The sequence below is a fragment of the Vigna unguiculata genome, chromosome 7 (genome assembly GCF_004118075.2).
Source record: "Vigna unguiculata cultivar IT97K-499-35 chromosome 7, ASM411807v1, whole genome shotgun sequence".
Classification (NCBI taxonomy): domain Eukaryota; kingdom Viridiplantae; phylum Streptophyta; class Magnoliopsida; order Fabales; family Fabaceae; genus Vigna; species Vigna unguiculata.
The window spans coordinates 33,581,474-33,725,652 of NC_040285.1; the positions used below are offsets into that span (position 1 = coordinate 33,581,474).

The window sequence follows — 144,179 nt, forward strand, 5'->3', positions numbered from 1 at the left end:
ATGTGTGTTAATCATTTCTTTTACCATTAAATTTTAATATAAATATCAGTACTTAATTTTGTAAAAATATTTATACTTAATTAGTTTTAATCATATAAAAAACATGGGTTAAAAAAAACATATTTCAATTATTAAAAAAAATGGACAAAATTAAATCAAAGAGACATAAGTATGAAGTAGATTAAATCAAAAATACGTAAGTAGAGACTGATTTGAAATCAAGACAATGACATTCAATTTTATTTTTTTTAATCTTAATTTGTGAAAATTAATGTAATTTGATCATAATTTTTGAAAAATTCATGCAAGTTGGTCATTTTTGTTAATTTTTTTAAAATGGATAATGTACTATATTATGTGGATAAGATTGACATGAACTAGTACCTAGCTTTAGCCGCTAAGCACTTGAATCTAACTTGTCACTTATATTACTAATTTGAACAGTTTAAACAGTTAACTATACGAAAAGACAACACATACATAGGCGGCTAAAGTTATATACCAGTAAAGGCCGCTTACCCCAAACTTAGGATATAACAGTTGAGCTTTAGAGTCAAAATGAAAGCTTGGGCCTTGACTAGGCCCATAGCCCAATAGAGACCCAGTCCATAAGCAAAGCAAAAGATGATTAATGTTCTACAAATACAGGTGGATTCCAACAATTAAAGATACGCAATTCATTAATACTATAAAATCTGATATTTTACTTTCAGAGTTTTTGTTGATTTGATTGTTGGAGTCCTTTCTGCAGGTAGCCTCCAAAATGTTCTACCCGACAAAAGGATGTGAAGACACGTCAAATAAGACTAAAGAGTACCCATCTAAGAAATTCCAAAATTAGAGTAAGATAATATTGAGCATCATAATAATCTATTAACTACATCAATAAAACGAATCATCCTTATTAACATTAATCACGATCAAATTGTCTCAATTTTTACAAACAAAAATCAAATTAAAATTAAAAAATTTGAAAAACTCAACTTAACATTTTTTTAAAAATATAAGAACCACATAAAATAATTAAATCTAGAATTTTATACCACCTCTAATTTAACAAAATTCTGTTTTGTCGTAACACATGTAGGAAAAGACCTTGGCATGTTTAGAGAAGGCCTGAAAGCACGCAGCGGGTGATGTCACATTGTACCAAAGTAAAATGAAAATAGAATAATGAAAGGAATATGAAGAAAGAAAATGATTTTGAGATACTTATATTATTCCCTCTCATTTTCTTACGTTGTTGCGATCAGAGATGTAAAAGTGATGGTGATGTTTGCCGTTTGGGTTTGGTACTTCTGACGAGACGTAAACCATAATCTCACGTAAACTCATTCTCATCACTATTATACCATTATTTTTTCTATAACCCACTATTTTAGCATTTCTTTTTCCCAATGTATTATAATAATTTCGCAATCTTCAAAGAGATAAATATTATGCACCTAGCATCTACCTATAGTACCCTCAATTTTCAATCATTTTTATTCACTAATTTACACCAACACTATTTTTGTCCTTTTTCATGTAACATAGTGGAGGTTGCTTTTCGCAATTGATGCTTCATGCTTTGGGTTCTAGCTGCTTCAACGTTTTTCATGCACTACTTACTACATTTTGCATATTTTCAGCCTTTTCAAAGTTAAACCTGGTATGGATTAATTAAAGTTTAAGTAGTTCAGTATAATTCCACATTTAAACACACCTGTAAATTAGAAACATTGTACATTGAGTTATTAATCTAATGGATGCAAAATTCATGACAATACTTGCACGTTTTGCTTACCACGAATATGAATCACTGTCAACGGAAACACTGAATCCAACAAATATGATTCATTTAATAAACTCATTTATATGGAAAAAGATTCAGTACGAGGAGCAACTATATATAGTAAATAAACGAACACATACACTAACGAGAAACAACAATTCAAATACAACAATCATAAGATAGCAAATTATGAATTAAAAATAATTTTTTCCAATTTACAAGAATATATGAAAAGTGGTTATATTTTTAATACTAATATTTTTAATCTCGAAATAAAAGTTCACATACATAAATTAGTCGATTAAAATAAAATAAAAAATACATACACGAGAAACCTAAAATCAAATAATAGTACAAAACTTATTTTTCTAACCACAAATCTCCATTTGATTATCTCAAGAATCAAATAAAGAATCATTTGTCACAAATTTGTTTGATTTATCCTGAGGAAGTGTTGATTGTTAAGTGCTGATATGATGTTAGATATGTATAAGTTATGAGAAGAAAAAAATACCCACAAATACTCACAAGACCACAAAAAGTGTTTGATAAAGAGTATCTCAATGAGAGTTTTTATACTGATTTATTAGAAACTTGTCCAATATAATACAAAATCCCATGATATAAGAAGAAAAGAACAACCTAATGTGTACCATCATAAAACATAATATTTGATAATAATAAAATAGGATAAAAAATATAATATCTCTATCAAAGCGGACATGAATATTGTAAAGGCTCAACTTGAAAGTAACAATCAGAAAAGCATAAAGATGTAAAAACTTAGTAAACATATCATCAAGTTGACTTGTAGAAAAAACATAGGAAAGGTAGGAACTTGAAAAGGCCGAGACTACGAGAAGAAAAAATACTCACAAATACCCACAAGAAATGTTTGATGAATAACATCTCAATGAAAACTTTCATATTAGTTTATTAAAAAGTCGTCCAATATATAAAATACAAAAAATCACTATATAAAAAAAAGATAATCTAATATATAATACCATAAAACAGAATATTTAATAATAATAAAATAGAATAAAAGATAGAATATCTTTGTTAATTGACCATGACATTAAAACAATATAAATGGAAGATGTTTTCATTGGAGTGAGGAAAGTCCTAGAAAAATATTACTCTCGGATTGTATTTCATTCACTTAAGCTATACACATCCATGCACACATGATATATGTGCACATAAAGTTTGGTCCTACATGGATGACTCGTAATAAGTGGTTGCATGATCCTGTTATAAAAATCCACATGTAATTTATTTGGTTCATAAAACACGTTGAACTTGAGAGTCAAATCCTCGATAAAATAATTCAGAATATCTTCTAAATATTTTTTTTGTTTTTAATTTATATCACCTATAAGCTTATAAATTAGTTTATTTTCTCTTTTTTTATTCTCTTTTAACGAAGCCTAAGTTTCTAAAGAGTATATTTCCCATAGCACCCACCACGTAATGACTTCAACTTGTATGACTAAATATTTCTAATTATTTTATGGCCATAAATTCCAATATAATTATTATAGTTTTCATAAAAAATAAATTTGAAATAAACTCACGCCGTCATTTATTTTTTTTGCAAATACAATTTGTCGCTTGCCAATGCCAGTTGCCTTCATTGAATAAAGACATCAAGTCAAAATTCAATGTCTATGAAGGGATTGAATTAATATCTCAATTATTGTCGTTGATTTTGCCGTAATAGTAGAACATAATTGCAACAAATAATACCTCTACTAATCTGGTCCAAATTTTGATTTATTCAATATTACGCTTGAAACGTATAGCAAACATACGTTATACAGAGTCCAAAGTCCGATCAAAACCAATTATATTATGACAAATTGATTATTAAACGTTGGTAAAGTCCTGCACCAACTATTGCAAATGTTCGTGACTAATATTCCTTCACACCACTATGACATGACAGAGCCCAAGGATATAAGAAAAGTAAGACAACATAACCTAAACGTAACAACAAACATTACAGGAATAAAACATGAAAAACTATCTATGTCATATACTTCTTCATACTATATTATATTCTTGCATACCACCATGATGTATGACTTTAAAACACAACATTAATCAAACTATATAAATCTTGCAAGACATGTTTCTATAGGTTTGGTGAAAATAATTTAAATTAAACAAGAATGAAAATGTTATTTAAAAAATTATAAATTAAAAAGTGAGTATTTACTTTTTTTTCTTTATAAATATTCTTCTCTTTAAATTTCTAAGACATTTTTTCGTAGAAGATTTATGTTAAGTTTTATTTTGAACTTTGACATTCCAATTAGGTTGACATTCAAAGGTTCGACAATTATAAGTCATACTGTGAAAAAAGATATTTAAAAATAGAAAAAATCATTACGGCAATATTTTATTCTAATAATATATAAAAATAAAACTTGGCTGTATCTATCTTAAATATTTTATCTCTTTTTTATTTGTGTATAGCTTCAATGGAATTAAGTATTTCTTTTGTTTGGCCCTTTAAGTTTGTGTTGTTTTTGACTTGTCCACATCGGTTCATGGCACTCTGATGATATAAAATATGAAAAAGGAATAGCGAATTCATGCCGCATACGTTAAATAACAAACAACAACTGGTTTAATTTAATGGCTTTAACTGCATACCTGTTTATTGTATTCATACTGATATCCTCTTTAATTTAATAATTATTATTTAGTAAAGATTAGAATTCAAAGTCAGTTCAACTGTTTACAGAGTGCATGTTGAACATTTTTGGTTAATTAGGGGCAAACTTTTATGTTATTAAAGTATAGTAAATTCATTATATGACTCTTTGTGTACTCTTGTCTAATGTTGGTTTATGGTTAAGTAATATTGTTTTTTTTTTCAGATTTGATTACATATTATTTTTAAATTATTATCTTATTTTAACTAAAATTTGTTTTTAACATATTGAAAACTTTATATTAAATCATCAAAGTCTGACATTTAAAACATTTGAAGACATAAAAAAGCATTTAACATTACATTAAAATCGATGATTGGACTTTATTGAAACAAACAGATTGTTTCATTTAATACAAACTTCATTTCTATCTTGTTCCTTTTTATTTTTTGGGAACAAATCTCAATTTCTATAGCATTATTTTAACTTGGAGTCGTCAACCTATGCTAACTTAGGAATGACAATCGATCAACATGAAACTTATTATCCAGAGAATTCACGTTATTACTAGCTATCTGTAAAAATATTACTAGATTTTTTTTTCCTTAGTTTTAAATTAAATAATTTAAATCAAGTATTTAAAATTTAAATCAAGTAAAAATTTAATTTTAAAATACAATTGCACATTAAATATTAATGTAAATATAGAACTAATCTTTCTAATTTAACTTTAAAAATTAATCCTTTTATAAATAACTACAATATCACATACCGTTTCACACATCCAAATAAAGATATAAATATATAAAATCAAATTTCAAACAAATTTTAAAAAATAATATTTTCTTATTAATAATTTTATTTGTATTATTTAATTTTTTTATAAGATATTCAAATAAAAATTATTAACAGTAATTACTAAATACACGTGTTGACAATAAGTAGATAATTAAAATATCTATACTCATTATTCATAAATATTTATTGAATATATCTTATATCAATTTTACTCAAAAACATGAAGAATTTTTTTTTATCTCTTTTGGTTGCGGACAACAAAAACGTTCAAAAGTAAATACATAATGTTGATTTTGACACTACATTTTACCTTGTGAGTTTCCTTATATTAGTAGAGACCTTAGATGTATCAGGGGTTTTGGACCTCTCATTCTTTCTACACAAATATAAATTACTATAAAAATGCACATATATTTATTTTTATTAACACTTTCGTCATATTTATCATTAGTTATCTTAATGATTATATCAATTTACAAAATAAAAAATTATTGATTATACTAAAATAGTTATTATTATGAATAAAAAATTATAATTGATCTCTAAACTAGTTTCTAAAATTTAGTTACCAAAGGATTGGTCACTCAACATTAACTACCAATATTTTTGCTATTAAAGGAATTAATTTCTAAATTAATATTTAATTAATTAGTGACTAATTTAATGACCAATTATAATTTTTTATCATAATAGTGACTATTTTAGTAATCAATAGTTTTTTATTTTATAAATTACTCACTACAATGACTGGTAACTTTTGATCACTATAATTCGTTGTTAATGAGAAATTTTCTTATAGTATATTATATATCACTGCAAATATTCGAACAAGCCAAACTACTAAAATTACAAAATTGAGTTTTTATAAAAATTTAATGTATTATTCTGGATAAAAAAATGGAGAAAGGTAGAAAATAAAATGTATCAAAAGTCAAATAAAGATATAGTAAGAGTATAAATGTGATTAAAAAAATATGAGTATTAGATATCTTGAGTAAATGTTCTTGCTTGTATATAGCATTGGAGTAATTCCAGGTCATGTGAATTTTATTGAATAATTGGTACTTCCTAGCTATAAAATCATTGATGAAAACATGTAAATGAATAATATGTTGAACCCTTCTTAATAATTATTTTATCAATTTGAGAATTTTGTAGTTGTCTTAAGGTTGAGAATTTTTGTAGCATATAATATATTATGGAGTAGATCTTTAATAAACAAGTGGTGATGTTGTGTTTTCTTATGAGGACCAACTAAATATTTCATTATAAACATCATGCACAAAAATTGCATTACAGACATTTTAAATACTTGTTTGTATATTTATTCTTATGAAAATGATATGTTTGGTTTTCTTTTTCCTTTTTTAAATATATAAACCATATGTTTGGATATTTACATACATAGATAAATGTGACTAATTTAAGAATTTAAACTAAATGAATTAATCTGTTTAAAGTGATAATCTAGTTGCATCAAATATAAATCTAATTAATTAAATTTGACGACAAATAGTTTAATATTAAATTTATTATCATAAATTAGTAAATCGAAACCAAGAAAATAATTACTATTCATGAAGTTCTATAATAATGTTGATATGATTCTTGTTATTATTGATTTAATGTAAGATAATTATATTACAAATATTATACACTTTTCAATAATAGAGAGTTATATGTGATTTTTTTGATAAAATTACACTCTTCAAGAGTTACAATTTTGAAAAGAAAAGACTATACATTTTCAGACATCCAAATCCAACCAATTGAATTTTTTTATCTGGTTAATTTTTATTTGGATGGTAAAAGATATTAACAAATTTATACCAATCCAAATTATTAAAAGTTGGTTAATTCGAGTTTTATGTTCTCATTTATCCAAGTCGAACTAAGTCATAAACACCCCAATGCAATATGAGAAACTGCCCATCTTGTTGATATAATGTTAGAGATCACAATGTGGTTTAACATTTAGTACGATGTAACAAAAACAATTCCATTTGAATAGTCGAGACACTTTATTTTATCACTCTGTTTCTTAGCATTGATTTTTAATATATTTTTCATAAACTGAAATTTTGTATAAAAATTTTAAAAATTGAAAAAAGTGATATTTCTTAATATTCTCACTCATAATTTTGTATCTTTAATAAACTTAAAAAATGATAAAGAAAAAATACCTACAACATATTTTATTAAAAAATATCTAAAAAAAATATCTACAACATATTTTATTTTATGATTTAAATTAACTGCGGTTGGACACGATAACCCAGCTTTCGCTTTCCGTTTTCATATGGAAAAAGGTTAGTTAAACTGGTTCTATATAGTACATGAAATTATAATAGCCAAGGAGCGTGTAACAATTGTTTGAAGTCAAATAGTGAATGAGATAAGAAAAGACAAAAACCCAACCCTGACATTGTAATTAGTTAAAACTATATTATTCTAACGGTAAATAACTTGTCTGAAAGCATAGGTGGCTGAGAACAAAAAGTTAGTTTCCTGGGAAGAGGTTTTGTAAAAGATATTGGTTTCTTCATCTTTGCGTGGATTGTTGACAAAAAATTTACATCAAATCGATCCATTGAGTTGAGAATCTGGAATAATCTCATCTTCAAACCTAAATGCTGCTTTGTCTTTATCATCTCTAAACTAAGCTTCAAAATGTTGCCTTGTACCACTCATACTTTCTATCTACCTTTATCATCACCCACCCGCATTTCAATCCCCACTTTTCAATTTTTTTTTAGCAGCAACAAATATTTTAACCCACAAAAAAATTCACTCAATTCCAATTCTTTCTTTTTGAGAACCAACTTTAGTTTAATTAAAATAAAGTAAAATAAAAACAGAAGAAAAACCTGTTCTTTCTTTCACAAAAGAAAGAGAAAAAATAGTATAAAAACAAAGGCTGTGCTGTGTACTCCACGTCAACCAGGTGGTGGAGGTGGAGGAGGATAACTACTCGTATCTGACCATGACGAAGGTGGAAACTCTGACCCGCTACCGCTGTCCCCTCCGCCGTGATGCTGTTGCCCCGGCGGCCGGAAAACTCCCATCTGCTGGCTGGAAAACAGAGGAAAGGAAGCAGAGGATGGTGCATACGCAGGCGGTAGCGGCAACAACGACGACGATGAAGAAGATTGAAGCGCTGCCATTTGCGAATCATAGAACCACTGATCGAGTCCATGGAACTCCCCTGTGCTCCGCAGAAGCTGAGAATAACCCCAATAGTCTCTAAGCAAATCAGGGGAGCTCTGAAACGGCGCCCCCTGCATCACCGTCGGAGAATAACCGGTCACCGCGGGAACATCACCGGAGCCTGCGAGTGAGGTGGCCGGAAAATCGGGAAGGTGAGGAGGTCGCACCGCGGTAACGTTTTCTGGGAAGTTGAGTTTGGCTCTGTTACCTCTGAACCTCAATGCGGCTTCATCGTAGGCTCTGGCAGCAGCCTCGGCGGTGTCGAAGGTGCCGAGCCACACTCTCGCCGCTTTTTGAGGATCGCGAATCTCCGCCGCCCATTTCCCCCACGGTCTCTGCCTCACCCCTCTGTATCTCCTCCTCCTCTCGCCGCTTTCTTCCCGTGACGCACTCTGTGACGAAGCACCCTCACCCCCACTCGCGGCAGCACCAGTGTCATCTTCACGCGCTCTTTTCTGCCCAACCGAGCCCGAGCCCGAGCCCGAGCCCAAGAGAGGAGGCCCAGGAGAAGAAGACAAACCCGGAGAAGGCGCATGCATAAAACGTGACATCATGGGAAAACCACTTGCCGGGACCCACTCCGTGTTGGTTTGGGCAGAGGAAGAGGGTGACACCACATGGGTCGGAACCGAACCTGCAGTAGTTCCTTGCACTTGCACATCCCTGGGTGTGAAAGTCTCTTCCGCCTCCTCTTCACCGCCTGGCTCCGCCGCGAAGTTTCCCGAAGCGGAACCTGAAGCTGAACCCCTCTGGTGCGCCACCGTTTACACACGTGTGATCCGATCCAGTTGATTATTCGTTCTGAGAAAGAAAGTTAAACACGTTATTATATGTATATATAAGGAAGGGTAAGAGAAATGGAAGATGATGAGAAGGTGGCTAGCCCCCACAGTAACAGTGACCCTGTTGCGCCTCTATTACTCTACCTTCCACCATGCATACACATAATTAAACACACTCCACTACCACTACCTTTTTTTTTCTCACATACAGATACATCCCCTTTCTTTCTTTTTATTCTTCTCAGATGAAAAACAACAATAATTTAATTGTGCAAAAATAAAACTCTGGCGATAAATAAAGTACTATACATGTGGTTGCTGTTGCCGCCTCTGTGATTATTTTGGCATGTGGATTCACACACACCTAAAGAGATTTTGACTGAAAATGAAAGGAGGATGCAAAATGGAACTACTCTCTGCACTTTCTGCAAATCCTTCCCATTGTCGGTTTCCTTTTTCAGATATACAGAAACAAAGAAATAGTGATCATCTTTGAGTTGAATTCTATGCCCAGTCAAATTAAGAGAGAGAATATATTTACATACTTTTATTATTTTGGGCTCCCCTACTTCAGATTAGCCCATAGTTAACTCACGGATCTGGTTCAAGATGTGCTTAAATAAGGTAAATATGTGATCAGGCTTCACTGTGGATTAGGTTGGGAATCACTGCTCAAATATGTTTATATAATATATATGTTTATCTTTTCACTGTCATCAAATTTTATGAAAAGCTATATACAAAGTATAAAAATTAGATAAATTATAATTGAAGATTTTGAGCTATAAAAAATTGACGTTATATTTGAGATAGTTGTGGCAAAGGAAAGTATTGTTAGGAATATGTGATTAATTGTATGGTCAAAACACGTTTCTGGAAGTGAGACAAGAATTCCATGCATGATTGTATAATGTTAAGTTAAAATAGAAGGAAAGAGAATAATACAGAATTTGACCTAATATCTATATAGGTAGGAATATAAAAGAGGAAGGTGAGGGTTAAATCCATACCGAATTGTTGAAGTTGAACAGAAGGGTTTTGAGAGGCAATGTATGTTGCGCATGATCCAAACAAAGACTAAGTGACATTACAAGGTTTCAGGTATTGACATTGCTTTTCATAATTAGCTACTGGTCTTGTTCTTTTGGTGTCCCTCAAGTGATTAGTTCAGACCTTTCATAAGAGAAGAAGAGGTTTTGTGTATATATAAGGAGTGCCAAGTATAAAATAGCACAGAGCACAAAATGAAATTGATTATAATTAGATGATAAAGATTATACTGGAATCAAAGTGGGATGCAGTGAATATTGTAGGGAATCAAAGACTGGCTCTTTGGAGTCATATGGATCGTTGGGGCTTCTCATAATTAACTCGTCATTCAAAAGTCTAATCCAAATACTATATAACTGTTTTAAAATGTATTTAATAATGTTAATAGATTAATTATTAATTTGTAATTTACAGACAATTTTATCTCATGAGCTCTAATATTGTTTAATTAAAATAAATTTTAAGTTTAATTTGAATTTAATTCACTTACATATTGTAATTTGATTAAATATCTAACTAATATAAGATCTCCGATAATAGTTAGAATTTCTATTGAAGAATCGTAGTTTATAGGTTAAAATATTCCGTTGGTCCTCGTTTTTGTCGCAAAATTTCAATTTGGTCTTCGTATTTTTATTAGTCTCAATTAAGTCTTCATTTTTGTAAATTAATATCAATTAGGTCATTTCCGTTAGTAGAGAACTAATACCGTTAAGTATGTGCCACGTGTCAGCTCCTCGTTTTTTCGAATTTTTTAATTTTTTTTAAAAATTTTTAATTTTTTTTTAAATATTTATGCCACGTGTCAGGTTTGTAGTGTGTCACGTGTCAATTTAATATGGTGACACGTGTCAAATTATTGTATGAATCTTAATTTGGTCCTCATTTTTGTTAATTTGATTTGATTTCAGTCCCAATTTTTTTTAAAAAAATTTAATTTTATGTGCTCCAAATTTAGAACAAATTTTATTTTTTTTTATAAATGTAATGATGATACTTTTATTACAAGTGATATTTCTATTACATATTTTTAACAATATTTAATTTATTTAAATTTATATTTTACATTAAACTTTATTTAAATTTTATTTTAAAATTATATATATATATATATATATATATATAGATTAATAAAATTATATTTGAAATATTTGTATAATATTCAATATCAACAATATTTTAGAGTTGGCTTAAAAATAACAATTTTATAAATTCAAATATAAAATTTTAAAATAATTTTATAACAAATTAAAATAAATATATTTAAAATTTTAATATTAAATACAATTAATATTATTAAAATATTTAATAAAAATATCAATTTTAATAAAAATAATCATAACATTATATAAAAGTAAAATTTGGTCTAAATTTGTAGTGTTTGAAATTGAAAATTTTTAAAAAAATTTGGGACTCAAATCAAATCAAATCAAATTAATAAATATGAGGACCAAATTGAGATTCATACAATAATTTGACACGTGTCACCATATTAGATTGACATACTACATACGTGACACGTGGCATAAAAAATTTAAAAAAATTTAAAATTTAAAAAAAGAATTTAGAAATTCAAAAAAACGAGGAACTGACACGTGACACCGGTGTTAGTTCTCTACTCACGGAAAAGACCTAATTGATACTAATTTACAAAAATGAGGACCTAATTGAGACTAATAAAAATACGAGGACCAAATTGAGATTTTGCAACAAAAACAAGGACCGACAAAATATTTTAACCTTGTTTGTACAAGCAAACTACAAATAAAGTTGTAAAATCATTAGAAATTAATAAGTTAAAATGAGATTAATTCCACTTGAATAAATTAAAACTAAGTTAGATTTTTTCACCAAAAAAATAAAATTTGTCCGTATTTTTATATTTTGCGGAGAAATAGTGGGATTTATTCATTATAAAACTGAGTTCAAATTAAAATCGTATATTAAATATGTATTACTCGTCAATAATAATGCATCTATATTAATGCATCTTTAATATTGTTACATTAAAGATGAAATTTTAACTCAATATAATAATGCATCTATATTATCATATTTATATTCACTTTAGTTTCTGGTAATTATGTTTTAAAATATTAAAATAAGTGTTTGATTTTTTTCTTTATTTTTTTCTTTATTTTGTTAATGTGATTATTTAACGAAAGTAACAATTGAGTCCATGTACATTTTACGAATTGCGAGAAAATAATTCAAATAAGATGACATATTTTACTTACATAAAAAAAATCTGCTAATTATATTTATTTGTATAAAAACAGTGAACTCGTACTTGAATAATTGAAAATATTTTTACATTTTTTTTTACCTTAGATTAAATATATATTTATCAAAACTATTTTTCCAAAATGAAACAGTAATTTAAATGATAAAATAATAAAATTATTTACCGTCATAATGGATGTATTCAAAGCAGTATCATGGTAAACAACGATAAATTCTTACGGCAGTGTATTATTTATTTATTATCTTTGATTTGATTATTTATTAAATACCTTAATGGAAAAATTGTTTATCGTGCATTTGGATAAAAAACATAAATATTTTTAAACATGAACTAAAATACCTCAAATTAAAATGTTTTCAATTGAAAATATTTAGGCTATAATTTGGAAGTGGCAAAAGTATAAATTAATGACACAAATTATATATGTTGTTTATTTTAAGAATGTAGAATGCCATCTAATTATATAGAAAATGATAATTAAATTATAGAGAAATATCACTTGAGCAATATTCTTAGGTAGGAGAGACAACTAATACAACATTATTATTGCTCTATTATCCGTATTATCTTTATATCGCTTGAACAACCAAAGCGTTACATGAGTAATATATATAATACAAATATCAACAATTAAAAATTGTGTTTCAACATATTTATGAACCAAAACTCTCAAATCATTTCATTTTCATATTAATTCAAATCCACAATTTAAACGGTCCAAATAATATAAAGTTACGAGAATAAAATCAAGATTTCATATTCAAGATCAATTTTTATATTTTAACAACAAAATTGAACAATAACTCCTTAATCGTGTTCGATTACTAAAAATGTAAACAGAATAATTTTTTTATCAACAAAAAAAATTAAGAACAAAATCGAAAAAGGCAAGACAATCGATAAGAGATTAATTTTCTATAAATTCAAAGATGGAATATCATCTTTCATTAATTTTAAAATTGATTCATTTCTCAGGAGAAATTCCCTACATGAAAAAATCGCTAATTATTGAATTATGTTATAATCTGATAACTTTTTTAACTATAATTCAATTATCAAAATCCAAATTTTATTACAATTGACTCATTAATTGAAGCGATTCAATACATATTAATCAATTAAAAACTTAATAAAAAAATATTAATCACTTGAATTCAAGCTTTCATAATAAAATGTATGAACAACTATCAACATCGGTGAAAGATATAATGGTTGATTAAAGCAAAGACTTTTGGCCTGGAGAGTACATTCATTATTTTAACTTAATATATATAATAATAAGTTAAATATGTTTTTGTTCCTCAAGTTTCAGTTAAATTTAAAATTGGTCTCTCTTCGTAACTTTTAACCAATTTAATCATTCATCTTTAGAAATGTATGGATTTAGTCCTTTTAACCAGATTTTGTTAAGTTTATCATACGTTTCAAGCGCATTTCATAATAGTATTTGAATTGTTTACATGGTTTGACCCATTTTCACTTAAATGTTAACTCAAATATTATTATAAAACGCGTTTGAAATTTCAAATAAACTTAACAAAATTTGATTAAAATGACTAAATTTACACATTTCTAAATATGAAGGATTAAATTCGTCAAAAGTTTCATAAAAGACTAATTCTAAATTTCACTAAAACTTGAAGGACAAAAAATATATTTAACCCTATAATAATTACTCAAATAACCAATAATAATAAATTAAGTTAAAAGTACCATCACCTAATTGATGTATGAAGAATAATGAAAAACAATTGGGCAGGCAGCATGTATGTATATATGATGCTTCTCTAACTTTATTTTCGAAACAGTTTTAATAATTTAAAATTCTTAAAAAATTGAAACAGTGTTTTAAATATATGTCAAGTTATTAGGTTCCATAATAATTTATTTAAAAAATTTGTATCCATAATTTATTATGATAAACTTTTATCTAATTTCAAATGTAGAAAGAAAATTGTAATATATCCAAAAAAAAGTTATTCGTATTATAATTAAGTTATTTATTTTACAGAAGAAAAGTTTTTTTTTTTAATCTGAACCATAGATACAGATAGTTTTATTCAATTGAATTTATCGTCAAATTCAACTTAAAACTTAAAAATATAATTTTTATTATTATAAAGCATAATATGTGTTTAATTTACACATTTTTGTCGTATCTCAATTAATTTTAACTTTGACGCATGAAAAAGTATAATTTTAATTAATCTAATTTTTATATATTTTTAAAAATAATTAAAAAATAATATTTTTAATTATACGATTAAGAAAACTTTTATATTGTTAACATATTCCAAATAATTAAATCTCGGATTAATTATGATAAAAAAAAAGGGTTGAATTTAACCTAAAATAAATAAATTCATAAATAATAGATGATACAAAGTTAAAAAAAAAAAAAACTTTTTGTGAAAGCAATATATGGAAATTGAAACCTAACCCTTGAAACATTTCAAAATATGAGGAGTCATGAACCCGTTTGACAGACAAGTAGCCAAACTATGTTTTCCACTATAAAGGGTGCAAAGTGGCTGGTATAACCACCCAAACACTTACATATTTATAGTGGTGCCTCTCACTAATTCTCCTCGTTAAAATATTATTAAACAATTTTAAAATAAACATATTTTTACTTTTAATTTACTTATTAAGATTTCTGAATATTATATTGCCAAAAGGCACCGACCGGTGGTCGACACGTGCAGAGTGAGGCTTCTTCCATCGTTTTCATGGGCACAGACCATGCTGCAGATGCAATTCAATTGCAATCTGTATCGTTCATTAATCATTCACCATTGTTAGCTTTCGATCCGTTTTAGGCACGTGTTTTTTTTGTTGTCTTCTACTTTCAGAGACACCAAAAGCATAATTCAAACTTTTCGATTTTTACAATTTCAGTTTAGGAAAGTTCTTTGAACTTGACCAAATAAACTGGATTGCCCAACTTTTATTTTATAAAAAAAATTCAGAAAATAGAATGAAATAAATTTTATATATCAATTAACATGTAGAAAAAGTTTCTCAAAAACTTTTAAAATATTGAAAGTTTTATTTTACATAAATTATTTTTTAACTTGTAAAAAAAGTTAATTTCACTTCTTTTATATATATATATATATAGAGAGAGAGATAAATTCGTTTGACATATCCCTACTTTATTATTCGCACTGCATTATAGAAACTTTAGGTAGTTAAATAATCTAATTATAACACTAGTGCATGAATGGTCTAGGTCGAAGAGTACATCTGAATTATAATGCTTTTAGAAATAACAAATTGATTGATCAAGAAAATGTTTGGTATTATTCGTGCATGTTTGGCAATCTAGATTATAGGATTTGGTTTTTTGTTATGATTTTAAGGCATAAATTAGCTTTTTTGACGGTTTTTTTTATCGATAATAAATATTGAATAAATAAAAAAATAGTATTAGGATTACTTCAACCTTTTTGCAAAATAACATATATATATATATGTCACAATAGTATAAATAAATTACTAGAGTTCATAAAATTCCTATAACTCTTACAAAAAAATTATCATGTTTAATACATCTTTTATCATTATCATTGGTGATGCACTTGTAAATGATTTTAGAATTGATCTTCATAGTATTGCTCATATAATCTTTTTGTGATTATCATTATGATTTCTAAGATCAAATTCATGATTTGTCATTCCTATATATCTCACACAACCACCAAAAACAAAATAAAATAGGGTGATAAGTTTCTACCTCACACTAAAACTAAACCTGATATAAAATTAATTTTGGATACTTGCAATGCATGATTTCAGGCATTTGACAATAACTAAGTTTAAAACTTATAATTAAAAGTTAATAAACTTCTTGTTTTATTTGACATTTTAGTAAAAAAAAGAAAATTTAATTGCCATTTTACATATAATCAAACTATTAAATAATTTTTTTTCTTAAGTAAAGAGATGATAGATGGTGTAATATACAAAACAATATATATATATATATATATATATATATATATATATATATATATATATATATATATATCATTAGTTATATTCAGTTTGAGATATTTACATATTGTGAAACATTTACTATGTATTTTGTAACATGTATCAAACGATTTTTTTATCCCAACGTGTTTTTAATATTTTAGTTTGATGCTCTTTTGAGATAATTTATTAGAAAAATAAAACATCAATAAAATATAAGTGATAGATATTACATTCAAATTAAAATTTTAAATCCACAAGTTTATAGTCTTATTTCTTATATATTACTTAACTCTTTTATTCTAGAGTAACATAAGACTTTGATTCAGATTTTCAACAAAAGTCACTATTAAATTAAAATTTTTTAATATCTTTCTTCAAGGGAGAAAAAAAAGAAATGCAGCTTGTATGAGTACTACAAGATCATTTTGAATTATCTTTCAAATAATATTTTTCTAGGTATTTTAATTTGTAATGGAATAATTGAATGTCTTTTTCAAAACAGTTTTAATATATTTATTATAAGCTTGTACCGTACAAAAGATTCTTGCTAATTTATTTATTTTTAAGTAGCCCACTACTTATTAAAAAATGGCATATTTTTTTTTTTTTTGGTGTAAATTGAGATCTCCCAAGCAATTCACTATTAAGTTAATTTTAGTGGATTATAAAGTAATGTAGTTAAACGCCAATTAATTTTTAAAACACATGAATTGATATTTCTATAAACTTCATCTAATGCGAAATTTTAAACATAAAATTGTTTGATATAAAATAAGTCGTCCTTATATAGTTTTAAAAAGATGATGAAAGTATTTTACAAATTTTGACATCTAATATTAATTTAAAATGTAACGATATTCCAATTCACTGTACCACTAGAATCCCTTTGAAATGCCATCATCCTATTAGCACATATATAATATAACAACTTAATTAGTTTACTTTTTTGTTGAGGAAAAGTATTATCTTGTTATACACAACACAACATATTATTGTCAATTGGCCAAAATCACCAATTTCATCAATTGGCTATTTTTTATTTTTTATTTTTGACTTAGACACTTCTGCTATTACAACACTGGAATCTTCATGACAATTGAAAGAGTTAACATTTAACTCACTAATCACTATACATAAACTTTCATTTCTAATAATTTGACCGTATTTCGTTGATTAATTGCGTTTTTGTTTGCGTCACGGAATGAAAGACTTCCTGAATTTTCCTCTTTTGCTCCATCAGCGATTGAATATTCTTTTCTTCGGCCAAACCAACACGATATGTATAGTTAATGTGATAAGAGAAAAATTATATCAATTTGCAGTACACATAATTGTGTGTAAGGTTTATAGTGTTGTTCAATTACAAATTGAATTATTTTAATTATTTTTAAAGCTATACTAATAATAATTCAGATAAGTTAAAAATGTAATATTCTTACAAGTATACTTGTATTATTTAAATCATAAATTGACATAGGGTAAGAAGAAGGTTTCACTAAAAAAAAGACGTATACCTAAAAACACTATTATTTCCTATAGGTATAACTAAAAATACTTTTACCTATAAATATTTCGTAAAATCTATGACAAAAATAAACCGTTCCTGTAAGAAATGTAAAACATAATCACGTGTTAAAACTTTATGTGTATGAAATATCTATATAAAAAATATATTGATCTGATTTAAATTTTAAAAATATTGATATTTTTAAAATTTAGAATTTTTATGGGGAGGACCTAACGTCCTTTTTCCAGCTCTATCCCTAACTGACCTCACCAGACCTAGCCACAACCATAACAAATTGTCTTCAACGCTCCTTGCTTCGTCCGATACGGTGGTGATGATGCTCTTTTTGCCGGAATCGCCGACAAGCTTGGCTCCCATTTGCGAAATCGAGTATAGTTTTCTTTATCTGTTTCGTCGCTTTGTTTGCTATATTTGTCTTCGATTATGTACTCATGCAGGTAAAAGAGATTTCACTTTAAAATGTGATTTTAGTACTGTTATTATGCTATTCGCTTACCTTCTTGAGCTTCCTGGAACTGGTTCTACGTAAAACAATACATAAGTAAAAATGTAAATGTGTGATTCAGCCTAAGAAGCTAATAAATTTTTGCAATTTTGTTAATTTTCTAATTCTGTGAGTTTGATATTTTTGTTAATGGGGCTTGTTGTCTCTCTCGCATGCCTTTTGTGTGTATGGAAATTCCTCTTGTGTGGGTGGTGGTTCGGTTTTAGTCTATCATTCTGTGGCCTTCTACATGATATCTCTCTCGTGCTTTGGGAAGTGGTTTCGAATTTGAACCACTTTGGATAGTAATCAGCTTTTAATTTAAACGAAATGTTGTAAACTTGATTTGTTGAACAAAAATTTCATGTTAAAAGTTGGATTGTTTACTTTCTATTCCATAGACAATAATGAAGTCGTGTAGGGGTAAAAGTTTGCACTCGTCATTTTTTGACTACTATATATGATCATTTCATGTTCTCTGAAAGATTGAATACATATGCTGGGTTTGGCCCTTTTTTCTTGGGGCCATCTAACCTACAAGATGTCGTTAAATGTCAATGAAATAAATTTTGAACTTAGAAGGAGCTCTAGAATTCCAAGTTGGCATATAGAAAGGATGCATTAACCTTGTAGGAGAATGTTTGAGACACTGAAAGTAATATTAGAAAGAAGAAGCAGTAAACCCCGCGTTCCATGTTCCCATTCCAAAATTAGACAAAAGAAAAGGTGCATAGTCAAGTAAGAAAAAAAGAAACTGAAGTTTATTAGCTTAATTATCGTTTATATTTTGGAGAAGTATTTAAACAATTATAAGAAATTGAAATATGCTTTATTTAAATTACTTGATCAAATATTTGTGAAACAATCAAAGTGGAAACATCAGAACCACTAAAGATAGTAACTGTAATTTGTAATTTTCTGATTTTAATTAGATATCGTAGATGATTCATCAACTGATTTCATCATATTGGACATTTTGTCATTCTTCTGCTATTGTAATGTCTTCTTGTGCTAGAATGATAATACACGCTTTCAACAACTAAGAACATATAAGAAGAATTATCTAGAGTTGTCAATTCGAACCATGGCTCATGCACTAATTTTGATCCATCCTTGAATAAGCTCTTTTTTAAAGGATCCTAAATCTGAGGGGCCAAAAAAGTCACGGCATCCAAAATTTCTTTTAAATTTGGTTAAGGCAATAGTCATGGGTTTGGTTCAGTTTGGGTCAAAGGTTGAGTTAAAGGATCAAAGGTTGAGATATAGAACAATCTAAAGAAAGGTCGCAAGAGAGAATTTCAGAACTAAAATTTAAGATGGATTGACACAGCTTAAAAGTCAAGATAGATCAGACTAAGATAAATGTTTGTACGATTATATCCAAAGGTTGAAAAGAGTGACCAGGATCAAAAGTTAAGACAAGCCAACAAAGATAGAAGGTCGAAATGGACCGGTTCAAAACAAAGGTTAAGACAACCTAACCTAAATCGAAGATCGAGACAAATTAGATTAGACTGAAAGTCAAAAAAAAATCAACCCATACCAAATGTCAAAATAAATCTAACAAAACTTAATATTGAAACAAACTAATTGAACTAAATTGACATACAAAATAAAAAATATATATAATTGTTCATACAACATAATTTCAACACAAATTATATTTAATTATTATATATACATACATATATATATATATATATATATATATATATATATATATATATATATATATATATTTTTTCTGTACGGTTCTATTTTTGTTAAATTATTTTTAATTAAAATAATTATTTCATTAATATTTTTAAGTGATAATTTTTTTTTAACTCAACTAATTTATCGATTTGATAATATTTTCAAACTTAACGATTTTTAATAATAAAACTATCAAATAAAATACATTAAAATTATTTGCACTATAATATCAATAATAATAATTTTATTATATTTTTCCTGATATTTCCAATATATATATATATATAAAAGCATAATAAAAATTACGAATATAGAAACACCTGTATGTTGTTTCCCTGTGAAAATTGTTGGTAGAATCTTCAATAAACAATTTTCTCATAAATTTATATTTGTTTACAAGGTTATATTTGAACAAATTTTCAAAATTGACCGAAACAAAAATTGATTGAAATAGGGTGGCATGTACAATTTACTGAAAACAAAACATTAAATATCCCTGAAAGTAAGAGGTGGTCGTGGGTCTCCACAACCGAAAACAATGAGAATAGCATTAAATAATGAAATAAACAAAAACTTTAAAGTTCAAATTGAACACTTCACCATCATGAATTCACATCAAAAAGCCGAACAATAAGGAGGAGTCTTGCAAGTTTCTGGTTTTCAATTTCTTCACGTTTAATCAAACTTGTCACACATTTTTTATTCAGTTATTCTATTTCATCACAATCACTTCTTAGAATAAAAAAACAAACAAACATGAGAACGACATCTTGTGACAGATAATCATAATCAGCAAAGTCTCTGTTTTTTTTTTCATGAATGAATTATCTTGTTGAAATGCAGAAGCTTGATTGCTTAATATGGATTTATATATAAATAACATATTATGAGTCACTTTAAAAACTGCCCCCAAAATAAACTGATAAAAAATATAATTAATTAACAAATCCAATGATTGATTTATAGATAGCTTTATCTCCCTTTTTCTTTTTCTTTTATGTAAAGTAACATACTTATAGAATTGAGTTACTTACAAATTATATCTGACATTTTCAAATAAAAACAAATTTTATCAGATTGTGTATGTTTTTTGTTTTTTTGTCAGCACCACCAACTCTTAAACGTGAAAACATGTAGTGAAAAAACATAAAAACAAATTAAGCTTCCAAATAAAAGTTCCTTAGGCTCTCTCAATAGAAACAAATACACACTAAATAACAAATGGACTTTTCTTTTCATATTATCAAACTACTTTCTCCTTTCTAAATTGATGCTAACTATAATATGTGGTTAATATGAATCCTCCTTTCTAAATTGACGTTGATTAATATATGGTTAATTTTAGTGAAACTAAGTTTCAATATTTCGTATAAAGTTACCATCTAAATTACTGATAAAAATTTATTATAAATAACTGTGACTTGTTAAATTTTCTTTAAAATAATTTAGTAACCTGATTGGATACTTCATAATAATAAGATGGTGATCTCCAAACAGAATTGATTGCCGTAGTAATATAAAATAATCATATAATAATTTGTGAATTTTTGATAAAAATTAAAACTTTTATTTCAATTTTGTCTCGTAATAAATATTCTTGTGTTAAAATACTTAGTATTATTATATATAAATTAAGAAGAAAATACAAATATTTCAATCCTCTCCAATCAAATATCAAGAAGATTCTACACCAATAAAATACTAAAGAAATTCTGCACTAATGTGTTTGACGAATAAAAAAACTCAAAACATCAATGTGTTTGACATTCATCTCTACTTAATTTAAAATCAAACTTACACTTAAAATGTGAAAGAGACTTGAAGAACATTCCATGTCTGGAACTGAAAGGAAGAAAACTTATGAGGTAAATGGTATTGGTATCAAAGTTTGATTTGACTTTGGCAACTAGGAAAATCCAAGTGGCAGCAACATGCATCACACAATATCCTATAGTCGGTGCTCACTCCACAAAAATGAGCAATTCTACATCTTTCTATCTTTATTATTTAAAAATCAAAATTTCCAACTACTTCAGTCAACATTTTCGAAAGGAGAAAAAAAAAAGAAAACAGGAGAAGAACCAATCCAAAGGAAAAACGGAAATTGGAAGATAGATATAGCTGGGAACTACAAGGCACCAATTAAGTTTAACTTGCTTGTTGATACATAATTACAAGAATTCAATATTTTTTTAATTTTTTAATTTTTTGTGAAAATTGAAATTATTTTTTTTTTACAATTTTAACTAAATTTTGTATTCAATATTAAAAGTGTGTAAATTTAATCTTTTTAACCAAAATTTATTAAAATATTTCATAATATCATTTGATTTGTTTATTTTGTATGATACATTTCTATTTTAACATTTGACACCTTTGTTAATTTGACTTCTATAAATTTTAAAAATATTTTTCATTATATGCATATGTTTTTTATGGGAAATTGAATAAATAAAAAAGTAGTTGGGATATGCCAACCATCTTACAAAAAATATATATACATGTCATAATAGCATAAATCACTCCTAACTTTATACTTTATAAAACTCTCTATAGCTCTTACAAAATATTTTCATGTTTGATTAATCGATAATGCATTTATAAATGATTTTAGAGTTTTTTTTCATAGTTTTGCTAATATAATCATTTTTGTGGTTGTTATTGTGATTTTTGAGGAGATGATTGGAATAAAGATGTTAAAAAGGGAATGGTTAAAAAGATATGTTGCCACAGATATATCCATAAAATGAAATCACGAAGAAAAATCAAGAAAAAAACAACAACAGAAAAATCAATCAAAATCAATATTCATTAAGAACTAAGTCTCAAAACCCATAATTAAGAAAACTACTCAAAAATACTCATGAATAAGACTCAAAAAGATATAAAAGCAAATAGATATGTCAAAATGGAAAAAAGAGATTGTTAATTAGTTTTTAATCATCTTAAACTTAAAATAATTAACCATCACAAAAATGTTTATTTAAAGTTTACGAACTCAGTCACATTAGACTCACTAAGATAAAATAAAATAATGAAATCTTATTGACGAAATCCACATCAAATACATAAATAATATTCTCACATTCACAAATTATGATATCATTGTATATAAAAAAGACCTTGCCCACATACAAAAGAATAAAAAGATTATATTCTCAATAAAAAAAAAGTAAAAACAAATAAAAACATGCCATTGGATGGTATAAATTATATAATAAACAATTCATCTTAAATATAATAATAATATATAAAGAATTATGAAAGACAAATTAGCCTTAATCTGCTGTGTGATGTAGCTTATGTCAAAAGCAACCAAACCTACCAAAGTAATGTGACAACAACTAGAGGAATACAAAATTTTCAAGCTTCACTTTAATCAACGAATAGAGTACTTATCAATCTTACAATGTGAGCATTACGTGCAATCAAAACAGAACCAGACACGTACATAAAGGACAATTAAAGAAAGCATAAACAAACTAAAATGACTTGAGATACTATCATCTCAGGGGTGCTACTTTGTCTTTGATAAAGACATTATTAGTTTATCAACATTCTCACAAGAGTCTCACTTTAAACAACATGAACAACTATTTATATAATGCTTAAGTTTGAAGACTCTTACCAAATAAACCAGTTTTTAGGGTCAAGCTTTTTTCTTATGTCTAACTTCTAATAATTGATGTTTTCCTCTACGTAAAGATACAAATTAAATATTGATATATGAGTAAACTTGTCTTTGTTGGAAAATTTAAAGAGTATATAAAACGAGTGTAGATTTCAATTTATAAACCAGTTTTTTAAGGTTAAGTGAGGTTTAAAATGTAGTGCTTTTTTTATAGACACAAGAAAACAGCTGCTGAACTATGCCTAAATATACGATGTTATGCAATGGAGAAAAATCCAAACAAAATTTTTTAAAAATAGCCACTGACTGTTGCATTGAAAATAACAATAGTACAAATGAACTCAGGTTGAAATATCATGTTGAAAGTAGTGATACCATAGTCACACCACCATCTTTAATTCTGGATAACAAAATACAACATTCCCTGTAGAGAATGTGACTTCATATCATACTCAAATCTCCATCATAAATTACCTCAGCTGTATATTTTATTTCTTTAGACTCTAAGGTCCCTTTTGGAGCTTAAGCTTGGCTTAATTGGCCTTTGACGATTTCTCTGAAATAGTCATGTCAATTTATTTTCTTCTCAAATAACATTTCCGGGTTATGGTTGGATAAGCACAATTAAAATGATTGTTAATCAGCAATTCTACAATCCTTTACTAATCAATATGCATCGAATCATTGACAAAGTTGGTGATTCATAGACGTACAAATTTTAAACATTGTGTTGTTGAGACGAGCAATTTTTTTTTTCCTTTTTTCTTTCAATGAAATATATTGTAACATGAATTTGTTTTTTCCCTTTCTTTTGTCATTGCAGTGTTGGTACAGCTACAAGTACTTCGATCTGGGTGTAGTTTTGAAAGTTGTACAATTGAGTTATTTCAATTCTACCAAAGAATTAAACAATGTATTCGTGGCTAGATTTAAATGACTTCCCGCAGCAACTTCACCTGCTTTTCTGTGTTGCGAGCAAGAACTTGTAAGAGAAATGGCCAATGACATTACGTTCTTCTTCTCAACCTTAGGTTTCAATGTTTCATTATCACATTGAGGATAAAACAGCTTGCCGGTCATTGGGAGGAAAGGGGATGAAAAGGGAGGAGAAGGAGGAGAAATAATGAGCATATTCTCAATCCATATGCATGCAAGAAGGAAGATTAAGAGATGAAGAGAGATGGTACAGGAGGAGGGAAATATGTAGCTGCAAACAGGAAGAGTAGAACAATGGGTACATACTTCAAAAACAAACACACAAACTAATTTCTTGCTCAATTGGATTAGAAATTTTTGACATGGATTGAGAATACAACAAAAATGCCTACTTACTAATTAGCCTGAACTACAAACCATATACAACAATGATTTATAAGGAAATAAGGTAGTGAAGCCTCCTCTCGGTTTTCCCCAAGAACCTATTCTCAATCACACAAATGTGCACCTCCCCACTACATTATGTTAGCAACCTAAATAACTAGCACAGATCAAAGGAGATGAGAAGATGAATGAATAGAGGTGAAAAATGGAAGAGTGGATATTATGAGTAAATCAGTTGGAAAACAAGGCGACCATTACAAGATAATGAAGATAACTATGATCTGCATAAAAAACATCCTTCGCAAATTCAGAATCCTTGTCCCTGTTGTGCTCAACAACCGTTGCTCCGGTTGTCCACAACTCCTTAACAAAGACTCATATATTCTGTAACTGCGAAAAGGAGATACGGACAACTGAGCCAGAAAGTGTGCTGGCATTCTTGCACACAAGGGCTTCAGTAGCCTGCTCCTCGTTCTCAAACTGAACCAGAGCCTGTTTTTTCCCACTCATCTCAAAGACTTTGCTGTTCACAACGGTTCCATGCTCCTCTACAAGGCTCACAATCTCCTCCTCAGTGATGTCTTGTGGGAGTGTGGACAAATGGATAATCTTTGTTGGAGAGCAGCAATAACGGTAGTTTTTGGCTGCGTTGCGGTTGAAACGGTTGAGATTTGAACTGATGTATTCACGTGTGTCAGCACCTTGGGTTATGTGTGCATGCTTGGAGAAGTTCACCTCTAACTGTTTCTCAAACAACACGGCTCCCTACATCACAAAGTTGAAAATGTTGACCAGCTTCAAACGAGAAAACAAGGAATATATAATAATTTGCAAGATTATAGACGATCTAACAAGTATTCGGTGTAATATCTTAACGTAAAATTGCTACCAGTTCAATACAGAAAATCATGAATATAGTTCACCATTTTTCAAATTTCTCACCGAATCAACAAAAACCAACACAAGAGCTTGGTAAAACAATTTCATGGACCGTTGCAGGCAACGCCAGTTGACATGGTAGAAAGTTCATAGAGGAAGATATATTTGGAAGTAAATATATATCAACAGAATAACCAAAGAATGATCAATTTTAAGGGGCAACCTAAATATAGACGGATTAAAAACTGACAACTAAAACCGAACCTTAGAAAAAGAAATATGATTTTGCTCTTACCAAACATTCTTCATTTTCTTTTAAAACTCTACAAAATCACTAATCAAACTTGCAACGAGTTGTCAAATATAGACATTGAAATTGTAGATAAAAAAATATTCAAATAATACATACGATGATATATCACCGAGAATAACAATAACCCATTGCTTGAGTAAGAGGCATGACAAAAATCTAGTATCATAATATATGAACAGCAAGGTATGAACTAAACACACCTTCAGAAAGTGTACAGCCAATTCAGCTTGAAAACCATCACCCATCTGGATAAGAGCATGATCTGGTTTATTTCGGAGAAGTTTAATTCTCACAATATTCCCATAAATAGAGAACAAGTTGAATAGCTTATCCTCATCAATTCTCTGAAATAAGCAGATTTTAAGACAAATAAGCAAGAAAGGGAGGGAACTTTATAGAAGAAGCTAGACGAAGTTCTTACATCAGAATTAAGATTTGATACAAGCACTGTACACCTGTCATTTGTCCCAGTTATTCCAGGAGGCAAACCTCCCCCGAAGGCAGTTGCAATGGCTGCAGCATTTGCCATCTATAATTGAAAAAACAATAATAAATAAGTAAATTGTTTCTTTTTCAGAAAGAAAGAGAGCATCTTAATTTCACCGATGTTTGTAGCAGTTTTACTAGAAATTAAAGATAAAAACAATGTTTTCACATCATCATGTAATTTTCTTAATCGAAAGAAATATCAGAGTTCAAGAAGCAAAATCCCAACTCACCGACTTCTCCCTATCCCAATTAAAACCCAATTTGAAAAGCAAAATCAATTTAAAAACAAAGCGCTAACCAAGTTGTGAGTAAAAAAAAAAATCCTATAAACCGGTAGGCTATAATCATACAAACTTTGTAGTCCGTACCTTTATATTTTACAAAGGTTGGTAAGAGTTGGAATTAACTGACATTTCTAATGTTACTTTCACAAGATACAAGATGAATTATGATAATTTCATATAATCTATCAACTGCGCAAGAATAGTATCTAATTGGAACTTCAAATTGATCTGAAAATTACCCACCTGTGGAAATCCAACTGGAAGGAGGGAAAAAAGAACAAACATCAGTACATTGAAGAATAACACATTATGACAAATAAAACAAACCAATCAAAGCAGCTTAAAATATTTAGCACCTGCCCTGCCTCCAGAACCTTGAGCAGCATACATATTTCCTGCATCACCATATCCAGGCTGCTTAACAGAAGATAAAGGAAAAAATATATATATTAGAATGGACTTTACAAAGATCAACAGACTTGATTCATAAACACATAAATGAAGAACCAAACAGAAAATACTTGTGAAGGTCTGCCTTTCTGCTCTGTTGGAAGATTTGGGTTTGTGAAGTCTCTGCGAAAGAAGAAATGAAGTCAGCAACAATGTCATAAATAAGATGTCAAGAAGGAGATTATTCAGTGAATAAAAACAGAAACACGAACTGACTGAATCACCTTGAACGGTCATTATTGTAGTTCACTTGTAATTCTTCAAGGCTGCAATTAAAATTAATTAAAAGTCCATGTAAGAAAATAAAGTAAATAAAAAAGCGTAGAGAAAATAAAGTAAAAAAAAATCTATAAACACAACAAAATTACGTGGATAAATTTAACCTACTTTGAGAACTGAATGTCCAGCTGACAGCAACCATCATAAATATTGCGTCCCTAGAAATTTCCAAAAGTTCAACATTCATTCAGAAACAATATTAGAACTAATAAGTCAAGTACAGGCCGAAAGGAACTGTAAAACAAGCAACCTGAAGTGTACTTCTTGCATTAACAGCACTCTGACGTGATTGAAACTGGATGAGAGCCTGAAAGCCTACAAAGTTTGCAAATTCATGAAAACAGAATCAGTAGAACATACACCAACAATACATGCCTAAATGAAATGTAACAGTTTTTTGCTATAAAAAATCTAATAACAATCCTCATATATGATTAGAAGGCAATGGCATGTTCACTATGTTATGTTGGTTTGTCAGCTCCTGTCAGTTTAGGTTTTTACAACTATTAGGTGGCTACCACTAAATAAATCTCAGTTGTACAGTAACAAGATATAAATATTAAGAGCGAGTTTATCTATTATCTATCTTCATATAGTTTGGAATTTTTTGAAGTTGTTAATTGGTCTTTAGATGAATCTTGCATAAAGTGTCTTTTTCACTTTTTGGACTTCACAGGCATGGATTAGATTCATTTTTATATTAGGTAACAATATGTTCAAATTGTTATTTAACTAACTTTTTTATACATAATTTTGAATATATAATCTTGATTGTCAATTCAAATATTCAATATATATATCTATATATATATATATATATATATATATATATATATATATATATATATATATATATATATATATATAGAACAGCATCCTACATCTTGGAATTTACAAGTGTTGCAGTGTTCTTCTACGTGCTTCATAGATAAAAACATTTCTATATAGAAAACATCTCATTAGCACTTATTATTTCTCTCCACCTGTTTTTCCTATCACATTATAGCTATATTTCTCTCTCTAGATGTCCATGGATGACTTTTTATTATTGTATTTTAGACAAACAAGAAAAATGAGAATAGAAGTGTAGGGCACAGTTTGATCTATTGGTTTCTATCATCTCCCTCTTTCTATCCTGTGTTTTGCTCTTATTCCCTCTTGCCCTCTTTTCTTTTTCTTACTCTTTCAAGCAGTATCCTACATTTGAGATATCTAGAGCCTAGTTTTCCTGTCACTAGACCAGAACCCATGGGCATATAAACACAACTACAAAAAATGAAAGAACGCTTCGTTCAAATTTAACAGAGGCTTGAAAAGGTTGATACACTATTAGGCATGGAGGAGGACATTCCAGAACAGCTTTAGCGGCTATTGCCTGAAAAGGATATAATACCTACAAGAAAATCACGTGTTTGCGACAGCATCACACCTTGGTAGAATTTATCATGAATTAGATGCAATTCCCAGTAAACTTCCTTTATCTAAAGAATATCTTGATGCTTATAAGGTTGACCCGGTCTACAGGAAGAATATACTACACTATCTTAGTGTGTTTATTCAAGCCAAGAACCATGAGAAGCTCATAGCTTGGCATGTATGCAACAAATCTCATTACAACAGCAGTATAAGAGGAGAATGTTGACCAAAAACATGAATTAGTTGGCTCCAGGCAATGGGAACGCAGTAGCAAGTAAACAAGATAAGTGGAAGCAGAGTAAGTCAGCAGTTTGGACAGCCTAGAATGGCATTTTTGCCCCTCTAGAATTCTTAAAAAATGTTGGAATCTTAACTTTAAAGAAAGAAACTTAACAGCCCATAATTTTTATTTTTACCACCATAACAAGGTTGCCATTTGGGACATCACTTATCACAAAAGCAAGCAAACATAATTTTTTTCATTTAACATTCATATACAGCAACAACAATTCCTCAACACTTCATGTATCAGATCTTGGAAGGTAATTAGTGATACAGATCTTGTTTTTTAGTGTAATTTTGGGAAGGTCTTGAAAACTTTAGGGAATGAACAGAAACTACCTTCCCCTTACCATTCTATTTGCATTTCAAGACCATTGAGCAATGCTTAGCTTAAAAGAGATGGAGAGATAAAATAATTAAGATTATAATGTATAAGTTAAATGTAACAATACCATCTCTTATAGGTGATTTTAAAAAATTAATGGTATTCAAAAATTTACTTTTCAACTAATTATCATTTAAGATATTCAAATATTAATTTAGTGGTGTTTTCCTCCCCCATGGAATTGACAATTATTTGTAATGCAACTTTCAAAACTCTAACTTTCGGTACCTGCATTTTATAAATACACAAACTTTCAACCATAATACGCCAAACATTCATCCTAAAAAGTTGTATAAAAGAGTTTGGGTATTTACACAATGCAGAGTAAAAAGTGGAAGCATCAAAAGTAAGACAAAAACCAAATGTTGTCACCTTTACAAGGATGAAAAGCATAATTAATTCTAAAATATTTTTTCTACTTTGTTAATAAAACTTCTCAGATTACTTTTTTACAACTATTAAAACCTCACCTGCTATTGAATAAAAAAAGAGAAAAGTTATTTATAGTTTTTTGGTAAGACTTTGCAAGAAACATCAATTTTTTATAAAAAATATAATTTGTATAAGAATACATAAAAAAAAGAAATATTTCTATGAATTTTTAAATAAATTTAAGAAAATAATCATTTTTTTTTGTCAATATTAAGCAAAATTTTTCAGACAAATTTTGCACAAAAATCAGATAGATTTAGTTAGTCAGCAACTGTTAGCTGGGATTATAGTTATTGGATAGCTGCCTATAAATAAAGCATGGCCATTGTATTTTTGACAGACTGGAATGATAATACAGGTGGAGTGAATGGTTCGTTCATTTAATCCCTCTATTTATCCCATCTCTCTCTATGTCCTTTCCTTCCTAGTCTTCTTCCAATCTTTCTGTTTTTTTCTCTTTCCACCTACGTCCTATGTCACATTATGTATTGAAAATTAAGAAGCATTCCACAACACAATGAAAAACAAAAGCCTTTACAAATTCATTAAATTTAAAGAACCCTGTTCTACTATTGTCTCATTTACTTACAAGCAACAACAATGTTTTATCCTCTGACGGAGGTTAGTTACAAGGATCAATAGAAGACACTATTTGGTACTTTCCAATTGAAAATTTCATAAAAATATTTTTCTATTTACATTCAATATATATATATATATATATATATATATATATATTCTAATTTTTGCACAGTTCGAAATAAACTATTATTATTACCTCAATTTAGCTAGTTAATGTCCAGATATAAACAAAGTTGATAGGGAAGGAAAGAAGAGAAAGGGAGAAATCTGAAAATCTGACCAGCTGACTTCTGAAATGTTACAATCTTTTCCACAGATCCATGGGGTGAAAATACTTGAAACAGCACATCCACTGTTATAGGATACAGCATGTGATGAATTGTAACTAAGAGAATTCGGTTTGGCTGTGCATCCAGAGAGTTCCCGACAGCATGACAGCATGACAGCATAGAGAAAGAGAAGAGATAGAGAGAAAGGAGAATAAATAGAGGAAGTACATGATAAAGAGAAAGAGGAAAATACAGAACAAAACAATTCAACACTGATCCCATGAAATGGAACAGTCATACATACAAAGACATCGGGGAGGGGGGCCGAGACTATATCATACAAAAATAAATAAATAATAATTCCAACATGTTTCTTTTAAGAAATAGACAGGATAGAGCATACACTCTTTTAAATAAAAAATATAAACACCAAAAACACCAACCTCATCTCCTCGTCCTTGACTTTGATCCATTGTTGTCAGTTCTTGATGTGAGGAAAACTGAACATAAACATTCCTCCCCCTAGAACAAAACAAAAGCATAATTCTATCTTTATGGTAGTTTTATTATCAAAGGGAATTTACTAATACAAAACCAAAAATCTAATTATCAAACTACAGAAAATGCAATCCTGTACATCCTCAAAAGACAACAATAAACAAGCCATTTGTACCTTATACTTGGCTGGATATTTGCATAAAATTGTAAAGCATTAACTGCAGAAGGAACATCTTGCATTTGGAGAAGAGCCTACGAATATGGCACAGGTTGTACAAAAACTAATGAAATGAAACAACCTTAAGTTTATGCAGAAACTATCAGTCTCATTTAAAGGAATGAAAAACAAAACCTGATTTTTTGCACGCAACATAACAAGCTTAGTTATGACACCAAAAGGCTGAAACAGTTGGAGTAAATCATTCTGCAATCAAAGGAGAGAGGGATTACTAATTCCAGAAATTAAAAACTCTAACTTGTAAAGGAAGCATAATCATTCTCTGATAAGACAATAAACACTGAAGTTCTACAATTATGAATCACAAGTTGACTCCAACTCGCTATGACAAGAAAAGATGTCTTGCAGCTTCTATGATATATCATGTGTGCGTGCATGTGTTTATTAGAGCTTACAAAAATGGTTGCAATCAAAAACTAAAAATCTAAAATGGAAAATGTAGAACCATATTATAAGAAGTTTCAAAAATTAGATATCCTGAGTGAGCCGATTAGATTTCCTTTTCATATTATTATTGTTTTCTAAAACAATTCTCATTATTACCAATCAATTTCTCATACAAATCCAATTCAATTTTGGAAACTAAAGAATGAAACAGTTAGGAGATATTTTTTCATTCTCTATTTTCTTCTTGTTTAACTCTTGTTCTGAACTCTGCTATGCACCTCGCACCACCTTTGATCATTTGTCTAAGCAACCTTGTTTAGTTGCATTTTGGAAATTAAAAAAAGAACTTTCGAAAATAGAAATCAAACACACCCTTGGTTATTGTATTGTTCACATCACATCAAAGTAAAGCCAAAGGTGTGCTTGCTAGGTGAAGAAAGAAATAAGGTGAATGGAAATTTGACAAATAAAATGGATTTTAGGAGATAAGTTTGACAGAATAGAGCATAAATAGCAAGAGAAAAATAGGACGAGCAGTTTTAAACTGCCATGGAAACCGACAGCCGTGCCCTGTTCCCTTTTCATAAAAGCCTTTCGCTGTTCACTTCTATTCCACTGCATATAGTGAAGAACTAAAATTTGAGGTATCCATGCCTCTGTATTTGTCTTCTACCCCATTTTCACTCTACCAAAACGCAATCCAAAACTTATTATATCTCCTTTGTTTCCTCTCCCTCCTCCCTATTTCTCCTCTATTCATTGCTACCCTATTTTCACTCTACAAACCAGTCATGAAAACATGCAACAAGAGAGAGAAAGAAAAAGTACTTCGGATATTTCGTGCCCAACGTTTCGAACGTGAACGACCTTGGAAGGTTCAGTCATTGTAAACTAACCTGCAAATACCAGAAAATACATACGATGATGACGATGTGTTGATGAACCACTTCAACTGTTTCTTTTTTTTTTTCACTTGTTCAGTTTATAAATAGCATAAAAAAACCAGCAGGTCTCTAGTTTGAATCAAGCTAAAAACAAAAGGCAAGGAACAGGAGCAAAAGCACGCAGTTGGCATGCTCCAAAATCCTCACTCTAAAACTGACGAACAAGTACAATAATCCCTAAAAAAAGCTTAAAGGCTTCCACCATTCCGATTTTTCGCAAAACCCAATTGGACTAAATCACGATCGATGACAATAAATTATAATGCAAAGAATCGTGGGGCTTCACAGACGAAGCACCAATCACGAAAGAAAGAGATAAATAAAAAATGAAATTTTTAATCTCGCACTCAATCAAACTGGAAGAAAGTCGCATATCCAAGTGGAGACCTAAATCTACGAACAGTGCAGAAGAAAAGGCAGTGAAGAAAATCTCAAAGAAGGAAAGGATATGTCCAAATTCCAGCCCAGAACCCTAAAGTTGAAGCAAATTGTGACATATCAGCAAAGCAAACACACCGCGCACGTTTCTTTGTTCCGAACAGAGAAGCAGAAAGAGGGGGGAGAGAATTTGCCTGAAAGAGGTGAGAGACAGATAGAGACAGAGGAAGAGGATGAGAGAGAATTAAAGAGGAGTGGCACGCATGAAATCGTGAATCTGTTACTGTTACCCTATGTTATGTTGTGTAATGTAACTCAGTTGCGGCTTTATAGAGAGAACCTTAGATTGAATTTAAGTTGGCATTATAAGTGTGAAGATTTGCATTTGCTCAAAAGTGCTTTTTGGTCTCATTACTAACACTCAATTAACCACTCCACACTTATCCATCTCTTTTTGAGTTGGCATTTCGTGCTTATCTGGCCTAACTAACCTAAATACAATTTGGTCATTTATTTTTCATTTCATATAATGCGAGAGTGATTCATAAATCTATAATAATAACTACCACACTTATTTAACTTGCCAGATAAAAAATTCCACTTATATGTAATTTGAAAAAAGAAAAACACGCGATATTAAACAGTGCTTTAATATTATTATTATGAAAATCATCATTGAAATCTAAAAGTAGTTTTTGTTGACATATATTAAAACTACTTTATTTTAAACTAGATGCATCGGTTTGTATTTTTTTAATTTTCATAAAAATTTAAATTAACATCAATAAAAAATAAATAAATAATTTTTAAAATAGTTATTAAATATAAAATTAAAAAAAATGAAATATGTATAAAAAAATTTAAAATAACTGTATAGACAAAAAAGGAATTTAGAATAACAATTAAAGGTAAAATAACTATATGTGAACACAAAATACACTAATGATAAAAGATTTGATAATTAATAAGTTTATAAAATAAAGATCACTTAAAACCATTTTAAAACATTTATCCAATTTATCCAATTACACACAAATATTAATCTACACAAAGAAAAAAACTTAAAGAATATATCCGTTTAATAGTAACCATCGAGTGTTGAACTATGTATGTGATACATAGATTTACGGTTTCAAATACCATTGCTAGTTTAGTAAGATAACAAACAGGGACATGTGCTACAAGTTGCAATCAACTTATTTTAGTTAGTTACTTAAAAGTTATACAGCGAATGACCTAGTCATCAACGCAAAAATCAAATTACACTATAACCTATAAATAAATCAAACACTATTTCCAAATTGTTATAAAATTTGTAACTCTAATACCTTCCAACATAAACAATCGATATTTTAAAATCAGTAATATAACAACTGCAATCTTATATTACACTACTCACTTAAATAGTAAGGAATTTCGAACCATACAATTTACATTACATGATTCAACTCCATAATGGTTTCCCCACAGCATCACTAAGGATCAGGATGAAATTACCAACTAAATAATTCTTAAAGAACAAACGCGTCGATCAAAATCTGATTAAAAACATTCAGCAAACCATTTAAGTGAATTAAGTTACAGAAAAAAATAATATGCAAACCATTTAAACTGGGACATTATATAAATAAAATCATAAACAAAATTTGAAACGTTTTTAATCGATAAATCTCCCTTGAAACAAAAAGTTTAGCGAAATTAAGAAGGAAAAAACTCGCTACCAATCCATAATGCAAAAAAGGAAATACTACAATGTTTAAAAGGACGATGGAAACCAAATAGAATTCTAGAGGGTAGTTCCCGCATTTCCATCCGATTATCATAATTATGCCTTGAGGCGTCCAAAGAACTTCTGCTTCTCCTGTGTGGTCTGGAAGCGACCGTGTCCGAACTTTGAGGAGGTATCGATAAACTTGAGCTTGATCTCCTCAAGGGCGACACGAGAAGTCTGCTTAAGCAGGGACTGGCGCAATGTAAGAACCCTTTTCTTGGGCCCAACACAGCATCCTTTCACCATGATGAAATCGTCCTTCACAATACCATAGTGAGGGAAACCACCCATGGGGGTAATGTCTTTCTCAGTCCTACATCCCAAATAATGTAGGGTTAGTTCGACTTTAACAAAATTACAGTATATAATTTAGAGCCGGTAACCCATAAACAAAGACACTACACTCACCTATCGAACTCGGTAAGAGCAGTGTGAGACTCGTCCCCAGCTTTACCAAGCTTATAAACCTTCTTGTTCAACTCAGTCCTGTGGTGGTATCCATTCTGACCAGCCCTGGCAACAGTGAATGAAACTCTGGCAGGATGCCAGGCACCAATACAAGCCACCTTCCTCAAACCCCTGTGAGTCTTACGGGGAAGACGAGTAACACCCCAACGAGTTACAACACCCTCATAACCCTTACCCTTTGTCACTCCTATGATGTCAATCATCTCATCTTTCTGGAACACAGCATCAATAGGGACCTGTTTCTCAAAGAAACTGTACGCAAAGTCCACCTTCTGTGCAATAGAACCACCGTTAACCTGAATTTCCATGATATGGGCTTTCTTCTGCTTCAAACCTTTCATTTTCCTGATCTGTCAAATTAAAGGCACAAAACTAATATTAGAATAATATTTCAGTGATCTTGAATTTGGAATTTCACAACACAACTCAAAGAAACCAGTATTACAATCTGACATCACTACAAATAATGGCCAACAGACTAATAAGAAGACTCAAAATAGTTGCGAAGGTCACACTCAAACAGCCCAAAATGAAATATTTTAAGCATTTGGGAGTCAGAAATCTCGTGTGGAAAATGCCGCTCATAGCACCAAATTCTATGATGCTGCGTTAGCATACGAATTTCATCATTCTCAATAGACACAAAAAATATACATAAAAATTGGGTAAATGGTTAAAATGATGACAATGCCTAACTTCCATGTATAAAACCACAAACATAAAAAACGAAATAAAGATAATAAAGTAAAGTATGGGATCACCTGGGTGTGAGCCAAAACACGAATCACAGTAGCATACTTCTTTAGTTTCTCCAGCTGAGTCTCAATGTTCTTCTTCCCCTCGTCAGTCTCGTACTGCTTTGAGTACTTGGTGAAAGCCTTCTTCTTGGACTTGCACCAGTTCTTATAGAACCTACGCTTCAGTTCCTCGCTCAAGTGCTGAGCCCAGACGGTGTTCAAGGTTCGAAGACCACGTGGAGTTTTCACATAACCCACGACACCAACAACAACCATTGGAGGGGTCTCAATGATTGTAACAGGCTCACAAGTTTCCTTCTTGTGAAGCTCTGATATAAAAGCGTATACACAATTAAATGAATACAGGTTCCATAATATAAACATCAAACAGAAAGTTAAACGAAAAAAAAAATAAATAAAGCAATACTTTGAACAATAAACACGTATTAGTGAAAGAATGAAATACTATTGGCATTAAAATCAACAAAACCAAAAAAAATTAACATGAAATATAACATTTACTAAATCAGTGAAAACTTAAATTTAAAGAATTGATAATGTAAAGCCGAAAATATAAACTGTTGATTTCAATCTCATTCTCGGTAAAATTATTTTCATACTTTAAACTGGAAAAACCTGACAACAAATCACACCAATGACAGAGATGTAGTCGACAATCTACTAAGTATCCGAATAAAAAAAATGGAGAGGATTGAACTCACTTGATCCTGGCTTCTCGACCTCTCTAACAATGTGAGTCATACCAGCCTTGTAACCCAAGAATGCAGTCAACTTGGGTGACTTGGATGGATCATCCTTAGGGAATGCCTTCACTGCAAAGTTCATGATAATTACAGGATATCAAGACTATGGTTTTGCATAACCAAAAAAAACAGGCACTCTTCCTTAAAAACATAAAAATGTTTTACAATGCAGAAGCTTAAAAATATTATAGAGTAAAACAAAACAACATTGGGAGTTTACAGAAATATTAAAAATTGATGTGGAGGTAATTCAGTATTGGATCTCTTAATCAAAAACAGTATTCAGAATGCAAAAATACATGTAACTACGTGAAATCGACAATTAAATAAAAAAACAAAACACATTTAGAGAGATAATGAATAATAAGAACATAAGAAAAATATACCTTTTCCCCTGTGACGAGAAGCACGCTTCCTGGGGAGAAATCCCAGAGACCCGTGCCTTGGGTGTTCGAACTTCCTGTGAGACATCCTACATAAAGAAAACGCAAATGAAAAAACGTGAGTAATTCATTCAGACGTAAAAGTGAGCATAAAATAGGAGACAACTTGAACACAGAAGGCAAGGGAACAATTGGTTCATGCAACTGCTTCCGGATTCGGAAAAGTACAGACACCACACTGGTTTGAAATGAACATAAATTTTGCTACGAATCGCCGGGAAAGAAATCAAAGAATGCAAATAAGTGAATGGGAAAATGAAGAAAACAAAATGAGTAGAGAGATCGGAGAGAGGAAAACCTGAGACTGCTCCTGCTGCTACGGCGAACAAAGTCCCGGATAGAGATGCACTGAACTAAAACCCTACTTCCTTTTGCAATTTATAGGAGTAGGCCTTATTCATTTATAATCTATGGGCTAGGGTTTGGGCCAATTGAATGGGCTCCCATTTTAAATTCCCGCTGTTCTATAGCCCATCCAGTCCATTGGTATATGTAGTGGTGGTATTTTTAAAAAGTTAAAATATTTTGTAGTGTCTAATTTTATGTATGTAAATAATTTTAAAAATTAGTTATTATTAGTTAATATGATTAACGTGGGAGAAAAAACTTTAAATAATATAACTAACCATTTTTAGAGCATAATTAAAATAACTAATATATTTTTATTGATATAAATAAGATAGTTATATATATTTTGTGTTTACCTTTTTAACCCATAATGTAGTTTTAACATTATATTTTTATTAAAAATAATCATACTTAGATACTTAAGAAAATCTATATATATATATATATATATATATATATATATATATATATATATATATATTAATTTTGGTATTGTATTTTTTTATGATTTTAAAATTAGTTATTTTTCTAACATATAAGATTTTTTATTTAAAGACAAATGTGTTATACTTTTAAGAATTATTAATTATGATATACTAGAGCTATATGTAATATTAAAATATTATTATTATTATTATTATTCTTTTAAATTTTAAATAATATGATGTAAATTTATTCATAATATATTGATATATTTTGGTACCATAAGTGTCTTAATGTATCTATTTATGCCTTATGTTTTTTTCTTGTGTAACAATGATCAAGGAAAAAATTGTTGCGGATTGTACAATTGTTTTGCGAAGGTCCAGTGGGTCATTCAAGGAGTAAGGGAGTCGACAACCATTAAGGATAAAATTATTGTAGGTGGAATCAATTGTCTTGTAATATAGCGTAAATGGGAGTTGTGCCTACACTAATGACTATAACATGTAATTTTTAGTTTAGTGATAAACGCTCAATTCTATCACTTATCTACGCAATCTATTTATTTTTATGTGTTACTTAGTATTTATGGGGTCTATCGTTTTTCTTTTTCAATTGTTTATTAGTTTACTAAATTTTATTTTGGTAAACATGACACTGGCATATAAGAATTACTCTCTATATTAAAATTATTGTTGTGCGTCATTAACTTAGTTATGTAATCCTACAATTCACTCCACATGTCAATATTTAAATATTTTTTTTATTAATATCTATCCTTTTATTCACAATTTTACGATCTTAATTAATGTCTTCGAATTAATTGCCAGAAATGGTTTAACAAATTTGGCATTAAAGTTTGAGTCATCGATGATCTCTATTTAAGCTGGGTTCTTTAAGCTCATGTTGGCCTGGTTTCATTACGTGTATGGGGTAAAAAATATAGCAATAAAATAAAATAAACTTCTACACCGTACAAAGCTAATAATAAAAATGAAAATTTTATAAATTGTAACATACGGCGCGAAAGCTGTAACATCGCAATTTTAGCATCTTAAAATTAATAAAACTAATAAAATAGGATATTTGACCTTAATATTTAAAACAAATAAAAAAATGTATAAAAGTCTTACAAATGATCAGACTATATAAATATATCAATTATACATATCAAACATTTCTAACCCTAAACACAAGCTAACCACTTACAACAACTTCTCATTGAGACCTCCTTCCGACCTAAAAGATGGCTCATCAACCTCCAGTGATGTCTCTGAAACAGCATCCACCACTGCTCCCACCGAATAGGTGATCATCGCAAAAGTAAAACATACAACACAAGACAAAAACACAAAAGAAGGATAAACTAATGACTTTTAAAAATCATATAATATTGATATATCTAACAACTACAAACAAGCATATATTCACACACATATATTTCTAAACTACGACTCAACTAATCCGGATACATGCATTGAGGTCAGATCTAGTCAGTTATGCACTTGTAGTGGCATCTCATACTCTGCAGAGCGACAGATTAAGAGTCAAAACTCTACCACATACAAGGTCAGTAACACCTATGGTCAAGGAAAAACCCTAGGCTAGGACCTCCTGCTCCTCTCACCACATACCCCATTCCTCTCTACTTGAGAATTTGAATGGTTATTAGAGCGTCAGGATAATTGCCAAGACAATCCCTACCTTAATGCATATACTACCACAATCACTGCTAATCCTCCTTGGGTTAGCATTAACCAATCTCAACTCAGTCTCATATAAACAATCTCATATCATATACTCATCATTCATAATAATTACAAAGCTTCTATGATAATTAAAATACCACCCAATTTAACACTCAAAAATAAAAGTTTCAGGTTCTAACTCACTCGCCCAGCTAGTAGCACTTGCCCAGCCACTAGCCCATGCTCGCCCAGCTAGTATCACTTGTCCAGGTCTGGAAGTTCCTGACTTGGAAATTAGCCCAGCGAGTAGCACTAGCTGAACCACTGGCTCATGCTAGCCCAGCGAGTAGCACTCACCCAACGAGTATGCGAATTTGCATAATTCTGCATATCAACGTTTTGCATAATTCTGCATATCAACTTATTCGCCCAACGAGTAGGCTCGCCTAGCGAGTAAGCAATTATGCATAATTCTACATAAACTAATTTAAGCAAAATTATACCTATTCAACCAATCCATACAACTCAAAAACCTTCACCAAAGACTACTCGAGTATCAAACATTAATTCTATCAAAATATCCACACCAATTGCATCCAATTGCACCCTTAGCATACGATTATTCTCAAACACAGATAAAACCTAAGTATTTATTGTTTTTAAATATCACAACCCAATTCACATATCAAACACATCAGTTAATTACAGAATAATCTTATAATAACATTCCTAACAGGTTTGTTAGACATAATAGACATTAGCTTCCCTTACCTGGTATCCTACTTAAACAACTATATAAACATCAAACGTCTCTAACTCCACATAATGCTCTATCTATATATAGAAAATCACAAGAACGATCAGGACATACCATTATGATCATTGATCAGCAGAGACTCATATTGATAAATAAAACGACGCATGCAAATGAAAAAGGGCTTACATACAACAGAAAATAGAAAAAACAAAAAAGACAACGAAAACTTAACTTACCACGAACGAAGAAACTGATCGGTCCAAATTGAAGAGCTCACTGAGAGGATCAATCATACTGTCTCGGTTCTTCAATCAGACAACCAGAAAGACATAACTTTAGAGAGAAGTCACAGAGCTCTAGAAAAGTGGTTTCTAGAGATATGGTATGTTTTAAAATAACGAAACTCATCTATAACAATTATATTTACACTAAAATCTTTTAATACTAAAATAATTGAGTCTCACTATTTTTAAACCACCATGACTTCTAAAATATCATTTTCTAGGATTTTACAAAAGCCAATAGATAATTTTATTAAGGACTATAATATTTTGTCAAATTTTGTTTTTACTAAATTTAAAAAAAAAAATTTCAACACACACTAAATATTTTTTTTTTCCAAATCATATCAAACATTTTTTCCATCTATTAAGGCAGTGTCACCTGTATTGTCAAAAAATTGTCAACAAAACTTTGTTAAAATGTAATTTTCCTTTTATTAATACATTATCGATTGCAAGAGTACAAGTTGTGTATATTAAATAACTTTTTTTAAGACCTAAAACAAAGGAATGTTCTGTCTTATGCTCGGATCAACCTAGATGTCATTTATTGACTAGGATGACAGAAAAAGTAATTATTTTATTACAGTTTAACAAATTTATATGGTTTTAATTTAAAAAATCTTTTTAAAAAGTTAAAATTCTTTAAAACAAAATTAGAAGGAACTTAATGTATCTGGGACTGATAAGGTGATTATTTTTTTTTTATCAGTTTGCATGATAGTGGTGACCTTATAATCAAATCGCAAGAAAGCTATTCTTCTATAGAATTCCCTTTTGTCACAAGATAAGCACCACTACAAATACTTTCCAGAAAGGAAATAAATAAAGTTCAGCCATTTAGTTTGGCACCTCATACATGATGATGATTGCCAAGAAGTTTGTTTCAACACAAATTTGGTTATAGCACACCATTAAAGCATCTTGCACGCCATGCACTTCATTTTCTAGGAATCACTCATTGAATAACATTAAGATAAAGACTCTAGAATTCAATAAATCAACTATTTGATTATTGGACATTGATAGATTCCAGAAAGTATGGTTGATCATTTCTTAGCTATTAATCTGTGTTTTACATTGTTTGTTGAATATAACATGAAATCTTGGACTGACAATACTTGTCCAACTTTAAAACCTTTTAAAAAGTTACCATTTTCGTAATTTCAAAGTTAAATTATTCCACATTGTTAAAAAATCCAAAATAAATCTCTTTGTTTCCCTCCTCAAGTTCACTTTAATGAGCAGTAATAGTACCATTAAAATGACTTGAAATTAATTATGCAGCAGATTAAATGCGTGTCTGGTTTGTTGCACATCTTCTACACGTCTACACCAAAATTTTCCTGTCAAAGAATGGAATCGCAGAAGTTAAACTATGTTGCTTCGGAACTGACGCGGATCATCTCTCATCAAATGTTAAACAAAACTTGATGTAAGAATAAAAACACCACATATCCCATTTTCTCTTTTTGGATTTCGAACAAATGCAATTATTATTACAAAAATGAGATTCTTTATTCAGAAGGAATTTGTAAATTACAAGCACCTCACTGAACGGCAATTCAAGCTTCTAAAACCCACAGAATGCACACGTACAACAAAGAATAATGCTCTAAAAACAAATATTTTGTGTCAGATCATAGCAATCTGTATCTACACACACCCCTCTAAAATTGCCCTTTTGGGTAGCAATGGCTATCACCAATAGACTCTACTGCATGCAATGTCGACTTTGACAAAAAAATTGTGCATATTGCAGTCATTTTCTGTATAAAAGTATATCTAACCATGTAAGACCTGCATTTCCTAGTCACAATTCAACCCACAAAGTTCCAACACAATGTCATCTTTGGACAAAAATGGGTTGATCCTCACCCACAGAAGTGAGAAGATTGAAGCCAGAAGAATGGACCAGACCAAAATGATGGTGGGAACACCTTCCTGTTTTCCCATGACTCCCTTGAGGAAGGGGTAAAGATGGACAATGACCCAAAGAGCAAAAAAAAGTTTGCCAAACAGAGGACCCCATGAATCATAACCATTGTTTATTGCATCTGAAACACCTACAATAACTCCTACTATGTTAATGATGAGCAAGGTCAAAGGAGGGATCAACAATGATGTCCACTTGAAGAGGTAGAGTTCAGCAAAGTCTCCATCATCTGCAGCTTTGGATGTGACTGTGAAGTTAGTGTTAACTCCTGCCAGAACCTTGAGCAAACCCTGAAAGAGAGCGAAGAGGTGTGAGGAGGCACCACCAATGACCCAGAACTGCTCATTCCTCCACCAGTCATGTATGCCAACACCTCCCCACTGCATTTCAAGGATGCCTGTTGCAGCTATGGAGATGAACAGTGCCATGAAAATGATACTGGCATAGTTGCTAATCTGGTAACAACATAATAAAGCATCAGATAAAATATAAAATTGCTCTTAATCGAAAGACTATGGAACATTCAAACATAAAGGGTTAATCAACATTCACTTTATGAGATCAAGTCCAGAGTTGATTTGATCCTTACCTCTGGGACAATGAACTTTCCAGTGAGAAGACAGACAGCTGGTAGGGTGCAGTATGCAATTAAGGGGAGTGATGTTAAAGGATAAACTACTGAGTTTATGTAAGAAAAGCGCTCCAGCCATTTCAAGCCACAACCATATCCGTACCATATAGGACAATGCTTACTCAGCAGGATCTCAACAGATCCAAGTGCCCAACGGAGAACTTGGTGCAGACGATCTGAAAGATTTATGGGAGCTGAGCCCTTAAAAGCAGGCCTTTTAGGCATGCAGTACACAGATCGCCAACCGTGACAGTGCATCTTGAAACCTGTTAATATATCTTCTGTAACAGAACCATATATCCATCCAACCTGAAAGACAAGGTGTAATTAAGTACAGTGACACAAACACATGATATATCATAAACTCCAGCTGAGAGAACCAAGAGATGTTCCATACATACCTCTTTCCCCCACTCTGTCTTATCCTCATAACCACAACTGATGACATGAATGGCTTCTTTCAAGAGTGATGCAGATGTTGCTCCTTTTGGAATACCCCCATCTTCCATAAGCGTTGAAGCTATGAAAACAGGTGATTGCCCAAATTTTTTCTCAAATTTTAGTTGTGACATGAACCACGACTTCTCGCTGTCAATTCCTGTTATTGGGATTTCAAGAGGACTTGTTAGTATTTCAGAATATTTTTCAAGACTTTCAAATGAAAGGCAATGCCAATTTCAGGAATCTTGTACCTTCAATTCCCTCTTCAATATTTTCTAGTGCATGTATTTGCTTTGTAGCATCCTTGTTTTTTACTTTCTTTCTTGGACTTGACTTCACTTTCCTATTTTTGTTCCTAGATCCACAACACAGACAGCACCATTTGGGCCAACAGTTACAAGTCTTCCTTGGCGGTTTCTTCTTAGCAGGGGCATCGTATCCATAGAGTGCTTGCCTTCTAAAGACACACCCAGTTCCCACATATATTGGTCCTTGGATGCCATCCAAACCTTTCATGTTTATCTATATAAATATAGAGTCAAACATAGATTAGTCTTTCCTTCAAAGCACAGTAAAGTAGATGTAACATAAATCCGCAACAATTTGTTACTTACATCAAAGAAAACAACATTGCGATTTGAGTATCTATCATGCCGATCAATCCCATCAAATCTTTGAGGAAATTGTACATAGCATATTTTTTTTCCTGATGTAGGATCCATCATGAAGCACATGGCTTCACGAAGTGCTTTGCTGTTGTTTATGTAGTGATCACAATCCACATTGAGGAGGTACGGAGCATTTGAAATGACTGCGGAGACTCGCACCTTGAAAAATTAATCAACCAAACCGACACATAAGAAAATTGGTCAGGAAAATAAACGGCGCAGGAAATTTATCTCACAAGAGGGAAGAGAGTATACCAAGGCATTCATCGCACCAGCTTTTTTGTGGTGTTCAAATCCTGGTCTTTTCTCACGAGACACATAGACAAGACGAGGTAACTCGTTCCCTTCAATATCACGAAGACCATTTTGACCAAGGAAAACCTGTGCAAACGCATCACAGATGAATTTAAACTTATAAAAAGTAGCACAACATTGTCACCAATGTAGAGTTCAGATCAAAATAGAAATTACTTGAATCATTCCAGGATGATCCCTGACACTGTTTCCAGGCCACGGAGTCCCATCCTGCATTGTCCAGCCATCCTCAGGAACCTTCTGTGCCATTGCAACCAATGCATTGATACGCACTTTGAACTCTTCATACTCCCTCTGCCACCAGCATTGAAAACACCAAATACAATTTATTATTGGCTTTGAGAAGAACGCCACAAGGTAAAACAAAACCATAATGAGAAGTGGTTCAAAGTTCAAACCTTAATAGCACGACGCTCCCTGATGAATATTGCGTCCACTTTGTCTTTCAGATAGTCAACCTTCTGAGCAAAATACCATTCAGGAGCCCGAGGTTCAATGCTGAACTTCTTACAAAATGGAACCCACTTTCTTGCGAATTCAGAAGTTTCTGAAAGGGCTTCAAATGTAAGCATAGCTGCACCATCATCTGAGACATAACATGCAACTTTCTCCACCGGATAATCTACAGCAAGGATGGATAGAACTGTATTTGCAGTTATAAGTGGAGGTTCTTTCATAGGATCAACTGTGCTAACAAAAACGTCTATATCAGCTAATTCAGATGGCTTTCCTTCTTTCTCGTACCTGGTAAGTTGTGCAAAGAATTAGCCATGGACTAGTAAAGCATAACATTTCCAAGCACACAGAAAGAAGTATACCTCAATGACAAACGATCCAGGTATGTTTCTCGCTCAATTGGGCACCATTTGGGAAATTGATCCAAAATCCATGACACGGCAAACCAGATTTCACATATTACTGATGTTAGCCACAATCCATATGCATCATTTACCGGGTGCAGAATTCTATAATGAAAAAATAGGCCAAGAACAACAATCCGGAGTACTATTATAATTCGATAGGGACTGATCTTGCTTGGACTAATTGGCAACTTCCTCCAGAGTGGCTGCCTTCCTTCATCCATTCTGTTAACAGTTTCAAATAAAAAAATTCTTAAACCAAACACAAGGAATGGATGTGATAGCAATTGATGGATATTGAGTTGCATTATTAAGTAATCTTAAATATATAAGTTCATGAAATGAAAAGAGAAAAAAGAATCATTTTATCCTATAGCTTAGCAATGATAAGAATTAAATAATAGCACACCTACTTTGGCAAATCAGGGTCATCAAGCTCGTCACCATTTTTCCCACCATCGTTAGGCCCTTCATGCTTAACTACCTTAGTTTTTTCATTCTGCCTTTTCTTCCACTCCTCCATTCGTTCCTTCCATGCGACACTTCCATATCCATAAACCGCTAAATCTTTTTTAGGATCCAAAGGTCTCGGTTGAACTGCATCACCACCAGCCTTAAGTGTAAAAAAACACAAAAAATGGATATAGAAAACTAGGTTGAATAGAAAACAGATTATAGTGAGGCACATGATACAAACCATTGTACACAAGCAAGCAAAACTGATAAAAACAACATACCTGGCACAGTTGAATCAGGAAAAGGCATAGGATGGACGCGTTTCCCACGAGACATGAACGGGGGAATAATTAGAGCATGTTTATCAGCAGAAATCCCAATATCCTTAATTGAAAAAGAAAATCATAATTAGACAACCAGGACCCAGAAATGTCATAACATAACTATATCCAATGAACTACGAAGAGATTTGAAAAATCAATTAACCTCGTGATCATATGTAAGGAGAGGAATATCAGCAGCCACAGAAGATGCATCAAACTCTGATGGTGTGGTGATCCCTGGAGCATTCATTTGTGAAACATGGCCAGTGTTGTGGTGAGCAGAGAGTGTGGCCTCAACGTGACCATGCCTGATATTGCTTCCAATGTCAAACTCATTTTCCAAATCATCAATGTCCTCTTCTTCCTCATCACCCTCAACTCTGGGACTACCTGATGTTTGCTCCATTGTTACTAAAATCTATGTCCCCCAGGTTATATATAACAGAAACATGAAAGTAAAAATTGGTTGAAGACTCACCCTTTAGGCGCTTGTATCTGGTTTTACACTGAGGGCAAGCTTGGTTCCCCTCTCTTCTTTCATACTCATAGCAAGGTCTACACACCGGGAATGCACATTCATTGCATGCAACAAACGGTTCACCATCCACTGTAATCTCTATCTCATCCCCACAGATCTGGCAAATTTGCCCACTCAATTCTGTGACAGAGTTCACCTGCAAATTATGTGCAATGTCAACCTCTAGCCAGATCCCGAAAATTAGACAACTAGGTGTTAACATAAGAGGGAAGGTGAACGGATTTTCATTGCAGAAGATATGTAGCACCAAATTGGAAAGGCTTCAGGCAGTTAATTATCAGCTCTGAAATTGTGAAAAAGTAGAAGAACATATAAAGAGTAAAACAAAGAAAGAAAAAGGACCCTCAGATACTGAATTGGTTGAAACAGTTTTTCCTATTTCTTTCACCATGAAGCTGGAGGAAAACTAAAAAGCAAAAAGAAGATTCTCAGAATGTCAATACACTTCTCGCAGCTTGAAACTCTCAACGGGAATAGTAGAAAACATAGGAAACTACTTCCACCTAAACAACCCATAACTCATTAAAATACAAAGTGTCCCTAGACTAAAATGAAAAGCTTCACCGTGGAAATCAACGAAAAAGAAGCACTGGGTAGTTTTAATTCTTATTTTATTTTTCAAATTCTTCAAGCGGCTTTGAGACATGAGTTATAGAGCAAAGACAAAAGCAGAGAAAGTGTGAGATTTTGAAGGCTATGAAGCTGCAAAGAAGAAGAGGCCACACACACTCCCTCACCCTTGCAGTTTCATCAGCATTGATGAGAACAAACTCATTCCGGTTATGTGACCCCGCAACAAGTCTCCCCTTGGTATCCATTGAAAGCAGCACTCACCACCACCTGAATCTTCAAATAGCACAAATTCACATTGAAACATAGAAACAGCTCACACCCTCAGGTAGCATCACATTGAGAAGAAACACCCATGAATGACAGAGAAGGAGGAAAGCATAGAAATTTAAAGGCATGGGGGGTGTTGGAGAATGGAGAGTGATTAAATGCAGCAGGGTAATTAAGAAAGCAAGTGCCTTTGGTGGGTATAATGAATGAAGGAAGCCCCAGTAAATGATTCTTTTCTTGAGAAACTGAGTTTCGCAACAGATGGGGTCCTGGCTGTAAAAAAAAAAAAAGAAAGGGAAAGAAGTAAGAGGGGTGGTGGCTCCGTGACAGACAGCAGGTGGTGTAACAACTAAAAAACAAGAAAAAATATTGACTGTGAGAAAGAGGGGACAGAGAATCTAGACAGGGATTGGAAATGGAATTCAACTGGTAACTGAGAAACCAACAGAGGAAAAACAACGCGGGATGGGATATATAAAAATAGTCGTGTATATGTGTGTGTGTCAGGAGAGTGTTTGGATCCATTTTTATACAGTATTTGCCAAGAAATCTTATTGGGTAATGCCATCTCATATGATAATAGTAGTAATTAATAAATCAGTGTAACTGTATGGTTTGTTTTTAAAACCACCTATTACACTTTATGAAAGTTATGTATGGTTAACTTAAAATGATGTTAGTATGTTGAAAAAAAGCTTTTGACTTTCCATTAACAAATATGTCGGTTTAATTTTTTTAAAGGACGTGTTAAATTGGAGTTAAAATATACTTAAATTCTTACAATTCTTTTGCTATAAAAGTGTTCGAAACATAAATGACTAAGACTTAAAAGAGGAAATAATATACGCTTTAACAATAGGTTTTTACACACCAAACTATGAACTTTTTTCATAATAATGTTGTTCAATTTTTATAATAAATAGTTTAAATAGTAAATAAATAGTTTTTTTCTGGACAAAAATAATAATTTAATTAATTGATATAAAAAAATGAATTTCCAGTAAAAAGAGATAATGAAAGGATAAACATTATAAAATAGTGTTCTGAAAAATTAAGGGTATGATATTTTCAATAATTTGTATCGTTTGTATCGATTCAAACAAACAGATACCAAAGTTATAATGCGTTCTCATTTAAAGATTTGAAAAGAAATGTGCGTGATCAACTCTATTGTGAATAATTTTATAGATACACAGATTTATGAATATTTGAAACTTATTTATTAAACTGTTTTTTATAGTATTTTTGTATTTGATTATTAAGTAAACATGACAGATACCTTGTTAAAGTTTTAGATTTGAGTATAATATATATATATATATATATATATATATTATAATAACGATAATATATTGTATAAAATATTAATAACAATATATTATGTATATATAGTTATAATATTAATAATAAATAATATTATTTTATATATATAGTTATAATATTAATAATAAATAATATTATTATATATATATATATATAATATTAATAACTGTATTTTATATATATATATATATATATATATATATATATTAATAAATAATAATAATATATTAATTTTTATTATAACGGTAAAATAGTAATTTTATGTTTTAATTTATTACAAAAAAAATTTATTTATCTTATTAATCAAATCACTCACAAACTCTCTCAAAATTTATTTTTAAATCCACTTATTTTCACTTCTAATCATCTTCAAAGAAACACAAAAATTTATCCACTCAAATTTATTCATATTTATTTTTACACTTTCTTTCAAATTTATCTCTACAAAGAAACACACCCTGAGTGAAATAATAAATTTACATGAGATTTTTTCTGGAGACTTTCGAGGAATCCTATGATTGGTTTAACGAAATAGTGAATTTCCATGAAGCCTGTGTTATTTTATTTTGATTTAGACCTAATCTAAATTAAGGCTATGTTCGTGAATCATGGTCAAAGTGGATTAAAATTAAAAGAAAAAGATAAAGTGAAAAAGTCATAAGACAAAGAGTATCACTTAGTAACTTAGTGTTACTTTCCCGAACCATGCTGATTAATTTTTTTTTCCATGACTGGAATAATTCAACGAGGAGGAGAATGACAACATACACAGTGTTCACGATGTACAAAATAAGAGAAAAGATGGAAAAAAGAAAGAAAGAAGAGAAGGTGAAACACGGACAAATAACTTCTGACTTCACTATTGCTTGTGAAAGTAATTGACCAACCGCAATAGTAACAAGATCATGTTTCTTCATTTATTTTTCATAAGAGATAGGCAAAATATCATCTCACAAATGTTTCATCATACACCTTTGACCTCAATGTAATAATAGACCATTAAAAGCTATGAGTTCTGATATATTCATATCCAAAACTATTTTATAACTACAATCTTTTAATTGAAAAAAAAATAGTATTTTCTCTCCACTTAATTAAAATTCATTTTCATATTAGTGAATAAAAGAACGACCCAATAAATCTTCTAGACTAATCAAATCGCAGTGTTTTAGCTCTACTAAGATTTCTGTTAAGCTTTGTGGCTGAGATGAATTTCAGTAGGTATATCTTAGTGCTTAAAGTGCACCTACCTTCCACTGAAATTTTGGACTTAGTTAACAACTTATCTGTAGTATATATTAGCAAAGAACTATTGTAATATGCAGATAGCTTAACTAATAAGTTTTTGGTGCAACCTACGCAAAGTTAATAATTTTGAACAGCATTAACTGAGTGAGTTTGGTTAAAAGACAAAGGAGGGGGGACCATAATGTCTTTAATGTTGAGATAGGTGACCTTCTCCTAGTCTATGATTGCATTTCTTAATTAGGTGGTAAATGCAGAACAATGGCGCACCTTGAATTATGTCATATAAGATACATTTATTGTCACTTTCTTCGCGATATATTTGTAAACTCAGAACAGGAAAATAACCACCAGATGCATTCTTCTTTCAACTTTCTATATTCAACAAATGATGGGACATTTTCAACTTTCTACATTCCATGCGGCTTTTTGTAGTGATCATGTAAATCGGAATTTCAAGTACGCTTTCTTTTAGTTTAGCTAAGCCCAGATAATATTTTATCAAGCTAGGGCTACGAACACGAAAAATTACATAAACAAGGACCACTACATATTCCCTTGTTTTGTCTTTATTGATTATTTTTCCCCTCCTTAAACAAATTCACTTGTGTTAGAAGTAAGTTTTTAAATCTAACTCAATTTCACAAAATCGACTTATAAGATGAGGATTGCACCCACTTATATACACTTATATACTGTAAATTGACTTTATCTTTAGTCGATGTGACACTTTCAACACATCCCTCATGCTGAGTCATATTCATCTTATGCGTGGAACAAGAAATCAGTGAATGATCTGTTAGCGGCCCGAGATAGCGGGTGAAACAGAATGTCCAAGAAAGTTCACTAGGATGGACTCTGATACCATATTGGAAGTGAATTTTTAAGCCTAACTCAACCAAAAAAACGGTTTGTAAGATGAAGATTACACTCACTTATATACTGTGAATTGACCTTATCTCTAGTCGACATGAGACTTTCAAGATACATACAAAAAGAATTACCTACTACTTGTGTGTATACAAAGTGTTATTTCTCATAATTTCTCTTTTATCAGTGTTCTGTGACTTGAGTGAAACGAGAAGTCAGTGTGAGGTGTACATATATATATAGTAGATACATGTGCGACAATGTATATATGAAAAACACGTTTTCATCATCGTGGTTCTCACCATATTTTTATGGAAGCACTTGGTGAAAGAAAAGGCAAAGGTGGAAAGAAAAAGGTTTAAAGAAGCAAAATAATTGTAAAGTGTGGTCACGATGACCATGAGTGTGGTGCACTGTAGCTTATCTTTTCTGGTTTCTTCTTGGCGACTCAATTCATCTACCTTTGTTTCTGAAGGAAGTTTCGAGTGCATGGGAGCATATCATAAAACAGACCAAGTTTCCACTGAAAGCCAAGAGTGATCCAGTTGTTGGATCTCCAAAATTTGAATCACTTGAAAGCCTTTCATGGTCAATTCAATAATAATCTACTTTTAATTCAAGAAAAACCATCAAAGGGTATTGCACTACAGCTACCATCTTCTCATTATAAATCATTAATGTTAATTTGTGGTCATGCACATGCACTTACTCTCGACCTATAAAGTTGCAAGCGTAGGTATCAGATGATTTAAGTTTAATTTTAAACAATAATGAATGGGCAATTGAACAATTTGTCTCACCTAATAAAGGATACATAAATTGTGATCAATTTAGGACAGAATCATAGTGATTCTGGTACCTTCATTATGCTATTGTCCACGTGGCTAGCATCATATGGTAATCTTGTGTGTAGTTTAGGGTTGGTCCTAAGTAAGTAACCTACCTTGTTTTCCAAAAACATTGAAAGAACCAATTGCTTTCAAGGCTTTTTGCTAAGATACATTTATGCACCTGGAACCAACCATATACTTCATCTCAAGGTTTATTGTATTATTACTACCTTTTATTTCATATTTGATTGTATAAGGAAGGAATTATATAATTTTTCGTGTTGAAATAATATTATTTTGCATAAATATTTTTACTCTATCCATGATAAACTAATTAATATACATATTCTGTGCTATACCTAAATTATACACTTGCTAACGTATTTATTTATTGAGAGTATTACCGAAGAAGACATAATACATTATGCGTATTTTCTAAGTGATAAATAATGTAAGATGAATTAGAAAAATAAAATAAAATAAAATAAGAAAACTCAGGACCCATATATTTGAGGCACCTGCCACATACCACGTGGCTCGAATGGAAGAAATTGAAAGAATGTTAAGTGTAAGCAGTATTTTCTTTCATTTTACAGCAAGATGATTAATTAATAGGATTAAACAATAGTAGTTAGGAAAGAGGATAATGATTGATAATTATGAGCAGCATTTATTTGCTTACCGGGGAGTCAGACATGCCACGTGTGATAAATATAACTGGTGGTGGGTCCCACTTACAGAGTTATAACAAGAAGGTTAAAATATTCGTTTATTTTTTCGAAGAATTTCAATTTGATACTCGTATTTTTGTTAGTTTCAATTAGATACTTATTTTTGTAAATTAGTATTAATTAGGTCATTTTTGTCAGTAGAGAACTAACATCATTAAGTAGGTGCTACGTTTCAGCTCCTCGTTTTTTTTTTTTAATTTTAATTTTAATTTTTTTAATTTTTTTTAATTTGTTTTAATTTTTTAAAAAAATATTTATGCCACATGTCATGTCTGTAGTGTGCCACGTGTCAATCTAATATGATGACATGTGTCAAATTAATGTATGAATCTCAATTTAATCCTCATATTTGTTAAATTGATTTGATTTGAGTTCCAATTTTTTTTTGAAAATTTCAATTTCAGATACTCCAAATTTAGACCAAATTTTACTTTTATGTAATGTTATGATTATTTTTATTAAAATTTATATTTTTATTAAATATTTTAATAATATTAATTATATTTAATATTAAAATTTTAAATATATTTATTTTAATTTGATATAAAATTATTTTAAAATTTTACATTTGAATTTATAAAATTATTATTTTTAAGCCAACTCTAAAATATTGTTGATATTGAATATTATACAACTATTTCGAATATAAATTTATTAATCTATATATTTATAATTTTAAAATAAAATTTAAATAAAGTTTAATGTAAAATATAAATTTAAATAAATTAAATGTTTTTAAAAATATATAATAGAAATATCACTTGTAATAAAAGTATCATCATTACATTTATAAAAAAAGTTAAATTTGTTCTAAATTTGGAACACATGAAATTAATTTTTTTTAAAAAAAAATTGGACTGAAATCAAATCAAATTAACAAATATGAGGACCAAATTGAGATTCATACAATAATTTGACACGTGTCACCATATTAGATTGACACGTGGCACACTACAAACCTGACACATGACATAAATATTTTAAAAAAATTAAAATTTTTTTAAAAAAAAATTAAAAATTTTAAAAAAATTCAAAAAAATTCAAAAGAAAATTCAAAAAATTCAATGAGAAGCTGACATATGACACCTACTTAACGGTGTTAGCTCTCTACTAACGAAAATGACCTAATTGATACTAATTTATAAAAGTGAAGACCTAATTGAGACTAATGAAGATACGAGGACCAAATTGAGATTTTACTATAGAAAGGAGGATCAACGGAGTATTTTAACCTAACAAGAAACTAGTCATTTCCGTTCTTCTATTGTTGAGTGTTGGGTGACGTAAAAAAAATTATAATTTAGTTTGAAGATTATAAATTTTATGAATCGTTGGATTGATATATTTTATGGATGTTACATTATTTTAATTTAATTTATATATTTATTAAAGTATAATTGTTTGATTTAATTTATTTATTTTATTGTTCAAACATATCACTTTATATATCTTATCTAATATTATTATAAAAATAATATTAAAAGAAAATGATAAAATATATCATAAATGATCAAGTTATTTGTAAAGTTCTACGATAAGTTGAGATCCGAGTATTTGACTACATACACAATGTTGTATGTCAATATGCAAAAGTTGGTATTTTATCTATTTTGCTGATAATATTTCTTTTTTTTTCTCTCTGTCATGATAAAAACTAAATTATCTTTTCAAATAAAAAATACAAAATACAAAATATTGAAGACGTGGACTTCAGAGTCATATATGACAACCTCTATTTAAATGTTGAAGAAGTCATTATTCAGGATCACAATTTTTTTTCCAAATCGTCCAACTTACATATAATTTCGTTTTTTTAATAAAAAATAAAACACTGCGCTTTATTAATTATAATATCGGACTAAAATTATATTTGTTATGTACAATTTAGTAAAACTATACTCATGACATATAATTTGTTTTTTTGAAATCATATAAATTTGATGACTTTTTCATATTGGTAATTTTTTTTTTAAATTACCTATTCAGTAATTGTCAAATATAACACAATAAAGTTTAAAGAACCGATTTTCTTTCTCTTATATATTTAACCATGTGAGTTTTCTTAATTAAAAAATTGTGATTAGTTTTTATTATTATTTTTACTTATTTATAGCCATTAAAAAATATAAAATATTACAAGCAACAACATAGTACGATAAATAAATTAAAAAAGAAAATATTTATGAATTTTCCAAGTTTTCTGGAACGTCACTTTAGTCTTTTTTATTATTTAGGAAATGAGTTTTCACAAATTTGTTTATACAAACTTAACATATTTTCTATAAATAGAATTAAAATAGATTAATTTTTTATTTTTAATTAAAATAAAATAATAAAATAATATTTTTTACTTAAATAAGTAATTTGTCAAACTTTTGTTAAAATATCATTTTTCTTTTTATTTTTACTACTATATTGAGTAAGTTTCTATTACTTTTAACTTAAACATCCAAACAAATCTAAAAATATTTTAGATGTTCGAAATAAAAAAAGTCTAAAATTAATAAATAAATTAACCATTGTATACTATTTTAGTTTTTTTTATAATTAGTTTGTAAATAAATATTTTTTTTGCTAATTATTTTATTATTAACATGTTATATCAATTCTCACAATTTTATACATTAACACATTCTTAAGTATAAAATTAGATTCTATTTTAAAAATAATAAATTCAAGTAGTAGATTTTTTTCACGTATATATACTAGCAAACACACGAGGATTGTCGCATGTGTTTAGGGACGTCAAAAAAATTCGTACCCGCAGGTATCCGCGGATAAAACCCGCAACAGATAAAAAATAAATATTAAAAATGGATACCCGCTACCCGCAGATACAAGTATCTTTGATATCCGCATGTTAATGGGGCGGGTACGGGTATCATAGTATTCGTAGCCGTGGATACTCGTACCTGCTAAACTTACGTCCCTTGACATTTTTCTCTTTCCTTTCTTTGAAATTAGACATATACATCAAACCTTACATAGATAATGACGTTTATGGTATGCTTGTTGTCAAATGATGGAATCAAAATAAAAATACTTTGCATGTTATTATTTGCTTATTTTTCAAGAACCAATTGGAGAAAGTGAGTTTGTTGATCAAAACACTAATTAAAGAATTTTCACTGTGTGTTGAGCATCATTTTATATTTACTTTTACAATTATTTGGACTTGTATCAACTTGAGTTTATTTGAATTTTATTTAAAATTCATGACAATGATGTATTTTATTTTATTTGAATTTATGATTAAATATTTATTTTTTAAATAATTTTGCAAATACCCGTGGGTACTGTGGATACCCGTGGATATGAAAAAAAATAGACGGATACCCGCACAATGGATACCCTACGGATATGATGTGAGTACGGGTACATGACATATATTTATCCAGCGGTTAGGATACGAAAGAGCTACTACATGTTCACATTTTTTAATTTTCATAAAATTTAAGTTAAAATTAATAAAAAATATATAATTAATTTTTAAAATAGTTGTTAAATATAAAATTAAAAAATAAAATATGTATACACAAAAAGTTTTTAAAAATGGTTTAAGACAGAAAAGGTTTTTAGAATAACGGTTAAAAATAAATTATTTATGAAATAAATAATTTTTTAAATAATTAAGGATAAAACTGGAATAATAAAATATGGACACAAAATATTATATCTCTTTATATATTATTATAAAAAATAATTAAAAATAAAACTGGAATAATGAGACGTGAAGACGATGATATCTCTTTGGATATATCCTCTTCAAAATATCATTTGCTTATCTACAATTTTTTTTAAAACATACAATTTAGTAAATATGTAACCCAACTTGAAGAGCACAAGAATAGTATTCGATAATTGACTTTGACAACAAACCATTGTGGCAGAAGCACTCAGCAGACCAAAGAAGTAGTGGAATCAACCAAGGTTGTCCATATTTACATGATCAAAATACAAATTGGTCCTTTCTTCTGGGGAACCACTCAATTACCAAGTTCAAACGCAATCAACAATCAACAATCTATTGGCTAATGGCTACTTATTTAGTTTTCCAAAGGGTTATTCAGTCAAGAACTTGTTTGGAAACATTATGGCCTCTTTCAAGTTTCAATATTTTTGTTTCACCAAACCAGTTTGATGAGTCTTCTTCAGTCGCACAGAAGTTGAGATACAGCTACAGCTTCCAACTGTGATTATTGAATTGCTCAAGTCCTGTAACCCACTGCCTTCATTGTTGAATGAGTTTACAATACTTTGCCTTCCTGTAACACATCAAAAACGTTGTTCAATCATTAAAAACATATTATTAATTTGTATTTCTTTTAATATATAATATTTTACCACATAAATGTCATGTTACTAGAATCATTGTTCTTGGATCCTAAAGAGTTAAAGTTAAGCAGAGCACAAATCCCAAACATAATGTTCAAGACCATCTATTAAGGATTTGGGCAATATGATGGATTAAGCCCATTTGCTGACTCAATTATCAAAACACATTTGTTAAGAACTTTCCCTATGTGGATCAACTACAGTACATATACCTCAGCATTGCATTTAAGGCCCAGAAAGGTTCAGGAACTAGTCCCATCTTCTATTAAAAAAAAATTAATCCTATATCTGATTCTTTTATAAAGAACAGTAACCAATTCTGTTATAGGATTTACTAGTCATAATAGATTTAATAAAACCACTGAACTCTTCGAAAAAAAAAGAGGCATGGAATAATTTGAAATTGATTAAAGTTAACCTGAACTTCAAGGGATATATGAAGTTATTTAGGATAAGGGAGTAAAAAAGTATATCACAGTCTATACACCTTAATTTTATATGTACATTTATTATATCTTTGGTTTTTCTTCCTGTCTCTCTCTTTTTATCACATCATACATCTTATAAACCTATAAATTTTATTCTCTCCATGGGTGTATGTCAAATATTGATAAACTTTTTAGCGTACGTGAATCATTTACAAATAATTATCAAACTAAAACTGTCCTATATCACTCCAACTTTTTATATTCATTTATGTCATGCACAAACTTATACAAACATGTTTTCACACTTTAAATCCTATATCCATACATTACTTAATAGAAATATTTTAACAGTCAATATATAGTATTTTTCTCAAAATAAAATTAAAAATCTTTTCGTACAACTTTTACAGGGTAAAATTACAAAGTCTCTTATGCAACTTGTACTACAAAAATTGTAACTCTTCTCTACAATTTTCACATAAGAAACTTTCCATTCTTTCTAACACTCAAGTATCCAAATCTCCTGTACATCATCCTCTTGCAACCTTTATCAGGATGCAATTACAAAAACTCTCAAAACACACAGCTACCCCAAAAGATATCCTAATTGTAGTAAAAAATTTCAAATCACCACTGAAATTTGTCTTGCGACAACGTGTGGAGATTCTATTGGAATATTTCCGACACGACAACTGGTGCTGAGCACAAAATAAAAGCATGCATGTTGAGATAGAAAATTATAGTAGAACTCAGGATGGAGATGAGTTAAAGACGAACATACAAAGATCTCGCGAAAATCGGATCTTGTGATGAACGAATGTTCCATTGCAGAAGACAAAGACATGGTAGCAGACGCGATAATGGAGAATGACGACGGAGTAGTATTGGCGAGTGGAGGTTCCCTTTGAAGGGAATTTGACATCAGCATTGGACCGAGTCGAATCCAATATCGTTGCCGGATGCTGATCTCTGGTTAGGAGAAGCAGTAGTGCAAGAAGGGCTCTAAGGAAGAAACAGGAAAATATGATACCATGGAAATAAAGTGAGCGACAACAACAGCCGGTGATGATTATGATTGTGGCATTGCTGAAGTTCTGGATGCCGTCACCCTTGTTGTTGAACGAGCTTGCTATCATACCCGCTTTGCCTCCAATTTTGATTGTTGCATTGAACAAGTTTTGCGTGCCGTCCCTTTCCTTGTTGAATGAGTTTACTATGCCACCTTCTCCGATACTTTGGCTTCCTGAAACATCAAATATAAAACGATTAGCAAGTGAGTACTCTCGATCGAGACAATACTTAAAGAAAAGTAATGCAGGGGAAAACAGAACTATCTTGACCATTACCACGGGAATGGAGGAAAAAGAAATTCATAAGGGAAACGATCATACCACAACCTAAACCACTCACGCATAATGCCTTAATAAAGGAAGAACTATCAAACACCTTCTATTCCATAAATCTTATATATTGTGTGTAGCAACCTGGATTTTCAGGTATATACTAAAACAGACAATGAGTCAAATGCATAACTGGTTCACAGTAAAGAGAACTTCATTGGTTCACACGACCAAGGTGCCAATCAGTTGTTATGTCTGAGATAAGAGATTAAGGAGTTTAAGGTGGAAGAAAGTACTTACAGGTGAATTACTTAATGTACTACGTTGAGCATAAGCATTAAGAACTGAATTTTTAGTTACTTGAGGATCAAACTTTAACTGGCACAAAACAGCTCCAGGGAGTCTGAGGAGAGTGCAATCCAGTTCAAAATTAGAAATTCCCCCACCGTATAGTATCCAAATGGGGACTGTCTTCTTTTGAACCTTTCGCAAACGTGGAAATTAAGTGGCCAAATCCTTAAGAACCTGCAACATCAGATCAAACACATTAAATTACAACATTTTTAAACAAAGGAATGAGTTAAACAATGAGCTCTGTTGCATTAAATTTCATATCAAACCATGTTGCATAGTGACAACGTGATATTTTGCCATTACTTTGACTGAAATTTCAAATCCCAATGATAATATAGAAACCAAAAAAGCTAATTCGTATAGCCCTGTAACACTGAAAACCTAGTTCCAAGAGAATGCAGTTTGTCCAGAGAATTCATGATCTCATTTGTCTATTATCTTGTTACCTCGACGGTCTAATGCCTAACATAATATATAGATATGCATACCCAAGGAAGATAAACTAAATCCAAATATCAGAACAAAGTTCCAAAATTCTTCAAACAAATTGTTTTGGACCACTATGAAGAATTTGGACACATCCAAGGTGTTAACCCTTAGAAGACATCCATCGATGACCTTCAGTGATGGACAGACATCAATATACATGTGAAGCATTGAATCGTAGTGCTAGTTTACTAGATGTGAAAATTCTAGTAAAATTTGGTTGAGAAGTTATTTTGAAGCTACCTCATCTGTTAAGACCCAAGAGAACTTGGTTTGTTTCTAACTTTTATCCTTAATTTCTTTGTATCATGCGTATAGCTTCAACGTAAGTGAATTACAGCACCAGCTCGTAAGAACATATGAAGATTCTGTTCCCCATACACACTTGAGGCCTGGTGCTGAACACAAAACAAGACACATATACTTTCAGATCTAATATGCTTGGAAAAAAATAAACTACTAAACGCATCATATCAAATCATACACATTCCCAAAAGGAATGAAAACTTACAAAGACATCACCGAATTTGGACCCGGTGGTGGAAGAAGCTTCCGTTGCAGGAGTGTCTTTGTCGTCTACAACGGAAAGTTATGGAGAATCTAAAAACGTAGTTGGCGTACGGTGATTTAGAAGTGGAGGGGATTTTGTGGACGTCCGATTGGGAGATACAGTACCTGAGAAAGACAGAAAACAGAAAATAAATAAATAAAGAAACTAACAAAGAAATCAAACAAGAAAGTATTTTGTTAATTTAATGATACCATGCAACTCAAATTCGGTACAGCAACAGCAACAGCATCCAGTAAGCATGATTTTGGCATTAGCAAAGTTCTGAGTGCCATTGCCCAGATTGTTGAATGAATTCGTCACTTTACATCCGCCGGCTTGACGTATATCAAACACTGAAAAATTAACAAAAGGAGAGAGCTTTTTCGATGGAAAAAGTGACGCCATTTTCAGATTCATACTCCCAATATCTCTGTTTCTGTCTTTGAAGACGAGAGAATGGTTCCTTCGACTGAGTTGACTTTTTATATAGCACTCCTTCTTCCTTATAGATGATTCACACGAACAAGAACCAACCACCACCTAATGTGTGAAACTTAGGCTCGTACTCCAATTCCTAACCAATCATGACCTAAGATATGATTCAAATAAAGTAATTGAGACGGTTCATACTTATATGCATTCTTTTTAAGCCGCCGCTGGTCAAATTTCTGGAATATTCCATGATTATGGTATATGTCTAATTAATTCATAAGTATAACAGTTAATGAAAGAAAAAATAATTAAGTTACTCTAGTTTCCCTTATTTAAAAATAAACAATAATTATGTATAGATGCTTTATATCTATAATACCATAATAGAGAAAGAAATAATGAACAGCAAAAATAGAGACAGGAGTATCTGTCGGTGAATTAAGGATTTATGTTACCTGGTACATAAAATTTTACAAATTTACTTTGTATTTTTTTAAAAGTTTACTTTAATTTATTTCAATACAGTAAATGTAAAATATAGAAACTGAAATGAAAAATTAAAAATTATACCGAGTGTGCCGATAAGTTATTATAAGAATTTAAAACTGGTCACGTGAATTGATTTTAGTAATTTATAACTTAGAGATATACTTGAAATGAATGATTGAAAAAGGACAAAGCTCATCAACACACAAAGTTCTAACTTTATAATCTTTCTTCCTCTGTCCTTGTTAAGGGAAAAATATTTATAAGACTGGTAAAAAGTAACCCACCCAAAAAAAGGAGAAATAAATAAAAGAGAAAATTGTCTTTATTTTCTTTTAAACAAATTTCTTTCAATTTACTTTCTATAAAATCAAACAAAAGGTTTTAACTTTATCTTAACAAATTAAAATAGCCTATTTTTTATTATTTTACTTTCTTTGCTTTCATTTTATTTCTTAAACGAGACATACCTTTATTCTCTGGATTCACTTCAAATAACTTATAGTGAATATAAGCTCATAATTTTTTTTCATCTTTTATTTTTTCTAATTTCACAGTAAGTCTTTTTCAGATCATCATGCATGGAGAAAATTAAACACATAATCAATTTTCATTTTTGTTTTTCAAATTATATATTTTCAAAAATAACTTCAAACGCCGAGCCTATGCAGAAAAATACTCTAAGCACCAGTATAAAATTATAAAGACTTTTATCTCTGTTTACATTTTTCTATTATTTATATTTTTACTCATTATATATGTGTGAGAGTGAGACTTTTATCTCTGTTTACATTTTTCTATTATTTATATTTTTACTCATTATATGTGTGTGAGAGTGAGACTTTTATCTCTGTTTATGTTTTTCTATTATTTATATTTTTACTCATTATATGTGTGTGTTGCCTTTGGAAATGGGTACTTGGATAGATTTCATTACCAAAAGCCCATACCACTACTTACGTTGATTATGTTAATCTCTTTCTTTCTGTTTTTATTTTAATTTTTTCCGTTGTCAATTTAATTTTTAAAATGTTTTTTAAGAAAATCACTTTATAGAATTTATAATATATATTAAAAAATTAAATACCGAAATTAGTTTCCCTCGAATATGAAAAAAGACAGTGAAGGAAAAGGGGTATGAAAGAGCAAAATGAACATTTTGATTGCTTGGGCCCAAAACAATAGACCTTGTTCTAGCGTCCAGCCCATGAAAGCATTGACTTTTAGTGCTGAAGAAAACTTATAGAAGATTGAATTTAATGGTATTTGTGAGTCTTTTTTATGATCCATTTTGGTGTGATTTTGGGTTGAGTACTGTTGCAGAAGTTGGATGGTGTACTTGGGCCTCTTTTTCTTTGTATGATATTTAGACATAAAAGAAAACGAGTCTTGGCCACCTACTAAACAATGAAGTCATGAATGCCATTAAAAACAAAACGGTGTAAAAAATATTTGCATCTTGAATAGAAATTACGAATGAACAGTTTTTGAATATTTGGTCTTTTATAAGGAGGACTCTTACCGTATATAGCAACCAATAAATACCAAAAGAGGAAAAAAAACGGGTTCAAGGATAACAAATAAACTTGTCTCGTAGTTATTATCCGAACTCCTTCTTATTTTGAGGGAGAAAGTTTGCATTAACTATAGGCTTCAGTTCTTTAAACAACTAAGATCTATTTGTTTGTTAGGATCAAAATTTTACATCCCCACCAAAGCTTTTTTATTTGTGCCGCTCCACTCCTCCACTACAACCACACTCTTCCGCTCTCCTCCCTTCCTCGTCGCCAATGCGAACTTATATAATATTTAACTTTATCTATTCTATCCAATGTGGGACTTTTAACTCACACTTAGACTATTCCCAACAATCTCCCCTCAAGGGTGAGTCCATCGGCTCTGATACCACTGATGAGTTTATATATATGGGTTATGTTTATAGTCATTGAGAGATTGCGATTCTATATGGTTATATGATATTAGTCTTACACATATAAGACCTTTGACACCACTTTTACACCAAAACCTTAAGGCAATGGTGTTATGGGTCTTTATTCTTATATAGTGTTTAACTTTGTCTATTCTATCTAATGTGAGACTTTTGACTCACATTTATACTATTTCCAACAACCTTCCCATTTTGAAATCGAAGAGAGGTTTGTCTTTTCTCTTTGTGTTTTCTTATTTTTTTTTCTACTTCATACTTATTTCTTCCTAATGAAAGTATTTTTTTATTGCCTTTTATTCAATGTTAGTGGTTATGCGATGGTGCTAGGAAGGGTGGTGGTCACTGGTGACTTTGTTTGTTGGTGGTTCTGAGTGGTGTTGGGAAGGAAAGTGCCGGAAAACACGGTGTTGTTGAAATAATAATTAAAAAAAGTTATAGGCTTTGGTTAAAAAAGAACAGAAGCAAAAAGTGAATAATAGGTCTCAATTCTAAACCAAGACCTAAAGTCCTACCCTTTTTACCTCGATTGAATATGTTTCGGTTAAAGAACCAAAATGGAATTCCTAAAATAATCAATGCCAAAACTCTTACCTGCAATAGTGTATCCATAATAATACTCATCCCCGTCATATCCCATTATTGTTTAAATTACTAAAATACTCATAGTTTATTATGTAACCATATATATATATATATATATATATATATATACACACACACACACTAACACACTTTTTTAATTTTTATTTCTTTTAATTGTTTGCCTTATCATGAATTTCTGATATATTTTCTACTTTATCACAACCTTTGTATATTTTCCGTTTACATGTGAATGTTTAACACTATTAATTTAATTTTTCAATAGCATAAACATTTTATTTACTATATAATATAACAACTTATCTTCTTTATTCTATTATTATTAATTTTTGTTTCATTTTAAAAAAAATTGTTTTACTAAAACAATTTTTATTATCTCTCGACTATTTTGATATTAGAAAATTTTTCTTAGGTGTTTTTTATTTTTTTATTTTATCACATCCTTAACTATACATTTTTTTTAGTGCGACTTCATTCAATGTCTATCAAATTGTTTTCATTTGATCATTTTTTAAATATTTTTATCATGTAGAATATCGTTTTCATATTTTATATAATTATTTTCATTTTGTGACTCATTATTATATGTTTAATTTTATCACTATAATTGTATAAATAAATTTTATTTACTTTAATATAATATTTTAATGTAATTTTTATGATTTTTTTATTACCATCCAATATATATTGAAGTTGAAAAGATGAAAGATCTATTTTAAATTTCAATTATTATTAGTTTAATCTTTGTTTTATGTATGACTTCGATGATGTATTTATAATTTTATTAATGGAAAAAAAGATATTTTATTAGAATTTAAGAAATTGAAATAAACATACATTTAAAATATTTTTTAATTTAAATATTTGTTTTTCTTTTATATTTTTTAAAATTATTTTAAATTTTATCAATGTAACATTCACCTTTGCAAATTTAATAAATGTTTTGAATCTCATAAAATTTTATTTGATATTTTAATTTGAAATATAAACAATTATATATATATATATATTTTTTTTTTAAATATTACATATTTGACAATAATATATTTCTTTTATCATAATTTTTTATTATTTTATAAGAATTAAATATTTGAGATCAAAGCAGTAAGTGAGTCAACTCAGCTCACATGAATTGACTTATCACGAGTTGGGTTAAAAATGAGTGAGTCCAACCCGACTTATTTCCTGGTGAGCCAAAAAACTTATAATCAAGCTCAACCCACTATGACTTTGTGTGTTAAGTGGGTTGACTCACTAACCCATATAAAATTTAAAAAATATTTTTTTAATTATTTTTAAATTTTCAAATTTGTAGGAAATAATTTTGTTTTTTTCTAGATATTGAAATTTGCAATATCCCAAAGATATTAAGAAACTCATATACATACAATTAAATTAGGATTAATTTTTAATTTTTTAACCTGACTTTAATATGTAGTGAACATTTTAGTTTACGGGTTCTAATCCATTTTGTCATATCAACCCCTAAATTTAACATAATTTAGATAAAAAAATTCGGGTATTCATTTATATTAGTTCATGACTACATATGATGTTATTTATTATATTATAACATTAAAAGTTTAATAATAATAATAATAATAAATAGTTTATTGTTAAACTATGTAATAAATATTAAAAACACTTTTTTTAACTTAACTATAATTGCATAGTCTCTTACCTTTTTCAATGATTTGTTTTTTCCATATAACATGTAAGATATTCTAGGTTGTAGTAAAAAAATTATTTTATATGAAATGGCATTAAACTTAAAAATATGCTAGTACACAAGTGGACTCTGGTGACAACGTGTTAGAAAAAATTATATATATAAATGTAAAATGTGTCATTATTCATGATGCCACGTGCTAAAACACTAGGCATTTTACTTTTCGATATAGATAAATAAAAAGTTAAACAAGAATTAATTCCAACTTTTAATAAGGACCAAAATATATTTAATTTAAATAAAAATAGTTACAGTAATGTCATTCATAAATATCTCATATTGAAATATTTAAATTTGCATATACATTATCTAGTGCTATCTTTTTCCGCTAAATACATGTTATCTTTAGTTTTTTTGTTTTTGTTTTTATCAAAAACCAACATAATATCTCTCACATGGAACGGGGGAGGAGAAATTGAATTTACAAACTTCTTTCACTCTCCTTTTTAAGTCAACCTTATATTTTCGAGTTGTTAATTTTTGTTATAACGTATTTGGGACAAATCAATTAATTAAATTTTGAATGAAATTGGTGGTCCCAGAAGAACAATAATATAACAACTACCACGAACTCGTTTGTAGAAAAGATCTTAATTATATCAAATTGCTTTCTAACTTAAGAAATGTTTGGTATTATGTTGCAGAAACGCTTATTTGATGTAAGGTACTAAAGTTTAACTTAGCTAGCTTGCTTTTGTTCTTTTCCTTAAGAAAACAAAATTAATTAAAAGCTACCCACGCCCTTGTTAAAAGTGATGTCATGACAACGCACAAAGACACAACAAATAATAACAACGTATATAAATGAAAGAAGGGAAAAAAAATCTAAACAGTAACAAAAAGAAATGGGCGATATGTATTATTGATGTGTATATTATAAATTGGTAGGTAACCCACAAATATTACACCAAAGATATTTTGTAAACATTTTCTTAAGCATATAAAAAGAGAATTCGGACACAAACTTAAAAACTTTGAAAAGAAGGGTTATTCATGAAAAAAAAGTCATGAATAGCTTTTGTTTAAAAATTAACTGTAAAGTCCTAAATTAATATTGTCTAAAGTAAAATACTAATAATAATAAAAAAAAGAAAGTGAGAATGAGAAATGTTTTAAAGTCAGGTAAAAATCAAGGTTATTTGCTTTTAGTTAATTTTTTTAAAAAAATTAAAAAAGAAAAGAAAAAGAAAGGCTAGCAATCTCACGTTTTTTCTCTAGATAGTAATTCTGTTTTTTTTTTTTTTGTTTCTGTCTCTGGGCGTTGCACGTGACACATCACGTGCACTCTCAACCTATCCCCTTTGACAAAAAAGACCCTACAGTTTTCCTCATTAGCCGGCATCAGACTTTCACACACACACCCGGACACAAAAGTCTCTTTCTTTTCTCTTCAACAATTCCTTTATAGAATCTTTCTTTTGTTTCCTAGTTTAGCATGGCGGTGGCAATTTGATATCAATAATACTATTTGACATTTATATAAATTAATATTTTATTTAAATAATAATATTTTATTAAGAAAAGTTGATTTCAAATGATAATTATTTAGAAATGATACGTTAAAATAACTTTTTCCTAAAATATGTATGTACAGTGTGTGCTGAACTTGTCTTCTTTGTAATTTTGTTGTATAAGTGAGGAGCAGTTATTACAAGTGAGAGAAAAACGATTCAGGACTGAATTACTATCTAGAGACAAAGTTTAGATCACTGTAAAATGATAAATTATATTTTTCCTTGGGTTTTATAAAAAAGTTTGCCATGCTCACATAAATAAAACTTTAAATTCATACAACTTTTTTTTTATTTTTATATAATTTAGACTTTGCTAACCAAGAACTATGATTGTTGTGTTGTGGAAACATTGCGCGCCGTTACCCTCATTATTGAATGAGTTTCTAACAATAGCTTCGCTTCCTGCAACATATAAAATGTGTAATCATTAGTAATTGGACATTAATTATGGAGAGAAACTTGAAAAAAATAATCACGATGAGGAATACCGTTTGAAGTGAATTAAAGTTTTAGTAAAAAAAAAAAATCTTCATCTAGAACTGTAGAATTACGGAGGAAATACCCACGTATAGTTGGTCCTTTTTTCCGTTTTTAGGAGCCCCATAGAATAAAAGAAACTATTGATATCTTGATAACTCTTTTTTTCTTAAATCCACATCATAACTCTTACCGGTGTTGAAATAATAGAAAGGATTGTGATGTGTGGCTAATGCTTTTCTCTCACCCATCTTAACATTTAGACACATACAACCAAATCAAAGGAGCCCCATAGAATAAATGGAACAATTGATATCTTGATTGTGACGTGTGATTAAAGAGAAGAAGGGTTGTGAAAGTATAAGGTCCATCGTCAACCTTGGTGACCCCTTCCATGCTCCATAATTTTTTCTCTCAGCTCAGCTAATGCTTTTCTCTCACCTATCTTAACAGCTATAAAGGTCTCTGGCAATTTGTTGAAACCTTTTTTTAGTATTAGAACACCTTTTTAAGACATTTCAGAAGAGAAAGTACACTTCAATCCCGAGGGAATAATTGAGTTTTGAAAAAGGAATGAATCGATCAGAGTTCATTTCAGCGTGAGGACAAAAATGACGTACACAAACAAGTTCAGTATGTTTGTTTATTTTGAGTGAGTTTAATGAAGTACGAGCGGTGGTTGACAAATATATTACCTGGAGTAAGAGAAAAGAGGTGATTGGCATATGCAGAAGAAAAAGGCAGAGAAGGTGTCCCTGATACTACCACTCTCGCACATCTTCCCAAACCTATCTTAATAGCCGCACCAATCCTTACCACACTGATCGCAAGAGCTATGGATGCACACACCAGAGGAGGAAACCGTTGCATCTGGAACAACTTTTATGTCAGCTTCTAGGGTAAACATCTGATTTGGGACCACAAAATTAACACCAGATACAGGCTAGCTTAGCCCTACCTACCAACCTACCCGCAAGTTCAATATTGAGTTACATCTGCAACCTCCATTGATGATGATTGTTGAGTTGCTGAAATCTTGTGTTCCATTACCTTTGTTATTGAATGAGCTTGTTATAGCACCCACTGTGCTAGCTTCACACCTTGTACACATTCATCAAATCTAAACATTATTAGCTGTCAATTAACACAATCCAGAAAGCAAGGAATTTTTGCATTTATTATCTTTTACCAATTCACAGAAAGCAAATAAGCGAAACTAAGATTTAATCAGTACGGCTTTTGGTAGAACAACTAAGGTTTTCTCTGAGGTCCCTTTCTTGTTCTTATTCTCTGGGTTAATTTGGCTTCTTGAATGGGTATTGAACCGCGGGTTTTGTTCTCAAAGATGTGAAGGCGGAGAGGGAGGATATCTGCGGCAGAATGTCTCCGGAGAAGTCATTGTGGGAGAGGTAGAGGTGTTCGAGAGCGGTGAAGCTCAAGAGAGGGGAAAAGGTACCGTTTAAGCGGTTTTCGTGGTGGTCGACGAAGCGGAGGTAGACAAAGGAAGGGAGGGAGAGGCACACCATAATGCCGTTTGTGGAGCACTCCACTCCGAGCCACGCGGCGGAGCAGGTGTCGCTTCCGGTCCAGTTGAAGAGGAGGTTGTCGTGCCTGTCGGTTTGGAGGAGGAATTGGGTGCGGGCGAGTGTATCATTTTGCCATGCACTCTCTGCAACACAGAGGATGGTCAAGGCCAATGACAGTGACAGGTTTATGGAAGAAGGTTCTTTCATGTTGGGTGTGGGAACGGGGCAAGAATGCTTTTGCTTGTTCTTATTTTTTCCTTTCTTCTTCTCTGGTGGTACACTTGTGGTGTGTTCTTGGATCTGTTCCTTGATTTCCCAGCTTCTTACTATAAGATGGTTATTCCAGTATTTTTTTTATCTCTTTGTCTGTTCATCCTGGTAATCTTCCGGCAATGAGGGACCACCTAACACCACCAAAAAAATTCTAGTAAAGTTATGCTTAGGGTTGTTGTCCCTAAAGCTGAACCTGCAAGTGAAAAGTTGCTTGACACAGCATTTTAATTTCCAGTTTGCTGTCGAAGTCGAAGAAGCACTAATTATAAAATATAGTAAATTAGGTACTAGAATGTATTTATTATAAAATTTAACAATTTGCTGAATAAGATACTACAAAGATTATGGTGTTAGCAAGAGAAACAACTAAAACAAGCTATTTAGAAATGATACATAGAATTATCTACATACATATGAATGCATAGATACAACACTATGCAGAATCCCAGTAACGCTGTGAGAGTGGAAAGCATCAGAAGCAATATGAAAAGGAAAAATAACACTAGAATCAGCATAGTTGGGGTGTGGGGAGGGAAAGAAAGGAGTAAAGAGAGCTGAGAGTTGCACTCGAACTTCTACATTATATATACGGTGTATAGAAGATGAGAGTGAGAGTACACAAACCAACATTCTGTCTTGCAACCATTTAAGAACTCGAGCCAAAGATTAATAAAAGTAGTTGTGGGTGGTAGTACAAATGTAGTTATTGTATAATAATATCACGTTCCTTGTAGTTATTATAAGTAAAGATTGAGAAGACATAGTAGTAACTAAATGTAGTTGGTGGAGTTAGGCCTTGAAAAGGGCATTTACTTGGTTTGAGATTTATGGCTTTTTGTGAGAAAGTGTAGGGTATGATGAGGAAAAAACATGGAAACAAGACGGTGCTTATTTATGGTATGAACGGAGAGAGTGATGAGAATTGGGCTATGATGGTAATTTTCCTGGAAAGAATCTTATTGGTTATCGCTGAATGAGACAGAATGTGGGGTTGATGATGCAACAGTTTGAGCGAGGGAGGGTGTTAGACTACGTGAACTTTGGTGCTTTGTTCCGTGTGTTGGGTTCCTCTTGATAATGGGTACTAATAAATCGAAGCGATAAAGTAAAGTTTAATTTAATGGTTAACAATATAATTATATTGTTAACTTTGTGTTCTGCTTTCAGTTTTCTAGCCAAAATATGCAACGCATATAATACACATATAGGTCCAAGACCACAACAAATCCGTTTTTGAATATTCCGATAGTATGTGCGTAGATCTATGAGAAACATTTGTTGATAAGAGCCATGATTTACGCATTGGTCCCACGAAGGCGACGTTGACTTTTATCACTCCCACACAACAGTTCATGCATATGAACACTAAGAGACACTGCAGTATCTCAGTTTTGTTTTATTTTTGGAATCAAGGTGCTGGCTATCCTTATAACTTTGAACATATTGAATGAAAATTCACTTCAGAATCATCATCACTTCGCCTTCTGTCTCAAATACTCACTTCTGGGCTTTCTAATTTTGTTTTTCCTTTGCAATTTTAAAATCCCTTTTTTCTTTTTCCTTCGTAATATACAGACATCACCTAAAAGCAAAAAATGCCATCTCTTTTTCCATAAGTTGAAGCAAAGACAGTGTAATCGTAATTTATGCTAACACAGGTACACCTAACAGGGTTTCATGTCATTAATTAACCTGTAGGACAAAGAAATAGGTAGGCAGTGGTGTAGCCCCATATGGTCACCTAGATTGCTGTCGAATATGACCTGACCAAAGGAGGCATCTCCACCACTTTAGCCCCATATGGTACCCTTGTCTTCGATTTTGGCGCTGTGGACTTCTGGGTCCCACTTGAGATATTGTGCTTTTGATATGTAGATTAGGGTTACCATCATTTCTCAGATTTTGATGGAGAGTGAGATGGAAAAGGAATTGAAGACGTTTTGATTGATCCTTTTGGACAAATTGATCTCTTCCATTTTTTCTATTCACTTCGATAACATTGTTTAATTGGTAGGTAATACTCGTTGCCATGGTTTTGGCAAACCTTGAAGTGATTTTACCTCACCTGTTTAGATTCAACATTCAAACACTTTATTATAAATAGGACGTACGAAATTTATGGAAAACAAAAATAGATAAGAATTATATCAGGAGATTTATGAATTAGGTCAACCAGCGCTTTTAGTGTAAAAGCTAAAGCGAACTGGGTTGCTTCATTGACCACTGCCGAATTGCTCAATCTAATACCAATTAAGATTAATTATTAGCTTAAGAGAAGGTAAACTTAAAAAAACCAGAACTTGGTCAAAAAGTTGCAGCAAGTTGTTGTCCAATGATACGGAATTTTATTTTTACCAAGAGTTGTAGAGTTAATTTGTAAGATTTACCACACAAACCTATTCCAAAAAAAAGAAAAAGAGAAGCTAAAATTCACAAAAATTAATGTTGTGAATCATTGTGGAAAAAGCACATCTCTTAATTAGTGGTGGTCCCGAAATTAGACTACTAAAAAGTAGGTTGACGTTCATATGACACTCAACTTAAAAAGAAACATGTTGAATGGAAATTGTATTTTAAAGTTTGAACATTAGATAAAGTAATATGATAATCAGTCTGGTTTGTGAATATTCTGAGGTTATAGTTGACTCCTATTTTTTTATGTTTACAAGGGCAAAGGTATTGACTCCACCACACTTCATTATTTTTTTATTTGCCTTTTCAAAGAAAAAGGGTAAAAGGAGGATTTTGTTGCGTCATAAGTAAGATAAAACAAAACCTGTTCTTTGTGTTTTATTTTTATCACTTCATTTTTTTTTACCTTTAAACGAAAATGTAGTTGGCACCTGGTAAATGGTCACGTAAACAAAAAAAGAAAAAAACTATAAATAAGCACCATAAATTAATATTAATATTTACAATAAAAGAAACCAGATGAGTAAAGGACATGTGGATGATTCTGTAACGAAATAAAATCTATTATAGCTTAATCAAATAATAGTACACATGTTATCTCTTCTTTCCAATCCCCCTTTTACTATTATTCTTTTGACAATTGATTGTCTCTTTCATGTTGATCCGATAGTTAATGACAACTTCTTTTCTCAATACTTTTTTCCTTTTGTCTCTTATGATCAAATCACAATTGATAGATTAGGGTTGTTTTCGTCATTAAACTTTTAACTTATCTAGTTAATGTAATCTGAAAGTTTTTTTTTTTTTATCAAAGTAAGATCCAGTAGTCCAATTATTTTAAATTTTATCTGTTTGTTGTATTTTAAATTATTTTAAATTATATTTGTTGGAATCTAATCAATATTTCTATTCTTGCTTAAATTTTAAATGTGATTATTTTTAAACCTTTGTTCAAATTGTTATGGTTATGCTTGATTTTGCTTCTATTAACATCAAAATAGAGGGAAATAATTAAGGATGACAATAAAACAAAACAATATTAACGATATTATTTATTCTAATTAAATATGGAAATTATGAGAATTACAAAATTATTGCAATGTATAACAGCAATTAAGATATTATCATCAAAATCGATGATGCTGGTAGGCAAGATTTGACTTCTGTTGGACTTTTTGTTCAAACTTACTAAAAACATACAAAAATTATTAAATGGTCTATGTAAATTATAATTAATGGGTATGAGCAGTAGATCCAAAATATTTTTTCATGCTAGTGAGGTATAACATATTCTTTTTGTGTCATGAACAGATGCATAATATAGTACAAAAGAGGCTATTAAATGGATTTTCTTTTTAAATTTTCTTCAACGAAAAATGCAGGTGAAATATAATTTGTGTTTAAAACTGTTAGGAATATGATATAAAGCACCACTGTTTTGTAATCATATCATATATGTAGTCGAGTTATTTGGGGTTTACATAATTTTAAGGATGTCTAAACAAAGTATAAAAAATGATAATAATTTTTACTGTGGGTTTAAAAATGTCGAGGAAAGTGATAAGATTTATTTATCTAGATAGTTTAATGTAGTAAACAATAAGCAGACAAATATGTTTGTTGGGTTGAACGGTAGATGGTTATTTAGACTAGGAGTATATAGTCGTTGGTATGATATAGAACGTTCCAGATAGATGAGATCGAATAGTGAAGAAAAAAAAGAAAGAATTCATTTGACTACTTCGTTTATTAAGACGTTAAACAAGTTGCAACCACCTACATTAAATAAGGTACACTGCATCTGCAATATATTATTGCATTTTTAAATCCTTTTTTAAATAGAGTTCCAAATATTCCAAGCAAAATTATACTTTAACACTAAAAAATTATACTCATTTGATTAGTATTGTAATGTGGGTTTCTTTTAAGGTAACATATACGAAAATTTCAGTGAATATATTTTATAAAATTCAATTATCACTTCCAAACGAAAATCTTAAAATAATAATTTGTAGATAATTTTACTTATACTAGTTATCTTGTTATTTTTATTTAATGTGAAACTTTCAAGAACATTAATTTAATATTATAATATTTATTGTCATTATTTAAGTTAAAAAAATTAATTAAAATATTAATATTTAAATTATGTATGGATGTGTCAAGCATCGCCCCTCCTCTTCTTTGAATGGAAGAGAATCTTCAAAAAATGTACTCCATCACATGTGCCGGTATGTCGGGATGGAAACGTCGAACGGTGTCTCAGTTTCGAAACAAACGAATCTAGATTTTCTTTTCCCACTAATTTCGCTGTTCTTCCATTTTCTTTTTCCGGGTCACATTGGTGATGAAAAAGCAAGAGAGTTGCAATTTATTCTTTGTTTTATTAGTATTTATTATTTTTTATAAATTGGTCAGAACCAAAAGTTGTCTGCAGTGATGTTGGCAACGCTTGCTGGGTCCTGGGTCTGATGACCCAAAGATTTTGAACTTGTATTTTAATAATAACCTTCTTTTTTAAACAAAGTTTCTACTATACTAAGGAAGTTTAGCGGTGGACGGATTAGCATAATAATTTATTAATGTGTTTGTTAATCAGTGCACGGCTTTGGGTTTGAGGGAATTAATTAATCGCAAATCAACCCTTTTCTAAGTTTGAGGTCCGAGGGTTGTTGTGGTGTAGCTTGAATATAATACGACTTTCTGTCTTTTCTGAAACACTTGCATTGCATGCATGCACATCATTTCATAAATATTGTGGAAGATCACAACATTCTGACTTAAATAACAATATTTCACTTCAAAAGAAGGACCAAATCATTCATGTTCAGAAAAAGGTTGCTGATCCCCAAATAAAGGTATCCTACTAAAAAATAATAATAAATGCTTCCTTCATTAAGTGGATTCTTAATTTCTAGTTTCAGTATAAAAAAAATAACCACGTGCACTTTTCATAAGTAACAAATTTGTTATTTAAGACAAACAATGCGCCCTTTTGAATAAACGCCAATATATTATTTTTTGTTTTTTCAGTTCTATCTCCTTAAATATTACTTTTTAAATTAAAATAATTATTTATAATAAAAAAATATTTTTCAAGTAAAATCATTCTACATTTTCTCCTATTTTTTGAGCATAGTTACTGATGGCCTTTTTTGCGACAACTCAAGTCCAGTGTAATTCAACGGACCCTACTGTTCTAACATTCACCCTACACACCCTTCCACACCCACTTTTCTTAGAAAAATGATTGGTTGAAACTCACATCATTTTTTTTATCATTTTAAGATTAATTTGTAACTTAAAATAAATTAACTTGTAATTTATGAAGGTGGTAAAAAAAGTGATCATCTAGACGTCAACCTATAATTTCTACTTTTCTTATATGCACGAACCCAACATCAGTACCTCATTCAACTTGACATTCCTCTATCATCACCATTAAAGAGGATCTGAGAACCATATCACTTTCTTTTTCTTTTGAAAATACCTCGACTCCATGACTCTGGGGAGAGGGGCACCAAAACACGACACCTAGAACACCATCACCAGACACACAGAAAACTCCATCATCCTCCTCACGATCCACTCCACCCTTCACCCCCAAGACACCACACATACCCATCTTCTTCCTCAACCAAAAGTTCACCAATACCTCCATTACCATCCCCTCCACCCACACCGCGACATCTTCACCCATCAACCTCACGAAACACGCGCAAAACACACTTTTCTCATCTATTTCTTCTTTCCCCTCCATTAACAACAACACCAATGTTCATCCTCATTCAACCACAGATTCCTCCATTCCTTCCATCTCTCTTCACCTACAAACAGACAAACACAAAACGCACAACATGCTATTTCACTCATCTTCCCCAAAATTTAAGCCGCTCCTGCATATCTATTCTTCTTCCATCACCTTCATCAATCTCCACCTTCAACCCCATCACCTTTATCTCCCACAACACCTACACTCCAAAGGAGGGGAACTCCATTTTCTTCCTCTCGGCACAATCCCCACACATTCATCACCACACTTTCAATAGAGACCCACAACACTTCCCTTCACACATCCACCACCCTCACCATCAACCCCATTATTTTCGTTCATGTCCTCACCAACACACATAGAACAACCAATGATACATGTTTACTTCATCCATTCAACATCTTCCCCAAGACCCATTCTTCTCCAACTACCACTCTTCATCTTCATCACCTAACACAACCCTAGAACAATTCAAAACAAGAGAAAACCAAATCGGGAAAACAGAAAGAGAGGGATAGGCTCGTCGGTGCCGCTGACGACGGTCGTGGTTGAAGTCACTGCAAGGGCGGTGCTCTGAAGTTCGCCGAAAGATGCAGGTCCATGGTGTAGAGTTTGGAAATGGAGGTGGAGAAGAACCTCCTGCGCACCAATGGAGTAGAAGAAGAAGAATAAGAGATGCTGCGCGTCACTTGTCGCCGTCGACGGCTCCGGTGAACCAGATAGGTGGCGGTGGTGTTAGCCAGTCACCGGAGGTGCCACGGCTGCGGCTTCAGGAAGCACGGTGTCCGCGCGTGAAAAGGAAGGAGATGGTGATTTCGGTGTTCGCTCGCGACACCTCCGACGGCGACGGTCGTGTGTGGCCATGGGATGTGCAGCAGTGATGGATCTGTGCAGGGAGGCTACCTTGCGGAGAAGAAAAATAAGGGTTCTTGAAAAGAAAGAGAAAGTTTGGTCCGGGTAAGTTTACTCCCTGCAGCCCTCTATTTTAGTTTTCTGCACCATCCCATGTATATTAATTAGACTTTAATAATGTTAACTGCACTTCCACATCTTCATTGCACACACCTCACTATTTTCTTTTTGGACTATACTGCTTTTTATTTATTGCACCTGCACATTTACGTGCATCACACATTAATTATGTTTCATGCACCTATGTTTTATTGGGCGCACCCCAGGTTTTGCACCTATTTGCAATAAATTCCTTCTAGTTGCACCCCTACGTTTTACCCGTTACAATCCAAATTCTTACAATCCATGATAATTTTCAAGTTATGCCACTTATTCCATATTTTCATACTTTTATCTTTCTTGTTTTTCGTAATTCATATTTTCAAGTGTGTACTAATTTTCATAAAAATATAATAATAAGAAATATATTTTAAAGTAATAATATTAATAACGTTTATATATATATATATATATATATATATATATATATATATATATATATATATATATATATATATATTAAGTAGGCTACTTTAAATTTGTTTTAAATCATTTTGGATGTGTTTTTTTAGTATATTTTAATATTCTAAAATCACTTATGTACTTTTAATTTGATTATTTTAATATTTTTAAAGCACTTTGGATATATTTCTAATTTGGTTATTTCAAGATTTTTAAATAATTTTATATGCATTTTTAATTTAGTTATTCCAATGTTTTAAAATCACTTTAGATATATTTCTAATTTGGTTTTTCAAGATTTTTAAACTAATTTTGTTATTTAAATTTTTTAAACTATTTTGGAGGATGCAATTTCTGTTTAGTTACTTTAAAATTATTTGGAATATTTTTTTATACTCATAATCTTTTGGTCCTATAGAATATTACATTAAAATTAAAAACCTTTTCTCCCTACAAATATTTTCTATAAAAGATTTATACTCACAAATGTTTCTTATGAAATATATTTTTTTACAAAGAATTACGTGATTTCTAATTTTCTTCTTTATGAATGAAAATATGTAGGATCACCGATTGAATTCACTTTTCAAAAATTCAAAATATTTCAAAATCTTTTTTTCAATTTATTTTCTAGTTAGAACTGTGGTTCCTGATTTTTTTATTGTGAATGAAAATTCAGAAGATCGAAGTTAATCCTTATCGAATCTAAAAATTAAAACATATATTTTTTTTATCTTATACGCCTTTTTATTCTTATCTTTTTAGAAAAAATAAACATTTTATAAAAATAAACGTAGTTAATTAAAGGTAACTGTCTTAGAACGAACATTATAAGTGCTAATATATTTCATATACGTACTCTTAAACTCAAAATTTGATTTTCACAAATGAACTCTTATTTTATACTTTCTCCATAATTTTTTAAAATAAACTAATGCCGATTTCAAATTATTTTTTCTTGCTGCAATTTAGGCCGCTTCGTTTAAAGTAGATTTTCTTGGTGAGAGACACTGAAAGCCTTGTTTGCAAGCTAATTTGTGATGCCCAATTGCCTTTTTCCTAATCCTTTTCATTCCTTATTTTCGCGTGGTTAATATGTCGTTTCCTCAACCCCTTTCTTCATTTGATGTCCATAAATCCGATCCATTTAATTAATGTTGCCATTACTATTAATATCCATATTTCAATGATCGAATCAGTTCCATTCCGATAATTCTTCCCTTGGTGGTGATTTTGTTTTTTGTTGAGGCTGACGCAAGCAACGTGTAGGTTTGTAACTTTGATTTGTATTATTTTATCTCAGCCCACCTTTTCTTTTGCTTATCTAATATAAACAGCCACACGAATCGGTTAAACCCTGACTTTGACTGTTGATCTATATACTTCATGGGAAGTTAAATTTAATTAATTAAATATATTTGTTCAAACCCTTCATTTTCGTAGGAGCATTCGCCGACGAAATTATTTAAATCATCATGACACTGACAACGAGTGAAGTAAATCCAAGTAAGATGACTCCGAACAGACAATGAAGAAAAAATTTTGATACGAAGGATTAATGAGCTTCCTAAAAATTCAAACTATATCCAATGCACCTAAATATTTAAGCAAGGCTTGCCGAAAAAAAAAAATTGAAAAGGTAAAGGCATGTATTGTACTTCATGATCCGGTCCAAACAAAGACTACAAATAAAGAACTACATTAACAAACATGTAGACGCTTGACCCAACATTTCAAGAATCAATTAGCGCACACCATCCAACAAACTAAATTTAGGACTGTCCCGTGTGAACGAGAGAAAAGCGTTAGAAGAGTGCTTATGCAAAATTAACTCGCGAGGAGCAGTTAATACAAGTGAGAGAAAGATGAGACAAGACAATTATTATTTAGGGACAAAGTTTATAGATCACTGTAAGATGATAAATTACACGTTTCCTTACGTATTTTATAAAAAGTTTCCCATGTCCACAAAAGTAAAACTTTAAATTCATACAGTAACGTTTTTCTTTTTAATTTAGACCTTGTTAAACAACAATTATGATGGTCGTGTTGTGAAAATATTGGACACCGCTGCCCTCATTTTTAAATGAGTTCCTAATGATAGCTTCGCTTCCTGCAAGATATAAAATGTGTAATCATAGTTATTGGGCATTCAATATGGAGAAAAACTTGAAGAAAAATTCACGTTGAAGAATATCGTTTTAAGTGAATTAAAGTTTTAGTAGGAACAAAAAAAAAAGCCTTGTCTGGAAGGGTAAAGTTAAAGAAGAAAAAAGATAAAATCTATTGAACCGAAGAAAATAAGAAGATTGGGAAAAGGAAAACATGGAACCTAAGAAGATTGACGTGAATTTAGAAATTGGGAGTTCATGGAAGGATCACTGCTTTTCTTTCATCATCATACGATAGTGATTGTCTGAACATATGGGAATTTTTGGTGACCACATGCAGTTGGAATTATGTGCCAACGTACAGTTTCCAATGACCATTTTATCTATTTTCCTTTTTTCCTTTTGGTACAGTATCTTTCCCTTATTAAATAAATCCTTATTTGACTTTTAGCAGTACCAAATCAAGCGTGTGGCCACACGTCTCAAAAGTACACTGTTTGAACACTAATTCATGAATCACTTTTGGGCACAACCAAATCAAAAACCACTATGCCCACCCTAAATCTTTATGAAAAAATCCTCCTACTTTGGTGAGCTTCTCTTGCATGCATGCCTCTTTAATTTTTGTCTAAACCCTCACCTTTCTTTAAGTGCTACCAATGGTATCTCAACGTTTATTGAACTTTGTTGAGGCCATTTTTAAATCATTTAAGAAGAGATAGTAGAGTTGAATCCCGAGGGAATAATTGAGTTTTGAAAGGGGAATGAACTAATCAGCGTGAGGATTAAAATGACGTACACAGGTTCAGCATGTTTGTTTATTTTGAGTGAGTTTGAGGAAGTATAAACGTCAGGTTGACATATATATTACCTGGAGAAAGAGAAAAGAGGTGATTGGCATCTGCAGCAGAAAAAGACAGACAAGGTCTCCCTGATAGTGCCACTCTCGCAGCTCTTCCCAAACCTATCATTTTTCTCTCACCAATCCTTATCACACTCATCGCAACACCTATGCTTGCACGCACCAGAGGAGGAAACCGTTGCACCTGCAAATTTTTTTCGTCAGGATGGGTTTCTTCATGCATGTTTTGGGATAATAGCAGTTGACACACTTGTACACTCATTTAACATGTTTTTATGAGAAAAAAAATAAAAATTATCATGTCAGATGAATATAAAAATGTGTCTCACTCATTTTCTTTTTCTTTGTTTTGGGACCACAAAATAAAATAACACCTATACATGCTAGCTAGTTCCAGGCACCACTGCAAGGGACCCTCACTCATACATTCACCTTTCTTTTCTTTACACATATTCTTTATTATATTTTTTTTATCATTAAAATCACCAAATCAAGAGTTATTTACTACTGTCTCAGGATATCAAAAAATTAATTTTTCTCTAAACACCCTAAAATGTTTGCATACTTCACTATTTGTTATAGCTTAGTCCTACCTACGGACCTACCTGCATGTTCAATATTGGTTTACATCTCCCCCCTCCATTGATGATGATCGTTGAGTTGCTGAAGTCCTGCTTTCCATTAGCTTTGTTATTAAATGACCCAGTTACACCACTCACTCTGCTAGCTTCACACCTTGTAAACATTAATCAAATCTCAAAATTGTTAGTTATCAATTAATCAATTAATCAAATCTCAAATCTCCTAGATGCATCTTTATCTGTGAGTAACTTTGAGAGCCAACAACTTAAACATACATAGTTGTCAACCCTCTCAATAACTTTTGGTGCCTCTGCTGCTAGAACCATAAATATGTATGATGATAAATATTTTATTCAGCAAGTTATCACTGTATTTTATAATATCACATTCTAGTAACCCTCTCAATAATTTTTTTTTTTTAATTTTGATTTTTTTCTTTGGTTGCCTTTCACAAGCAGCGCTGCAAAGTAGAAGAACCCACAAAATCCAAATATAAAACCTTTATCTCTGCAGATGACTATCACAGTCTTACCGCCGGCAACCACCATTCTTTCCGGCAATGACGCCGCAAGGCTCGAAAAGATAGAATCAGGAATATGGTGCCCCAACTTCTTTCGGACTTTCTGAGATAACAACTTGCTTCTGTCCATACTGAAATCCAAGACCGCAGTCGCAGCATCATCAATGACTCGCCGTTGATCACAATAATACAAGAAGCTTATTTGTGGTATCAGATTGGACAAGATGCTGCTCCACTTCCTCACCTCTCTTTCCTGTCGAGTCACCATATCTGACTCCAAAATCTCCCTTTTCTCGCTGTTGCTAATATCAACAAACATATATGTCCATACCCTATACATGTCGTGGACGCTGCTATAAGAACATCACGAAGAGGGCATCGCTCCCTCTTTCTCTCACAATCTCATCATGAGGTGTCACGGCCAATCACTTTGACTGCGCCCGCCATCTTCGCCGCCGCACCTCAACTACCCCGACTCGGTGGAATTCTCGCCGCGTTCACGAAACACCGACTCATGGGCCGAGCCCTTTGCGCCGGCGTCGTCGAAGCTACGTCTGATGCGTAGATACGGCCCGCATATTGTCCGGCACCCCACGACAAGTCCCTCTACTCCGTCGGCGACGACACGGGCATCATCGTCTAGGTAGGGGCCACATCACTCGCGGACCTCTCCACGCGCCTCTTGAAGATGTTCCTGTACTCGTTTGCTTCACCTTCATCACCACCGATGAAGACCTGGTGAAAATGATATCAACGATTACGAAAGAACCGCCGCCACCACCATCTTCTCCGTCACCTCCTCCAAAGTAGTCCATTCAACTGTTATCTTCCTTATCACTCTCTTCAATCACTTCCATTCCACACTCTTATCTTCTTTCTCTGTCTCATTCATTCCCAATGCATTGAATTCTTTCATGGGCTTTCTCCGGCGACTCTAGGGGCCAAGAAAGACCAGAATCTGCCACCCTCCGACGGGTAAGCCACCAAACTAGCCAAGGACAATACAACGTGGAACTTCTTGAAGCGCAGTACGAGGTACATGTACAGCCGTTCCCTTCACTTTTTTGTGTTCCTTTCTCTGAATGCTTGGTCGCCAACAAGCATGCCGTTACCGTTGCCGCTGTCATCGCCGGGAATACCAGCTACCGTGGCTCATCCACGGCGGGTGGAAGGAGAAACGGCCGCAGCTGTAAAGATCCAGTGGGCTTTCCGGGGTTACCTGACAAGGAGGGCTTTGAGAGCACTTAAACCACTTGTGCTGTTTCAAAGGTGCAAAGCCAGACTGTTTCAACAACCACTTTGTCCCTTCTACTTTTTGTGTTCCTTTCTCTGACCACACGATTACAAAGTGGTTTTGATCATGCAAAGCTTGTAGAAGATGTGTGAAAGATTGGGGTGAGAGTGTACCATGATGTTAGATGGGATTGTGGAAGGGAAGAGTGGACAATGATGGGATTGGGGTGAGAGTGGACCATGATGTTAATGAAACTCAAAGCTTGCAGCCACAAGGATAACGTATCGAAGAGAAGCAGCAGCAGATTCGAATGAAGAGAAGCAACAGCTGCAACAAAATTCAACATGAGAATCGGTTTTCAAGCACATCCAATCATCACAAGCTTTGAAAAAAAATAATGTTACCTCAAAAACACACCAATGTAGCCACACACCAACGAAATAATCACACAAACGAGCACAGGCGCAAAATCAATCTTCAGAAAGTAATTGATCGATTACAATCTTGAAATCGTCTACCCAAAACGATGTTGATTTAAAAACGTGTGGCCCATATTTCACCATAGCCGTCGGGTGTTCACCGGAATGACGCCGGAGGGAGGGACAAAGTGGTTGTTGAAACAGTCTGTAAAACGGTCAGCAGGGACTGGGAGTATATAAAACGGTCATAATCGGAGTTGGAGTTGTTGGGCAGGTACCGTCTCCGTCAGGGCGGATTGTGAGCCACCTCGCGATGAGCGAGGGAACCGACGTATGGTCAGCCCATGGAGTTGGCGACCAGCGGGCAGGAAGAGTTCTGAACGGTGAAGGACCACGGTGGCAACTGGCAGGCCAGAGAAGTTGACATGTGTGATGACGAAGTTGCCCATATTGCCCGAGCCTATTGTGAACGGGATGGGCAAAGGTGGCGACCAAGATGGCGACTAGCGGGCTGGAGAAGTTGGGAACCGTGATGGACAAAAGGTGGCGACAGGCGGGCCAGGGAAGTTTCTACTGGGTTTGGATGAAGGTGGCGTCCGGTGGGCCGGAGAAGTTATGAAAGGTGATGCACCAAGGTGGCGACCGGCGAGCCGGAGAAGTTGTAAAGGACGAAGAACCAATGTGGCGAGCGGTGGCCGGAGAAGATGTGAACGGTGATGGACTATCCTTTCAGTTGGTTGGAAAGGTTAGCGTAGCTTTTGTTTTCCAGTTTTCCGTCGAAAGTGGAAGAAGAAGCACCAAGCGATATTATAAAATCCAATAAATTAGATATCAGAATGTATTATTACAAAATAAAATTTAACAACTTGCTGAATAAGATTTACTCGAAAGATTATGGTGTTAGCAGGAGAAAACACTATAAAACAAGTTTTTCAGAAATGATATATAAAATTGTATACATAGATATGCATGCATACATACAAGGCCATGTAGTATCCCAGTTTGAAAGAGGAAAACATGAGAAGCAATATGAAAATGAAAAGTAATACTGGAATGAGCATAGTTGGAGTGTGGTGAAGGGGGGGAAGGAAATAGTAATCAGAGCTGAGAAGTTCACTTGAACTTCCACTGCCATCTTGCCCCTATATCACTGACGGAGTGTAGAACGTGAAAGTGAGACCATACAAAAGATACTTTTGTAGTTGCTTACTATAAGTAAAGATGGAGAATATAATAATAAGTAAATGTAGTAGGTGGGTTAGGCGGTGTAAGGGTCATTGAGATGGTTAGAGATTTAGCAGAGTATTGATACAAGATTCTTTTTGATGTTTTCCTTTTAAGAAGTACTATGTTGTGATGAAGTCACTTTGAGGGTGATTATCTATCGCTTGTGCGAGGGGCAAGAGAAAGGTAATGGCTTTTGTGAGGGTAAGTGGGCATAGGGTGTGTGATGAGGAAAGCATGGAAAAGGAGTGTTCTTGTGGTATGAACGCAGGAGAGTGATGATAATTTTGGTGGAATCTCAATTCTTAATGGTTATAGCTGAATGAGAGAGAGTTTGAGCGTGACAGGTGAGAGAGAATTAGACTACGTGAAATTGAGTGTGTTTGCCCTGTCTTTTAGGGCCCCTCTTAGCGGTGTCTCGGGATGAAAAACCAGTATATTATGTAGAGATAACTATTTATGCAGACCAACATAAGTTAAAAAATTATATAAAAATACATATAAAATCTACTTCTCTCATTTAGAGATTATGTGGTGTGGTACATGGAACCGATAAAGTAAAGTTTAATTTATTAGTTACACATTAATTTTGTCTTCTCTTTTCAGTTTAATAGCCAAAATATTCATCGCACAATTCGTAGAAATGAGAAGCTATAGCACACCAAACCCATATGTGAATATTGTGATAGCATGCAAATGTGCGGCAGATCTATGGGAAGCATTTGATTGATGAGTAAGAGGAATGATCTACGGATTGGTCCCACGCAGACCACCTTGTCTTTTCTCACTTCTCACACAACCAAACATGCATCAACGTTGCGAGACACCGCAGGTATCTCACTTTTGTTTTATTTTTGGAATCAGGCCGGTGCCTATTCTTTGTAACCTTTCAAGCTCTTCTTCCAATAAAAATCCACTTCCGAATCATCATCACTTCACCTTCCTGTCTCAAATACCCACTCACCTGCCTCTCATCTGTTTTCCTTTTTGCAATGAGAACAAAATCGCATTCCACATAATTGCTCTCACAACAATAATATACAGACATCAGCTAAAGCAAAAATATGTTATCTGTTTTTTCTATAAGTTGAAGTAAAGACGCTGTATTCACTCTGCTGTTCTTTTAATGCGCAAAATATCATATGCGACCAAACAAATTTGTAATGCTAATTTGTACTCAAACAGGGGCAGGACAAACAAAAAGGTGGACAGTGATATGTGTAGAAAAGCATTATAAAGGTGTAGCCCCATATGGGCTTAAGAAAAATAAGTTCAAAGTACAGATAATGAATAAATGGTCACCTCGATTGTTGCCCAAATTGGACCTTACCAGAGGGCACATCTTCACCACTTCGGCTACCTTCTCAAATTTTTTACCCTTTCTCTCATTCTGCCACAGTGCCTCTTTCGGCTCTCACTTGGCTTTTCGTCCTTTCTATTTTTGCTTAGGGTACAATTATTTCTCAGATTATGTGAATAATTTACTACACCTTATCAAACTTCTCCAATAAACTAATTTACTATTTGTTGTTTGGTATAAAACTACTTTTCTTCTTTTACAGAAGAACTATTGATGTATAGAATTGTGATAGGTTATATTTTTTCATATAGGTTATGGTTATAGACATGGGCATGGTTATGGCATGGGCATTGGGAGATTGTGATTCCATATGGTTATATGACATTAGTCTTACACATATAAGACCTTAGACACCACTTTTACACCAAAACCTTAAGGCAATGTTGTTATGGGTCTTTATTCTTATATGGTGTTTAACTTTGTCTTTTCTATCCAATGTGGGACTTTTTGACTCACACTTGGACTATTCCCAACATCTCCCCTCAAGGGTGAGTCCCTTGTTGTTTTTTTTTCCTTTTTCATATGGTATATTTTCCCTTCAGGTGTATGAGTGACCCCTTTGGTTATGGTTATGCGGTCAGTCACATCGGTGACCCCTTTTGTTTATGGTGGTGGTTATGCGGTCAGTCACTCCGAACCATCGGCTCTGATACCACTGATAAGTTATATATATTTTTCATATACGGTTATGGGTATAGACATGGGCATGGTTATGGCATGGGCATTGGGAGATTGTGATTCCATATGGTTATATGACATTAGTCTTACACATATAAGACCTTAGACACCACTTTTACACCAAAACCTTAAGGCAATGTTGTTATGGGTCTTTATTCTTATATGGTGTTTAACTTTGTCTTTTCTATCCAATGTGGGACTTTTTGACTCACACTTGGACTATTCCCAACAAATTGGAAGTCGCAAACATAGATTGACAACATACAAAAACTTTGGAACTCTAGACATTATTTAGTCTAATTCAGGATTATGATCTGATTTATCTTTGTAATATTGTGGAGTTCTGTTTTCAACAAACAAGGTAGACTTTAGTAGCCATTTGTAATAATATTCTCAAAGGATTTTAACCGAACGAGAGGATTCATCGTAAGTCAAATTAAAAATATTACTTGCTTTCCATATTGATTTAAACCATAATTTTTTTTTCTCATATCACATTTCTTTTGGCTCATCACCGAAATGTAATTTCTTTCTGATTCAATGAGTTTTTAAACATGGAAATACCTCGTTTTTGAGACTAACAAAATCTGTGTCTCATCCTGATAGGTGCCAAAATCTGAGTCACATGGAAAATGAGATTAAAAAGGAGTACTCGTTTGAGACGATTTGATTGATACTTTTGGACAAATTTATCTCTTCCTTTTTTGTTATCATTTCAATAAAACTGTGCAATTGGTTGTACTTGGTGACGATACACAAACATACCATGTTGTGATTATCTATCGCTACTCTGAGGCGCAAAACATGGAAATAAGAGGGTTCTTATGGTATAAACGAAAAGAGTGATGAAAATTTTGCTGGAAATCTCAGGTCTTTGTGGTTATAGGTGAATGAGAGAGAATGTGCGGGTTGCGCGTGCAATAGTTTGAGCGTGGCAGGGGAGAGAGAGATGATGTGGTGTACTAAATCAAAGCGAAAAAGTAAAGTTTAATTTAATAGTTATATAGATTAATTTTGTTTTCTCTTTTGATAGCCAAAATATTCAACGCATAATAGGTACACCAAAACAGTGGGAGATATAGCCGATGAATCCATGGCTATGATCACCGTGACACCACATAAGACTAAACTCTAAAATCAGTCTTTATCATCATCATCCAAAACCCGCATATGGGTCCCACCTTGTCTTTTCTCACTCTCCTCCCCCAACGGTTCATGCATGAGCATTGCCAGCCACAGCAGTACCTCACTTTTGTTTTACTTTTGGAATCAGGGTGGTTCCTATCTCTACTTTCAATAAAAATCCATTTCGGAATAATCATCACTTTCGCACTGTCTCAAATACTCACTCACCTGCTTTCTCCTTTTTTTTTTTTCCTTTGCAATTTCAAAGTCGCATTCTACATAAATTGCTCTCACAATAATTAATATACACACATCACCTAAACCAAATTATGTTATCTCTCTTTTTCTATGCGTTGAAGTAAAGACGGTGTAATAATTCACTCTCCTGCTGTTCTTTTTATATGCAAAATCTCATTTTTAATAAAACTAACAAACTTAACTCAATCAACAAATTTGTAATCTTAATTTATCCTCAAACAGGTACACAAAAAAAACCTATAAAGGAATCGTTCGGAAGTCTCACATTTATGTAATTAAGGTGTAAATCTAACTTTATAAGTCAATTCTGAGAGAATTAAAAGTCCAATTTCAAGAAATTGTATCGGAAGTCATTACACCTCCATAAACTAAATTACTGTTTGTTGTTTGCTACAAAACTACATTTTTTCTTTTCCACACATGCATAAGCATAGATTAAGAACATACAAAGTTAGGAACTCTAGACTAAATACATATATAAAGGTAGCAACTCTAGACAAACTAGTCTTTAGTAGCCATTTTGTATTAATATCCGAAATGATTTTAACCGTACGACGAGATTTACATAAGTCAAGTTAAAATTTTACTTGTTTCCGTATTGATTTAAACCATTTTTTTTTCTCATTTCATATTTCTTTTAGCTCATCACTGCCGTAATGTTGTTTTTTGTTGATTCAATGAGTTTTTAAACGTAATGGAAATCAATGAATATCCCATTTTGAATAACAAAATATGTGTCTCATCCGGTTACGTTCCAAAAATCTGTGCGACATATGGAAAATGAGATCAAAAAGGAGTATTCATTTAACACTGTTTTAATTGATCCTTTTGGACAAAATTATCTCTTCCTTTTTTGCTATCATTTCAATAGCATTGTTCAATTGGTTGTACTTGTTGCCATGGTTTTTACAAAACTTTAACTGATCTTATCCCACCTATTTAGATTCAACATTTGAATCCTGCTTCTTCACTTGTTTGAGTTTATATTTACCAGACAGATTAATGTGTAAAAAGAACCTAATAAGACATTTATGAACATCTAAATAGATAGGAATGAAATGTATAAAGTATATCAAATAGTTCAGTTATTAGTCCAATGATTTTGAATTAGTTAGTTAGTTAATTTTTCCCGTAATACATAGACATATGAACTCTTTCACGCACGATCTCTTTAGACTAACTAAGCTTATTTTTAATCTGTTTATATCTTTGTTAAATTTTTATCATTCCCTTCTTACTCCCTTAAAAGAAATTGCATGTATTATTAGAAAAAAAAAATCATTTATCTCTCCTAAGTTCTTGCCTAATAATTCTCACACTTTTAAATAATCTTTAGATTGACACTGATTTTCTTTATAAATTTAATAAAACAGTATATTTAATATATCTCAATGTATTATCAATAACAGAAATGATTAATTTATTGTGCAATGCATTTAAATGATATATTTAAAAAAAATAGAAACATGGAGGAAAAGGTTGCTGTAAAACTTCCAGAGACAATTAATAATCTCTCTGTGCATGCTAAGCATTGACTTCGGTTAGAATATGTTTAATGTAAGGAATGCTTTTTTTTAAATCCTCCAAAATTTTAAAATATTTTAAATAAGATACATAAGATTACATTGTTTTAAATAATTTATACTGCACTTTTACACATTTTAATCTAATTGTAAGATTTTATAAAAATAAACACTTGTGTAATTTTGTATTTATATTCAAAAAATTTATAATTAAAAATATTATTGAAAGACTAAAATATTACAAATTATATTTTGAAGGTAGAAGATGGTATAGAGGTTTTTGTTTTAAGATTTAATTTTCTTATAAATATAAATTTTAAATCTTTTTTCAACGTCTCTCTAAACGTTCTAAAGCAGTGATTGTAGTTGTGATAAAGTGGGTGCGAATAGAAACTCATTCAATCATCAATTTCAACACTCTTAATAGCTAGTTCCTGATTTTATATTTGTTAGCATTCAATTGTTCTTCGGGTAGCTACAGCTGCCAATGAACAAAATTGCCCTACACTATTTACACCACCTTTTTTTTTTTACTGCAGATTATTTTTTTCATACAAAAGAGTTTTTTTTTTATAATTTTATTTTCATGATAAATTTAAAATTTACTTTGTAGGGAATGACTACATAGATTTAAAAATTAGTATATATGTAAATTTGGGAGAAAATAGAGGTATCTTAGAATACAGGAAAAATAAAAAACAAAACAAAATAAAGGAAAGGAAGTATGAAGAAGAAAACGAGGATATGAATAATGTGGGCCATTAAAAAAAAAAGTAGATTGGTTGTAAAGTCCAACCCATGAACTACAAAGGTAAACCAGCGGTTCCGCTATTACTTTTTGTACCTCCATAATTATTTACTGTATTTTCACAATAAGATAAATAAATGCAGACACTTTTCACCATTGTATTACACCACCATTGCTACTGCCCCATCATCCTCGCCTGAAGCGGACCTATCAAGGGACATATAGGGACAATGACCTCCCTAAAATTTTAATATCTACATAATTTAATTAATATATAATTTTAAATATATATTTAAAAATTAATATTTTCAATATATTTAATATTTTAAAGTTTTAAATTTTTTTATATGTCTATATTTAATATATTTCTATTCTTTTTTTGTTTTTCACATTTTCAATTTTACCTTTTTAATATTTTTAAAAATAAAAGTAATTATTTTATTAACATTATCTTTCAAGTGATTACTTATTTAATTTAATCATTTTTTATTTGACTATTTTTATTTAAAACTTAACTATTATAAATGAAAATTTATTATAGTGAAATTATAAAAATTATTTATATTTATTTTATAATTATAATTTTATTATTTTTTATTATCTTAAAAAAAGTAAATATAATGTTTTTACCAATTTATATAAATATTTTGAAATTAATCTTTTAATTTTTATGTTCGTTCAAAAATGTGAAGTTAGTCCTCCTGTTTTTTTTTAAGTCCCAATTTGTTCTTGATTTTTGAAAAAAAGGATGTAATTTGATCATTTTTTGTTAAATTTTTTGAATCATATTAAGATTTTTTAATCAAAATTGAAGTTGTGAATAAAGATGATTTATTTTATTTGTGTAACCGACATAATCTTAGAGTCAGTCATGATAAAAAATCATTGCTCCGTTTCAAAAAATTTAACAAAAATAATCAAATTGTATTAATTTTTAAAAAAATCGAACCAAATTGAGGCTAAAAAATAGAAGACCAATTTGACATTTGTTAACAAAAAATGGAACAAAAGAGTAATTTAACCAAAATTTTAACACCCCTAAAATATTGGTAGAAGGTCTGCCTCTTATGGTCGCCTTTGTCATCGCAAACAATAAGAGTGAAACTGCAGAATAAAATAAGTTTTTTCAGAAAGCGCTTTTCATAACATATTTCCATGAGTTCCAAAATGTTCTTTTTGAAACATATTTCAGGTAGAGGTATTCCAGAAAACTAGTTCTGAAAGATATTGTACTGTATGCATTTGGTAAAGCTTATAGGAAATCCGATTTTGGATAATGTATTCCATAATATATTTTATGTGTTTTGGAAATTTTGTTCCGAATTACATTCCAAAAATCTCAGTTTCAAAAATACTATTCCGAAAATTCCATAATATATTGTTATCTTTATCGGTTCAGTTAGGCTTGATGGCATGTTTAATAGCAAGTAATCCATTTAATTTCAGTTGTAGAGACCATCTAATTTCGAAGACTTTCAATTCCATTAGTTACCATCCAGCACTATAAGATGACACATCAATTGGTCACTGCCAAATTCCGAAATAATCTAATTCCGAGCAAGATTGATTATTAAGAGTAGGCAGAATAAGAAGCACAACTTGGTCAAAAAGTTGCGCAAGTTGTTATCTAATGACACAGATTCTTATGTTAAACATGATGTGTAGAGTTAATTTGTAAGATTAGGTACACAAAAACATTCCAAATAAGAAAAAGAGAAAGCCAAAGTTCACAATAATTAATCTTGTGAATCCTTGTGGAAAAAGTACAAGTCTTAGTCACAACAACCTTGCATCAGTAGCAATATGGATGCTGGAATCTGTTTGTTACTGTTCTTGCCGTGCTTCTTCCGATCAATCACCGAACAAAGTACAGCAAGTTCACTTGTGAAAAAAAAAAGTCTCCCCCTAGTTTTTCCTTATTTCTCCCTTATAGTGCCTTTCCGCCTTCCCCGCTCAGGTGCACCGAGGAAGGCGCCCATTATCCGAACTGGTTCCGCATTGTGGGGGATAGCCTATCGCGATGGCCCCTCCCCGAGTATCCCGGAGTCATGCAGTTATGGCTGACCTTGCCAACTGTACAAGTGGGCCGCGGTGTTCCTAATCGGGCTGACTCCTTTGGGCCCATTGTCGGTTTGGGCTCGGGCGCGGCTGGTCATTACACTAACCCTCCGAGCCTTCGGACAATTATATTGGGCGAGAGGGTCGCCATATTCTCCCTGCGCACGTGAGCCCCTGTCTTTTCCAGACATTCATTTCCCTACCAATGAGCTGGTGCCACGTGGACCATGTTTCTAGAAGTTTTTTAACTGCTAGAAAACCCCATTTCCCTCTCAAACGACAACCTTCTACAACTACGACCCTTCACTGTGTCTCTTCATTTTCCCTTCTCCCTTTCCTTCGTTTCTTCCTCTTCCCCTCTGACATTGCTTGTGCCGCCGTGACATACTTTGCCAGCGCAGCGTTTGGCTCTTTGCTCACTGACAGGTACTCCATTCCTTATCCTTAATCTTTCGTTTCTCCAAGGTCTTGTTTGTATTGGGTGTCTGTTTTAGGAAAGAATACAGTGTTCTAGGTTTACCAAGGTGCTCTCTGGCTAGGGTTTTGGGTTGATGAAACTGTTCTACCGCAGAGAAATACTTGCTTTGGCATTGCTTAGCACTGCACCCTGTTTTTCGTAGTTCCTGGAGGTTTCTTGCCCTAGTGGGTGGTTTTTCTCGTTTCGTCCTTTGGAGTGATTTTTCTGAGTGGTTTGTTTCTGGTTGTGCGAGGAAATCCGTAGGTTGGAGTGCTCGTTTAGAGTTTTTTTGTTTTTTTTTTTTTTTTTTGGTTGATCGGATGGCGACCTATGACGAGTTGTACTTCTGGGCGCCTTTAGAACTCCGTCGGGAGGTGTCGTGCCTCAACTCTGACCAAGCGATAGATCGGTTTCGCCAGGGGCAGAGGTTGTGTCAGAGTAATGAGACAGATGTTACCGTGGTTCGCTGTGGATTAGACGAGCCTGTGTGTGCCGATATTGAGGCCGATTTGGTTTCGGGGCACTTCTGTTTCTTCTACTCTACTTTATTCTCCAAGGTGGGTCTGAGGTTACCTTTGAGCTCCTTTGAGAAGACCCTGCTAACCGAGCTGAATGTGGCCCCTGCTCAACTCCATCCCAACAGTTGGGCCTTTGTCCGAGCCTTTCACATCCTGTGTACGCATTTTGGCGTGGTTCCGAGTGTAAATGTTTTCCTTTACTTTTTCGAGATGAAAAAGTCTACTAAAAATTCGTGGTCCTCTGTGAGCGGGGTGGGGGTAGAGGTCTTTTGACCCTGTTCCAGTCATCCTATAAGAATTTTAAAGGTTCCTTTCTAAAAATACAAGCGTCACCCCAAAAACCCGACCTGCTTGAGGGTTTTCCGCTGTACTGGACTCAGCAGCCGAATCTAGTCGGGGCGAGACAACTTGGAGATCTCGAACCGCAAGAGCGAGAGCATTGTTTGCTGCTGGAGCAGCTGAAAACTATCTTTGAAACTAAACAAGTATTGAGCTATGAATACCAGCCAGCTAACCTCAAGCTCTATATCGGTTTGTTCTCGGATAATTACTTTTTTTTGCTTACTTACCGTAACTCTCCCTGACTTTGTTGTCTTTCCGCAGAATCGAGGATGGGTATGTCTAAACAAGACTTGGCGAGACGCTTGAAGAGCATCCGTGCACCTCTCCTACCCAGACCAACTGTTGGTGAAGTCTCCATTCGAGAGGCCGAGACTTTGCGGATTCCTTCCGAGGATGAGGAGACTGTTTCTGAGTCTGGGCTTAAACGTCGGAGGAGAGGACAGGCTTCCCGAGCTCATGCCGAGGCTGTTGCGACGTCAGCCCAATCCCGACCTGAGCAGACAACCTCCTCCATTGGCCCACTGCATCTTGAGGGATCAAGTAGCGGGGGTCAGAGTTTCTGGGATTCATCCTATCAGCATGTGCCGCACTCTCTAGCGCACAACGTGTTTGAAGGTGATTTGCAATGTTTGTTGAACCAGGATTTCTCTACCGTTCAAGAGGATATCTGTGCCTTTCTTCATAAGGCCGAGGTGTCCACCATTGCCTTGTGCAAAAAACTGGACCAGCTGAGCGTATCTGAGGAGAAGTAAACCAGAGAGGTATCTGCTGCCAGGGTGGAGATAGCTAGGTTGAATGCCGAGGTTGCCGAGTGTGAGCGCTTGAAAAGACGATTGAAAGAGGAAGAGGACAGAACGGCTGAGCTCAGACTCGCACTAAAAGAAGCAACGAAAAAATCTGATGAGAGCGAGGCTCGGCTTCTCCAACTGGAAGTAGATGTTGCAGAGAAAGAAAAATCTTGGCGGGATCAAGAGGAAAGAATGGCGAATGAAGCTGCCACCACTTATGGGATTGGGTTTGAAGCTGCCTTGGAGCAAGTTCGCCTGCTGTGTCCTACCGCCGATATCTCGGGTGTGAACGCTGAGAAGGTCGTGGTTGATGGGAATCTGGTGGATGGTTGACAAGTCCTGGACTTGTATTTATTTTAAACATGCATATGTGTGAATGTAATGACATTTTATGAGTTTTCTACCTGTTTTGATAGACCTTTGTTCTGAAATTCGTCTTGCTTAGTTCCACTAACGTAACCCTCAGCGTAGCCTTTAATGTAACCCTCAAGTTTGAACCTCGAAATGTTGTTTCTAATTGCTTTTCGTTGTTCCTAAGCCGAGCTTAGGTGTCGCTTTAAGCGGCTCTGCACCGCCCCTAAGACGAGCTTAGGTGTCGCTTTAAGCGGCTCTTAACCGTCCCTAAGCCGAGCTTAGGTGTCGCTTTAAGCGGCTCTTCACCGCCCCTAAGCCGAGCTTAGGTGTCGCTTTAAGCGGCTCTTCACCGCCCCTAAGCCGAGCTTAGGTGTAGACAAATGCAAGTAAATGAATCAACTAGTTAGGAACAAAACAATTTTTATTCAAAGGAATATCCTGACCTCATTAAAAAACCCTCGTTCCTAAAAAAGGGAAAAAGAGTGTCAGGGAGTACATGAGTGATCAGCTAAAATAGAAACGAAGGCTCGCCGCGTTCCATGTTCGGGGGATTTCCAGCCCATCCAACGTCTCCAAAACGTACGCGCCCTTTGGGAGTACCTGCTTGATGCGAAATGGCCCTGTCCACTTCGGGGAGAGCTTGTCTTCAATCTGTAAAGGATGCGCTCTCCTTAAGACGAGATCGGATCTCACAAAGGAGCGTGGGACGACCTTAGATTTGTATCTGGCTTCGACTCGCCTCTTCATCGCCTCACTGGTGATCCTGGCCGCGTCCCGGACCTCGTCGAGTAAGTCCAGATTTGCTCTCGTGCCGTCCTCGGTAAGGGCGATTGAGAAAGTTCTTACGCGGAAAGATGGCTGTCCGATTTCCAATGGGAGGACTGCGTCTGTGCCATAGACCAAACTGAAAGGTGTTTCACGCGTTGTAGACTGCGGAGTGGTATGGTATGCTAGTAGAATCCCGGGCAGTTCTTCCGGCCAGACCGATTTCGCAGTGGTAACGCGACGACGCAACGCCCTTAAGATGACTCGGTTTGCAGCTTCAGTCTGACCATTGGTCTGCGGATGTTCGACCGAGGTGAATACTTGACGGATTCCCCAAGCTTTGCAGGCATCTCGGACGCTTGAGGCAGTGAATTGTGTTCCATTATCAGAAATTAGCCGGTTAGGGACCCCGAATCGGCAGATGATTCTCTTCCATAAGAAAGCTTTTACCATATTTGCTGATATGGTCGCCACTGGGTCGGCCTCGATCCACTTCGTGAAGTATTCAATGGCTACTATCAAAAACTTCCGCTGCCGGGTTGCTATCGGGAACGGACCTAGGATGTCAATACCCCAAGTATGAAACGGCCATGGAGTACTTATTGAATGTAATTCCTCTGGTGGGGCGCGATGGATGTCGGCATGCACTTGGCACTGGGAACATTTTTTGACGTGTTCCTGGCAGTCAGCTTTTAGAGTTGGCCAATAATACCCTGCACGCAAAACTCTAAGGGATAATGCTCTACCTCCTACATGGCTTCCACATGTGCCCTCGTGGAGCTCGGTAATCAAGCGCCTACCGACTTCCGATGCTACGCAGATGAGAAGAGGCCGACTGAAGCTCCGTCTGAATAATTTGCCATCTATCAGGGTGTATCTGGCCGCGTTTTTTTTTATTACCTGAGCTACTGCTTGATCCTCAGGGAGGTGACCATCCGCTAGATATACAATGTAGGGAGTCATCCAAGAGCCGGACTGTTCCTGGCCGGTCGCCATGACACCAAGTGCGCAGACTTGCACATCGGATTCCACTTCCGATACCCTGGGTGTCACCAAGGTTTCACGTATCACTGATCTCTGTCGGCCTGGTCGTGAGAAGCTGGCTAATTTAGACAATAGGTCCGCACGTGAATTTTGCTCCCGCGGTACATGTATTAATTTGAAGGAGCGGAAATGAGCGGCTAACGTGTGGACAACATCCAGATATCGGGATAGCAGAGGGTCCTTCGCCTGGAACTCCCCTGATACCTGTCCCGTGACCAATAGGGAGTCACTTTTCGCTAAAAGGTTGTAGATTCCGAGCTCTTTGGCGAGTAGCATCCCAGCTACCAGGGCCTCGTATTCTGCCTGATTGTTGCTGGCGCGAAAAGCGAAATGAAGCGACTGCTCGATCAGAGCTCCTTGTGGGTTCTCCAGGATAATCCCTGCTCCGCTCCCTTTGGAGTTCGAGGCGCCGTCCACTGATAAGATCCAAGTCGCCTCTGGTGCCTCGTGTTGGGCGGGTGAAGGTGTTAATTCGGCTAAGAAATCAGATAGAACCTGTGCTTTTATTGGGCCACGGGGCTCAAAAGAGATATCGTACTCGGAGAGCTCAATGGCCCATTTCGCGAGTCGTCCAGAGACCTCGGGCTTTTGAAGAATCTGCTTTATGGGCTGATCGGTCATCACCGAGACCGAATGCGCTTGGAAATAATGACGTAGCCGGCGTGTGGAAAAGATCACAGCCAATGCAACTTTTTCGATCTTCTGGTATCTGGCCTCAGCTCCTCTGAGCGTTTTGCTGACGAAGTAAATGAGTCTTTGCTCTTTCTCCTGATCTTGCATCAGAGCGGCGCTTATGGCTTGGTCTGTTACAGTTACGTACAGTTTTAGGGGTTTTCCGATTACTGGGCGGCATAAGATCGGTGGGCAACCCAACTGCTCCTTGAGTTGTTGAAATGCCTTTTCACACTCGTCGGTCCACTGGAAACCCTTCCCTTTGCGAAGACATTCAAAATATGGGTGACCTTGATCTCCGGCCCGTGGTAGGAACCGAGATAGCGTCGCGATTCTCCCCGTTAACCTTTGCACTTCCTTCACGTTGGTCGGGCTTCTCATACTCAAGATCGCCGCGCATTTATCCGGGTTGGTCTCGATGCCCCTTTCAGTCAGTAGGAAACCCAGGAATTTCCCCGCCTTTACTCCAAAAACACACTTATCTGGGTTGAGCTTCAGGCCGTATTTGTTGATCGTGACAAACAGTTCTTCCAGATCCGCTGCGTGTGCGGCGGCCGTGGTGGAGGCGACCACCATATCATCCACGTATGCCTGCACTTTACGCTTAGGTAATGGCTTGAGAATCCGATCCATCAAGCGCTGATAGGTGGCCCCGGCATTCTTAAGGCCAAAAGGCATAACCCTGTAACAATAGGTTGCGGCTTCTCCCATGAATGCTGTTTTTTCTTCATCTTCCGGGTGCATGCCGATCTGGTTGTACCCCGAGTATGCATCCATGAAGGACAGGAGCCCACAATCCGAGGCATTATCGACCAGCATGTCGATGCTTGGCAGAGGATACGAGTCTTTAGGGCAAACACTGTTCAAATCAGAGAAATCGACACACATCCGCCATTTTCCGTTTGATTTGCGTACCATGACCACATTCGCCAACCATTCCGGGTACTGGATTTCTCTTATATGCCTTGCTGTGAGGAGTTTTTTGGTTTCCTCCCTGACTGCTACCAATTTTTCTGGTGCCATCTTCCTTCTGCGCTGAATTCGGGGCTTAGCGTTTGGATCCACATTGAGTCGGTGGGTGATCACGCTGTGGTCTATGCCTACCATGTCCTCCACGCTCCATGCGAAGGAGCTGCTATGCTTTTGGAGGACTTTAATCAGCTCGGCTTGGAATGTCGGATCGAGTCCTCCTCCTATCTTGACCTTCTTGTCGACATCCAGGCCAATTTCTTCTACCTCGCCCACGGGCTGGGGCCTCTTGTCCTCCACTCCTACGCGGGGGTCAAAATCGGCAAAGCTCTCCCCCCGGGAGCCACATAAGGAGAGGGCGTACATGGGTCTCCTCACTTTTAGACTATTTTCATAGCATTTCCTCACAACTGCCTGATCAACCCTCAGCGTAACAACCTGCCCTCTCTCTGTGGGGAATTTCACCTTTAGATGAGCCGTGGACACAACCGCTTCCAGCCGGTTTAGGGACGGCCGACCTAGGAGAACGTTGTATGATGAGGTAGACTTTACGACTATATATCGCACGGTTATCGTCTTTGCCGCTTCGCCGTCCGAGAAGGTTGTTCTCAAGTCTGTATATCCTCTGACCTCCACAGAATCTCCCGCAAATCCCACCAGGACTCCATCGAATGGACGGAGTTGGTCCATCGGAACCCCCAACCCGGCGAACGCATCCCAAAATAGCACGTCTGCCGAACTTCCCTGATCTACTAGGACCTGGTGAACCCATCGTCCCATTGCAATAACAGAGATTACTACGGGATCGTCTTCGTGTGGGACGACGTCGGCCCGATCTTCGTCGGTGAATGAAATTACGGGCGTGGATTTGCGTGGCACGAAGGTCGTGGTCATTATTGCGCCTCGCGCGTACCTCTTTCTGCTTGCGGAGGTGGAGCCTCCTCCTGAAAATCCCCCCGCTATTGTATTCAGATCCGCGAACACTGGCGACACATGGTCGGATTTTTCTGCAGGCTGGGTTTCTGCTAGCGTCGGTTTTTCCCCGGTGGTTCCTCTCCTTAACCTTTGTAATTGACTCGCCAAGGTGACGCATTGCTCGGTGTGATGTCCATATGTCCGATGGAACTCACACCATTCCTTGATGTTCCTTCCGAGGATCCTGTTGGTTGGATCCGGCCATTTGAGGTCCTTTGAAATGTCTTTGTTTGCTAGGGCTTCTGTCTGGGTCCCGATCTTTGCAGAACTTTGCCTAGCTCCCATTCCTCGGCGGGGTCGGGAGAGTGAAGTGGCAGCGACGTAAGGTGAGTACCTTTTATCCACCCTTTTGAGAGGAGGGTTGAGATTACGTCGGGTATCTCGCATCTGAACATCGTCACTCGTGCGCTTTTCCTGACGGCGCTTCTACCTCATTACATCTTCCGCCTCTATGTGGGTTGTAGCCCGAGCTCGAATCTCCGATAAAGACAAAGCGGGGATTCTTATCAGGGATTCGCTAAAAGTGTTAGCACGCAGACCCTTAACGAATGCATCCACCAGTATCTCCTCGTTTGGGCTAGAGATGCTGGTACACGCGTCGCAAAAGCGATTCAGATACTCCCTCAGCGTTTCGTCTGAACTCTGTCTCACATCAAAGAGATCGGCCATTTTTGGCAGCTTACTTCTGTTAGCGGCGAACCTTTCCACGAACACACGGGCAAACACGGCAAACGAAGGAATTGAGGAGCGCGATAAGCTGCTGAACCATTTCAAAGTTGTGCCCGCTAATGTCCCTACGAACACTTTACATCGTACTGCATCACTACCCCCCGAGATCAGCATCTGAGCATTGAACGCCTTGAGATGTGCTTCTGGGTCTGTGTTTCCGGTGAAGGAAGGAATCTTTGGGATGATGAAGTGCTGGGGGACGACTTCGGCCATGATTGGAGCAGAGAGCGGATAGTTTTCCTCAGGCATGACAAGGTCTACCCGCCTGCCCCTTACTTGCTCCTCCCTGGTTTGCACGCGTCTCAGGAGATCGTCATTTGCGCGCTGGAAAGCATCCTGTCCTCGGATTGTTTCATCCATCTGCCTTCTGGCTTCGGCCACCTCCCTGCGTGCTACCTGATTTTCAGCATTGGCCTCTTCTGCACGTCGATGTGCTTCATCGGCCCTTTGCCGAATGAGCTCGTTCTCCTGTCTTAATTGGATTATCTGCTGCAGCAGCTCCCTGGTAGTCGGCTCCGGGGGGGAGTCCTGTGCGTGATTCGCCTGATGGTCGGAAGTCTGTCCTGGACTTTGAACCATCGTACGTCAGATATTATCTCTGGGGCCGGGGGAATCTCTTTTACCTGGCCCCACGGTGGGCGCCAAAATGTTCTTGCCGTGCTTCTTCCGATCAATCACCGAACAAAGTACAGCAAGTCCACTTGTGAAAAAAAAAAAGTCTCCCCCTAGTTTCTCCTTTTTTCTCCCTTATACTGCCTTTCCGCCTTCCCCGCTCAGGTGCACCGAGGAAGGCGCCCATTATCCGAACTGGTTCCGCATTGCGGGGGATAGCCTATCGCGATGGCCCCTCCCCGAGTATCCCGGAGTCATGCAGTTATGGCTGACCTTGCCAACTGTACAAGTGGGCCGCGGTGTTCCTAATCGGGCTGACTCCTTTGGGCCCATTGTCGGTTTGGGCTCGGGCGCGGCTGGTCATTTTAGTTACCATCAAGAATTTGTCGCATGTCTTTTGTTATTCTTTGAATTTATTAATCTTAATTAATGCATGCGGTCGCGTGATGGTCCCAAAATTCCACTATTCTTTAATTTCTTTGCAAAGTCAATAAACTTTAAAACTTTCCATTCTCCGATGACAGTCTGGTCAATCAAACTAACAGTAAACCTTTTACTTCTACCATATTAAATAAGAAATTTGCAACATGAACGAAATAGGGTTTATATTTATCACGACGTTTCTTCGGTTGAAGAGTAATAATCATGACAAAAACTTATCATGTGTTATTTTATTTATCTTCACAATAAGATCCCTATTTTTAGCTAACATATAGCATTCTCTTTTGGGAATTACAAAATAAATTAACTAATTCCATCACGCTTTTCCCCAATAGAAACGAATCAAAATATATTGATATGCAGAAATGGTTAAAACTTTTAAATTAGTGAAATTCTTAACATATAAAATAATCCCTCCGAGAACATAATTTGGTGGGACGATGCATTTTATCAACTTGATCATAATATTTTTCACGTTTACTATTACGGAAATTTCTACTGTGATTTTTGACAAAAATATTTGTAAATAAAATTGAAACTGCGAGAGTACAAATTCACTGTTCAAGTAATTTAATAACTTAATTTATTATTAAAAATTTAAAATAATGAATGAAAGTTTTTATACTCAAATTACAAATTAAAGATACATAAACAAATTGAGAACCCCCTTAAAGAAGTATTTACCATTACCTTTACGTGGGACCAGCCACCTTTTCTAAACACCATGAATCATTTGATCCTTCTTTTCAAGTGAATTATTAACAATTATGAAGTAAACCAGACCGAAATTGCTAACATGATATTCCACCATTATTATGAAATAATCATGCATGCAAGCGTTTCAGAAAAGATAGCCCCGGGAAAAGAAAGCCGTATTATATGCAAGCCCACCACAACTATGGAATGTCAATAGGGATAATAGTTCTCTAGGATACCTGCCAATATTTACACCAAAAAATTATAATATTTAATAGTATATTTTAATTATAAATTTAATAAAATATAATACATAATATCGATACATTTCAAACGAAATTTTAATAATTTATTTAAATAATGTGAATGACAGTTTATAAAAAAATAAAGTCTTTGTTTAAAACAAATTGATGAAAAATAACCAATTGAATGACAAGGTTGTTATTAATATTTTAATCTTTAAAATATAAATGGTACGGATATCTACGAGAGTACAAATACTATAACGTGTATCTGTCTATCAATATGCGAGTATAAAAAGATATTCATACTCATCACCCACAAATATTTATTTATAATATTTATTTCTTACCTATCGCGAATTTTATTCGCGAACATTTGTTGGTATGAATTTTTTTTATGTCCCTACTGTAATGACCTCAGACTTCACTTAACATTAAAAGGAGGATTGATTTGTGATTAATCAGTATCCCTGAAGACAAGCACTGCTGTGTATCCGCAGGGAATATATCCTCATCCTTTTTATCCTTCTTTGCCACATAATGCATCCGGTGGAGATAGCAGATTCCAATTTCTAAAGTGAACACACCGATTATATAGGGAAAACCTTTTACTTTCTATATGTAATTGAACGGAAGAATCGGCTAAAACCTTCCTTAAACGACATATTCCTGGTCAAATTAAGAATAAACCTTTTTACTTATGCAACTGTCAGAGAAGATGTTTGCCAAAAGAACAAAATAGCGTAGACATATCTATTACTTTTGTGGAGAAATAATTATGACAGAATCTTATCGTGCGCGATATTATTTTCACATTATTCTACGCGTTCATATTTATGGTACGAATTTACTATTTACCTCTGTTTGTTTTTACTGGTCTACCTTACTTAGGATACATTCTTTGAAATGAAATTTCTCCCATTAACTCATTGTATATTCTGATCTTCGACCACTCTTTATCAAATCATCATGCACAAGTCTTTTCGAAGAAGACAGATTCAGGAAAAGGAATGTCGGAATGTCGAATGTCATTATATTATTTACAAGGTAGCATACCAATCCATGGCCCTCAAACTAGAAATAACATAGAAAAGGGTTGATTTTTGATTAATTAATTCCCTGAAACCTAAAGCCAAACAGGGATCAACGCATTAGTAAATTATTATGCTATTAGTAAAAGCTTCTCTTTTTTTTTAACAAAAGAAGGTTAATAAAGTACATGTTCATTACATTAATAATGCAGGACCCAGCAGGTATTACCAAGCCCTCTGCAGGGAGTATATATCCTCGTTCTGGCGAATGAATTTTTATCTTTTTTTTTTTTTTAAATAACTCAAATAATTTTGTATAAGTTAAAATATGAAGTGAAAGAAAATTATTACTTGATCTTCCTAAGAGAAAGATGATGATGAGAGTTGATTTGGATGGAATACATTCTGCATTATTCTATTTCATTTGATGCCTACTTTAAGCTATACAAACTATTAAAAGGAATATCAATTCCGTTACATTTCTTATTTGTCCCTCATATCTCAAACATTACGGGTAAATCAAAATTAACTTCCTAAGCTACAACTGATCTGTGATTGTGAAGTTTTCAGTGAGAAGACAGAGAGCCTCGTGATACACCAAACTTGTTGATCAATCTTGTAACAAAACCAGTTATCCAACCAACCTGAAAGGCATAAGAACATTTTTATTTTAAAATATAAAGTACATTGAGAATAAAGCAAAAAGAACATTGACAAGTGTTTGATTATACTTTTCCTAAAATGTGATTATAGCCATGTGAATAAGTGCTTGTTTGGTTCGATTTTTTTCTCCAATGTTTGTTCTGACATGAACCATGACTTCTCACTGTCAATTACTGTTATTAAAGGTTTAGGATAATTAGTATTCCACCATTTTCATAACCGATGTCAATTTGCAGGATCTCCGCATGCACCTTCGATTTCCTTTTAAACATAGCGCATGAATTTCTGTAATATCTTCCTTTTCTATCTTTTCAAAAGTTTGAAGAATCTTGGGTCTTAAATTTGCCGATAAAAAATAATATAAATAAATAAATAAATTGTTAAATATCACCGAGTCGAATACTGACACAGCATATATTTCGGAGCAAAACAGTACTCACCTGAATTCTTTGACGTCTGTTTCCTCTGCCATTCCCAGGAACCTTTTCTGACAATCTGAACTCTTCATGCTCCCTCTGCCAGCACAAAATTGAATTGAATACACCAAATTTAAAATTTATGGTTGTTTATATTTAAGATGATAACTGCAGAGAAGGCAGAGAACGCACCGTGCACGTTAACGGAGTGGTAGGAGAATCCACCGTAGAAGCTGAATGAGTTTGTTGTTGTGGAGGAAGAAAAGTTCAGCATGATATTACATATTAGACTTAAGAGAGAATTGAGATATATTTTGGAGATACCTACCAGGGACGTCAAACTTGGTGCAATGGCCGCATTGAAGGCAAAACACAAAGCTAACATTTTTCAAGTATTGAGTTCCATTCGTATTAATAAAACAATCTCTTACAACAAATTTGATATCTTGCGTTCTGTTCCAGAGTCTAGAAGAACGCATGTGTTAGAAAATGTTGAAGGAAACGCAAACATAACGAGGAATTAAGGACACACATACCTGTAAGCAAGTACAAAATTTAGAGAAGTTACCAGGATTATTGCTACCATTGCTTAGTTTGTGAGGAGAGGAACAAGAAGAAGGACCTTAGGAACATGGGGTAAGATAAGATAAGAACGCATAATTAATTTCGTTTTTGTGTTTGTGAATCTCTTTTTATCAACTTTGTAAGAATATATGCCTTTGCATTCAAAGTAAGTCCCTGTGGTTGCTACACACTACACTAGCATATGCTAGCAAATCCTTAATTCAGAAAAACTTAAATTTAATATTTTAAAATTTATATTAGACAAATATGATTACTGGAAATGCCGGTTAATTTGAACGATTTTAGTTTATATTGGATAATTAAAAAAAACCTATTTTAGTTTTGAATAAATAAATTAAATACACTTACGTGCGTGTGAATTCAATAATTATTTTCATAACGGAGTGTAGTTTTATATAGCTTATTACAAAATTTTAACAAAAAATCAGCATATCAAAAATAAATTAAAAATCTAAATATTAAATATCACTTTTTTTTGGCAGGATATCTATAAAATCATAGTATTTTTATTCACATCTAATCATTATTATATATTTTATTCAACTTTATTTACTTATATTATTTGTTTATTCGAATCAAATCGAGATTTTCTTGAAATTTATTCAAGTACAATCAGATAAGTTTTTTTCTTCTCTCAAACCTACTAGATAGGTTGGGCCAAACACCAAAGAAAAGAACATACAAAATAAAATTGAAAAGAAAATAAATCAAGGAATAAAATGACAACATTCAAAGTAAAATTAAAATTGAAAAGAAAACAAATTAGAGAAAGAAACGAGGAAGGATACTTTATTTAAGGTTTTCCAACTATAAGAAAAGAACTTAAAGAAAATAATATCATAAATAAAATTTCATAGGGGTGTATCATATATTTTCTTACAAAGAATTATTCCATTCAATTTTAAGAATGAAAAATATATGAAAAAACCCGTATATACAGTGAGTAGAAGCATTCAAAAATCTTTTAAAGAACTATTCAAGGAAGTAAAACTATACAACAATTATTTACACATTATAAATATAAGAACATTTGCTCGTTTCATGAATTGTGGTAATTCTTTAATCTTCAAATAATTTTGATTAAATATGTAAAATGAAAATGATGTGATAATAGATTCAACATTTTTTACATGAGCACCTAATGAAGATATCTGGATGGAATCACACTCTTCTGCTGTAATTTATTATGCAATGGTCAATATAAGAATAGGCATGAAAATGGGATAGGACAAATATAAGTACTATATGTGCTATTTGGTTTGCCTAAAAGAATTTGTCCTAACTCATGAAAAAATATTTGTGAATTGTTTAAATACTCATAAGTATCTTAGATACATGTGAATTTATTTATTGTTAAATAAAAATATTTCTTAATAAAAATGGATACAAAATTAATTTTAAGGTATAATTCAAGTACAATTTTATAATAAAATACTAGTGTAAATAAATTTAATATTAAAAAAGAAAACCTCGATTATAAAATATAAGTTCAAAAATTAATTCTTTTGAAAACAATTTCAATTTTATATGTTCAAATAAAAGTATACATATAAAAAATAATTTTTAAACAATTCTTCAATTATTAATATTCTTTTACTAACAACTTTATTTTGATACTACTTTTTTAAAAGTATATATCTAAATAAAATTCATTAAAAATAATAAACAGATAGTAAATACATGTGGATCGATACTACGATAATAATTTTTTTCATAAATTGGTCATTAAAATACTGTAACTTATCCATGATATTCATTAAATATGCCAATTCAGTATCAATTATGGATTTTACCCACAAATATATACCTTCCGTAAATTTTTTTTTTTTTTTATCCACAACCATATGAGCACGTCTGCACAAGGACAAAACGAGAAAGAAAGTTTAACTACCGTAGAACAGATAATTTACCAAACTGGTATGCTTTTTTAGCAAAATTTACTGATATACATATATATATATATATATATATATATATATATATATATATATATATATATATATATATATATATATATATAAATTATAAAAATGGATAAGTTGTATTTAAGAAATACAGACTTTAAAAATAAAATCATGTTCGTACATAACGACTTCCAAAAAATTTTATACAGAAATTGTGCAGAAAATATATTTTTTTCCTCCTTAAAATAAATTCAACACTTTCGTGCCACTTTTCATTACCTGGAGAGAAAGAAAAAATCTATAAATTCAACACTTTTTATTATTTTTCTCCGCTTTCCTTTTCTACCAATCATATATTCCTCTTTTCTTCACCTTTCCTTTTCTTCCGATTCTGAATTTTCTTGCAACTTAGACGGTTAAATTCTTGTGGTATCACGCAACTTTGTATGAATTTTTTATTCTCCTCTATCACATTGCAACGCTAGTGCTTCACTCACTCTGTGGACAGGGCGGTCCTTTGAAGAGATCGTGGGGCTCTCCCAATATTTTTTTAATTTATATATATTTTAAAATTATATTTATATATTATTTTATTGTTTATATTAATTTAGTTTAAAAAAATTTAGAAATTTGAAAATTATGTTTTTTTATTAATTTTTATTTGGCTTTTCTTTTTTCTGTAACTCTTTTCTTACATATTTTTTCTATTTAAATTTTTATCTCCGATCTCTCTTTATTTTCAAAATTAAATTACGGCAAGACAAAATTAAGGAGAGAGTTAAGAAATAGTTTAGACCAAACAATTTCTTATTTTGTGTAGATTGATTTTTTATCCTTTTTTGTTCGAAGCAATACCTCTTGTATGTGACTTTTCTACATTATAGGCAGATTTCTATTTGTTACAGATAATAAAATCATGATCTAATTATTGATCGAACTCTTCTTTATGTAGATGAAGTTATTTTAGACTTTGAAGTTGTGTAAGGAAATATCTATTGTAAGGAAAAAATAATATTATGAATCTATTAAAGGTAAAGGAACCTAATCATTTGAAAATTATTAATTTTCTTAAAATATTGAGTTTTGGTTTTGAGATTTAAGTTGGGGTATTTATAATTTTTTCTTTTCCTAAACAGGTAAGAGGTGACAGATTCATATTAGAAAAATTATGGTAAAAAGTAAAAAAGTTATTTTTTTTTTCACAAGGAAGACTTGTGATGAAGATGAAAAAAATGTATGTACGTCAACTAAACTTAAGAAACTTTATGAGAATCTAAGAATTGAAGAAAATGAAAAAAAAAAAAAAACCTCTCTAAAGTTTCTAGAGTTACATATAATGAATTTGAAAATTCTTTAGAACGTGATTCATGATTCGGAAAAGCGTCCTCAAATTTGGCAATACCTACCAAATCAAATCGACGAGCTATGAACGGCTTATATAAGATGGAGTCCATATAATGACTTTTTCAGTTTCTATAACTACAACTGAAAGATATTTTCCACAATGAAAATAATCAAGAACAGGTTGAGAAATAAGATAGAGGTTGAATCCTTAACAAGTAGTATGATAATCTATATTGAAAGGGATATTGCAACAAGTTTTAGTTCTGATTCAATTATTGAAGATTTTAAGTCATTAAAATAGCGTGTATGTTTGTTTTGAGTAGAGAGAATGATGAGAAGAAATGAAAACTATTTTTTTTTTAAATTTTTGTCGAAATGGGAACAATGTTTTTGACAAAGTAATAAAGATTTACGTATTTAGTGCCACCACTATTATTATTATTTAAGATCTATCACGAATACAAAAATTATACACCATTATTAATTTTTTATTATTTAAGATTTATAATCAATAACAGGTAAGGTATGAACAGGAATAACAAAATTATTTGTATATGTGGATATATATATATAGATAAATTTGCAACATATGGTTAGTATTTGAACATATTTTAACATTCGTCTATATATGGGTCGGACGTAGGTATCATATTATTCATATTCACAATATGTACCTACGTGTATTTATTATACGTACAAAATTAAAATTAAATATTAATTTATATTTTATTAAGTTAAATTTAATTATAATTAAAATTTAATTTATATTTAATTTAAACTATATTATATATTATATTTATTTTGTAATTTTATTTTTAAAATTTATAAAAAAATTTAAATATTTGTGGATTTATACGGATACTCACAAAATGGATATTCGACCGATCACATACGGGTAACAAGTTAGTTTTTTATTTTGTAGGTCAAGTAACGAGTAGGCACTATCCTATTCAGTTCAACCAGTTATCGTTCCTAAATACAAACTTCTTTAATGTCCTTTACAAATTGACAAATTTTAGGTGTGTTGATTATGACAAAGTGTATGTTTCAATATATGATAGAAAAAAGGTTTAATTCCTCGGATAATCTTTGTTTTCGCTTAAAAGTTTAAATTTGGTGTCTCAAATTTTAAGTCGTCCCAATTGAGTCTTAATTTTCTGTTAGGATATCATTGACGATGTTAACTGTGTGCACGTGTCAGCTTGTGGGTTTTTTGACTTTTTTTTATTTTATTTTTTACTTTTTTTTCCAAAAAAAAAATAATTGACACATGTCAAATTAGGATTCTACCATGTGTTAGCTTGTGGTTTTTTTATATTTTTATATTTTAGTTTTATTTTATATATTTTTTTAATTTAAAAAAAATTGTCATATGTCAAATTATAGTTATGCCACATGTCAATTATTTGTGTGAAAAATCTCAATTTGATCTATGTATTTATTATTTTGTTTCAATTTAGTCCTAATTTATTTATAAACTAGAATAATTGTTATAAAACTATTTTAAAATTTTACATTTGAATTTATAAAGTTGTCTATAAATTATTAAAACAAATTTTAAAGAAAGTTCAATGCAAAATTTAAATTTAAATAAACTTAATTTGGTTAAAAATTAAAAATATCATTATAATATTTATATAAGAGTTAAACTTGGTCTCAATTTGGGATGAATGAAATTACTTTAGTTTAAAAAGAAATTAAGACTAAATTACAATAACTAAATTGAAATTTTTCACATCAACAATTGATACATGGAAGAACTACAATTTGACATGTACAATTTAAAAAAATAATAAAAAAATCACAAGTTGACACGTGACAGAACCCTAATTTTATGAATGTCAAAATGGGACAGTCTGGTCCGTTTTGGCCCGACCCGATTCTGTCCCACTTAAGACAGATTGGGCTGGACTGGTCCATAAAAAAATGGATTGGATCATTCAACCCGGTCCGTGAACTAACAGGCTGGCCCATCAACTTTGACTTTTTTTTTTTCAGATTACGAATTGAGGCTCAAATTAACTTTGAATATTTTTTTCCAATTTTCAACTTACGAATAACAATATAAAGACATCTTTTGTTACCGAATAACTAATTGAAATGTTTGGGAAATTATAGAGGAACAAAGTTACACTTGGGATGAGTGCAGAGGACACATAAAACCTTGTTTGGGAAATAACCTTCAATCTATGAGAACCAAGAGGACACATAAAACCAAGAGAACACAAAAACATGGATGTGAGCTTCGTTCCAGGTAGATTGGGCTATTAAAAAGCCTCATACTTTTTGCATTCCAAGTACATTAACAAATTAACAATGAGTGCAGAGCTTTCTGTTTTCCAATTGCACAACTCACCCACTTCACGCGAGCAGCCACACAACTCACTCACTTCATGTTTCTTTCTGATTTCCAATTGCATCTATTTTTCTTTAAGTAATGGCGGGCTGCGGGCTTGCCCACCTTTGACAGGTTGCATTTGTTGTCCCGGCCCATTTAACTTTTTGGGGGTTGACGGACTGGTTCTTCGAACCTCATCCTTTTTTACGTTCTTACCAAACGTGTTAATTATTTTTTAAAAAAAAATTAAAGTTTTTTTAAAAATTAAAAAAATATAAGCTGACATGACACATAATTAAGTCGATAGTGATGTCTTAACAAAAATAACTAAATTAAAACAAATTTTTAAAAATAGAATCTAATTATGATGACTTAAAATATGAGGATTTAATTAAAAATTTTTAACAAAAATGAAGATTTTTCGAGAGGTTAAACCTAAAGAAAACTAATTAGTGTTTTAAGATTATAAATAAAAATGATGGGAAATATAATTATTCATTAAAAACATGATAATTAGTGTTTCATATGCTTCTAAAAAAATCTTATTTTAATTTTTTAAGAAAATTTTCAATTAAATTTAAATAAATTTAAATTAAGTTAATCATGATGTAAAAGCTTATAATAATAACGCTAGCTCATATAAACTAGTAAAAAATCTTTCATATAATTTCTAAAAAAAATAACTTATGCATATTTAATTTCTTTTATTTATTTATTATTGACATGCTAATATGAGAATAGTACAATAGGTTGGGAATAGTAACACAAAGTACTATTCTATCTTTTCTGTTGTATTTCAGTGGTGTATCTTTCTTCAACTTACATTTTGTGGGTGTATTTTTCTTAGTCATTGAAAGTTTATACTTCATTGCTAAACGTCTTAGGATCTGGCTAGTTTTGATGGTGATTTAAAGTTAGTTGGTTAACCCCATCACGGTATGAAATAGTAACATCAATAGTGTTTTTATTTGTTTTGATACCTTTGAAACATCACCTAATTCAGAATTAAACTTTCTGAGGGTGTATTTATACAAAAAAAAAAAAACTAAATTTAGGTTGTATAATTCATAATATGAATTTTTATTTTTAAATAGAACATTATCAAATGGTAAAATTAGTGTTCCAAGTTACCTATTATGGAAGTCTTTCATATCAAAATTTTCGTAACGTGTATTTTCTACATTATTTTGAAACACATAATTCAGAACATGTTATATCTATACCAAATTGTTTAATCTAAAATATGAAATAATATGTACTCTATAAATTGTATTTTTAAACACAATATTTGATTCCTGGACTATCTGATCCAAATTGTGAAAATATGTATTTCGTTTTAGACATTCTGGAAACAAACAATGTATGTTTACTAAAAAGATTTGGATTTATAGATGGATAAAATTTATTGGTAAACACAAAAATCTGTCCATAAAGCAAAATATCATCAATAAAAAAAATTCGTTAATAATTATTAACATATTTTTTTTATCAGTAATATCGTGATTTTAGTATTTTTCTTTTTCTTTTTCTTTATTTTTATTATTTTTTATCATATTTCTTTTCTCTTTCTATTTCGTCATCTATTGTTACCTAATTTCGTCATCATCATTTGTTACTGCTGTGTCGTCTACCTTGGTCTCTTTCTTCTCCTCTTTTCATTCGCTGTCTTGTCGTTGTGTATTATATCTTCTTTATTTGTTTCTTTTTTCTTTTCTTTTTTTTTCTTTTTTTATTATTATCTTGGTTTAATTATGTCTTTCGTTTCTATTTTAGAGTAAAAATTTTAAAATGGTACCCAAATTTTTAAAAGTCTCAAAATGGTCCCCTTTTTTGTTGAAACGTCTCACGTTTGTCATTTCCGTTAAGTCAAGGTTGACACCGTTAGAGGGAGTGCCACGTGTCGGTTCCTCGATTTTTTGAATTTTTTTTTTATTTATTTTTTTGAATTTTTTTAAAAAAATCAAAAAATTGCCACGTGTCAAGCTGTCATCGTGTCACTTGGCAGTGACAGAGTGATGTGACCGTGATACGTGTTAGTATTATGCCAGGTGTCATTTTCTTAGTCTCAATTTGGTCCCTTTATTTTAATTTGTCTAAATTTAGTCCAAACTTTTGTAAAAATGAGCAATTTTATCCCTTTCCAAATTGAAATCAAATTTAATTTCTATATAATTTGTCTCAATTTTGTCTCAATTAAGTTCATTTAATTCATATTTTACATTGAACTTTATTTAAAATGGTTTAAAAGTTGTTAATAGAAAATAATATTAATAGAAAAAATTCATAAATTAACTAGTTCATGTTACAATAAAACACATATAAATTTAAAATTTGAAAACAATTTTAAGTAAAGTTGAATGTGAAACATAATTTTAAATAAACTTAGCTATGTTAAAAATATATAATAAAAATATCAATTTGAATAAAAATATCAAAATTTAATAAAAATATTTGTATAACATTTATATAAAATTAAATTTTGTTTCAATTTGAAGAGGGACAAAATTGCTCATTTTTACAAAAATTGGGACTAAATTGAGACAAATTAAAATAAAGGGACCAAATTGAGACTAAAAAAATAAGAAAATGACACCTGGTATAATACTAACACATGTCACTCTCACTGCCACGTGGCACGATGACATCTTGACACGTGACAATTTTTTTGATTTTTTTTTAAAAAATTCAAAAATAAAATTAAAAATAAAAAAAAAATTAATAAAAAAATTCAAAAAATTGAGGAACTGATAGGTGGCACTCCCTCTAATGGCGTCAACCTTGACTTAATGAAAAGGGCAAACGTGAGACGTTTGAACAAAAAAGGATCATTTTGAGACTTTTAAAAATTTGGATAATATTTTGAGATTTCGACTCCAAAATAAAGACCAAAAACATAATTAAACCTATTATCTTCATCTCAATTATGCAATAACCGACGAATTTTTTGAAGAACTTAACAAATTCAATTATCAATGGATCTATTAAAAAATATTTAATTAATTATTGACAAATTAAAAAGAAAATATTATCGACGGATTTATCAACATAAATATTCATCGTTAATAAAAAATTATGTGTCACCAACAAATCCATTAAAAAAAGTATTTGTTAGTAATTAAAATCATAAATTTTATCAATAAATTTATTTTATCGGTAGACTTTTCTCATCTGTGAAATCAACCAATGAATATTATTTTTCTGATGGGAAAAATTCATTAGTATGATATTTTACTATAGTGATTTCCTAATCTAAAATTGTATAATCCAAAGAATTTACAAATTACATAATCCACAAATTAAATTGAAAAAATAAAAAACTCACAAAGATATAACCCATATTTCAAAGATTATGTGGGTGCAGGAAGAAAATATACGAGGTTGCAGGAAGAAGTAGTGTGTTGTTTGCTGTTAGTATGCGGGGCAATTAACAATTATAGGGTCCGAAAAGAGAAACCCCATAGCGTTTCTGTTTTTTTTTTTTTTTTTTCTGTGTCCCCATAGCGTTGGTAATTGTCCGAGTGAAATAGTACTAAGAAAAAGAACATTCTCACCTTCGTATGTAATAACTTCTGTGTCCCCAATCAGATTATTTCAATTGGCAGCTTGGATCATGCATGAGATAAATTGAAATATCACAATAATATGTATTGTAAAAAAAAAAAGTGAATTAACTATGAAAGACATAAAATATATAAGTTTTGGATTTCAGTACAAATCGTAAAATTCTAAAATATAAATTTGTATTCTAAATTATACAATTTAAAATGTATTTTTTATTAAGAATTATATAATTTGGAATATTTATGGATTACACAATCCTAAATTATAATTACAAAAGGTATAATTAGAATTAAAAAAAAAATGAAGATGCATAAGAGAAGTCCCAAATTTAAGTTAACTACCAACTGATGAAGCTAATGACTTAAATGTAAATACATTATTTGTTTTTATATATTCTCCATTTTTTTTAACATACTTTTTGTTTTGTAAGCATTTTTTTTAATGTTACAATTGAATGCTTGCTTTTTCCATTCTCAAATAATTACTATTATTTAATTCCTTTGAAAAAGTAATGATAAATAGACGCAAACAAACAATGCGTCATTTTTTCGCAAGATATATTCAAATATCACTCTTGCAAAATAAATAAATAAAAGTTATCTGTACCAAAAAAATATAACTTGTAATTTTCAATTAAAATCAAAAATAAAAAATTAGGCACTTAATTTCCCAGATTTGCTAACTAAGATATTGAATTATATTATATCAATGAAATGTAAACATTGCTTACAAATAACTTTATATGCAAATGTTGTTCTTCTACATGAAGACATGTCACACTATAGTAAATTTTATTTTTCAGTATACAATAATTAATTTCCAAAAATAAATATCAAAGTTGAAGGAAGGAAAGAGAGGAAGAATGGAAGAGTAGAAAACATAATAAATCGTTTGGCATAACAATTATTTCAGTTTTTGTAATATAAAAAAAGGTTATTATATTTTCTAACAAAGTTGTAATTTTTTTAAAGTATAATTATACGTGATATATGATCATGTTTAATAATATTTTATATAAATATCACTTTTTAAAAATATAAAACTTACGAAATTTGCATTAACAAATCAATAGTTAATTAAAGTATCTTGTAAGAGAGTTTTTTTTAAGACTATTGTGTAGTAGACATGATTTAGGGACTCCATAATTATTTAAAATAACAATATAAGTTTTCTTTTGTTGGCACAATATTAAATATAATATAAAAACAATAACCATTAGAATTTCCATATATTTCCATCCACAACATACAAACAAACACAACAAATGACTAAAAGAAAAGAGAATACATATTAGACATATTTATCATATTTTTCTCATATTCTTCGAGCGTTTAAAATAACAATGTTAATTGTAGCAATTGCATCTTCTTGTGAAGATTTCCATCCCCGCCACATGTAAACAAAATAACGAGAAAGAGAACATATTTGTAATTGAGAATACTTCAAACTCCTTGATATGCTTATGCATACCCCGTTGTCATAAAAAACCTCATTTCTCTTTTTCTTTATGATCATTTTTGTAATTTCCTCCTTCAAATAAATTCGCAATAAACAGAAAGAAAAGATTCAACATATTCTCTTGATTCTCTAGACCGTTTGAACGTCCTTCGCTGGTTTGGCAGTTAAAATAAAGATGATGTCATAATTTGATGTTGTAATAACTTGAGATCAATGCATTGATATAATTGAATACAGAAAAGGGTAGTAATTTTGTCACGTATAATATTGGATAATAAATAAGAATAAAACAAATTTAAAGTTGGAGTGCACAAAACCAAATAAAAAGTAGGTTTAAGGAAAGAGAAGTATTTATAAGAAAACCTGTTTGAAACAGCAATTGTAGTATCTTCAAGTATTTGTTTGCCCCTTTTGACATTGAACGCATCTTCAATCACACCTGGAACTTGGACATTTGTCCTTAAGGCTTGTTGTATGCCATCTTCGTTATGGAATGAGCCAATTAGACCTAGGCGTCTGCAAAATTATTGTTAAATGTTGAGTTGAGATGGATATGTTTGGGTGTTTCATGAGTACGGATGTAAAAAAGTCTGCACATGTGATTATTTGCGGATAAAACTCGCAACGGGAATATTAAAAATAAATACCCGCTATTTGTAGGTACGAGTATTTTTGATACCCGCATGTTAACGGGGCGGGTACGAGTATCATAATATCTGTACTCGTGGATACCCGTATCCCTTAATATATATATATATACATATATATATATATATATATATATATATATTAGTAAAAAATATTTTGAGTCTTCAGTAATGGTGGTCGGATTCTTATCCCACATCGGAGTATATTACTTCCAGATACTGTGGAGGCATTAATGTGTCTCCAAAACTGGTTATGGATCAACATGGAAGGTAATGAAATTAACACTTTTACTTAGATATTTTAATTAAGTGATTGTTAGAAATTTTTAATGAATTTCTTATGTTTTTATACTCTTCTAGATTAAAATTGGACAACATGAAACTTTATACAATGTTGTAAGATGTGGACATTGATGAAGTTAATTATTTCTTTAATATTTCATTCAAAAATAGACTACAATATAATTTGTTAGTGATTTTTAATTTATTTGTTTTTCAGGCCAATCAGAGAAAATGGGCTTGTTGATCCAGACACTAATTATGGTTAAATATTTAATTTTTTAAATATTTTTGTAAATATTCATGGGTACCCGTGAATATGAAAAAAATAGGCGGGTACCCGCATAACGGATACCCGACAGATATAGGTACGAGTACAGAGTAAATATTTATTCAACGGGTAGAGTACAGGGAAACTATTACCCGTACCCTACCCGCCCTGTTGACATCCCTATTCATGAGAGGATCACTAAGAAGATATAACATCAATGAGATATGAGTTTAACCCACACATAAGGGATTGATGCAATTTCTAAATCAAAACCTTAAGACAATACGTTTATAGTTTTCATCGTTATGCTCAACTTTCTCATTTTTACTAAATGTGAGACTTAGACTCACTTGAATTCCCATTAATCTCCTCCTTAAGTGTGAGTCCCTTCACATTGGCACTCCTACCCCTCGAGCAGAAGCATTTTAAGTCACGAGTACCACTTATTTGTACAACCGTTTATCTTAATGAGACATGCTTACCTGACCCAGTGTCAGGAAGACTTAGACCTTTAATACAAGGACTCGTCTGAGTCGGTCATCACATGAACCTCCGGTTCTGATCAGTGGTGGACCTTAGAAGGTCCGTAGGGGGCCATGCCCCCCCCTTCCAGATTTTTTTAATTTTTTTTTAAAAATATTTTAAAAATTTTGTAGATTGATTTTTATTTTTTTATAAAATATAATATTTAATGTTAATACATAATAAAATTAAAAATTAAACCTAATGAAGAATAATAAAATTTAGTGAGATATTTTTTTGTATTCTCTCTCATCTCGCGTATTTATTCATTTACTGTTATTGCATTTCTTCTTTTGTTGTTTGTTTTAAAAAAGAAATAAAAAAGTTAGATATAAATTCTCTTGGCTCTGAGTTCTCATCCTTTCTCTTTTAAGATGAAAAATGTAACTCTCCTATTTCTCCCTAATACTATTTTTAAAGAGAAAATTACATAAATAACCTCTATTATTATTATTATTATTATTTGTACTGAATATGTAAAATCAAGAAGTGCACTGTATACTATTAGGGATGTCAAAAAAAAACTTGCACTCGCGAGTATATGCTGATAAAATTCGGATCGGGTAGAAAATGAATGTTGTAAATTGATACTCGCGGGGAACGGGTACAAGTATTTTTATACTGCATGTTAACAGCGCGAGTATTTGTATTTGTGGATATTCGTACCTGCTATATTCTAATTTAAATTAAAAATAAAATAAAAACATGATTAAATATTAACACATTAATTTTGAATAGGTTATTTTTTATCAATTGGTTTTAAAAAAAATTATTTTTTTGTAAACTATCATTCAAAACTATTTAAATGAATTATTTGAACTTTGTTTAAAATTTATGAATGTTATATATTATATTTTATTTGAATTTATAATTGAATATGTTTTTAAATATTTTAATTTTTTTTAAATAACCAAAAGTACATATTAATATTCATATATTTAATAAATATATGTGGATAACCGTATAACGACATATTTATAAAAATGAATACTAGATGAATATTAATCTAAAAATGAATACTAGATGAATATTAATCTAATAAATTAGATATATAGAAGATCTGCTATTCGTATTCTACATATACCATTGACATCCCTAATACAATAAAGTGAATGTCTTTCTTTACTTTTTAGTGCAACTGCGTCTAGCTATTGTGTACAGAGATTTTGACACTTATCACTCTCAATCATAGCTAACCTTCATCTAACATTCGTGACAGTATGTTATAATTAACAAGAATTCTGAATGTAATATAATGAAGACTACACTTCACACATATACTTTCATCTTCCAATTATCTAACTATACACGTTTCAATTAACTCAAAGATGATCAAAGTGTTATCCATACCTTGGGTTACCTGTGAAAAGCCGTATCAATATCAAAGCACAGAAGAAGAAGAAGAAAGCCAACAGAATATAGTTAAGAAAATTGGGATCGATGGGTGGAGTTAGCATCTTAAATCATTTAATGAATGTATGTTTAATAGCCTCAGAAGTATCATCCGAGATAGACTGTTTATATACAGATGAAAATTAATATTTTATTAAAAATAAAACTAATAAAAATGGAAAAAAATTACTTAATATTAAGCACATGTTACTTTTTCGTTGAAACGATAAAGGAGGGAATTGGACATATAACAATTCAAGTAGTGGATAAGTAATGAAAAATATGCTTGTTTAAGGTATCGTGTATACAAAAAGAAGGGTGCTTCTTAATGCACATAGTTTATCTATTGCATCAACAAACTCGTTCACACAAGTATAATACACAACACAAATAATGTCATCAAAAAATAAAGATAATGGAATATGATTCTACATCTTTTGTCTGTCTCCATGCAAACTTTTCAATACCATTTCAAAAACACGATTTCAAGTTTTTAAGATAAACTTGTGAAATTCTCTCTATTAACTGACTCTCTTTAGGTAATTAAAAAGAAAAGAAAAGAGAGACTATGCTGTGTAGTTTAAATGGCCCGTGCATTTTTCTCTTTTTTATACGTTTTGCATCCTAATTTCAAAACATAACTCACAAATCTTGAAAAGAAGCATTAATTTATAAGCTTGCGATTGGTATGGAATTGTAAATCAAGTGTATGAATTTTATTGTTAACTCTACAACAATGAACAATAAAAGGTTATATCTTTTGTAGATACTTCTAAAGGAAAACCTGATAAAATCATGCTCTAATTAATAAGAGAGATGCTTTAGTGTTTCTTTTCTTTTCTTTTTTAAATCCCACTATATGTTACTTTCTAATTATATATTTCTCTCTTAATAGTCATAGTAGAATAAGAAGATTATTTCACATAAAGTAAAGAGCTTTATTCGTCCCTTAGTGCATTGAATTTCAAAAGAAAATTGTATATAAAAGAGTATACTCCCTTTACACGGAAATTATTTAGTTTGATTGTACCATATAATCTGCCCTCTCCTTCCTAACAAAGGCCAATTTAAGGGAGACAGATTACAAACAACCAACTAACTAATAATTACAGAAATAAATCTAACTAACATGTACAGGGATGTGAAAAAGAATCCATACACGGATAAAACCCGTAACGGGTAGAAAATAAATTAAAAATGGATAACTTTCGGTAATAGATACGGGTATTTTTTATATTTCCATGTTAGTGAGACAGGTATGTACCTGTGGATACCCGTATCCGCTATACTCTAATTTAAATAAAAAAATGATTAAAACATTAGCACATTGATTTTGACTGGGTTATTTTTTATCAATTGGTTTTTAAAAAAATTCATTTATTTGTAAACACTTATTCAACACTATTTAAATGAATTATTTTCACTTTGTTTGAAATTTATAAAGATTATGCATTGTATTTTTATTTGAATTTAAGGTTAAATTTTTTTATTAAATATTATAATTTTCTTTTTGTAAATACTCGCAAGTACCCGTAGATATCCGTGGATATTAAAAAAATATGCGGATACCCACACAAATATGAGTACAGATACGGGACGAATAATTATCTAGCAGGTAGGATACAGAGGAGTTACTACCCTACCCTACCCACCCATTGACATCCCTAAACATGTCAAAGAATAAAAAAGTTTAATTCCTATTTTTACCCATTTTTCTAGAATACTCTCTTAAAATCCGATCTGTATACTCTTATAGTCCTATTTGTATTCTAATTGATAAAATCAAAATTATTATCCTATAATTAACCTAATTTGTATGCTATCTTAAAAGGATAAATTGTTAAAAATTGAAGTACAAATATAAGTTTTACAGCAGCCTTATAAAGTATAGCAAATAGAGCTGTCAAAATGGGTAATCTGGCCCGACTCGACTCGATCCACCACGGGTTGATGATTTAGTGAGCCAACCCAATTCGGCTCACTTTTTAGCGAGCCAAAAAAATTTAAACCTGACCCGGCCCACCACGGGTTGGCGGGTTAAACGGGTTGGTTCATGGGTTCACTTAATTAAAAAAAATATTTTTTATTTTTTTCAGTTAAAACTAAATTGTAATTCTAATTAAAATCTAAATAAACTTTAATACAATCCAAATACAAACCAAAATAAAAAAATACAAATTATTTATGTGTTGGATAAAAAAATAACTTAACATGACCCAAATGTAAAGCCCAACTTAATAAAAAATAAATAAAAATACTTGTGTGACCCTTTTATCTGCGGGTTGGTGAGCCAACCCGACTCACCACGGGTTCAACCCGGATGAGTCAGGTCAAAAATCAACCCGTATTAAAATTTGTAAAAAAATTTCAACTTAACCCGACCTGAACCCATGGTGAGCCGAGTTAGTTTGCGGATTCCAACCCATTTTAACAGCTCTAATAACAAACTTATAAACTATTACTTATGATAATTAAACTCATATTTTATTGATATCGATATTGTTTGTTTCTCTAATAAATTTCTCTCGCTATATATACATCATGAACAAATTTAGATCGGTGTCTATAACTATTATTATTATTATTATTATTATTATTTATAATTTTTGCATCACTTGTATGTGTTTAATCTGCTTTTTTTTTTCTATTTACTAGCTATTTGCTAATTAAATAATTTTGTTTAGACAGTTACTTTTGACGTCATCCTCTTATATTTAAGAGATAGATATTATTATTATTATTATTATTTATAATTTTTGTATTACTTGTATGTGTTTAATCTGCTTTTTCTTTTCCTATTTACTAGCTATTTGCTAATTAAATAATTTTGTTTAGACAGTTACTTTTGACGTCATCCTCTTATATTTAAGAGATAGATACAACTTAATTATAGTATGTATTTATACGCTTTTAAAATACATCTTATATATAAAAAATATATATAATCTCAAATAAACCTGTTCCTGCAGAGGGACAAATAAGATGAGTTAGGCACGAGCGTCACCTTATCATGTAGTTCGCTATCTCCTTAGCTGGCCTCTTCCCATTCGATACATGTCGGCTTGAACCCAGGAGGGGTTACCTGCAGAAGAATCTCCGAAGCTCAAGTAAGTCAAAGCTCTCAAGAGTCAAATCAACAATTAATGAATGCGTACCTTTAAATGATGGGGTCCACGTGTATTTATAGACATTAATGACGTTTGACCATTTCATGGGCTGGGCCTTGACTTGGGCTCTAGCTTGGGCCCCAGCTTGGGCCATGAGTGGGCCTGGTCCCAAAACGGGTTCCAGAGGTGTATTGAAGTGGGTTAACCTTGTAGGCAAGTAGTCGGTTTTGGCCGGCTACCTGCCTAGATGACTAGTGCTGGTTGTGTCCGGGTACTAAATGGTATGTGGTTTTAACGTGTGTACTGTTTACTTGATTGGGTTTGGCTAGGTACAGTACACCAGTCCCCCAGCCTTGTCCGACATGGGTTGTCGGTCAAGGATAGCATGTGTTGGTGAGCTAGCAAAACCGGCTAGGTGTGATACACCAGTCCCCCAGCCTTTAAATGTGATGAACAATGTTAAGGCTTTGAGGTGTCAGAAGGTAGGTGAAAGGGCGTCAGGTGGTCACATCTCAAAACTTTTGGCGCCGTCGTTTTTTATGTGTCATACACTTCATAATGATGGTGTCGCTTGGTCTGGGATTTCATTTTGGCGGGAAGAGTTTAAGTTGTTTGGGATCGTGGACTATAAATACAGCTTTGAATGCAGCTGATGGTTTACTTGGTTCATTTGTGAGTTTTGAAAGCAGAGATCTTGTGCGCAACATCTTGTCCGACTAGTTCCCAAATTCCGCCGACATCTTTCCGTAAAAAATCAAACAGGTATGTCTAGTAGCGATAGCTCATCGTTATCTACATCTAGTAGTAGTCAGAGTACTGAGTCGGATAGGAGTAGAGACGGCCGGTTTCATGGAGAGGGTGTGAGTGCTGGAGTTGGCACAAGCGGGGTGCCAAGGGAGGTAGTGAGGGAGATCCGAGAAGATCCCCCTGAAGAACTGGAGGAAAGTAACTGGCCGGCTAAGGGCGGCTACGCATGGGTGGCATCCGATGTTCGGGACCAATCATCCCTGTTCAGGTGGTCTCGTCTGCTGAATTCCTGGCTAAACTGTACTCCCGTCATCTCTAGAGGGGTCAGTGGAGACATTGTTTCGTTGGAAAGAGTGAGCGCCATAGACCGGGTATGTCATGGGCAAGAAGGGGCTGCCAAGAAGTTCTTCTATATGTACATGTGCCATTTTTCTCAACTTCATGTACGACTACCTTTCGACGATTTTACTATGGGTGTGCTACGGGCTCTGAACGTGGCGCCTACTCAGTTACACCCCAATAGTTGGGCTTACCTACAGGCTTTCCGTATTTTGTGCGAGTCGTTGTACTTGGAGCCTTCACCCTATGCGTTCCTATATTTTTATGATACTAGACCCCGGAGGCCGGCTACCTGGCTATCATTGATCAGCCGTCCTAGCATTAGCAGATTGGATGCATTCTCCCAACTTTCAAGCACTTCAAGGACGGATACTTCAAGGTTGTGGTGCAGGAGGGAGGCGAGGAGTATTTTTTGAATGCGGATGGGAGTACAAAATTCCCTTTTAGTTGGACCAATAACCCTTCGCGGTACAAGGATATGGGGGTAGAGGAGTTGTCGTCCGGGGACAAGGAGGTGGTCGGGATGTTATTAAGATTTGTGGATAAGTTGCCCACTAAGGGCTTAGTTAGGGTTTATAATTCGGTGCATCCGATTATAGATATTGAAGGTATCTGTTTATTACTTAAGCTGCGTTAATGATGCTAAGTTGTTTTGATCCGAGCTGTGATATATTATTGCAAGGCATATGGCGCAATCCGGCAAGAAGAACTTGGCGCTCTTCCAGGCACTGAGGAAGGAGATGGCCGCCAAGGCCAAGGAGGCTGGGAAAGTTGATGTTCCTAATTTGCAGGAGTCTGTTGTAGAAGTTCATGTACATGGCGGAACTAAGAGGAAAGCTGAACTGCCGCCTCGTCCGGGGAAGGGTAAGGACGTGAAGAAGGTGAGGGCGGCTATTCTTGGTTCAAGTAGCGGGGCTGGGTCGGGCAGTGGGGAGAAGTTGCCGGAAGCCGGGCTGATTGAGTTGCCCGAGATATCAGTGAGGAAGGACATCGCGATAAACCTCCCGGACATTGTTGTGAATTCTATTGATAACATGGAGGTTGATCACATTGTGAGGACAATGGTTGAATTTGGGAGCAAGACATTAGTCCTGGGTCGCCGAGTGGGGTCCCTTTATCGACGGGAAGTGAAGGAGGTGACAGAGTTACAAGGTAAGGTGGACAAGCTTGCCGAGGAGAAGGCAGCGCTGGAGAAGGAGAAAGAGGGATGGGAAGCTGAGAGGAAAAGGTTGGCGTCGTGGAAGGTGCGTTGCTTAGATTCGGAGGAGAAGTTGAACAAACGCATAGGGGAGCTGGAGGAAGATTATGATGACTTGAAAGATAAATATGAGGGGGCTGTGGGTGAGTTGGATGACCTGAAGAACAGTGTTATTCAGGAGCATATAAACGGTTTTGAGAAGGGGCTGCGGCAGGCGGCCTTCTTCTATAAGGATGTGGATGCACTGGATTCAAGGTTTGATGTAGATAAAGATGTGGTTGGTGGGAAGCTGGTAGGAGAGGATGAGGAGGGTGAGGAAGGGGTTGGGAGTGAGGCGCCGGAGAGAGAGAAGGAAGTGGATGTGGTCGTGGAGGGTGATGGCAACCAAACAGCTTAGGATGTAGTTTTCATATTGTTTATTTCGTAATGAATCCTAAGTCTGTAATAACTCGTACAATATTTCAATTTGTTTTTAATATGATGCATCTTGTGGATATATATATGTTTTGTGGTTGTTGATAATAGCATGTGATAGGAATATGAAATATGTTATGTTGTATGTGAACTTAAGCGAATTAAACACAAGTAGAGGGTGTTCGACCCAGGCCGCTTACTTGTGGTAAGGGTGAGGAACTTAAGCGAATTAAACACAAGTAGAGGGTGTTCGACCCAGGCCGCTTACTTGTGGTAAGGGTGGGGAACTTAAGCGAATTAAACACAAGTAGAGGGTGTTCGACCCAGGCCGCTTACTTGTGGTAAGGGTGGGGAACTTAAGCGAATCAAACACAAGTAGAGGGTGTTCGACCCAGGCCGCTTACTTGTGGTAAGGGTGAGGAACTTAAGCGAATTAAACACAAGTAGAGGGTGTTCGACCCAGGCCGCTTACTTGTGGTAAGGGTGGGGAACTTAAGCGAATTAAACACAAGTAGAGGGTGTTCGACCCAGGCCGCTTACTTGTGGTAAGGGTGGGGAACTTAAGCGAATTAAACACAAGTAGAGTAGTATAGAGTCATAAGTAGAGAACCACTCATTTTATTTATTCAAATGGGGGTGCCTCGTTAAAACCCCCTTGGCCAAAACCCTCCTTAGGGAAAAAAGACCAAGTGAGGAAAAAGAGTACACCCGTGGTTACAAGTATGGATGTGTTTATGATACATGTTCAGCTGAAATAAAATTTGAGGTGGGAGACATTCCATGTATTGGGAATTTCTTCCCCAGAGAGTTGCTCTAGGCGGTAAGCTCCACCACCTGTGTCTTCTCGTATGCGGTACGGACCGTCCCAATTGGCGGAGAACTTGCCATCCTTCTTTCTAGCACTGCTGGCCATTCTCCATACTAGGTCTCCTACAATAAACGAACGCGGGTGCAGATTTGCGTTGTATTTCCTGGCGGCCCGTTGTTTGGCGGCGAGGTTGCGTATTTGGGCTTTTTCTCTAAGTTCGGGAAGGAGATTGAGGTGCAAAGCCATGTTTTGGTGGTTTTGAGCTGGGTCGTATAGTTCTCGGCGTAGGGATGGTTCGCCAATTTCTACCGGTATCATGGCGTCTGCGCCGTAGACCATGCTGAAGGGGGATTCGTTAATTGACGATTGGGGGGTGCATCTGTAGGCCCATAGCACTTCAATTAACTCTTCTGGCCATCGGCCTTTAGCGGTATCCAATCTTTTACGCAGTTCCACGAGGATAACTTTGTTTGCTGCTTCCGCCTGCCCGTTGGTCTGTGGGTGTTCTACAGAACTTGTGATATGTTTGATGCCCAAACCGGTGTAGAATTTTGCTAGTTCCTTGTCAATGAATTGTCGGCCGTTATCTGTTATGATGGTATGGGGTATACCATATCTGCATATGATGTCCTTCCACACAAACTGCTGGACTTGCTGGGCCGTTATGGTGGTTAATGGTTTGGCTTCAATCCACTTGGTGAAGTAGTCCACGGCTACGATGAGGAATTTAACCTGTCCTTTGCCGGGTGTGAATGGGCCTAGGATGTCCATTCCCCACTTAGCGAAAGGCCAGGGGGATAATATGTGGTGTAGCTGTTCTTGCTTTTGATGTATAAGATTGCCATGTTTCTGACATGGCTTGCACTTTTTGACGTAGTCGTTGCAGTCGGCCTCTATTGTAGGCCAGAAGTACCCGGCTCTGAGAATTCTTGTGGCCATGGTGCGCGCGCCTGAATGATACCCGCAGATTCCTTCATGTAGTTCCTTAATGATGTAATGGGCTTGTTCTGGCGTGACACATTTAAGCAAGGGCTGGCCGTATCCGCGTTTGTAGAGATCGTCGTCTACCATAGTGTACCTGGCGGCTTTGGCCATCCAAGACTTGTCCGCGTCGGCCGGGGGGTTGCCAGTTTTGAGGTACTGAATGTAGGGGGTGGTCCAGTTTGGGTTTTGGGTAGGGGTGATATCGTCTGATGGGGTGTGAGTTATCGTTTGGCAAGTGTGTGTGACGGAGGGTGCGGATAATGTTTGTTGTAGCAAGGACCGGTTGCGGTTTTTGAGTTTGGTACTGGCTAATTTGGAAAGGATGTCGGCTCTGACATTGTCGGTTCTGGGTATGTGTTCGACGCGGACTAGTTCAAAAGCAGATTGGATGATTGCGCGGACCAAGTGATAGTATTGTTGGAGGACGGGGTCTTTGATTTGGAATTCGTCATTCAGATGGCCTACTGTGAGTTTGGAGTCGGTTTTACATGCTAGCTTTTTGACGCCTACTTCACAGGCTAGGGAGAGACCGGCCAGGATAGCTTCGTACTCAGCTTGATTGTTCGATGTTTTGAAAGCAAAATGAAGAGATTTTTCAATGAGGATGTCGTTGGGGCCTTCCAGTACAATGCCGGCACCTGCGCCCCTTGGGTTCGAGGAGCCGTCTACATGAAGCGTCCATTGGTCCTCGATGGGTGTTTGTTGTAGGTCGTTGACGAAGTCCAAGAGACATTGGGCTTTGATGGGGCCATGTGGTTCATAGCGAATGTTAAATTCGGAGAGTTCCACGGCCCATGACGACATGCGCCCGGCTAAGTCTGGTTTTTGCAATATTTTCTGGATTGGGTAATCGGTCTTGACGGTTATGGTGTGGTTTTGGAAATATGGGCGTAAGCGGCGTGCAGCGTGGACCAAGGACAGGGCTAGTTTCTCTACCATTTGGTATCTGGTTTCAGGGTCTTGGAGTGTTCTGCTTACGAAGTAGACAGGGTGTTGGGTGCCTTCTGCCTCTTGGACAAGGGCAGCGCTGACGGTGTGATTGGTGGCCGTGATGTATACCAGCAGGGGTTGGCTGGTGTCGGGTTTGCGAAGGATGGGGCGTGAGGTTAGGGATGTTTTGAGTTTGAGGAATATTTGCTCACATTCATCAGTCCACGTGAACCGGGCGGATTTCTTTAGGAGCTGAATTATGGGTTGAGTTTGTTCTGCTAGTTTGGGTAGGAAGCGGGATATGGCCGTGAGGCGGCCAATTAGTCGTTGTACTTCCTTGGTGGTGGTGGGGCTGCGCATCTCGATGATGGCTTTGCATTTTTCGGGGTTAACCTCTATGCCGCGCTGTGTCAACATGAAACCGAGGAATTTACCCCGGTCCACGCCGAATACGCACTTTTCTGGGTTCAAGCGGAGGTTGTACTAGCGTAATGCGGAGAAGACTGCCTCTAAATCTATAGCGTGTTGATAGTGGCTTGGGGATTTGACGACCATATCATCGACGTAGACTTCGACACAGTGTCCTGTGAGGTGGCTGAATACTTTGTCCATTAGACGCTGGTAGGTCGCCCCAGCGTTCTTGAGGCCGAAGGGCATGACTCTATAGAAGTAGTTGGCATCGTCCGTGATGAAAGCGGTTTTGTGCATGTCCGCTGTGGCCATGGGTATTTGGTTATATCCGGAGTATGCGTCCAAAAAGCTGAGTACTTTATTTCCTGCCGCGCCGTCTACAAGGCGGTCAATGTTGGGTAGGGGGTAGGCGTCGCGAGGGCATGCCTTGTTTAGATCTGTGTAATCGACGCACATCCGCCATTTACCATTGGCTTTCTTCACCAAGACAACGTTAGAAAGCCAGGTTGTGTAATGCGCTTCGTCTATGAATCCTGCGCTCAGTAACTTGTCGGCCTCTATTTTGGCTGCTTGTCTACGTTCTTCGCCGAGTTTACGTTTTTTCTGAGACACGTAGCGGGCTTCTTTGTATACCGAAAGCTTGTGGGATGCGACGTTAGGGTCTACCCCTGGGAGGTCTGCAGCTGACCAAGCGAAGAGATCCGTGTTGTTTGTGAGGATGGGTGTAATTGTGGCACGCTCGTCAGGACTTAAACCAGTGCCTAAGTTGATGGAATGGCCGTTGGGGAGTTCCATGGGGGTTGTTTCCTCGACTGGTTCGAGGCGGACATCTCGGCCTATTCTGGGGTCAAGGTCTTCACCGGATAAGGCTATGCGGAAATTAGGTGGTCGCGCGATGTGATTTGTCTGTTGGATTGGGAGTTGGGGTCTTAAACTCGCCATGTAGCATTCGCGTGCCAAGCGTTGGTCACAGTGGATGGTTAAAATGTCACCGGATGGTGCCGGGAACTTCATGGCCAAATGCGGGGTGGAGACGACTGCTCCGAGGGTGTTGAGGGAAGGACGGCCCAAGAGTATATTGTAGGATGTGGGTGCATCGACTATTAGGAAGCGGATTGAGATTGTTTTTGTTTGGGTTCCCTCCCGAAAGACGGTATGGAGGTCTATGTAGCCGCGGGTGGATACCTGCTCGCCGGAGAAGCCGTATATGGGCTCGTCATAGGGGATCATAGCGGTATCAGGTAGTTGTAATTTTTGGTAGGTGGCCCAGTAGAGGATGTCGACGGAGCTGCCTTGATCAACTAATACCTTCTTAACGACATAGTTTTCTATTTCAACTGTGATGACCATGGGGTCGTCTTGTTGGTGGTCGAGGCCGTGAAAATCATCATCAGTGAAGACGATAGGGGGCATACATCGTCTGTGATGGGATTGGGTGATGTGGTTGATAGATTGTATGTGGCGGAGGTGTCTCTTTCTGGCGGATGAGGTGGAGCCGCCACTTGCGAAGCCACCAGAGATGGTGTTAATAGTACCTCGCAAGGGGGGGTCAGCAGGGGTGATGTTGGTGTGGGCGGGTTGTGAGTGTTGATCATTGGGTTGGGTGGGTTGGTTATTGTGGTTGGCGGTGGTTGGTTGTCGTTTGTGGTCGTGGCGTGGGGGGTGGTGGGTGCGGGAGGAGGTGTGGTCATCTCTGCGGATGAAGCGGCGAAAGTGGCCGGCGCGTACCAGTTCTTCAATCTTATCCTGTAGCGCTCTGCACTCTTCTGTAGTATGACCGTGATTGCGGTGGTATCGACAATATTTGGTCATATCAGCGTTAGGAGGGGTGGTTGTTTTGCGTGGTGGGGGAGGAGGTCAGCCTGGAGGGCTTCGTCAAAGATGCGGGAGCGGGCTACTGTGAGTGGGGCGTATCTGGTGAAGCGTGGTTGGCGGGGTTCACGTGGACGGGTATCGGGGCGTGGGTGAGGCTGTGGGGTGGGATTGGGTACGGGGTTGGGATTGGGGTTGGAGGTGTTGGCGGCATTGTCATTGCAGAATTTGGTGTGAAGGGTTTGCATTTCTTCCATGCGCACATAGTCAGCGGCACGCAGCTTGAGTTCGTGCATGGAGGTTGGCGGGTGAAGGTAGACGTTGTTAGCGAAGGGTCCAGGTTGCAGGGTGAGGGTCATGCATTGGAGTATCATTTCCTGGTTAAGGTGTGGTGTGCGGAGGGCTGCTTTACTGAAGCGGTCGATGAATGTTCTGAGTGGTTCGTTGGGCTCTTGTCTGATGCCCAGTAGGGACATGGTGGTGGTTTGGTGAGGGCGGCTGCCGGCGAAATGTGTGGAGAACATGTGGGAAAGGGTGTCGAAGTTATCAATGGAGTAGGGTGGGAGGGTGGTGAACCACTCTAGGGCGGGGCCTTTGAGTGTTGTGGGGAAAGCTTTGCAGAAAACTGCGTCCTGGGACGTGTACAAGGCGACGTGGGTGATGTAAACTTTTAGGTGTTCGTCGGGGTCAGTTTCGCCAGTGTAGCGGTCGAGGTTGAATGGTTCCCACTGGGTTGGGAGGGGGGTGTTAGCGATAAAGTCTGTGAACGGGTGGCGGCGTCTGGGTTGGTGAGGGGTGGGAATGTGGGGTGGGGGTGGGTGGTTGATCATGGTAGGGAAAGTGGAGGTAATGTTGTGAGGCGGGATGTGGGTTGTGGGGAGATATGGGGGATTGTAGGGTGGGACGTATGCGGTGTGGAGAGTAGTGGGTAGGTTGTGGGGAATATGGGCTGTTGAGGGTGCTGTAAGCCCTGGGTGATTGGGTGGGAGGTGGTGGGGGTGTGTGGTAGTGAGAGGGGTTTGTTGGGTGGAGGTGAAGGTGTGGGGGGTGGGGTTGTATTCGCTCTCTTCCTCTGTAGGTTGGAAAGCTGGAGACTTCACGGCTTCAAAGGTCTCTTTGGCTTTTCCCTTTAGGTCGGCATCTGCCTCGATTCTCCTCCTGAGGCGGGAGTTCTCTTGTTTGAGCGCTTCCATCTCTTCAGCGTTGCGCTTCTTCAGGTCTGCGATTTCTTGTTGCATCTTCATCTGGCCGTCTAGGATGGCAGCCAAGTCAGGGGTGACGCCAGGAGGTCCAGAGGGACCAGCGTCAACTTGCCTGCTAGCTCCAGCTTTGCTGCGGGTAGAAACCATCTTCGGAGAAAAGCGGGTACTAAGGACGTTTGTCTCGAGCCCCACGGTGGGCGCCAATTGTTCCTGCAGAGGGACAAATAAGATGAGTTAGGCACGAGCGTCACCTTATCATGTAGTCCGCTATCTCCTTAGCTGGCCTCTTCCCATTCGATACATGTCGGCTTGAACCCAGGAGGGGTTACCTGCAGAAGAATCTCCGAAGCTCAAGTAAGTCAAAGCTCTCAAGAGTCAAATCAGCAATTAATGAATGCGTACCTTTAAATGATGGGGTCCACGTGTATTTATAGACATTAATGACGTTTGACCATTTCATGGGCTGGGCCTTGACTTGGGCTCTAGCTTGGGCCCCAACTTGGGCCATGAGTGGGCCTGGTCCCAAAACGGGTTCCAGAGGTGTATTGAAGTGGGTTAACCTTGTAGGCAAGTAGTCGGTTTTGGCCGGCTACCTGCCTAGATGACTAGTGCTGGTTGTGTCCGGGTACTAAATGGTATGTGGTTTTAACGTGTGTACTGTTTACTTGATTGGGTTTGGCTAGGTACAGTACACCAGTCCCCCAGCCTTGTCCGACATGGGTTGTCGGTCAATGATAGCATGTGTTGGTGAGCTAGCAAAACCGGCTAGGTGTGATACAAAACCATTATTATATTATACTAAATTTTTTATTTTCAGATACATATTTTAATATATTGATTTAGAAGATGAACTTTTAGAAGTCCAAAGATTGAAATTTTAATAAATTTAGAGCTTCTACTTATATATTTTTCTACTATGTTATATAAGTATTATTTTCATTTCTAATTGTTAAAAATTTTTTTTATTAATATTATTCATTCTCTGTTTTAATTGTATGGTTATACTTAATATACTTATTGAATATAAAATATATTTTAAATAATTAGTAATGCCAATTTTGTTCACAAATACTCTTACTAATTATTAGAATAGATCCATAATACATACTTTCAATATATAAATATATTACCATTTCACTGTGATTATTTTAATTTTCAAACACTTATATTTACCTATATATATATATATATATATATATATATGATTTAAAATTATTTATCTATAATCAACATATATCAAAATATGGTTTTGTTAAGGAATTTTTATAACAAAATTAAATAATTAACTGTAGATAAATATTTTGTTGAATTTAAAATAAGGTATTTTATGTGATTTTTTTTTCTAATAGTAAATCTATTTTTTATAATAAATATCAATTTTATTATTAAACTAACATATAATAATAACTTATTTAACATTCATTTTGGTTACTCATATATATGTTTTTACTCCTGTAAAATGAATACTTTTTAACGTAATATATTTTGCTAATTAAATATTATTTCAATAATATTTAATTTAATAAGTAATTCTTTATCTATATCTATATATATATATATATATATTTTTTTTTTTCACTGGTATATAAAACAAAATCATTGGATACGTAAGTACATGCTAGTTACGAAAGAGAAATAATATTATGTGAAAATATGATAATTTATATACACCAACATATATAAAAATGAGTTTAAATATGTGAGTCAACCTGGCTCGTTACGGGTTCAATTGGATTGGATTGAGAAAATTTTCATTTTTTCAGGAGTGGATTGAACTCAACCCAGCTCATTTAACTCACATGTTAAATAAGTTTGAGCCGCGTTGAAAGTGAGTTGACTCACTTAACCCACAAACATTTTTTTGAATTTTTTAAATTTTTTTAATAATTATTTACTACTCATAATTATATATGTTCACAGTTTCATATTTTTAAAAGCTAGATTGTTGCTTAATAATATTTAAATAGTTTGAATGTTTGATTAATTTGATCGTCAAGTTTTATATATATATATATATATATATATATATATATATACTTTAATCTTTAACTATAATCTTTATAGTAAATTATTCAAGCAACCGTCTTATAAACATTTTTTTTTTCTAAATTAGCATGACAAAAATATGTAGTTTTTTTATTTATATTTTATTGAATAGCATGACAGAAAATGTGTAATATTATGTTTTCTTAGACTATTTGATACTTTTTTGGAAACAATTCATCATATATTGGTGGTGAGTATGATCAAGACATTGATTCTTGATTTTGTGATTGTCAACTCATGGGTTGCTTAAAAATTTATTTAAATATTTAAATACAAATAAATAAATAAATAAATATTTTTTTGTATGGATTGGTAAACCAATCCATTTAACCAACCAACCCGTCATGAATTGAGCCAGATTACAAAATATATGATTCACCATAAAATGAGCCGGGTTGGGTTCACACATTTTCAACCCGGCTGACATGTCTACCAACATGGAAACAAAATAATAAAAAAGTAAAAAATAAACGTTACATACTAAATTGTCTCATATTTATGTTATAGTAAATTACTTGAACTTTCTTGAGCTTATAAACATATCAAATTGTTCTCAATTCCTTTTATCTCCATAGTTTGCGAACTTTCCATTCTTCCCTCCTCCAAACAAGTATGCAATCAGCCATAGTAAAACATTTTTAATATGCTGTACTTCTGAATTCGCTGCTCCGCTTAAGTCATCACTACATTGTCACAATTTCAACATTGTAACATAAGTTAGTGCAGTGAGTGATAAATGTAACGATGAGAGTATAATGGAATTCAAATATTATTTCAAATGAAACCAAATTATTGTAGAAATATGATAGACTTACAATTTTTTAATTCAGAGATTTTGTAAACATCATAGTATTGTCAGGTTTTACAGAGGGGGTTTCACTGGGGAGAACAACACCAATGAGATCTGAACCTAACCACATAAGACACTGACACCACTCTCAACCCAAAACCTTAAGGCGTTAGGTTTATGTCTTGATTCTTATATAGTGTTCTACTTTCTCATTTCTGGTCAATGTGGGACTTAGACTCACACTTGTATTCCTAACAATCTCCCCCTCAAGGGTGAGTCCCTTCAACCACATTGGTACACTCCCCCTTCAGCGGAAGCATTCCCAACCACGAGTACTCATTTTCTGCCCTTTTCTGTACCGCCGTTATTCTTAACGGGACTCGCTTACCTGGAACCCTTTTCGATACTAGGACCATACTGGTACTGCACTCGTCTGAGCCGGTATTAACCATCGGCTCTGATACCACTTGTCAGGTTTTACAGAGGGGGTTTCACTGGGGAGAACAACACCAATGAGATCTGAGCCTAACCACATAAGACACTGACACCACTCTCAACCCAAAACCTTAAGGCGTTAGGTTTATGGGTCTTGATTCTTATATAGTGCTCTACTTTCTCATTTCTGGTCAATGTGAGACTTAGACTCAGACTTTCTCATTTCTGGTCAATGTGAGACTTAGACTCACACTTGTATTCCTAACAAGTATACATATGAACCCTAAAAGTCAATACAATGAGTATGATATTGTTGTTACTTTCAAAATTTTAAAAATATATAAATATTATGTATCTGACATTTTTGGAATGTAAAACAAAAAAGGTAATACCTATCAAACTCATGTAAAGATAACAATGTAACAGTACCGATCTAGATTACAAGGTTTTTTTTTTTTTTTAATGCAATACCTGTTAATTCTAGCCTTTGTAAAGTTTTGTTTTCCCTTTCTTTTATTATTGAACGCGTTGGAGATCTCTTCAGCATGAATTTCTGCCTCAACAGCCATTTGTTCCCCTTCATCATCATTAATGAATGCGCCATATATACCTCTGGTTCTGGGTCTGCAAACAAAATTAATTAATATAAAATTAAGACTGTTTATCAAATAAGTGATTATAATTAGGAGAATATTAACGGTTTAAGATATAATTAATGATCTCTAATTTTACAAAAGTTTTTAGCTGACGTTAAATTAATTATGACCTCAATAATCATTAATATGGTTTTACTTTATTAAAAGCATAGGATTTATATTTGCTTGCTTTGAGACTGAACTCCAACTTAAACCTGTTTTGCACAAGGCTTGGTGGGATTATGCTTTGAGACTAAAACCATTTATTAGGTAGCTTGAGACAACTTGTTATTCCATGAATAAACAATTTTGAATACACATGATTTGATATAATAATGACTATAGACATAAATACCATTTCCTCTCCAAAATTATCTAAATTCTAACTTATCTGCCATGTTTCAAGTAACTTACAAGAGTTGAAATCAAGAAAAGATTTGGTTCTTATTTTAACTTTTCGATATAGAACCAAAGTATGAAAGGGGATTATCCATACCTTGTTATGTTATATAAGCATATCAAAGCACCAAAGCACAAGACAGCAAACAGAAGATAGAATAGGAGATGGAGATCGAGCTCAAGAGTTTGCATCTTAAAATAACTAAAGGAGAGTTAGTTTAGTAGTAGATAGGTAAGAAGAATCATCTAAGCTATGCATATTTATAAGATCGAGAAAGGTGCACAAATGGAATTTGATGTTTCAACAAAAACAAAGTATTTTAAAAAAATATATTAAAAACAATTTTCACTTTCTTATTGAAAAAAATAAAGAAGTGAATGGACCGACAAATTACAAAAATTTTAAACATGACACATAGAATATATTTTATCCCTACACTTTAACATGAAATTAAAATTTACCTCTTTTGATACTTTAGTTTTCAATTTTTAAAACTAAATGATTATAATTTTTTCATTTAACGAAATTAATTTTTAAATTTATTAAATAATATTTTAGGTTGACATTTATACTAAAATATGTAAAAACAATATAAACAACTCAATTAAAATATAATAAAGTGTTGACCAATGGACCATTAATGGAATACTTCCAGCTATAGGTTGTTAATAAGTGGTGTTAAATATTGTATTAGCTGTTTTTAAAAATAGTGAACATATAAAAATTAAGACAAAGGTAATCATGAGTGGCATGCGTCGTTTCCTTTGCTTTTCCATTTTTCTTAGTATTCCCTTTGCTTTTCCATAGTTTTTAGTATTCTGGTGGAGACCCGGCCGGTCTTCCACGTTGGAAAAGAGTTCAATTGATTAGTGTAAACCTATGACGATAAATAATGAATGGATCAAGTCTTGTGACTCTTTGTAAGCGATGTGTGCCTCATTCGAGAAAACTAGGCCAAGTTATTGCATGGTGTATCCTTAATGCTATATGAGAATTTTGTATGTCAGATGCTTTCGCTTTCTATTATTGTTCATCAATAAATATATATTCTCGCAACATAAATCGTGACCATGACAAAAAATAAATAGTCGAAAATCAGAGTTTATAATCGTCACCATAATTTATTCTGAAAAAGAATAAAAAAATAATAAAATAAGAGTTGGTTTGCAGAAACAAGATTTTGAGTTCGGAAATCGATTATGTGTAAAAAATGTATTAACACCTACATGATTGGCTTAAGGGTAAAACGAGTAAAGCATCCGCTTTAGGCCTCAAGGCTAAGAAGGCCTCAATTATTTTTTTTACTACTAACACTTCTCTATTAAATTAATTATAAAAGTATATTTAAGAAAAAAAAACTCAATTTTTATTATTATTAACTAATATACCTCTAATAAACTAATTATAAAATTATGTTTAAGATAAAAAAGAGCTCACAAAAATATTTTATTACTAATATAGCTCTATTAAATTAATTATGAGTTTATGTTTGGGAATAAAATTTAATTAAAGTATTATTAGTGTATGTTAATTTTTATTGGTAGTAAAAATGATAATTAATGAGTTAAAACATTTTTTTAATAAATTGTAATTTTGTTTACAAGAAAGAGAATGATTAGCTATCTATATTATCTCATAATCAATTTGGATTTTATTTTCTTTGTTTGTCTCTCAATGACTTCTCATACCTCTTATTTTATTTTCTTCTAATAGTCTTTTTTTTTAGGATTTTGACAGATTACATCCCTTAAATCTCTTGAATCTCATGTTTTTCGTGTGTATCAATTTTTTCATCATCATTTCTGTTTGTGTTGTTATTTTTATTTTGTTTTTGTTTTGTATTCGAATTAGAAATGTGTTTCTTTTGTTTAGTTTTGTTTTCCGGTACTTTTAGATTTACAGGTTTCGAGAGTTTTTTTTTTTTTTGCATATATCTTGAGGATAAATTGATTTTTTTTACAAAATTATTAATTAGATTATGTTTAATCTTTTGGTGAATAATAAATTAATTGGAACATAATTCAAAATTAATTTTTTGATAGAAAGATAATTCAAGTTTAGGAGAAAAAAGATTTACTTTCGAGTTTAGAAGAGCAATATTTTTTTAATTATTTTTATTAATGATTAATCTTAAAATAAATAATTTGCAAGTTTGTGAAAAAGTTGAGACTTAATAACGAAAAAGAGACTTGAGACTTCAAGTGATTGTAAGTTTACCATCAAGTTTATTTTCTTGACAACCAGAACCAAGTTTTATTGTTTTAATTTATTCGTTTTATATATTTATCTTTAGTAGTGTTTTATAAATATTATCATTTTTTTATTTCATATAAAAATATATAAATATGTCAACTATAAAATTTGAATCAGACTATTCAAAAATTCAAAAGAAAAAAAGAATTGAGACTTTAATTGCAAAACAAAAAAGAGTTCTCTTGTGTATTACAGTGTGTAGATATTTCATTTTTGAAAGAAAAATGCTTAAACCTTGAAAAATCTTTAAAACATGATAATTACTTGGATATTGATGGATTTGGTTTAATTTCATAATTAAATATTTTAAGAAAAATTATAGGTGTGGAAAATGATAAACCAATTGACATTCTTAATTATAAAAAAGAATAAATTCTTTTCCAAATGTATATATAACTTATAGAATAATGTTAACAATTTTAGTGTCAGTTGTTTAAGCCAAAATGAGTTTCTCAAAGCTAAAGATAATAAAAGTTTATTTAAGAACAACAATATCTCAAGAAAGATTAAATGAATTAGTCATATTATCTACTGAGAAAGAGATGTTAAATAAAATTAATTATGACAATTTAATAAATAATTTTGCATAAAAAAAAGCTCAAAAAATAAATTTTAAAAAAAGGCATCATATTTTAAATTTGTTTTAGGCCTCACAAACCGTTTAGCCGCCCCTGGCACCCTACAATATTCGTCCTAAGACGGTAGCTTTAATTAAATACGCAAAATGGTTGTGATTTTTATAAATGTTTATTTTCCCCAAAAATAAGAATAAAAGAGTACATAAAGAAACAATCTCAGTCCTACGTATTTCCATTCATAATGGAAAATTAGGAATCATGTAGTTTTGGTAGAAAACTATTAGAAAATGATTTGAAATATGTTGGATTTTTTGGAAGTGAACCTGACAAGGATTAGCCTCGGTCCTACTTATATCTATTAATAATGGAGAATCATGAATCACATAGTTGTTTGGAAAACATTTATCATTAGAAAACTTTTATAGAAAATATTTATGAGTAGAGAAGTTTTATAAGGAACATTTGTTGGTAGAAAACGCTTTTTATTTTAATATAAAGTTTTGTAACACCAAAGTTATGAATACGAAAAAGAATTCTGAATGATTTTAAGACAACTAGGTTAGAAATGTATCCAAGGTGATTTAAAATATAGAAATAACCAAATTAGAAGTGCATCTAAAATAGTTTTAAATATTGGAACAACCAAATTAGAAGTGTATCCAAAGTTGTCTAAAAATATTTGAATAACCAAATTTGAAGTGCATCTAAAGTGATTTTAAAATCTTGGAATAATCAAATTAGAAGTGCAAAGTGATTTAATATTAAAATATACTAAAAAAATACATCCAGAATGATTTAAAACAAATTTAAAATAACCAACTTAGAAATATATATAGAAACGTTATTAGTATTATTAGTTTAAAATATATTTCTTATTACTCTATTTTTTATGAAAATTAGTGCACTCTTGAAAATATGAATTTTAAATGCATTTATGTAACATCAATTTTAGTAGTATAAAACTATTAAAATAAGACATTTCATATTATAATATAAATTAGAGCACGCGACTGATGTATATGAGAATCAACCTTCTATAATTATCCAAAATATAACAAAGCAATAGTACCATAGGCAGAAAACAATGCCATAAGCATAACATAAAAACATGAAATAGTTGTCCAAAAGGATTGCTCACAGAGCAAGGAATTGCAAAATAAACAGTTCCAATAGGGACTCAAAAGAGTGTTAACAAACATGCCTACACTAAACACCACCGTCTCTGCCATCCGCACGATCACCAGAAGTTTCCACAACCACTCACGCCATAGAGAAAGAGTAAGCTAGTTGCAAAAAGAAAAAAGAAACACACACACACGCGCGCGCACACACATACACACACACACACACACACACACACACACACACACACACACACACACACACACACACATATATATATATATATATATATATATATATATATATATATATATATATATAACACTCCTCAAAAGAATATCAGAATAATACACCAATTACACCAAGCTAAGCAATATCAACTAACCCATCACACATGATGACACTCTAGACTCAATTATCCGGATCTAGACATTGATGTATGATTTTTTGTGGTTTTTGCACTTGTGGTGGCCTCTATTACCTGCAGAGTCATCGTCAATGAGTTTTACCCCACCACACAAGGTTAGTCCCTTTATAAGAACCCTGGGGTTGTTCTTAAAGATAGGACCTATTGCCCTTCTCACCACATGACTCATTCCACTCTACACGAGTCTTGAATGAACATTAGAGTATCAGGATAAATCTCTAGTACTGACTCCTTACATCAATGATCATATTACTAATTAAATCAAAAAGGATTTTCCCCATGGAATCTCCTATATTCCCACACAAGCATTTGAAAACACATATTAAAAACCATACAACATATGTCTCTCTTGGAAAATAACTAATTCTTATAATTTTTTTCCAATCCAACTTAGCAACACATTATGCAAACGATTTGGAATTTTAGAAATAAAACTGCAGCTTGTGTAAAGCTCCAAAAATTTTGTATTTATATTTAAATTAAAGATGATTGAATCAAGAACCAAATGCAACAAGAACAAACTTAATTGAATAACTATAGAGAAAGTTATGCACCAAACAAGCAACAAATGTCAATGCTGTCAACAACCAAACTACAGGGACCTTGCGATAAAAACTGCTCTCACTACAGAGCTCTGATTCAAGATCCGACCGATCAAAGTCAAGAACTATGTGTTATGGATCAGCTATTAAAATTTCAGTTTGATCCAACAGTTAACGAAGTAGGAACCTTCATTTTACGAAAAGTGTACAGTGTAGGAAAATGGGTAGCGCCACACCATATGCTTCTTTGTTGTGAGATTTTGACTTGTTTCACTACACAATTTGGTATCTTGCACTTTTATCTTCTCAAACTCATTTCAAAGTGATTTATAGATGATACCAAACTGAACAATTGCAACAATCAATATCTCTCATTCCAATTGCATTTTAAACTACCTAAAATTCTCTAACTCATAGATGCCCAAACATGAAATTCATCCCCATTCAATGCAATCATCAATCAAACATACTCGGTTCATTCTAGAACGAAAATAAGAAAACTTTATTTCAAAAAAAAAGAAGGAGTTCTAGCTTCCCTTACCTTAAAAGATGTTAACTCAACAATAGGCCCCAAAAAAAGAGCACCACGACACGACTACAACTAATGGAGCTGGAAAACAAAACTAAGGGAGACGAAAATAAGATCAAGACAAAAGACAACATGGGACCAAAGCTTTGGAACAAAAAGAAACAAAACAAAAGTGGAACAAAGGTTAGGAATTGACTTACATGGAGGAAGAACGTTCAATAAGCTCGGAAGAGAAAAAAGCTTATGCCCTAACAGAATTTTCTGCTTCAAAACTGTGAAGGAGAAAGGAAACTATTTCTGGAAAGGAGATATAATGAGAATGAGTAACTGGGAGAGGAATTATAGGAGTAACGAGTGGACTGACCCTAAACCCTTTAATAAATTCAGTCCAAACCTTTTTAAAACAAACATGACTCCTACAATTTCTAATCGAGACTAATAAAAAGATGAAGCTTTGAGTTCTCAATACCTATTCAATAATTAATATTTTTTGTTTTATTAAATAAAGTCTGAACATTAGAAAATGTATAAATTAGAAAAAAATAAAAACAGAGCCCTTACTAAATAAAACTAAAAAAAACATTTTATTATGTTCTTTAAGAAAATGATAGAAGTGTCATAAATAAATTGTAATATTAAAAAAATCCTATAAATAAAAACATTTTACTCTTCTTTAAACTTTTTCATCTCTTTCTTAGACTTCATCTCTCTTTAGTGTATATATCTCCACCATCTTTATGATAACAATGATCATGTAAAGAAAGAACACCTAAAAGTGTTCATATATGAATATAAATAAAATCAAACACCAAGTAAATAGGTTATCACTCTTATAGGAAAAAGGAAATTTATGTTGTTTGACATAATGACAAGAGCCACAATCATTATAATGTATGTCAAGAGTACTTTTACAAGTATTTTCAAGAACATTATTTGATGAATGTCGAAGTCTTTAGTGTCAATATTTCTATTCTTTTAACATGGAAAGCTACTAATTCTTTTGTCATCATATGAATCAAGATTCATGTCTTCTGTAATGTGGTATAACCCTCCTTGGAGACTAGTTTGATGAATTATCTTCAATGTATCCAGATTATGAATGTGGCATATTTCATGTAAAAAAGAAATCCACAATATAAATATTTCATGAGTTTTGGTACAAATATAACATTGGCAATAAATTATGGTATAAGCAAGACATTATTACATAAGATAATTTGATTTGAAAAATTTTATGATTTATGCATAATTGACAATCACATATGTATTATTTAGTAGTTTAACATGAATATGTATGATTTCATGACATCTAATGTAAATATTTTTTATATTCATAACGTGATCAATAGGTCTAATATCAATCATCAAAGAAATCGTAGTGATCTTACCTTTCTTGCTTTGTCGTGTACATGGCTCACCATCATTGGTTTGGTTGATTTTCATTCCAGATGTTTGAAGAAATTTTAGAAGTTGTTGAATTTGTCCATCAGTGAGAGAGTCATTATTTCGATTGGCCACAATTTGATGATGATTTAGATCATTTTCTTGTATAGCATGATGCGAATTCCATTGTTGTTGGTCAGTGTTGTTATTACGGATTTTTACAATAGAACATCTGCTTCCACTTAGTTGTCTTTCGTGATGAAGAATTATCGAAAAAACTTTGTTGATGTTAGGCAAAGGTTCCATGAGAAGAATTTGAGTCCTAACATTTGTATATAATTCTCCTAACCCCTTCAGAAAGCACATAACATACTCTAATTCTCTGTAATCAGTGTCAATCTTATTGACATGACAACTACATTTGATGTTACATGTGCAACTGGGAACCGGCCTTAGAAACTCAAGTTCTTCCCAAAGGACTTTCAAATCTGTGTAATAATCTGTAATACTACGTTCTCCCTGTTTGATAGAGTTTACTTCTTGGAGAAGATCAAAAATACGAAAATTTTCCCCTTTTGAAAATCTTTGCCTTAAATCTTCCCACAATTCTTGTGCATTATCAATATAATCGATACTTGGTCCTATTTGTGGAGTCAGAGTGTTTGTTATCCATGATATTACCATCATGTTGCAACGTTCCCAAGCATCAAAGATGGGTTCATTCTTTGTTGGTTTGGTGATATCACCATTGATGAACTTCACCTTGTTCTTGAGCAAAAGAGCACGCTGCATACCTCTACTCCACAAGTGATAGTTGGTGCCATTTAGAGGAGGAGTAAACAGAACCAACCCTGGATTTTCATCCGGGTGGAGATAGTATGGACTTGAAAGATTTTCTGAAGGATCTTTATCATCATTCCTGTTCATAAAAAAGAAATTAATGAAAAAATATGATAGAAAAAGAAAACAAGAAGACAAAATAGCACAAGGAAGCAAAGAGAGATCAACCTGCTTTTTTATACCATATTGTGAAGCCATGATATAGAGAAAGAAAAAAACTAGAAACTCAACATACAACAAAGGTAGAAGACGGTAAACAAAAAACAAGTACTTTATTATTATTTTCAATTTGCAAACACACACCACCTTATGATGGTTAAACACATGAAAAAAGGACAACAACCATAATCCAACCATAAGATGGATGATGAGACATATTTTGTACTTATGTTTATAAACCCATAGTACACCTAATGCAATTCTCATATGCTTTATTTATTGTTTTTAGCACATTTCCCCTCAATAGTAATAAATTTGGTTTATTATACCTATTTGTTTTAATTTTTTATCATGTGACATTTGCTTATTATTTTAGTCATAACTTTTTCTTTTAAAAAAAAAATATTTTTGGCTTAATATAATTGTATTGGATTCTACATTTCTATGACTTCAAAATAGACATGTAGTTTACTGGATTTAGAGGTTCTTTGTTATTTTCTCTGATTTTTATTTTTTGAAATTGAGGATGATTTGCTAAAACTTTGTAAGAGAACACATATCTACTATATGTTGTTGGTTTGAGCTTAAACTTTTGTAAACTGATTTATAACCTCATTATATCCCAAATTCACGCTCATGTTTGCTTCAGATTTTACACCATTTAAGTAGTTTAGATGTGTTTTAAACTCAAACACATAAATCATTAACTAAATTTCAGAGTTTTAAAAATGACCTTTTTACCTTCTTTTATTTCTATTTTGTTCTGGATTTTTCCTTTTCTTCTATTTTATATGTTTTATGTTTTTCGTAAAAAAAAAAAAGAAAAACTAATCAAACAAGTTAAATTGAGTTTTGTGTTGATAGTTCATCGTTGAAAGTTTATTTTTTTCTTCTCCAACTTTGATTTTGCATTGTTAATTGTGTGTAACGTGCGAAGAAAGTGCGAAAAAAGAAAATGAGGTATCAGAATTAGTTACAAGAGAAGGACACGTGATAGCATCTCTCAATAAAGTGGAATTATGGAAAAATAATAGTGAGAGAAAGGAAAAAGGGTATTTAGTGGATTTTAGGTCATGGGAAGGGAGTTAGTGGATGAGTGATGTTCTGGAATTCCTTTCTGTTTTGAATCTTGTTACGATAGTGCTTGTTAAAATTGTTATACATTCAAAGTCTTTATTACAATTGCATTGCCTCTGTTTTGTTAAACGAAATTTAATACCCTCACCGTTACATTGTGTTTCTAACTTTAGAAAGTAAATTACAAATCCATTGAATCTTGATTTGATTATTAAATATTACAGATTTGATTAAATAATACTTTGATTAATTCATATAACTAGTTTTGTTGATTAATTATTCAGTATCTAATATTTAGATAACGCTATAATTTGATTCTTGAATCTATCTATCTATCTATATATATATATATATATATATATATATATATATTCAATTTTAATCTCTTTCGTTTTTTCATTTTGTGTTATTCTCTTTTCAAATTTGTAAGTTCTCAAATTAATTTCTCCGTGAAAGATACTAAACTTAAATACGGTAAATATATGTCTTTTAAAATAAAAAACATAAAATACGCTTTATATAATCAAAATAAAAAAGAAAGTTAGAATATTTATTTTTATGAGTAATGTGCCGGAGAAAACAAGAATAACCATATTAAATTAATGAAATGCAAGATTGAGGATAATTTATGAGAAAACCTTTTAACATGATGAACTTCAATCATTTGGTTGCCCATGACATGGAAGGAATTTCCACTGAGATCTGGAGCATCAACACGTTTCCCGAAGACTTGTTGTGTGCCCTCTTTATTATGGTATGAACCAATGACACCTTGGGGTCTGCAAAATTATTAATAAATGTTGAATTGAGATCGAATTTTTAGTGAGACCATTAAATTTACTAGTGTTGTGTTGATTTGATGTTGAACGGAT

The 144,179-nt window shown here is 32.9% G+C and overlaps 7 protein-coding genes and 1 long non-coding RNA gene across 20 annotated transcripts; all 8 read right to left on the minus strand.

Moving 5' to 3' along the window:
- Window positions 1-7,735: 7,735 nt before the first annotated feature.
- On the minus strand, window positions 7,736-10,388 carry LOC114189477 (ethylene-responsive transcription factor ERF110-like). 7 transcript variants are annotated; one of them, XM_028078042.1, is made up of 3 exons: window positions 10,235-10,388; window positions 9,534-9,676; window positions 7,736-9,243 (listed from the first exon to the last, which is right to left on the minus strand). In XM_028078042.1, exon 3 carries the CDS (start codon window positions 8,994-8,996, stop codon window positions 8,172-8,174), a length of 825 nt encoding a protein of 274 aa, XP_027933843.1. In that variant the 5' UTR covers window positions 8,997-9,243; window positions 9,534-9,676; window positions 10,235-10,388; the 3' UTR covers window positions 7,736-8,171. The 7 variants fall into 7 exon arrangements, with proteins under 7 accessions (XP_027933843.1, XP_027933842.1, XP_027933847.1 ...); XM_028078041.1 differs by lacking the exon at window positions 10,235-10,388 and adding an exon at window positions 9,770-9,803; XM_028078046.1 differs by lacking the exon at window positions 9,534-9,676.
- Window positions 10,389-25,075: 14,687 nt separating this feature from the next.
- LOC114190572 (polypyrimidine tract-binding protein homolog 3-like) lies at window positions 25,076-33,992 on the minus strand. 3 transcript variants are annotated; one of them, XM_028079515.1, is made up of 15 exons: window positions 33,799-33,992; window positions 33,167-33,234; window positions 32,066-32,137; window positions 31,889-31,965; window positions 31,659-31,737; window positions 31,227-31,389; window positions 28,100-28,164; window positions 27,958-28,007; window positions 27,795-27,836; window positions 27,642-27,693; window positions 27,477-27,537; window positions 27,364-27,377; window positions 26,769-26,876; window positions 26,548-26,691; window positions 25,076-25,920 (listed from the first exon to the last, which is right to left on the minus strand). In XM_028079515.1, the coding sequence occupies exons 2-15, from the start codon at window positions 33,221-33,223 to the stop codon at window positions 25,531-25,533; spliced, it is 1,374 nt and encodes a 457-aa protein (XP_027935316.1). In that variant the 5' UTR covers window positions 33,224-33,234; window positions 33,799-33,992; the 3' UTR covers window positions 25,076-25,530. The 3 variants fall into 3 exon arrangements, with proteins under 3 accessions (XP_027935316.1, XP_027935317.1, XP_027935318.1); XM_028079516.1 differs by having other exon boundaries at window positions 27,477-27,534; window positions 31,227-31,350; window positions 33,799-33,990; XM_028079517.1 differs by lacking the exons at window positions 32,066-32,137; window positions 33,167-33,234; window positions 33,799-33,992 and having other exon boundaries at window positions 31,227-31,381; window positions 31,889-31,971.
- A 1,262-nt stretch (window positions 33,993-35,254) lies between these two features.
- On the minus strand, window positions 35,255-38,233 carry LOC114191654 (60S ribosomal protein L3-like). Its single transcript, XM_028080962.1, has 6 exons — window positions 38,142-38,233; window positions 37,787-37,872; window positions 37,359-37,469; window positions 36,661-36,965; window positions 35,840-36,249; window positions 35,255-35,744 (listed from the first exon to the last, which is right to left on the minus strand). Exons 2-6 carry the CDS (start codon window positions 37,869-37,871, stop codon window positions 35,486-35,488), a joined length of 1,170 nt encoding a protein of 389 aa, XP_027936763.1. The 5' UTR covers window position 37,872; window positions 38,142-38,233; the 3' UTR covers window positions 35,255-35,485.
- A 4,600-nt stretch (window positions 38,234-42,833) lies between these two features.
- On the minus strand, window positions 42,834-48,326 carry LOC114191653 (cellulose synthase A catalytic subunit 2 [UDP-forming]-like). Of its 2 annotated transcripts, XM_028080960.1 has the most exons (14): window positions 48,246-48,326; window positions 47,449-47,644; window positions 47,134-47,360; window positions 46,929-47,031; window positions 46,605-46,788; window positions 46,150-46,416; window positions 45,730-46,075; window positions 45,488-45,625; window positions 45,272-45,397; window positions 44,963-45,175; window positions 44,600-44,870; window positions 44,309-44,505; window positions 43,866-44,216; window positions 42,834-43,731 (listed from the first exon to the last, which is right to left on the minus strand). In XM_028080960.1, exons 1-14 carry the CDS (start codon window positions 48,324-48,326, stop codon window positions 43,150-43,152), a joined length of 3,282 nt encoding a protein of 1,093 aa, XP_027936761.1. In that variant the 3' UTR covers window positions 42,834-43,149. The 2 variants fall into 2 exon arrangements, with proteins under 2 accessions (XP_027936761.1, XP_027936762.1); XM_028080961.1 differs by lacking the exons at window positions 47,134-47,360; window positions 47,449-47,644; window positions 48,246-48,326 and having other exon boundaries at window positions 46,605-46,804; window positions 46,929-47,027.
- An 8,812-nt stretch (window positions 48,327-57,138) lies between these two features.
- LOC114192293 lies at window positions 57,139-61,452 on the minus strand. 4 transcript variants are annotated; one of them, XR_003606077.1, is made up of 6 exons: window positions 61,053-61,449; window positions 60,802-60,965; window positions 60,534-60,688; window positions 59,751-59,975; window positions 58,892-59,353; window positions 57,139-57,612 (listed from the first exon to the last, which is right to left on the minus strand). It is a non-coding gene; the product is annotated as an uncharacterized LOC114192293 (long non-coding RNA). The 4 variants fall into 4 exon arrangements; XR_003606076.1 differs by having other exon boundaries at window positions 58,892-59,975; window positions 61,053-61,452; XR_003606079.1 differs by lacking the exon at window positions 60,534-60,688 and having other exon boundaries at window positions 61,053-61,448.
- Window positions 61,453-95,087: 33,635 nt separating this feature from the next.
- Window positions 95,088-99,395, minus strand: LOC114191403. Its single transcript, XM_028080574.1, has one exon. The coding sequence runs from the start codon at window positions 99,393-99,395 to the stop codon at window positions 95,088-95,090; it is 4,308 nt and encodes a 1,435-aa protein (XP_027936375.1).
- Window positions 99,396-103,150: 3,755 nt separating this feature from the next.
- Window positions 103,151-104,500, minus strand: LOC114192829. The gene is made up of 5 exons (XM_028082653.1): window positions 104,375-104,500; window positions 104,167-104,303; window positions 104,031-104,071; window positions 103,863-103,937; window positions 103,151-103,403 (listed from the first exon to the last, which is right to left on the minus strand). Exons 1-5 carry the CDS (start codon window positions 104,422-104,424, stop codon window positions 103,326-103,328), a joined length of 381 nt encoding a protein of 126 aa, XP_027938454.1. The 5' UTR covers window positions 104,425-104,500; the 3' UTR covers window positions 103,151-103,325.
- Window positions 104,501-132,486: 27,986 nt separating this feature from the next.
- LOC114189693 lies at window positions 132,487-134,616 on the minus strand. Its single transcript, XM_028078338.1, has 3 exons — window positions 134,494-134,616; window positions 133,834-133,986; window positions 132,487-132,820 (listed from the first exon to the last, which is right to left on the minus strand). Exons 1-3 carry the CDS (start codon window positions 134,586-134,588, stop codon window positions 132,691-132,693), a joined length of 378 nt encoding a protein of 125 aa, XP_027934139.1. The 5' UTR covers window positions 134,589-134,616; the 3' UTR covers window positions 132,487-132,690.
- Between the last annotated feature and the right edge of the window lie 9,563 nt (window positions 134,617-144,179).

Bases quoted from the DNA above. Each gene is read 5' to 3' on its own strand.
- LOC114189477 (XM_028078046.1), bottom strand. From the start codon at position 8,996: ATGATGTCACGTTTTATGCATGCGCCTTCTCCGGGTTTGTCTTCTTCT.
- LOC114190572 (XM_028079515.1), bottom strand. From the start codon at position 33,223: ATGACTGAACCTTCCAAGGTCGTTCACGTTCGAAACGTTGGGCACGAA. The intron at 28,008-28,099 runs GTTGCTTGTTTT...GGAAATTTCTAG, and splicing joins ATGCAAGAAGTACACTTCAG to GGACGCAATATTTATGATGG. The intron at 26,692-26,768 runs GTAAGAACTTCG...TGCTTATTTCAG, and splicing joins TATCAAATCTTAATTCTGAT to AGAATTGATGAGGATAAGCT.
- LOC114191654 (XM_028080962.1), bottom strand. From the start codon at position 37,871: ATGTCTCACAGGAAGTTCGAACACCCAAGGCACGGGTCTCTGGGATTT. The intron at 37,470-37,786 runs GTATATTTTTCT...TGAACTTTGCAG, and splicing joins TTCTCGTCACAGGGGAAAAG to TGAAGGCATTCCCTAAGGAT. The intron at 36,966-37,358 runs GTGAGTTCAATC...CTTTTATATCAG, and splicing joins GGTCGAGAAGCCAGGATCAA to AGCTTCACAAGAAGGAAACT.
- LOC114191653 (XM_028080960.1), bottom strand. From the start codon at position 48,326: ATGGATACCAAGGGGAGACTTGTTGCGGGGTCACATAACCGGAATGAG. The intron at 44,506-44,599 runs GTACAAGATTCC...TCCCAATAACAG, and splicing joins TATTGAAGAGGGAATTGAAG to GAATTGACAGCGAGAAGTCG. The intron at 44,217-44,308 runs GTATGTATGGAA...CTTGTCTTTCAG, and splicing joins AGACAGAGTGGGGGAAAGAG to GTTGGATGGATATATGGTTC.
- LOC114191403 (XM_028080574.1), bottom strand. From the start codon at position 99,395: ATGCGAGATACCCGACGTAATCTCAACCCTCCTCTCAAAAGGGTGGAT.
- LOC114192829 (XM_028082653.1), bottom strand. From the start codon at position 104,424: ATGGTAGCAATAATCCTGGTAACTTCTCTAAATTTTGTACTTGCTTAC. The intron at 103,938-104,030 runs GTGCGTTCTCTG...TTGTGCTGGCAG, and splicing joins CCACTCCGTTAACGTGCACG to AGGGAGCATGAAGAGTTCAG. The intron at 103,404-103,862 runs GTGAGTACTGTT...TATGCCTTTCAG, and splicing joins ACAGACGTCAAAGAATTCAG to GTTGGTTGGATAACTGGTTT.
- LOC114189693 (XM_028078338.1), bottom strand. From the start codon at position 134,588: ATGCAAACTCTTGAGCTCGATCTCCATCTCCTATTCTATCTTCTGTTT. The intron at 133,987-134,493 runs GTATGGATAATC...TTTTGTTTGCAG, and splicing joins TGCTTATATAACATAACAAG to ACCCAGAACCAGAGGTATAT. The intron at 132,821-133,833 runs GTATTGCATTAA...GTGACAATGTAG, and splicing joins ACAAAGGCTAGAATTAACAG to TGATGACTTAAGCGGAGCAG.